We start from the raw sequence: 144,179 nt of genomic DNA, 5'->3' as shown, positions 1-144,179 counted from the left end.
CGGTTTTCTTGGCATTAAAGTGTGTGGTTATTAGATATTTACACTATCGACTGCATACCTGCTTATTTGGTCTCTTCGCCTCAAGTCAGAGCTTGTTAAATGTATCAAAATTGTATCGCCGTTTTAGGTATCAACTACCTCGCTTAACTGGTTGAAAAGTTAAGTGATTTAACTGCAGAAAGTAAAAACTATAAACAAATATTTAAACATGTCAGCATAGTTATACAAGGGGCCTATACAACTCATTCCTGCTCTCACTTCACTTGTTTCTTACTGCAGCTGCTTACTGAGTGTCACAAGATGACTCCACTATAAATTACATTCTCTGTATCTTATCAGTAATAAACATGATTTCACATCCCATATCCACCACAAAATATACAGATTGTACAAAGTGTTCGTACACGACATAAATACCATTGGGGAAGGATTGTGGGTTGTACTAAAGGCATCTCAGCCCAGTCACTTCAGTTATAGAGATTCGCACTGGCTTTAGTCAATGTTTATAAAGCTTTAGGCCAGCATATGTTCTTCCTCTCTATCATCCTCGAGGGAACCTCTATTGAAAAACTATAGATATGATCTCTTGTATGATGGGCTCTGCTTTTATGTCAGAAATATTGCAACATCCTTAACTCTGTCCGATTGTTCATTAACCAGACAGTGCTGACGAACCTTATTGCTTAAATTTTTTTGCAATTTTACCATATCTCTAGATTGGGGAAGTAATAAATCATCACTTTTGCTCAGATGCAAGGCAACAGTTTATTTGGCTGGACTGGATTTAAGATGGCCCATTAAATGCTGAAACTGAACCGTGCAGCATGGTCTAGCCAGTCCTTTTTTTCTATTGGAATGAGGTTCCAACCCCATATTGAGAAGTAATCATGGACATGGTGTGAAGAGTGGATCAATTCTAACAAAACCTGCAAATGCTCAAACTAGCCCACTCTTACTCGATAGCAAGTATCAATATGCGTCTGACTCACATAATATCTTGTCTTTTTTATTTCTACTCAATGTTATGAACAGGACACTCAGCATAAAATTCAAATGCGGAAATGCTTCCTGCTTTTATCAAATGAATGAGAGAATGTGCAGCAAATAGCAAGTCTATTCCTGGTCCTATTGCTACATTCTGGGATTGCTTTTCTTTATCTCACACTCCCAAAGCAATGGAAATGGATTGTCTAAGGTGTAAACAGTGACCTGTCTAGGATGGAGAGCAGAATGTATTACTTGGTTAAAGTGTTGAAAGTGTCTAATTGACTCACATTGAAATAAAATTGAAATTGATTTATTTTTTCATCTGAGTCTGAGAGAAAGAGCTTCAGTCTGAATGTATCGCCTTTCATTGAATATTCTTGAGCAGGAAAAGATGAAATGTCTTGTTGAAGGACCATCCCAAATGACACAGAGCTGTTAAAGGTACTGGACTGAATCTTATCTGAGGAACAAGGCTACTTTGTGCCCAGAGAAATTCACATTTTTATGGTGTGTCTCAATTTATTTGATCTTATATAAAGGCAAAACATTATGCGTAATAGGAATGACATCTCAAAGAAGGAAAAGAAGGTAGAAGGCCAGTTCATTTTTTCTCCTTCTTTTTTTGAAGACAGACACGTATGAGCAGCATTCATTAAAGTGATGTCATCTCTTTCCTAAAGCAACAATATGCACATACATAATCATGCTCTTTTGCATTTTGAACTGTCTTGATGGTGTGGTCAAACAGTTTCACATAACAGCAGTAATAACAGTTGGGGGGTTGAAACATTTCCATAACAAGGCCTCTTTGAGGGAATGAAAGGATCACCTACACAGACCATCATAGCTCTTGGCTCATAGTGTATGTGCACTGAAGACAGATCATGCTCCACAGGATTTATTATACTTGGAAGTCGTCACTCCACACAGAGAAATCAGTGGGGCAGTTGGCTGTCTCCACTCTGGATCAATGAATAGTGAAAAGCCTGAGTGGAGTGGGGGGTGGGTGGTTATTGGTGTCATTTACTCTACAGGGACTTGCCCTTGAACATAAACACACCTTGCATTCCTACCAAACAGCAGCTCATAAAGCAGCAGAGGAATCGTAATTGACCATGAGTGCAGGGTGCTGGCTGGCTAAAGTACTCTGAGGAGTGATGTGACTTACAATGAGCTAAAACTCAGGTGAAAGTGAAGTTGTTGCAACCCCCTCTGCCCCCCTCCCCTGCTCCCTCTTATACACACTGCACCATGAGATCTCATGCACAGAGATCTGTAAACAGTACTCTAAACTACTGAAATGCAACATCAGTGGGAAACTGGTTTGAGATGAGCCATTGCTCATATATTACAAGGTCGCCTTATGTGCTAGTCACCTGGTCTAATGAAAATGTATTTAATGGGCATATAGCGCGAATCAAGGAATCAGCTGTGATTTATGGGTGCAACGTGATCAGACTTGCTAATTTTTCTTAATAAGTCTGATTAGTAAGCTTCAGCAGAGATGGTTTGTGCAGTACCTGATGGATTTCAGGAGATTTATACGTTTTTGTGTACGTAAAAGACATATGGTGTAGAGCTGTCCACACTAGCTTGTGTGGATGAGAGAAATCAATTGACTGTTAAAAATTCTTGAGGCCCGGCCCCGGCAGTCTGGACAGATGGATGTGCGGCACACAACATAGCATCAGCAAACAAAAAAGAAAGACACTTAAATAACTCTAGAGACATTTTGCACTGAAAGGAGTTTTCGTGGGAAAACCACATTTACTGCTTCAACTTTTAATGTTGTGTCTTATATGAGTCCTGAAGACACAAACTGGATAAGGGCTTTGTTGTTCATTGTAGGTTTCACTGAGCAGTGACTAAGTTACATGGTGGTAAAAATATATATTGATGGTAATATTAAAATTTTTACAATATTTCTTAGAATCACATTTACAAGAAATGTCTGGATGTACAGTACATGCCTGGAACAGAGGGTCACACGGATGTGCCACTATGAAAGGAAGGGAATCAATTATGGTATTGAAATTTGGCATCTATGAAGAGAGGGATCATTTGGACCAATATGTAAAAAAAAGGTAGATGTGTATAATTACAGAGGAGTGACTGAATAAAAGCAACCAAGTAGAAAGAAGCAAGACAGGACATGGGTCCATTTTTAATGAGTTAAGCTAGAGTTAAAGTATGCAGCAGTACTTCTCTCAGTATTAATTAGCGTCAGTGATGAGTGGGTTTCTTTGCCTTGGCCCCCTGCAGCACCCAGCCTGTCTAGTCCTCACCCTAAGCCAGCCTGTCTGTGTAAGCACTGGGACAGGGTGAGATGGTGCGGGGCCTTCTGTTACCCCTGGGACACCATGTAACATCTGCTCCCCCCAGCTGTTGTACTCCCACTAACACACACACACACACACACACACACACAAGTCTGGCAGTGTTGGACTTGCATGCAGCTGTGTGCAGAATGTGGGTGAATGCTGATTCAAAGTAAACAACTCATAGCAAAGTAAATAGATGTTGTTATAGAAAGAGAAAATAGTCTTTTATATTTGCATATTTCACTTGACACTGCTGTACAGTTAAAGCAGAAGTAAGCGATCCGGTCGTTTTGGCTAATGCTGCGTTCCAGGCAGGCTTTTGAAACCGTAAATTACAGCTTCAAGTCACAACTTACGACTTTGTAGCGTTCCAGGCAACCCACTCGTGTTTCTCCGACCTGTTTTACCTGTGAAAGTCACTATAACGGCCACTCGTAACTTCCGACCCGTGAACTCGTACCAGATCGAACTGGTACGACTTCACAGGACGGAAAAACACGAGTTACGAGTTTCCTTGAACGCACCATAACAGTCCTCGTCCCTACGTCACCACATTCACGGAGTCCCTTGGCTGCACACACAGCCCTGCATGCCGTTCTCTCTCCTCATTGGATAAAAACTGTTGGATACGATAAAAGTTTTCTCCTGGGCTCAGAGCAGAGCAGAGGGACTGACAGACCCGTGTTTCAGACCAAACACTCTATGTAAGTGATTGCTGTCGGAAGATATAACTATTTAAGACTTATATTAACACAAATATATCACTTACTTCTGCTTTAAGTATAAAACCTACTGAAAAGTGGAAAACCACATCACTAAACAATACTTGTTTCTACCTTTTAAAGTTTAAATGGAGTGAAAGTATGCCAGAGCAGTAGACGTCCAATATTCTTTCAATTTTTTCACCTCCTCCTATTCATCCTCTATGGTGAAAGAAATTTCACAATGAAAGGAGCACAAAAATGCTACAGTAAGAACATATCTAGAACTTATCAAGAGAAGTAAAATTACAGGAGCAGCAACAGACTGAAACTGGCAAGAAAGAATAAGAAGAAACAGCAGGGCCTTGGAGCGGGAGCCCTCTGCCCTCTGGCACTAATTAAAATAAAATCTCTGTGGTTTCTGTCACTACAATCGACCCCTTTCAAAATGTGTGATCCATTGTCAACATAGTTAACAGTAACCTTAAGTAAAGGGTATGCATGCTATACCTCCACAACTTCTCCCAGCTCCCCAGCATTAGTATTAGAGACTTGACAAAGAGCAAGACCCCTGCTTCCTGACCGAGAGGCCGAGGCCATGTGGCTTCATCTTTACAACAGGGAGGTCACAGTCAACATGAACTGATGGCTCACCACAGCAGAACAAATACCTATAGCCTAAGAGTGTGTTCTTCTTTTTCACAACAGATTAGCACTTTTATGTGCAACTTTATGAATGACTCGATGACTCATGCACATAATGTGCTGCTATTCTTTTTTTATTTTATGGTCTGTAATCACCCTCCCCCCTCTAACCACAAGCATTTTTAGTAACATGTGCATGCTCATTACAACAACAAACCACCTCCTTTTCTTATCACCTTGTCTTGCATGCCCACATGGCCAGCTGCCTAAAACTGTGCTGACGTTTATCTGCACTACAGTTTCAGCCTCTTATAGTCCCCATAGTGCCATGTACTGTAAGTGTCATATGGACAGAGCACATGACGGCCACACGTGTGAAGTGTCCCCTCATACATGTTACTGAAGGGCTTTCCGCATGATGCGCAGGACAGAAATAGTCCCTCTTTAAATGAACCATGAACAGTGCCTGGCGCACTGGAGGTCTGAAGATACAGAGGCCTCCTAATGATGATTCAGTGCACATATGCACGTCTGTTCAGATCGTATAGCGCTCACATCAAAGTCATTATCTTTTTTACTTAATTGTTTGTCGGAATTGAAGAGGGGATCGTGAGCTTGTGTCACAGACCATAACAGTAATGGATCAGTGCTGAAAGGGTAAGGCGTCAAATAAATCTCCAAGAACAGTTTTGTCATTGCACTCCTACACACTGCACACTCTCCTCAAACTGCAACCTGAGTGGGGATCATCCTGTGTGTGTGTGTGTGTGCATGTGTGTGTGTGTGTTGCAAAGGCTGATAAGAGTTGCTTAGACGTGTCCTCTGGATGTCACAATACCCTGAGGGAGAAGGTGTCACAGAGGAGGATATCAGGCAGAACAAGGACTGCTCTGCTCTGTGATTCCTCTCTCCTCTCTGTGGCTTCACCTCCTCACGCCTGTTTTATTTCCGTGCCCCTGCACCGCTGGCATCGATCGCTGTAATTATTACTGGCATCATTCCAGTGATTTACAGTTCTTTTTTCCCCTCAATCCTATTCTTAATCAGGGGGTTATAAGTAATAGCCGAAGTGAAGAGAAGCAATACTAAAATTGTACCTCAGATCAACATGTTAAAAATGGCTTGAAAGTAACATTACACTTTGGCCTCATTTAGATCTATGAATATGCAAATTAAATTATCCTCCGTTCTATCTCCACCCACCTCTCAGCTGCTCACCTGCAGCTCCAGTTCTGCTCCTCACACACCAACCTGTGCTTGTTCTCTGTTTTTCTCGCTGCTGTACGCTACACAGTGGAAAGTGGTAAGATAAAAAAGGATGAGTGAACCGTACAGAGTCACCAACAAGTCAATTAATCAGAATGGTAATGCAGTATCACTCTCTGCAGTGTTGGGAGTGTAACAGTAATATTTACATGAGCCTTCAACACATCTACATTATCAAACAGCTAATGGTGTGTTATTCAGATAAACTTTGTCCTAATCAACAGCTAAATCCACAAATGTCGACCTCATGGTGGCACTAAAGGAAATGTAAGGGGAATACCAGTGGCATCTTTTGACAACCATGAAGCCATGCACAACATTTCATGGTCCATAGTTGTTCAGATGTTTCACTCTGGATCAAAGTGGCATGGTGAACGATGTCATGGCCATGACAAGAGATACAAATCATTAAAATCAGTGAACCATGCTGTTGCATAAAGGATACGATTCATATTGTTTTTGGTTTACCTCAGATGGGCCCAGTCTGTCAACTCTACAGCTGTCATGGTATACTTTGTTTGTTTGTCCTTAAAATGTGATTTTGGAGGAAGCAAGATGTTGGATCCTGTTCTCCATAAAGCAAAAATGTTTTCCATCTTATATCCATATCTTGTGACAGTGCTGTTAACAGGGCCTGACTGATAAATCTGCAGGGCTGATGTATTGATATCAGTGTGTATGAAGGCAATTAAGCACCAGGAAACGATATGTGACACAATGTTTTCCAGAGTGCTGACATATTCATCTTTCAACTGTATAAATATACAGTATCTCTCATTAACCAAATTTGTGTGGTCTCCCAACAGCAGCTCTACACTAAGCACACCAACTTGAGATTGATAAATAAAATATATAGATTTTTAAATACAGAAACAACAAGCTAATTAGGACATTTCCCCAAATTCTAACTTAAAAACTTTCTTTATTTTAAATAGTCTGAAACTCTTAATATATTTAACAAAATCAAAAAAGAGCCATTCATATTAATGCGTCCTCAGTCTCTCTTTAACACACAGACACACACACAGCCACACACAGTTTTCCGGTCGGGCGTTGTGCCTATCAGTAATCATAATGTCCCACATCAGGCTGCTGATTGGATAACATCACAGAGAGCTATTTTAAGTAACTCGTAGCATGTGAGCCAGGAGGAGAATGAGCCTCTTCTCATAATGACTTGGTAATGTTTTTCCGCTCTTTCTGTTGCTCTCTGTTGGTGTTTTGATTATGTAACTCGGTTCACAGCAACACAGACGGAGATATGACTTGCAGTGACAGACACACATATAGACCTAGAAAGTGCATTTACAAATGCACATGTTTACACACTGGGGGTGTACACAGGAAGTTCAGACACACACACACACACACACACACACACACACACACACACAAATATTTGCATAAAAAACAATCTCACACAAAGTGCTGAGAATGTCAGCTGTCCTTTAAATGATCTCTTCAGCTTTGCCACATGAAAGCAAAACTCTTCTCTGTCTGATTTCTGTTTTGACTGACATTGTTTATGTTGCTCATCATCATGAACAACAAAATTACAATAGTATATTAAAAAAAAAAACTCAATTACACATTAGAATTACAAGATTTCATGTTAATGTGCAGTCAGTCTGGTGTTTGGTTTTCAAAGTAAAGAAGGAAAGTCATAATAAGGTGAAAAAACATGTGCCTTTGAGAAGCAGGAGAGTGAAGCAAGGAGAGATAGACAGAATATGGATAAATTGAGGGGTGCACGCTCTGATAAGCAGGCCTTAGATGCAAACCTACATCTAGTCATGGGTTATTTTCCAAAGAGGTCACCTCCCCAGGCAGGACACACTCCTTGCCTGAACAGACCAACAAGAATTTTGAGCACAACTCAGAATCAGTGTTTCCTTCAGTATGCAACTTGAAACTTTGCGTGCAGTTTTCTTTTTCTGTCTGCATTGTGTAGTAGCATGAGTGCAACAGTGAGGCCAGTTGACAAATGAAAATGCCGGTGACTGACTGCCTGAAGGAGGAAATGAATTGGTGTGAACAGTTTCTATGATGTCATCAGCAGGCCATTCACAAGCAATTTTGCCACCCTATGCCTCTGTCACTACACACTACTGCACCGTGTTTTTGAATAAAACTTTAAATTTTGACTGTTTATTCTGGCACAGCCTACATAACCTACATAATAACCATAGCCAGCCTACACAGTGCCAGACCACACTGCTTTTATAAGATGTTATCTGTCCTACTTTCCAACTTGGTTTGTTTACAACATCGGGGGAATAAGTGTAGTGCGTAATTGGGGCGGCAACATCTTAGACGCAACAGACAACTATTGCCAACTAACAAGAATAGCAGTGTTTAATTGTTTAAACTCATTGGGCAAATCTCCTTTCTCTTTTAGTGCATTTTTTCTTCAAATAAAGCACCTTATAATAAATATTGAACAAACCCAGTGACAATCAGGGAAATATATAGTTTAGCCTTGCGACTAGCTCAGAAGTGATAGCTAGTTAACGTGTTGTATTTATAAGCTGCATTTTTCTGATTTTTTTTATTTCTGTTGTCTGAAACACAATAAATATAAATGAGAACAGCATTAGAATTAGTAGAAAACAGTAAGGTATTTGTATTCCTGTTGTGTGTTGTGGTGTGTTATTTATTTATGGTGCTCATCAAATTGATGTTAGTCTGGCGTCACAAGAGTGGATTTCACATGCTGCTTTAAAAAGACATTTATTGGTTTATTTGTGTCCCAATCTTTTAACGGTTGGTTTTAAAAGTGGTCAATGGCTGCCATTGATGACCGATCAGAGGACCGAAGCCCTTTGTGAAATCTTTTTTCACGTCTTTGCCATTTCTTTAGGCTGATTAGTTAGAAAGGCTCTTCTTGTTATCTTTGACTAAGTTTACGCCCCCCACAGGGTCAGTGCAGACTTCCTGCAGAGGAAATTGCCACACATGCACATACAGTACAGAAAACTGCAAACATACACACACATCCTTAGTTCAATAGTCAGTAATAGTTGGTGGAATAGGTTCGGAGATGCAGTGAAGAAATACATACATAAATGCAAATGCTATCCCACTGTTCTAATTGCATAACAAAGTTGAGCTTTTTTCATTCATTTCATGCATGTGGTGTTGTGATCTTTAGACTATACAATAGTTGCACTTAAAATAACTGCAATATGTTGCCTTGCTTATAGTACAGTGTTATATCACAACATTTTCTGCCGGAGGTTTTTGGGAACTGTAACAGTGCTCTAAAATGCAGCATAGTGTCAAATCGTGATACAAGTTTGTGTATATTTTTATCTCTGCCGTGTTCCTTTCATGGCCCCCCTGCATGAGCAGGAAGGGTCAGCATGTATTCTAGAGGTGACAATTTGTCAATAAGGATTTTGCCATGATGGTTTATCTATTTGAGTTATCAGTCGGGGTCTGGGTCACATACGCTGCCTCCAGGATAGATATTTAGCAGCATGGAGAAATATCCAGATATAATAAATATTTATTTAACCCCAGCACCTATTTTCTACCCGAAGAGGGGAAAATGAGGAAAGTTAGAGGAAAGTATAGGGTAGTCTGTGGGCACTATTGACAAGTAAAGCTGCATGTGTAACCTGCCGTCAATTTGTTGCAAGAAACATATTTTAGGGGTTGTAGAGGAATTAACAAAAAGACAATATTTTCTAGATTAACCATGTGCATTGTCCACAAATGTCACATCATTCTGAAAATGTAATAAATCATTTCAATTCAAAACAAAGAGTCTGATCAAGAATGAAAATAAAAAGTCATTTCATCCAACAAACTGCACTGTGATGGTACCCTCCATTTCCCAAGAATAGCTTATTGTATTAGTTTTATGAATTATTATTTTATAACTGTCTTCTCATCATGACTTTGCCTTAAAGTAACACCTGGTTGGGATGTCGTATTGCTAACTTAGGAAACCTTCTTTTTAAGGGATGTGACACAATTTGGAGTCAACACATTCTTGCTGTAGTAATCGACAGATAATTTTGAAGGACTTTGCACTTGTAGAAATCTATATCCAACCTTTGCTGGGAGCTGGAGGATGCAAAAAAATCTCATCTATGCAGGAAAAACCCTGCTTGCATAATTCAGCCATAATCAAGAAGTGATGAGGGGAGTATGTGGTACCAGCTAAACCAAATACAAGATCAAATGAACAATTCTGAATATTCACTGAGTTACGCTCTGAAGTCATTAAGCCTATGCACATCTCTGACATTCATGAATAGAGCAGCCATCATTTGTTCCCTCTGTCTGAGAAATGAAATCATTAGCTGCCTAATTTCAAGGGTGAAATCCTTACTCACACTAAAAGTGTGTGTGTGAGAGGGTGAGAGAGAGAGAATAATGATATATCTGGTTGTGTATAGATGTAAATCATTACCAGAATAATTGAAAACATCTCAGCAACTGAATATCAAATTTTCACATTTAATTCTGCACATGAAATGTAATACTTACTTACTCATATTTGTTATTATCATCATTTCTTTTTTAATTTATTTCTCGTGCAAATTAACATCTAAATGACATTTTTATATTTGTAGCATGAAGGTAAAAGACAGCTTTGCTATTCACTGATTTAAAGATAATATAACACAGGGTTACAGCATCACACTCCATTCACATAAAATCCAAACACGAGCAGAGCAGGAACAGGAGGGAGAAATAAGTCACTGAGGCACAACGGTGAAGATATCACATGGTGTGTGAGTGTGCACACCAATTGCTTTGACACACACGCGCACACACACCTACACACACACACACACACACACACACACACACACACACACACACACAGACACTGTGGAGGTCCACAAATACAAGTCATACAAGTTAGAGGAGAGCCTAAGCATATGACAGCTTAGCTTATACTGTAGTAACAGGCCACAACAGAAGTCCTGACAGCTTCCACCGTACCCCAGAATTTATTTAAAGGGACAACGAGGAGTTTCTATTCGGTTATAAAAAAGTCTCACGTTAATGTGGATGAATCTATGCTACCCACACTTGTTAATGGGCCCATTTTCGATAAATATATCGTTCTGTTATTTTGTTATTATTAGTGGTGGCGGAAATGCTGGTCGAGCCGACCAGCGTTTCCTTCGTGGCGAGTCATGAGAATAACGCAGCCGAATCGGCGTTTATGGTCGGAACTACGACGGTATGTGAACCTCTTTGAACCTCTGACTTTAATTCTTGATGAATGAAAACATGAGTCTGTCTTGCGCCGGTCAAAAAATTTTACGGTGTGCGTGGAGGCTCATAAATGTAGTGTGAAAACGCTTCGCTTTTCCAAAACTCCTCGTTGTCCCTTTAAGTCTCATTTTGAAAACTGACAACTGAAACTTCATGTCAAATTCTCTGTAGTTACTGTAATTTCAAACAACTACAGTTGTATTCCTGTGACGTTTTCATTAAGGTTTCTAAAGTTTAGGTAGATAATTTATGTGTATATTACATGAAATATATATATAGATATATATAAATTTGAGAACCTCAAACACATGCAAAATCTTTTTTTCAATTGAACCATTAGGCTACTTCAAATAGCCTATGTTTTAGAGATAGCACCTGAGCGAAAAGGTGGTCCAATTTCAATACTCTACTCTACTATTATAATCTATCATGATTATAATCTATCATATCAACAGTTACAGTTACGTAGTGCAACACATGCTCATTGTTTGGAGTCCTGAACAAACTCAAGGGGCATTTGAGGCAGATTCATCGATCAGTGTGCAGCACTGCAAAACATTATGTGCCAACGAGACCCTTGATGTGAGGATGATGCCTTATCCCCGGTGTCAGTCAATCTTTTAGTGATGACGATGGAATATGGTCAAGCCTTAATGAAGAACAGGTTACCAATAGCTTATTTTTGTTCGTTATCATATCTTCTCTTGATTATTTTGCCACCAGACAAGCTGGAAGAAAAACCCACAGCCATGTGCAATGAGCTGGAAAGGTGAGTAAAGTGATGACAAATCCTTACAAGAATCACCAATGTTTATTCATGTGACTAAAATACCACAGTGCTGTTTTAATGCTCTAAAAGACGTGGTTTCAGCATTTTCTCCAGTGTCAGTTACCTCTGATATAGAGAATAGAGAATAGAGAATAGAGAATAGAGAATACTTTATTCATCCCTAGCAGGGAAATTCAAGTTAGTCCAGTAGCTCACACAACAATGACACAAAAAAGATGAACACAAAAAACATTTTAACAAGTGTTATATAAAACGATTGCAGCAGGAACAAATGATCTCTTAAATATTTCAGTTCTGCAGGTCAGGGAGATGAGCCTTTTGTCTTCCCTGTTCCCTCTCAGCATTAACTCTAACAAGCAGAGGTGTTGCTATGGGTGGCTTTTAGAGGTGTTGAGAGAAAAGTTCAAATAAAATGCAATCACTTCCAAGATCTTTAATTTTAATTCCTATAACTGTTCCTATTGTTCTCAAAAAAAAAAGGAGGGGGGGGGGGGGGGGGGGCTATATAGCTACTACAGCTATCCACTGAGTTCACATCCATGGAAGGTCATAAAAGCACTAAAAAAACATATTATTTTAAATGTGTGCTATCTATTATTTCTTTGGTGCAGGTTGTTCAAGATGTAGAGGACATTTGAGAACTTTATGATACAGTTGTTGTTGTTGTTGTTTTTTAAACTTTTTTTTTTTTCAAAGTGGGAAATCACTTTACAGTAAATGCTTGGAGAAACTCCTCACCCAATAATGGGTTTGACTGGTTTTGAGTTTATCATTATGGATTTAGATCTTTCATACTGTAAAGATCCACATTTTCTCCATTCTTATCTAAAAATGTGATGTGCTGCCTAATGTTTGCCAAGAACGACATTAGCTACCACTATGTTTATCACGCTCTTGGACTGAATGCATTCTCAGACTGTTATCAAGTCTACAGTATAATATTGTTTGCATAATGTCTGGAGCCTGGTGTCTAAAAATAGCACTGCATTGAAAAGTACAATCAAGGAAGTCCAGTTGGGGTAATCCATGAAGCCATAACACTGCACAAAACACATCTCTGGAGACATCCACAACGGCTTTATCCTTTGAAACCAGCAGGACTACAGGAATGTGAGCTTGTGTGCATTTAATTGGTGAGCGCAAAAGTGCTGTTGCTTTGCCAGAGTCCTCTGCATTGGGATCATCACTCTGCCAATGCTGTGATAACACCACTTAGACTAATGAGGAGGTTGTGCTTTTGAACGCTGTGCTGTCTGTACACAGCCAGAGAGAAAAGGAGACAGAGATAGACAGATGAGTTTTCAGTGTTCAAGAATTGACTTTTATTTGCCCTTCAAGTTGAAATTTAACATCCATCCAGTAGAGACAAAAAATAAAATAAAAAATACATAAAATCATAATAAAATGTTGAAAAAGATGTCTCACTATTAGGTCATGGTATTTTCAGATTGAACCTATTTCTCTCCGATGATTAGTCCTCCCTTCTGCTCTCTGATGGGCTCAATGATGGATTGTTACATGGAAGCTGCTCGCTGCTCCTTTACTGACGATGCCATGCTTAGTAGGTACACACTTGGGAGTTCCCTGTATGACCGTTTGTATCAAATTTGATACATGGGTTTTTGAGACCTCTACATCCTCACTGTGATTTTTTTCCCCTTGAAAAACCTAATGTATACAATCAGATACATGTAATGATAATCCACCAGGGTGAAGTAATTAATACACCAGGGGGTCTTCACTTGGGACATCCAAAATGGCCACCTTCAATCAGTGACCCACATGTGTTTTATCGTGGATATTTTTGGCTATTTTGAAAACATTATGGTAAGAAAAACTTCTTTTTTTTTACTGAAACTTGAATAGGAACAGTTACTGCATTGATGTAATGTAAAATCATTTAATAACTTATTTTATAGTAAAACCGTGTTGAAAAATGTGTGTATCAAATTTGATACAGCAGGTTTAAAAGGTAATTTTTTTTGCAAATCTGTCAATAGTCATTTTATTGCATTTCATACATTATGCATTCAATAAAGCAACATACAGTCTAATTAGGGTGAATGCTGAAAGCATTCACACTATTGTTATTCAAATCTTTATTATTATTATTATTATTATTATTATTATTCTGTACACTTCTTCCGTTTTTCGGTCTTTAACTACTTCTTCATACTTTCTACTATTCAAACAATTCATATATCAAAACGTGCAGCTTCTTCAGGAGATCATTGGATCCATTCAACTTTTTCATTATCATTCATACTTTTCAAAATATTCAAACTTTATTGAAAATTTTTTCCCATAGGAATACATTGAAACTGTCTTCAAACTCTTAAAATCTTCTCCTTCTTTGAACTTCAACTGCTTCAACATACTTTCACCTACAGACTTCATTCAACTTTTAAAACGTTCACAAAACTTTCAAGTATTTACGGTACATTCAACTTTTTCATATCTTCTACCATTATTGATCAGTACCCTTCAACTGTTCATGATAATTTTTTTGACAAAATTCAAATTTAACATGCAAGTCAATGGCACGGAATTTTCAGAGCTAGAGTGGTGATGACATCAGCTAGAGTGACAGAGGTTCAAAAAATCCTCTGACACTTTGCTCTCTAACTGTCACCACGGCCACAAATTTCACTCTGGACACATAATTTTTCCCCCACTTTGGTAGACAAACTTGTCCTGTGTCTCACAGTGTGCTCGAAAAACTCAGAGAGGCTAACAGAAATTTAAACTCGGAGCCTCTAAGTGCAGCCAGTTCCCTCTCTTCCTCTCATTGACACCCATTGTAAAGTAGGAGCAGATTTTCTGAGAAAAGCAGAAATGACCTCCTTATCTTTCCTGCGACTGTGAGAAAAGTTTTTGCCCTACAAACATTTAATGCACATTGGCTCGCTCAGGAAGGTCTCCTTGCCCCGATAGTCATGACCACATTCTGGTAAGAGGTATGGTTCTCTTTTCAGAGGCTGTTGTTCGGAGCTGCACAGAGCTCAAATCTCACTGCTCTGCTCTGTGTGGTGCAGACAGAGAGAGAGAGACACACACAACACACACACACACACACACACACACACCACACACACACACACACACACACACACACAGAGAGGGACACACAACCACAGAGACACACTGCTTACAGCTCATAATCAGCCTCTAAATGAGTTCATCATATCTTTGAGGGAATTTTTAAAACATCTCTAATAATTTATTCTTCTTACATACATTTCAGTTTATTCTTGTAATGGAGATTTCCAGGATTGGAGCTTCTTCATGTCCTGACTTTCCTCTTTAACCCTTTACTTTGAAGGACTTGAACTTTTTTCTCATTAATTCCAACAATTCAGACCATTTAAGGACTTTCACATTTTTCATTTATGAATGTATATCTTCACACTCTTTTTTTAAACGTATCTTAAACAATTCTGGCATCATTCAGTCTCCTCCTTTCTTTCTTTCTTTCTACTCCCTTTCTCTTTCTTTTTACTTCATTCCTTGTTTCCCTTGTTTCTACCCCATTTTCTATATATACCCCAGTTCTCATAATGGATATTTCAGGATTTGGAGCTTCTTCATGTCCTGACTTTAGACTTTTCCACCTTCAATCCTTACATTTTACTTTGAAGGACTTGGACTTTTTCCTCATTAATTCCAACAATTCAGGCCATTTCTCACCATGTAAGGAGTTTCATATTTTTCATTTATAAATTTATATTTTCACACTATTTTTTACACTTAAACAATTCTGGGATTTGCATCCATTCCCTATCATTCAGTCTCTTGCTTACAAGTTATACACTTCAGGTATTGCTTCGTTTTTATACATATTTTGTTCAACAAATACTTTCAAGCTCTTAATATATTTATTCATTTGAGTAGACCTATTTTTTCCACACCAATCTTCAAAAATTCAAGCAATTTTCCAACATCCATCTTATAAGTTCTTCTTTTTAATTTTTTTCTCACCTATTTCAGATTTCAACCATTCAACTGTTAAAACTATAAAGATGCAGGATTTTCTACATTTTCCTCAAACTTTTTATTAACATGATTAACTTTTACCCTTCAGATATGTTGTAGTTATTTTAGTTATTCTGCCCTTTAACGGATTGTAACTACTTCTATTTATTCTACTTTTACACTTCAGATATTGTTTCATCTATATTAGTAATGGTTCAAAAAAAAAATTCTAAACTGTTTTAAATAACAACAAATGCATCCATTCCATATCATTCAGCCTCCTGCTTACAAGTAATTTTCCAAACATTTCTTACAAATTCAACGTCCTTCTTATTAGTTTTACTTTTTAATCTTTTCTCACGTATTTCAGATTTCAACCCTTCTACTCTTACATGCTCGACTTTTAGCCTTCAGATATGATGTAGTTATTCTAACTTATCCTTCCCTTTAAAGGATTGTAACAACTTCTATGTTATTTTACTTTTATTCCTCAGATATTCTTTCATAAATTAGTAATGGTTCAACAATGTTTTCAAGCCACCAGTTTTAAACTTCTTTGAGTAGACTCAAGCTTTTCAATTCATTCATACTATTCTTCATTAATTCAAGTAATTACCACCCATTTCATACATCCTCCATCTTTCATCTTCTACTTTTACTATTCAGATATTGTTTAATCTACATTAGTAATGGTTCAAAAAATGTTTTCAAACTGTTTAAAATAAATCTGAGTGCACTTTAACCTTTCAATTCATTCATACTATTCTTCACTAATTCAAGTAATTAGCACCCATTTCATACATCCTCCATCTTTCATCTTCTACTTTTACCATTCAGATATTGTTTAATCTACATTAGTAATGGTTCAAAAATGTTTTCAAACTGTCAGTTTTAAGTAAATCTGAGTAGACTTCAGACTTTTAATTTCTTCATACTGATCTTCAACAATTCAAGTAATTTCAAACCATTTCATACTCTTCATATATTCAAGATTTCTTCAGCAGTTTCTTAACTTAATTCAGCATAGTTTCAACAATTTATTCAGCTCATTCAGCTTCCAGCTTTCAGCATTCACCCGTATTTCCTTCAGGAAATGCATTCTCTAGTTATTATTTAAAGTTACTGTCCCAGGTGGCTATAGCCTATTTAAGATTTTTTCATCAAATTGCACAACTAAACACCCACCCGCTCTGTCCAAGACCATTGCTAAGAAAAACAAACCATTGCTAGCCGCTCTGATAAGAGTAGCACACAGCTATGCATGATATTTACCTTATGTTTAATTTTTACCTTCATTAAACAGCTTGGGACTAATTGTAACTTGCCTTGCACACTATACTGCTGAAAACCAAACCTGCATGATCAGAGCCTCAGAGCCAGTGGGTCCGAGACAGGACCATGCAGGTTTGGTTTTCAGCAGCAGTGTGCAAGGCAGAGAGCCTCCACTCTCCCTGTAACAAGTTACAAGTCACTTATCTTACATCACAATTAGTCCCAAGCTATTATTATTATTATAAAATTATTTAGCAACGGTCTTGGACAGAGGGGTGGGTGTTTATCAGGTGTCCAATTCAGGAAAATCAGTCAATCAATGAATAAATGCAGCCTTGGATGGTAACTTTAAACTAATTTAAGGTTTAAATGACATGATTAGGTATATTTAGAGTAGAAATGTATAACCTCAAAGGTCAAAGGTCAAAGGTCTCTTTATTGTCATACAACACATGTTAAAAAAATGGGATGAACGAAATTGCGATGTCCTGGTCCCGTGTCAGCCCACTAAGATAAATAAAAATAAATAAGTACAATAAATAAAAACTGTAATTAAAAAAAACTAACCTATATTGTATTTTCAGTCTGCTGTATCATGATTGAATATTGGGGTAATGTTAAATAAATAAGTAAAAGCGTGATGAAAATTAATTTTGTACGTTTACTTAACGCTTCTAAGGTTTCATTGGTGGATTTTTTATTGCTCCCTGAAGAAAAAGTTATTTTCTATGTTTAATGTTTTGAAGTTTAATGAATTACAACACATCAGTTTTATATGTTTTTGTTTGTTCAAAAAAGAAAAAAACGGACCATTAAGACCTGGTGTATCAAATATGATACAAATTAAAAATCATATATGAAAATTGATTTGTTTAATTTTTTTTTTTTGTCAGAAGGTCCAATAAAGACTCCATTTTCAAAGAATTAGAATTTTCTGGCAATTATTTCATGGTTCAGGCTTTACAGGGTTAAGTGTGTGTGTATGTGGGGGGGGTCTTATAAATGAACTGAGCAATGTAATAGTGAGCCAACTGACAATGGGTCATGGTGATAGCTTTGATGAATGTGCTCTTCAAACTCAGTGGCCATCTCACTCAATGGAAAGGTCAGAGTACCAGTCTGACCACCCCTCCCCCAGCCCCTCCCAAGCTGTGATGTTCTTTCACACCGGCTGCAAAAATGTATTGACATGTTCAGGATTCCTTTGAAACACCCGAACAAGTTTCTCAGATGAAATGAGCGATAGCACAAAGATTGTTAACTGTCATTTGGCAAAAGCCGTATAGATTCATTTGAAACCACCAGGCCAAAAAGCATCAAATGGATGCAGGCCAGTCTTGCAATGGGACCCATCCAGACCACCATCCTCCTCAATGCACGTAAGAAATGAAAGCACCTGCTACATCTAAAAGAGAGAGAGATCTCCCTCTACACCAGCCTCTATTACTGTAAATAGGCTGTAGTAGGCACAGCTTCTCAGTTACAGATCAGGAGTGCCTGAGGAGGAAGAGAAGAGGGCAAGGTGCCCTGCTCATCCTTTGACTGTTGGATAACGAAACCCACTCAGCTGCTGTTTCCTCCAGTGCTTGTTACAGTATCTCAGGCGACAGCTTCATCAGGAGCAACAACGGCCACAAATAGTCCTCCACGAAGAACCGGGTCTTTATCATTGAACGACACTTGCAAAGCGTGCAGTCTTTCACTGTGTGACAGTTGATTTGATTCGTAGGTCATGCTGGTGAGTCAGCGTACTGCTCCACATCTTTGGCTCGACTGCCCCTGTGTTCTTGAATGACTGACTGACTGGGTGATGATATTTCAACCACTTCAACCAAGTTACTGTGGTTTACAGTGGGTCAGTACTCAGTAGGGAAGCAGAGGAGCAATTCCAATACACTGACTGTTCCTTCATTATGACCAAAAAAAGATTTGACTTGCATGTATTACAGTACATGTCGTAGTGTGCATGCCCCATTGACATCAACAGCACTGCCGTGGAAAAGTCAACTACCATCTACTTAGTAGTCCCTCCTTCAAGGAGAGGTTGTTGCTGCTGCCTCACAGTGTTTCCTTCACCTCCTCTCTCTACTGAGTTTCATTATCATTCGCATCAAGGTCCACCACTACAGTGTCGTCAGCAAATGTAATGATAGTCTAAGCTGGATGTGGCAGAACAGCCATGGTTCAGTAAGGTGAAGAGGAGTGGGCTGAGCACCCAGCCCTGGGGTGAGCCTGTTCTCTGTGTGACAGTGCTCAGGGTTTACCTCCTATCTTGACTGACTGTGGCCTGCAGGAAAAACATTTCTAGTAAACTGTTGCAGAGAGATATGTCGAAGCGGTCAGTGGTCATGTGGTCAGTTTTCTAGTCTTCTGTTGTGGGATGATAGTGCTGAATGCGGAGCTGAACAGCAGCATTCTGACTCGTGTGCAGGTATGTGAACACCAAGTGCACGGTGCTTTTATCTGTGGACCTATGGTCCAATATGCATATTGATAGAAGTCCATTAAGAGCCTCTTTAGAATAGTAGTGGGAGGGATATACACATCCGCCATGATGATGCATGTGTATGTTGACCTGAGGACAGCAGGAGGCCTCTTACCGTAGGGATGAAATGCCATTTGAAAACTTTGAAAGAAAGATGTGAGATAATTAAACTCAATCAAATGAAGCTCTTTAGAACTTCAGTGTTGTTATTACAAATAAACAAACTAAGTATCTTTAAACAACTTGACATTTTTAGCTAAAAATAACAAGTTACTTTTTTAAAGAAATATGGCAAAATTACTTTAAGAGCATATATCAACCTAAGTGCCCCAAAAGTAAATATTTAGTTTAATTCCACTTCTGATTGGATATTAATTGTTTGCTACTCTAGAGTACATTGTTCTGTTATGACTTTCTTTCATAAAGTGAGACCACACATCTTAACATTCCTTCATATTTAAATGTGTGTTAAATGATGGTGCCCTACAGAGCCCCACCCTTCAGATATGATTATTTTCTGTACAATCCCCTACTTGTTATTCAGTCACGCCATAGGACTGCGCAGCATCTCCACTTGTCTGTGCATGACTGAGTACTATTCTAACAGCTGTCAATGTGAAGAGGAATCAGCAGAGAATATTAACTCCTAATTATTTACTGTCACTCTGATGATGTTATTTGTCAGTCACACAGATACTAAGAAAAGACTATGCAATACCAGGGCCCAGCCTCATGCTGTTTGTCATCTTCCATTTAATGCCGTCATTAAGATGATCCATGTGACAGCGGCAGATATGTACCGACATCATGTCATACGACCCAACAGGGGCTGCATATGGCTTGTGTATCTATTCATAGCTGACAGTATTCATATAATATATAATAACAATACCATATACTGTACAATATTTCATTCAGTCAGTTGCATAAGAAGTAGTGTGCAGTGCTGAGACTGAGGGCATCATTATGGCAGAATCAGTGTGACCAGTGGCGTGATCCATCCTCTTGTGCTTTGACTGCTGGACGTTTAATAAATGTGGTGATGTAACCTTTTTTATTTTTTTTATTATTAAACCTCAGATTGGTAAGAGAAGGATGTGTCATGTGGATTAGGTAGCAAGTACAAACATATAGTATAATATTGTATCATTTGATATGGGCAGTGTGAAATCCATGGAGTACTTTGTTAAGCGATAGTATTTCTCTAGTCAATACAAAACAAATGGAAATAATTATGAAAATAATATTCATTCTATGCTATTCTTCTAGTTTATGTTGGCAAACAGAATGCACGTTATTATTGTCCATATTTACATATTTCGCACCTTTAATATTTGAGAGTTCAGCACCATCAACATCACAGTCTATTACTAGTCCATCAATGTCACAGAGGACCAAAAGGTGACTTGAATTAAAACAATTCGAGCATAGAGAAAAATAATTTAACCCACTGTGAAAAACACTTCAAAGTGAGGTAGAGGGGTGAATAGAAGAGAAGGGGTTTATTAGTTAAAACTGAATGTGAGCTGAGTGAGCTGGTAATGAGAGGAGGTTGTATTTAAAAGTGTGTGTATGAATAAGCCTGAGGTATTGGCCAGTAATGAAATATGGTTATTTTATATTAATAACTTTAGAGCCTAACTCCAAACCTTGTGTATAATACGTTGCAGATTTAATTTTAGAAGAGAAGGCAAATGAATGTGTGTGAAACCTGTAATGAATTTTTAGCAGTCTTTGAAAGGTATTTTCCAAGAGAAGAAACTAAATCAATCACACAGCCGTATATGTGTCAGTTGGGGAATGCATCTATGGGTGACACTGACATATTTCATTGGCTTTTTCTTTCTAGATTCCCATTACTCCTTCACACTCAAAACATGCATACAAATTCAGCATGCATGTTTATCATATGCATCTCCCGATGAATCCTGTCAGGCAGTCCCTTCTAGGTGGCTAATGGCCGTGAAGCACCAGCTGAAAGCGAAATATATTAAAAGCTTGTTGGAATTGCACCACACCTCTCTTACAGCTCACCAGCCCTTTTCATATCACCCAATTTAATTATAACACATTTTCTATTACACTCCAGGCAACTACATTACATGAAATATGCCTGTACCAACCCACCAACTGTGTGCGTAGAGTGTACAACAAAGCCGAATGCAACCATGTGCAATATAACTAAAATGTTAAATGATACAAAATTGTACCATATCACAATAATAGAGATGAAGGGTATTTGACATGTGTTATTACAGAATAAACTGGCTAGATTGACTGCACTGAAAATATGAACCCCAAAGCAAACTCCATAGAATTTTCTAATTTGGCCAAGGTTGTGGAAGAAAACAGTTGGATATTTCTGTTTTTAAAATGTAATAAAATAAAATGCATTTTGCCTTTTGCTATAAATGTTAATAGTGACCAGTGTTCTCAGTTTTGTTGGATGCTGCACGGTGACTCAGTCATCACTCAAGGGATGTGATGACCTTTAACGCCGGTGCAGAAGCCATACTTTTAACCAACAGATGGACTGTGGGACTTCAATCAACATGCAAGAGGTTTAAACTTCTCTGGAGAGTAAGGACGAATAATCTCAACTCCCTCAGTCACTTACCTCCTGCCACACCAAGCTGGTGTTGCTCTGCTTACAAGATATAGGTCAAGTGTTTGTGCTCGTGTGTGCACTAGTGTGTACATTAGCTTGCGTTACAGAGTGTGTGTGTGTTTTCTCTTGGAGATGAGATTTCAATTGCATTATACAGTGCAGTGTGTCAGTGGGGTCAGGTTTTGTGCCTGTCCTGTTACTTGGGTGAATATGATGTAAATAGGCTTGATGGCTGTGTTAGCTGAGTGATGTATTCTAACAACCTTTGTCAGCTTGTAAATTGGTTCTGCTATTGCTGCAGAAATCAAGAAAATCTCTTCACGGTTGAGTGGAAATGTGTGCATCTGCAAGAATGGCAGATGGAGAGGCGATTTGGTCGCGGCCATTGAAATGCACATTTGATTTAGCGGTTAATAAAGGTTGCCCATACCCCGTCATGACGCAAATGGCGAGGGGCATCGAATTCAGCTGGTCGGCAATCACACAGGTACAAAAGACTCAAATGGAGTCTTATTACACTGGAGATTGAAATCTGTTCTCACAGTCACAACTCTCTCTGGCCAATACAAATGCAGACGTATGGACCTACTCACGCAGGTATGTTCTGTAACTTGTACGAACTGGTGCAATTTGATTTTATGGGTTTCATCTTTGATTAAAATATAATTTGTTTAAGCTTTAGGTGTATTTGAATTTGTATTCATGTGAGACGGGAGCAAAAGTGCAGTGAGCATTGGTGTGATTTGAATGGCAATGAGATCCTTCATCTGTTCTACAGTCTCTCTTGTGTTTCTGTTTCACAGGCAGCTGTGGCTCAGGAGGTAGAGCGGGTCATCCACCAACCAGAAGGGTGGAGGTTTGATTCCCTGGCTCCCCCAGACAGCATATTGAAGTGTCCTTGGGCGAGACAGTGAACCCACACACACCTGCCCTCCGATGTATCATTGGACGTATGAATGTGTGTGAATGATTAGCCTCCAAGCCTGTCTGCGCACAGAGCTGTATGAATGTGTGTGAAAGCGCGTTTAGTGGTCAAAGTGACTGGAAAAGCGCTATATAAGTGCAAGTCCATTTACCATTTCTTATCTATCAGGTTTCATGGGATCTTAGGGTGACTCACCACTCAGCTTCCTCCATCTAGAGATCAGTTGTGAACCTTATTTATACGTGTGAAGATGCATTAGAGAATAGTGCACAAATTACAAGGTTTATGTACGTATATGTTCTACATCTTGCAGGCAAAACAAATCAGGAAAGGGTTTTTATTTACTAACCTGAGACATAAAGCGGCAGCTATAGCCTATGGGCCTATGGCCAAAGCATTTTATAATACTGTGAGGACTGGGCTAATTATGAAGTTGGCTGGGTATGCAAGATCACTTTCTGCTACAAATCAATGCATTCTTTCATCTGCTTAAAATCCCTTTAAATGTATGTTAAAGAGCATTCAAAAAATGATATTTCCATAATAATTCCCCTTTAAAGAATAGGTACTGCATTGGAAACAATATTGCCAAATCTCTATGGACACATTCCTACTAACATGATGCAAAAAGGTTATAGTTTACATTTTCTAGATGTTTTTTTTTTTTTTTTTTATCTCAGTCAATTTTGTACTTACTCTGAAATGAAGACAGATGTGTGGCAAAGGAAAATATTTTACATGGCTGCAGTTCATATGAGCCCCTCAGTAAAATTTTGAAACAGTTACCCTCAAGGTTATTTTTACAGTAAGGCAATATGTGCATTTTCCCATAATTCATTTTTTGCCAGTTTGGATACTGTTTGCCTGTATGCCTGCTCCTGTATGTAAAGCCATCTCTACCATTATCCTGCAGGAATGTCCACAGTCCCATGCCTTCAGCATTATAACCAGCCTTGCACACTAAAGCTAAAACAAAAAAAAAAGACTATTGCCTTGTATACTGCATTGTGGATTCAGATCATACCCAAACCTTACATCATGAAAGAATATGCTAAGGAAAAAAGAGGAACTGACAGTGGCCCTGAAGTGAAAATTAGCTTGTCATGACACCCATCAGCAGCAGCATCACGGTGGCAGAACATAGATTGAAAAGGTTCACAGAATATGGCTGGGAAGAGATATTCTGCAATGACAAATGGATTGTAGAGACCATGCACAACCCCAAAAGAAGCTTTTCCGGGTTGTGAATCAAAAATCAAAGAATTAGAAGAATTAGAGAAAAGATCTGCATAACCTACTAGTAGCTCCCAGGTGTTTTAATAAAGCAACATGTCGATCTCCCATAGATCTTACAGTTTTTTTTAACAGTGCCTGAGGAGGGTCTGTGATAGACCAAAATGTTTTTTATTAAAATTGCCTAGAGCTATTAGCTAGGCCTTTTGTCTGATCCATGCCTTGCACATTCCTTGAAGCCAGAGGTCTGTGGATGTAATGATATAACGGACAGGATGCTGCCTCAGTGCAAATGAATATTAGTGTGTACAATCATTAACCTTCACAGGGGCATGCAGGGATATATTGGGACTATAGGGGCAGAGAGGTTGCTCAGCTGTCACAGCAAAGATCAATACAAAAAAAAAATTCCATTGCCAGTGAAGCTAGTTGCATTGGTTGACCCTCATGACAAAGGCAGGGAAGAAACAAGGTCATAGGCCTTTGATTAAAGATCCCTGCATGCTCTCACCTAATGGCAATCAGAAAACTGTATACGGTCTATCATTATGGTTCTTTTGTAGGGGCAGTCCTTCATAGAGTTGATTCATGTTATACTGAATAATACAAAGATAAGGGCCAACTTGATAAAGTTTAGCTGGCACAGAATGTGCAAAACGCTTAAGACCTTATTCAGATACACAGAGGCAAAAATACATTAAAACACCTTGAAAAGTTGTTGTGAATTGAAGGACATTACTGCAGGAGAGGAAGAAGGCCTTTCTCTATGAAGGACCACATAAGAGGACAATTTGTCAAGTGGAAATTGTGCGATCATGATCCTTGGTGTCTCTGGTGTCATTTTGATTTCCCAGCACAGCAACTACTTACTTCCCTCTCCTTTGTATGGCACAACATACTAAGGATTGCTCATTCTGGTAAACAGGAAGGTGAAAACAGTAACAGTACAATATTTTGAACATGAATTAATTTGTACTTCTTTTTTTTTCTTATGGAGATACTGTACTTTGCAGGGCTGCTCTACTGGCTGCAAAACAATGCAGTGTTTTTCTGTTGCTATAATCCGAGATAATCTTTCTTTTGCACATAAACCGCTGGATCCAATTTCTACCCTATTTTGGAGGTGTGAAGCTCAAGGGGATTGGACAGCCTTTGCACAGCATGAGTGTGAGGAAGAGATACTGTAGATATACTGTATTTATCTGTAAATACTACAATGAAACAGGCAAAAGGAAAAATGAAAACGCATCCAAGAATGTTATCTATCACTTCATTCAATAGCAAGTATTTTGAGAACGAATTGCCTATAAAGGTCAGCTGGTTTATGCTGCTCTTACATCAAGAAAGCTGAAAATGATGACACTAAGACATGGTACAGGAATGATAACAAGTTCGTTTTTCCAAAATATCTGTCCGCACATGTAGCTGACCAGGGAAATGATGCGTATTCTCAATGTTAGAAGAATACGAGACATTCACAGCAATTTAAACGTTGGAGAATTCAAAGTACATTACATTACATATGCTTGATGCCACCATCACTGTTCTGGGGATGTGGGGCACCATTAACCTACACAACAGACCGACCAGTGGCATAAATGACACTAGAAGCAGTAGGGTTTTTGTTGTCCCTTAATGGCACCTAGTTTTAGCCAAAAACAAGGCGCACACCCTCAGGGGTATGTCCCCTAATTACTGTAACCCACACATGGGGTAGCTAATTGGAAAGACCTCCTGTGGGCCCGGCTGGTTGTTTGATGAAAGGTTAGGTAATAATAATCTTATTAAAAAAAAGATGATGGAGGCCACATTAGCTCCTTTGACGAGTGGCAACTAACTGCAAATATGATTTATTCAACATCTACTTCAAACAATTGTGACGGTTGCTTGTTGTAAAACACACACACACACACAAAAAAAAAACAATATTAACAATAATAAAGAGAAAGAGAGAGGGCAAATGAGGTGGAGTGCAAGAAGGAGAGATGTTGATGTGGGTCAGTCGCAGGGCTTCTTCAACCCACTTACACTTTGTTTTTGTATTTATCATTGTTTAAACACTGAGGCATGTAGACTGCTGCTGACTCTAACAGTAGTAACTAGAAAATTTCCTCTCGGGAAATTTTGAATGGGCCGCGGGGCTACTGCCGATTTTGCCATCTCTGTCAACATGGGAATCAAACCCACGATCTTAAGCGCAAGACAGAGCTGATCAGACAGACACATGATCATCTTTCTATAAGCACTGATATGGAGGAGCTGTAACCACATTAGGTTAACTGTGTGTGTGTGTGTGTGTGTGTGTGTGTGTGTGTGTGTGTGTGTGACACCAACAAGGTTTAACTTTAAAACCAGATTAAATCATGGTTTAAGTTTAAATTCTGTTGCACGTTAACTGTGTTTTAATCACATGAAGTTGTGTGTGTGTGTGTGTGTGTGTGTGTGTGTGTGTGTGTGTGTGTGTGTGTGTGTGTGTGTGACTGTAATCACATGAAGCTGGCTCTAGAGTCTGTGTGTGTGTGTGTGACTGACTTGACACATAGTTAGTTAGTAGCTGCATCCTGTGTCAGTCTGATTTAGCTGTGTCTGTGTTTATAAACATTTAAACGAGCGCCAGGTGGATTGTTTATGAAGTTAACGAGCCCTGGCCTGAGGATCAAAGAGGTTACCACGGCGATAGGGGCCCCCGCAGGCTGAGACAGACAGAAACGTGGAGAAAAACAGCCATTTTCTGCCTCTAAACCGGCCTCACAATTAGGCTTAGCATGACAAAACGGTAACTCCTATCAGAACAAAACACAGATCAACGTTGCTCTAAGGACTTACTGAAAATTTCGGTACGATTTGGTGTTTCTACAGTAAATATTTTGGCGACGCTGGCAGTTTTAAAACATCAGGCCGTTCTGCTCCTCTCAGAAAATATTTGTATTGGACTCAATGAGGAGCAGAGACAGACGTGGCCGCACTCAGAGGCTGATTCTGTCAATTCTGTAAGTCTCTCTGATATTTTGAGCACATGACATGAGAGATAACAAGTTTGTCTTACAAATTCTGAAAAAATTATGTCTGTAGAGTGTAAATTGTGGCCGTGGTGGCAATTTATCCAGAAAAAATACAGAATGTTTCTTCACTCTCTCCCACTCTAACCGATGATGTCACGCACTCTGACACGAACATTCCATGCAATACACACCCATTATAAACTCATAATTTCTCCAAAAATGATCATGGTCATTGATCAGGGATTGATCAAAAACTATATGACCTATCAAAACGTGGAGTAATACGACAATACACAAGACTTGTGTCTACTGTTTAAAGTTTAAATGGAGTCTCTAGGTGAAAGTATGCCTGAGCAGTAGACTTTTGTTAAACTCCAATGATTGGTCTTTTTCGGTCTTTTTTTTCCGCCCGTCCCATTGACTTACATGCAAAATTTTTGCGCAGTTTTTCGCGACTACGTCGCGAAAAATTCGTAAACTGTTGAGAAAAGTAATAGCATACCGATCCCGATCAAGATGCACATTTTGATATATAATTTGTCCTGCAACTCTTCGAGTTGCAGGACTAGTAGCGAATCGAAAATCGTCCGGAAGAGGAAGGAGAACTAGAAAAAGCATTTCCAAGAATGGAAATGGTGTGACTGCTGATAGCAACTGAACGCTGTTGTAGAATTAGCAAATAGTGCAAGCAGTGATCACCATACAAACGTTTGACCAAGGTCGGAATTGAACCCACAACCTCATGGTCATTAGACTTCCACTCTGCCTCTAGGCCACGGTGCACACACAGTTGCAGAGACTGTTGTCTGTTAATGATCTGCACACTGTCAACATCAAGAAAGCTTGAGAGTCAAGCTTGAATGACTTAGAATGAAAATTTCTGTGAATTTCAGGCTGAGAGCAGCAGTTTCAACATGAAGCAAGTTATCAGAAGTCAACAGAGGACAACTGGGAAAATAATTCACTATAATTGTTGTTGAGGCAAGAATTGAACCAGCAACCTTCAGGTCTCCAGACCAGCAAGCTAACCACTAGGCTACAGACAGAGACAGTGTGTGAGGGGTAAAGAAAACCTTTGATAAGAGGATCACTGGCTTCTGCTTAAAAAAAAAAGTAAGGAATCGAACCCATGACCTCATGATCAATAAACCTTTACTCTGCCACTTCGCCACAGAGAGCACAGACATAAGCATGTTTCAGACAGAGTTGTGGAGAATTCTCAGCATTGGGCTGAATGAGAGCAGAGAGCTCCCTGGCTGCATTTAAAAAATATTTAAAATTATTATCTAAGTCTCTCTAAGAAAATAATTTGTCTAGAGTTTAATTTGCAGAAAAAGTTAAATATTTGAAAAAGTATAAATAGTTAAAAAGAGAAAAGTAACGCCGATAAAGTTCAAAAAAAGCTGCACGTTTTGATATATGAATTGTTGAAATAGCACAACACCTAACACACTAACCATATGGCCACAGAGAACCTGAGTTACAATGAGCTTTATACTATGAGGAATCAAAAACTGTCCAATGACAGCTGAATAATTGGAATCAAAAGTCAAGCAATGATGTGAAATGACTGAGGCAGGAATCGAACCCGTGACCATATGATCACTAAACCTTTACTCTGCCACTCGGCTACAGAGAGCACACTGCTTTCAAGACTGTTGTCATTCATTGTAATGTGATGATGTGCTGCAAACTGGTACGAGTAATCAAGGAGATAACAAACACCTGTAACCAATTGAAGGCGGGGGAGGAGAGCAGAATTCAACATAACATAACAAGAATTCTTCCCTTGGATTCGAACCAGTGACCTTAGGGTCGGCAGGCAGTTACCCTAACCCCTACACTACAGAGGAGTTGTCAAGAAGAGAGGTTGAGACTTTGATGAATGTGAGATTTTTCAATGATGCTTAAAACAAAAATAAATTAATATAAATTAGCCACACCAAGTAAGAAGAGGACTTTTTTGTGACCTGTGACTATTTTTTGGTGAATTAAAATGAATTAAAAAGCACTTAACAGCAAGTTACAAAGTTGAGCTCCTTCTCCTGCTGATGTGAAAAAAATGCATTGAGCTTAATGAGAGCAGAGAGCTCCCTGGCTGCATTTAAAAAATATTTAAAATTATTATCTAAGTCTCTTTGCATTTTTGACCAGAATTTTAGCCAGAAGACAAGTGTGGCTACAAAACTGGAGAAAATAATTTGTCTAGAGTTTAATTTGTGGCCGTGCTGACAGTCTAGCCAGAAAAACTCTAGAATGTTTTTTTGCCTCTCTCCACTCTGACACCACTCTGGCTCTGCTCGTTAGACGCAATACACACACATTATAAAGCTGAAAAAAATCAGAAAAAGTTAAATATTTGAAAAAGTATAAATAGTTAAAAAGAGAAAAGTAATGCCGATAAAGTTCAAAAAAAGCTGCACGTTTTGATATATGAATTGTTGAAATAGCACAAAGTATGAAGGACTAGAAGAAGACCGTAAAAAGGCGGAAGAAAATGGCCAAACAGAAGAACAATAGTGTGACTGCTTCAGCAGTCACACTAACTAGAAAAAGCATTTCCAAGAATGGAAATGGTGTGACTGCTGATAGCAACTGAACGCTGTTGCAGAATTAGCAAATAGTGCAAGCAGTGATCACCATACAAATGTTTGACCAAGGTCGGAATTGAACCCACAACCTCATGGTCATTAGACTTCCACTCTGCCTCCAGGCCACGGTGCACACACAGTTGCAGAGACTGTTGTCTGTTAATGATCTTCACACTGTCAACATCAAGAAAGCTTGAGAGTCAAGCTTGAATGACTTAGAATGAAAATGTCTGTGAATTTCAGGCTGAGAGCAGCAGTTTCAACATGAAGCAAGTTATCAGAAGTCAACAGAGGACAACTGGGAAAATAATTCACTATAATTGTTGTTGAGGCAAGAATTGAACCAGCAACCTTCAGGTCTCCAGACCAGCAAGCTAACCACTAGGCTACAGACAGAGACAGTATGTGAGGGGTAAAGAAAACCTTTGATAAGAGGATCACTGGCTTCTGCTTAAAAAAAAAAGTAAGGAATCGAACCCATGACCTCATGATCAATAAACCTTTACTCTGCCACTTCGCCACAGAGAGCACAGACATAAGCATGTTTCAGACAGAGTTGTGGAGAATTCTCAGCATTGGGCTGAATGAGAGCAGAGAGCTCCCTGGCTGCATTTAAAAAATATTTAAAATTATTATCTAAGTCTCTTTGCATTTTTGACCAGAATTTTAGCCAGAAGACAAGTGTGGCTACAAAACTGGAGAAAATAATTTGTCTAGAGTTTAATTTGCAGAAAAAGTTAAATATTTGAAAAAGTATAAATAGTTAAAAAGAGAAAAGTAACGCCGATAAAGTTGAAAAAAAGCTGCACGTTTTGATATATGAATTGTTGAAATAGCACAACACCTAACACACTAACCATATGGCCACAGAGAACCTGAGTTACAATGAGCTTTATACTATGAGGAATCAAAGACTGTCCAATGACAGCTGAATAATTGGAATCAAAAGTCAAGCAATGATGTGAAATGACTGAGGCAGGAATCAAACCCGTGACCATATGATCACTAAACCTTTACTCTGCCACTCGGCTACAGAGAGCACACTGCCTTCAAGACTGTTGTCATTCATTGTAATGTGATGATGTGCTGCAAACTGGTACGAGTAATCAAGGAGATAACAAACACCTGTAACCAATTGAAGGCGGGGGAGGAGAGCAGAATTCAACATAACATAACAAGAATTCTTCCCTTGGATTCGAACCAGTGACCTTAGGGTTGGCAGGCAGTTACCCTAACCCCTACACTACAGAGGAGTTGTCAAGAAAAGAGGTTGAGACTCTGATGAATGTGAGATTTTTCAATGATGCTTAAAACAAAAATAAATTAATATAAAATTGGCCACACCAAGTACGAAGAGGACTTTTTTGTGACCTGTGACTATTTTTTGGTGAATTCAAATGAATTAAAAAGCACTTAACAGCAAGTTACAAAGTTGAGCTCCTTCTCCTGCTGATGTGAAAAAAATGCATTGAGCTTAATGAGAGCAGAGAGCTCCCTGGCTGCATTTAAAAAATATTTAAAATTATTATCTAAGTCTCTTTGCATTTTTGACCAGAATTTTAGCCAGAAGACAAGTGTGGCTACAAAACTGGAGAAAATAATTTGTCTAGAGTTTAATTTGTGGCCATGCTGACAGTTTAGCCAGAAAAACTCTAGAATGTTTTTTTGCCTCTCTCCACTCTGACACCACTCTAGCTCTGCTCGTTAGACGCAATACACACACATTATAAAGCTGAAAAAAATCAGAAAAAGTTAAATATTTGAAAAAGTATAAATAGTTAAAAAGAGAAAAGTAATGCCGATAAAGTTCAAAAGAAGCTGCACGTTTTGATATATGAATTGTTGAAATAGCACAAAGTATGAAGGACTAGAAGAAGACCGTAAAAAGGCGGAAGAAAATGGCCAAACAGAAGAACAATAGTGTGACTGCTTCAGCAGTCACACTAATAATAAGAAAAAATCCACACAATAACAGTAGTGCCCGGGCTTCGCCCGGGCACTGGTCCCTGCAGCTATTTCATAGCTGTTGGGACCAGTGCCCGGTGCGATTGCCCGTGGCCCTAATAAAAACAAACAGCGCCTGACCGATAAGCTCAGTGAAAAGAGGTTTAAGCCAAATGTTTCAAATAGTTCTGGATGTACAGTATAGGTTGTAACTCTGCAAACTATAGGAGCAGATCAGTAAAAGAAGAAGAGATGAAGACAATAAGAATCTAGTGCTTCGTGGCACTGCTGTACACGGCTGCTGTTGTGACAGTTGTGGAAAGTGCAGGTAAAAAACCCATTTTAATCTTTTAAACCGCTGTGCTACCTCCACACTTACATAAAAGCATCTACTCACCTGTGTTCGATGCATTCAGTGAGTCCTCGGTGCTCTAACAGTGTGCTTAACTTCCATTGGTATAAACAGAAAGAGTAACTAATCCATTCAGCCTCTCTTGACTCACACTACTTTGCTGGTGGTTTTTCTGTCACTATTTGAGGTTGTGTGCAAAGGCTGCTGAAGGGAGATATACAAAACAAAAGTGTTAAAGCAACATTTTTGTGTGTGTGTGTGTGTGTGTGTGTGTGTTTCAATGGAAAATCTAATGGATTTCTTCCAAGACAAGTCAGAGTGTCAGACACACAGAGCAGCTTTATGACAGCGGGGACTGGAAGTACTTCAAAAACATGTTGCTGCGCATTTGCATGTCTACTAAACAATCATGTAGCACTTGTGAAACAGAGTTGACACAAAATTATTACATTGGTGAATGATGAGATGATGATATCCACTCCCTATCAATTTCCATAACAGGCACAATGGGGCCTGTATAGACATTTATAGATTCTGTAAAAAGAACAATGGCATTGTCCTGTGACATTACAATGTATTATACATTGACCTCTGGCAGCAAAAGTCATTGTCAATAATGTGACTTATAAAGACAATTAATAATGCCACCATATAGAGTAAACTATATTGTCTAATTGTGTGAAAGACTAGATCAGAATTCTGTGCTGCTGCTGCTGCTTAGATTCATTGGGGAACACAGTCAGGGGGAAAGCTTATGCTGCCAGTTTGTGCAACCACTTAGGCCTCTGTATAAAAACGGTTCTAAATCTATGTAAATAGATTTATCTTACCTTACCTTCATTTATTTATCCCCAGTGGAGAAATAAATGTTTCCATCCATCTGTTGGCTATACTGTTAAGCCTTATATGGTCATGTGTGGTGGCTGGAGCCAATCTGACACAAGCTGAGGGCAGGTTCACACCCAGGACAGATCACGAGTCACAGTGCAGACATCTAGAGACAAACAATCCAACAGACGAAAGGTATTCACTCAATGGAAGGTGAATATGATCTATACTCGAACTGAAGATAAAACTTGAAAGCTGAGGAGTAGTGCCAGCAGCAAATACATCAGTGCTGTTCTAAGGAAGAGTGTGATACTATTTAGAAATGATGCATTGGCCCCTTGTAGTGCTAATCCATATTGTGGAGACTACAGACAGGGCGACTAATAGAAAAGATAAGAGTAGAAAGGCAGATTCTGAGGTCACGCTCAAGTCATTAATCTAGAATATGAACTTTTCTACTCAAAGAATCTATTATCTATTATCCTTTCTTGGTTATTTCTGATGACAACACATGTTTAGCAGTGATGAAGTCAGATAAACCAGCAAAGGATCACGTCCTCCACAATATACAGTAGTTTCAGCTGAAAACAAGATGAACTAGTTTTAGCTAGTTTTAGTAGCAATCAGGTGGAATTTTTCATCACTGCAAGTAAGCATTGCTAACATGCTTGGGAGGTCAAGCAGTAAACATTTACACACACACCACTTTTCCAACCTCATCCCACATAATGAGGACTGAAGTACAACAGGTCAAACTGAAAGAAATGAAAGGCCCGTCTGTGCTGCTCATTGGACGCCCACAATTTTGACCACATGGTCTGTTTCATTCATGACAATGGCCAACACTGGCAGGGTTAATTCCCTTGGAGTGGATAATGGTGATGATGGAATTCCTGTAAAGCTGAGGACTGTGTGAAAGCGGGCGAGTGTACAGGGATTGCTGTGCAAACTGTCGACAGTCATTTTATATAATTGAAAAACTGTACAAGACTGCACACATACAGATAGCAACCAGCCAAATTGTGCTGGCAAGTGTGGTATTATGTTATAATAGTGTTCAGTGCCTTTAAGAAGGGGGAGTGACGTCAGTACGGTGTTGTGAGCCCGGGGCATTGTGGGATACACACTAGCTGAGTGCTGTTGTACGAGAGATACATCCGTGTTGTTGTACTGCCGAGTTGCTGAATAAAGCCAGACTCCGAATACGTCGTTGTACGAACCTTATGTGAATAACAAGACATGGCGTCAGAAGTGGGCGACTTGTAAGCGGAGACAAGAAAAGAAGAAGAAGAAGAAAAAAAAAAAAGTACAGTTTATCAGTTTCGCGGAGGAATGGGAGACGAGCCGGCAGATATGGCACTACCAACACCAACTGCTACGTTCACAATACAGCCTCCAGAGTCGTTTGATTTTACGAAGCCTCAAGAATGGGAGCGTTGGATCAGGAGATTCGACCGCTTTCGGGTTGCAAGCAACCTACACGCAACGTCGGAAGACAATCAGATAAACACGCTGGTGTATTGTATGGGCGATGAAGCCGAAGATGTGCTAATGGGGCTAACGCTAACTGCCGAGGCGAAGAAGACGTACGAGGGTGTTAAGGCAGGGTTTGATGCATTTTTTGTGCCTAAAAAGAATGTGATCTACGAAAGAGCCAAGTTCAATCAGCGTGTGCAGATGCCGGGAGAGACGGTCGATTCCTTCATCACTGCTCTATACGGATTAGCTGAACATTGCAACTATGGACAGTTACAGAAAGAGCTGATACGCGACAGGTTAGTGGTCGGGCTGAGTAATGTCTCGTTGTCAGAGAAGCTACAGCTAGACAGAGACTTAACCCTTGAAACCGCTATAGCAAAAACAAGGCAGTTCGAAGAAATTAGAAGACAGCAGTCTGACTTAAGAGGAGAAAATGGCGGTGCTAGCAAGTGCTCCAATGTTGATGCTGTGCACTCCAATATTGATGCTGTGCATGCTAAAAGCTACAGAAAACAGAAATTTCCCTCCAAGCCTCAGCCACAAGCACAGACGCCAGGCAAATACAAGCCTAATGCATGGCCACAGCAAGGTTCGAAGGCCTGTTATAGATGTGGAAAAAAAAAAAAAAAAAAAAGAGAGAGAGTGAAATGTGATTGTGAAATTGTTCTGCTTTGCTGTTTACATTTATCTGGAACCTGAGAGTTTAAGTTCTGAAGTACACAACCTGTTAAAGTAATAGTTGACAGTGCGGTAATTTGTAAAGTATTATTCTTATTTTGCATGCTTGACACAGGGACAGATCAGGGACAGGTCTTCCAGCAAAAGGGCAGAATAAACCCCTTAAGACCTGCAGAGACAAAGGTAGTCCACCCTTTGTTCTCACAGAAAGGGAGATGTGGTATTATGTTATAATAGTGTTCAGTGCCTTTAAGAAGGGGGAGTGACGTCAGTACGGTGTTGTGAGCCCGGGGCATTGTGGGATACACACTAGCTGAGTGCTGTTGTACGAGAGATACATCCGTGTTGTTGTACTGCCGAGTTGCTGAATAAAGCCAGACTCCGAATACGTCGTTGTACGAACCTTATGTGAATAACAAGACAGCAAGGAGTGAAGACTCTGGAAAAGGCAGACTGACAGACAGAGACGGTGTTTGCAGATCTGGAAAGAGAAAGCAAGAGAAAGTGCAGTAGGTTCAGGCAACCTCACCTACAACCTGAGGAACTTGAAAACTGGAGGAAATTTACTCGTTGGCTTTCAGAAGAAGAGCTAGATGGTTGAGAGTAGGAGGAAAGTTTGTTAACAGAGGAGCAAGAGGCATTTGTCGAAGAGGCAGTGAGAGATAAATAACATACTGAGAGGGAGAAAGAAAACTTTCCATGTTATTGAGATGATAATAATATGTGAAACTGTAGGTGTTTTGAATCTTGTCAGTGGCAGTAACTCATACATAGCCTAAGGTTATCATATTGTGCATGGTCCCATCCTAGATAAGATAAACTCTGGGCGATATCGACTGTGAAAAAAAAGCTAGAGCTAAAATACAAATGTTGTCAGCTGTTGTGTGTACCATCTTGCTAAACTTAAGATGCAAGTAACCTGACATACTGGCCCTGGAACTGCAAGGAGATTTTAGTTTGTTGTTTCTTTATTAGTTCTCTGATGGCCAGGAGCTCTGGAGACTGTTTTGGCTCTTGTGCTGGTGTGGCAGCTGTTATGTTAGCTTGTGTAACATTGCACTGGGATGAATGAAAATTGTTCCCTCAATCAAAATCTTCACCCCATCTAATAGCTTCCTCCCGAATTTCAATCAGTGACATTATGGGTTTACCTCTCACCACGTCCCTCAGGTGGTGCCATAGCATTTCATTCTGGACGCTTTCCACAAACTGGTACCTCAGGGCCACTGGGTTTGTAAACTGCATCTGGATCGTTGTAGAGAACAGCATCCACTAGTGACATTAATGCATGAGAAAACTGTCTCAGTGACCCCCTCTCCTGCTGTCTACGTTCATAGAAATGTTGCTGCAGTACAACCAGAGGCTTTTTACCACCATACAGTACAGTAATTTTAAAATGTCAATGATCTTGTGAGGATCCTCTCTTTCTCTACGTGGTCTGTGCTCGATCTCACTTCGTGGTTCACCTCCCAGATGATCAAGGAGGAAAATAGCTTTTTCTCTGCATGAACTTCCTCTTTGGGCAACTCCTTTCCCTGGGGACATAAACAGTTCTGTCGATTCTGGGGGCAGAAGCAGAGGCATTAGAGGCATGAGGGTTACTGGCAGCGGGTTTTAAAAGTTCATTTTCAGCCTGGAGTGCTCTGAACTTTTTGTGCAGGGCTGCTAATTGTTCCTCAGTTTCACATTAGAACCACTCTTAACAACCCAAGGTGAAGTTACAGCATCTTTTGTGCTTTGGGGTGACAAGCCAGCCTAGATGACACCTTCAGTCTTCTGCACTGACTGCCGTTTAGTATTTTATCACCCAAAAAAACGCCAAATGTAACCTTCAAGGAGGAACTAGCACACAGCGGCTTCAATCAAAGAGGCCACAACAGTCAGTGTGGGTCATACACATGGCATTTATTTTACATTAAGTAAAGCTCTAAGAACACAGACAAGAAAGGACAAGAGGACAGACAGTTATACTACGGCTGGGAAACTAACCACTCACTGCTAGGACACTGGGAGTATAAATATTCAAAAGAAAGATAAACCCGACACACTTCAAATAAAACACCACACTAATAACAATGTGCAACCACAAACCATATCACCATCTAGAGTGAACTCCCAGCATCCCAGCCCAGTGAGCTGTGAATGATTGTGTTTACATCCACCTGCTTTCATGCAAATTTTCAATTCATGCATACTGAGTAGAGACAATGAATCTCAAAAAACTGTTTAACTGTCCAAAAACAGGTTAAAATGTCTAAAATGGTGGAAAGTTGGTGTTGTAAGTGAAATGGAAAGTGAAATGGAAACAGACTAAAGGGATATTCTGGCGTAAGTTTAACCCATGGTCCAACGCACTGTGACACCGATTTTTTCTGGGTGTCATGCTGAGGTCAAGTAGCCTACTATCAGTCTGAAGTGGAACGGTCCAGTTATAACTAGTAGTTTTTAAGAAATATGAATCTTAATATAGATAGAATACAGTGAAATATGACAGTTCATATGGGCTTTTATTCTGAAATTCCACATCAGATTGACCTGATTTTTTCTGGGTGTCATGCATAGGGTGTCATGCTGAAGTCGAGTGCTATCAGTCTGAATGGGAACGGTCCAGTTATAGGATAGTTGTTGTTTTTTTTATGTTAACTTTAGGCCTAATGTAAAGGAAATACAAACGTGTAAAGGGCTTTTATTTTTGAAAGGCTGCATCAGATTGACGTGATATGTCCTCAGGGTCTTTGTGGAAAGTTGCTTTTATTTTGAAATGAGTCGTTTGTCGCTATTACCGTAATGTGCCGTATATGCGCGCACCACAAAACAACCTAGTATAGAGTCCTGCAGCGCAAGGATGAAAATGTGTGATTATTACAAAGTTCCTATGTAACTTGCCTATCAGTTTATAAAAGTTATTATCGAGTGTTGACAGAGAAATGAACGGAACTGGGCATTTCTAACTTTATATATTTGCGGGAGAGAATCACGTAAACAAGCACGAGATTAGACGCGACCTCACAGGCGAGATCGGACGCCGTTCCGGAAGAGACTGAAACATACAGAAGGGACAACACGGCTGAGTTTATGCAGTTTGACAACAACGACTGATTTAATTTCGACCGAGTTTATTGAAGACAAGCTGAAGGAAATTGAGGAGAAAAGTGAAAGAGGGAGAGCTGCGGTGGAGTCTATGTGCTGGACCTGGGGGATCAAGTGGTCAGTGTGGTCACTGCCTGCCAGTGGCCGCTGAAACCAGATGTTTGGACTGCTATGCTGGACGCTAGGCTATAACTGGAGGAGAGTGGGTGAGTTGTTTTGGTCTCTTTTCAATAGAAACCAGGCTAAGCTAACAGATGTTTGATGCCTCGTATTATGGGCTGGGACCCTGTTTGTACTGTTGATGACGTTTGGTGCTGTTCTGGGCATTATTTGTGGCTGTAAGTGGCTTATTGTTTGGATCAATAGACTGTTTGTTATGGTGCGGTCATTGCTAAAGTTGCTACAACTAGAGAAGCTAGCGGTTAGCAGACTTCATCTCTCGAGGGGGGGTCTAACTCTTTAATGAATTAATCATGGTGTAACTTAACTATGTGTGTGTCTGTGTGCACTATAACCTCAATATGCATTTTTTGTTCTGATTTTGTAATTCTGTTGAAACTTAATTGTGTTTTACTTGGACCGTACTGACACAGTTTGGTTTGTTTTGGATAGTGAAAAAGAAACTCTTCCCCTTTTCACCTCTGTGGCAGACCAGCATTGTGTGGCTTCCAACTTCCAATATCATTTTTATTTATCACTTTATTCCTGTAAAACACACCAACTTCCTCCAAGGCAGCAGAGGGTAAAAATAAACCATTTGACTTAAGCTCTCAGAAAATCCTCAGACACAAGACAAATAAGAGTCTGTTACAATTACCCTCTTTAAGCAGAACACACTATGCTTTTCACTGCTATCTGAAAATGAACTTACAGTGCATTATTCTGCCATTTGTCGCAAAATCTATATATAGATTTAGCAACAAATGACAGTGAGCAGTAAACACATTGACCTTCAGCATGGCATGCTGTGCTATAAATCCAGAACATTTGATTTGTGAGTTGTGTGACTCGACAGGAGCTCAAAACATGTCCTTTTTTTCATCATTGAGTTGGAGATATTCTTTCTTTTTGTGCTTTATTGAAGTTTTTTTGTGAAGTTGATGTATTCCACAAAAATACCTATTGCTAATTTTTAACTCATGCTGATTATTTTTTAACTGAGTCAATAGGCCACATCATGCAATTATCAGGGTAATCACTATGAAGACATAAATGACTCTCCAGTCTTATGCTGCATGCGGGCTGTACTTATTACTCTAACGATTCCCATATAATTGCTGACCAACCCTAGCCTGGGCAGACGCCTTACCGTTCGATGCAGCGTCAGAAAGTGTTTTCTGTAGTTTAGACCGCAAGTTTAATTTGGAAAAAAAAGAGCAACGTTTAGTGTTTTTTTCCTCACCAGATTTCTGTCACTCTACATACGTCATCAGGTATGATTGATACGAGTGGCTATAAGCTACGTACAGATGCATTTGATAGACATTTGTAACGCCCAATAAACAGCTCTGGACTTTCGTAAACCACGCCTCAAATACGAAATAATTAACGGGTGGTTCCCAGACCTCATCTCAATCCTCATTGAGATGAGGTCTGGTGTTAGCCATGCTAGACCAACCCTGTTTTACATTAGCCAATATTTTCACAAGTACTTGGAATTATTGGAACTGGAATTACTTTAGGCTACTTGACTGTTGTGTTACTACATTATGAGCCACATCTACTAAGATCCCAGATAAAGGGTGCTAAATTGTGTGCTCCTAGTAAAGTTTTGCGTGTTTCGTTAGCGCAGGTGCAGCTCACTGTCTTAGCTGAGTAGGTAACTGGGAGATCTGCTGTCATTCATTGAGCTGGAGGTGCGCGCTATGGCACAGAGCTCATGTGGGACACGAGTCTAAACGCCCTGACCAGAGGGAGACGGAGTGAAGGCAGCGGAAATGTCTCTCTCTCTGTCCCAGAGAGACTCATCTCTGGGCAGCCGGAGGAGAGACATGCATTGTGCATAACAGCACTTAATGGACTTTTAACACACCTGAAAAAACTGCTACAGTTCGCTGGAATGACCCAGACGTGAGGAAATGTATAGATATAAGAGCATTTGCCCTGGCAGGTATTAAATCAATAACCACAGCCATTTGTGCGCAAAGCTGAAAGACTTGCTTTTCGAACGTGTTAATTAAAGACGCAAAAACTGCCACCGCAATCTGTTCCAGGTTTGGTAAATCACACTGCATGCTAAATAAATCTATTTGCATCTACTCCTCCCAATATTTTGTGCGTTCTGGTATAAACGCCCATATTTGCATATGGGAAACACGCTAAATGGATTACACGTGCAATTTTGCCCGTTCCTCGGTGCGCCAGGTTAGATCAGCTGGTCTTTCTTTCATCAGGATGCCCTCAGTAGGTCACCCCTGTTTAATTTTCCCCTGTCACTCACCGGCGCTGCTTCGCTATACACAATCAACTTTTCTCTCTTTTTTTCTTTTTTCAATTTACTTATTCAATATTAGTTTCAAGTTGTAAATCATGGTTGACAGTTGTGACTGATAGTGGGTGTTTGGCCTAATTCAGCCAAAAAGGCTGGGCATTGTGAGAACATCAGCAAGACATGTTGTTCTGGCAGCCAACCGTACATTTCCCCTGGAAAACCATGCTAATGTTGATTTTCTTATTTACACTTAGACTGAAGCTCAACATATGGATTAAGTCAAATGTTGAGGCATTCTTTAAACCCTTTGGCGCTTAGTCAATGGGTTTGTGCTCAGTGACAGTGGAACATGAATCAACACAGACAGTTATGAATTTGTAAGATCAAGTAATTTTGAATAAGTACATATTGAATAACTGACATGAGAATGAGATGCTGCCACAAGAGGAAGAGGAGAAATATGGAAAGCAAGCAAGCAGTGGAAGACATGATGCATTGGTCTCTGCCTGCAGGGGCAAGACGAGGCAATAAAGAATTTCACATGTGCAGCAGGGCTGCAAAATGAAACATGGTCAATACAATGTGAGAGGGGTTCAAATGAAACGAAATAAAGACAATAGGAGAAGATTAAAGTTGCCCGGCTGCAAAACTGATTTATCAGACTAGGTTATCTTCTGCCTGACACATCCTGCACAAGCATACACAGAGTTATACCTCAGGATGCACACACATACACACACACACACTCAAAAAAGAAAAAATGTGCATCTTTAATTTTTGTTTTTATTCTGCTGTTTGTAAGTAGTCACATTACTAAAGGAAATTATTAATCAAAGTCTAATTGGCATTAGCGCCCCCTGAAAGGTCTTAACCAACTCACAACTTATATTCATTCACTGTGTAGGTGGCCACAAACTGTACAGTAGCAATGCCATCAGAAGGTGATTTAGACTGCTTTAACCTAAGACAGAAGTGATTTGTAGTCTGAAGAAAAGCAATGCCAAAGTGATAGATACAGAGAGTAGCTGAATACACAGCTGTTGGACTTTTCTCTTACTGTACCCCTAATTTACTGCAGCCGTCACTGCTATAGCTCTGTCAAGCCGTAAAACTCAATTAGTCGTTAATCATTTTGTTTCAGTTGGCTGAGCAGATAAGCTGCTACTGTGGGATTTGACTCGACTGACTTTCCACCTGATAACCTCAGTGAGTAGAGTGTGCGGCACATGGACGGAAGTCTTGATTTCAAGTTCATGTGAAAGATCAACTCTGCAGAAAGAGCTGAGTCCATCATCTGGTGGATATTTTCAAGTGAGGTGGTACAGGTCAATCAGTTTTACCATGACAGTACATTGTTTATATTCCCTTTATGTTATTTCTGCTCTGCTGTTTTTCCTTTTAATACATGCAAAGTTTATTTTAATGAACTGAACATAGAAACAAAATTAGGGTGCACAAATGCATAAAAACTAACAAACAAACTCAAAATACTCAATGTCACACTTGGTTTTGTAGTCAGGGTGCAATTAATGTGCAAAGAAGTGAGCAAAGAAAGTAACCAGAGTTGGGCCGCATCCAAGATCCTCTAGTAATTCAGTCCAGCTGTGTAGTATACTAATGAGTGAATGCAGCTTCATCCTCTTTATTAATTATAAGACAAGGAACATTAAGCACACAGAGCCCCGGTGACTGGGTTTATAGTAGGCCTACATAGTCAGAGATGTTCTTAGGCCCTAAATGAGTAAATGATTGGTCATCAAATAACAATATTTTTAGGTCAATTGTTTGAGAGACTAGTAGCCGATGCAAGAATCTTAGGAGTGGTATAAATGTCCAGTGTTTCAAGTTTGTCTTTGTTCAGTGGAGGGAAATTTCTACACTTACTTCAATTGGTGACAGAGTAAAAGGGAGTGTCGTCCATATAGTTGGGGGAAGCGGTATTGTTCTCACAGATGATTCAGCCTGGTGGGGGCATAGAGAGCTTTAAACTCTGTTTTGGTTAAGGCTGCCTTTGGGGAAAAGTCAATGCCATTTGCAGAAAGTCTGTTGCCAGGCGACAACGTATTTTGGTGTTTGTTGCGAGGTGTCAAGGCAACATATTAATGGCTTGTGATACTGTAGTAGTACTCTAGAGTTTTACTGCATTTGTCAGTTCTCGGGACTGTTTGTGTTGGGATGTCAGCTGTGGCACAGATAAAGTGTGTGCACGATTAATGTTTTAGTTTTTTGTCTCTAGAATGTCACAGTGAATGTGTGGTGTGGTTTTTCACAATTTACATTTTGTCAAAGTTTTTGATCTGACATCTGTCAGAAGTAAGTCATTTCAAAGCAAAAACAAAACAAACTGCACCATGTGATATTTAAATCTAAAGTATGGCCTCAGCTGTGAATGGACCTGGATATATGTTGAGTCGCCAAAAAAGTGTCAGGTGGGCTATGAAAGTTTTTGTCACTGTCATCATTGCTGTCAATATAAATGCTATAAAGTCACATTTTATGGATATTATTGACAGCAGGTAAGGATTAAGAATTTTTCAAAGAGACTACCAGATTCCCTTGGAGGTTTGTAGAACAGGAGGAGAGCCTTTCAGCTCAGCAGCAAGATATTACATTGATGAAATGTCTCCAAATGATACATGCCTATCTGAAACACATCTGAAAAAGTAACAACTACTCCTTGTATGAACTCTGGATGCACATATTAAGTTAAGCTAATTCAGTAAGAACATCTGCTCCACTATTCAAATCAAGTCAAGTTTAAGTAAGGAACATGATATCTAATTTATGACTAATAAAAAGGTAATTGTTTTGGAAAGACTACTAGATAATAATCTTATATTTTGCAGTGTAGCTTTTCATTGCAATAGGCTGTTAAATAGCAATCCCATTTGATGTGTTTACTGATGTGTTGAGTACTGCCTGAAATGCTATTTAGGAATTAAGTATATTTCCGGTACATTAGTCCCTTGGAGAAGTCATGTGTGACTTTAGCCTTGCAGCCTGGACCCTCAACACATCAAGTGGAAACACAAACAACTGAGTGTGCAGTGCTGTTATCAGACTGGGAGGACTGAGGATGATAGATAGACTGTCAAATTGAAATTAGGGGAGAGAAAATGAGAAAAGGGTGGGAGGTGAGTTGAGTCACAGCATTGACTGGTTTTTCAATCGCTAGTCAGTGAACTCCAAGTGGGGGCGGAAGTTGAAACGAGTCCTCAGAGAGGAGAGTGACCAGGGTGAATACTCACTGGTAGTCGTTGGAGAGATGGGAAGTGGAGGCATAGCAGGTTCTTCCTCTTTGCTCTGATGTCTCTCATGATTAAGGCTCACCTCTGGTGGGGGCTGAGGTGGCTGTCCTTCAAGATGTCTGCTGTGACGTGTGATGTCTTCCTCCTGTTACTTGTCCTTGGCAGTGGGAACAAATGATGCAAGAGGTGATGCAAGAAGAAAATGGGTGAATATTGGTACTCCTGGTTTGTTGAGGCAAAGTCCACCTGCTTCATAAAGTGCACTACTGTACGTGGACACTTGAAAGCTACAGTATGTGCCAAGTGCTGATCTGAATCTTTCAGCTTCCACACTTACTAACATTAGACGGTCATCTAGTACCTCAGCATCCAGAGAGCTGACTGTATTCAATAGATCAATAAAGTCTTGTTTCAGCATTTTAGACTACTGCTTCACAACATCACTTGTCCCTGTGTGCAGTATGGTGTAATGTTCACGTAGACGTGCAGCAACAAAATGCCTAATTCTTTCTATTAGGTCAGAGACCATATCCCACCACGGCAAAACATTACAGGTACAGTATTTTGACATTACCTCTCGTAAAAAGTCACCCACAATCAAAGTTTAGGCCCAGTCTTTAGCTTTCCTTGTTGTCTTTAACTTTTTGATTACCAAATACTGACAATACTCATTGATAAAAGAAAAAACAACAGTCCAGGATTCAATTAAACTCTGTAGTTGCCAGTGTCTGCATAGTGCAAGGCAGCTGTAGAGCTGCAAAGAAGAATTGATTTCCAGGAAACCTACGGTTTTATGTAAATGGCACTGTAAAGCTCTAAATGCAGTGCATTTCATTGTTTTGGATTGGTGCATAGATATGCACACTTGCCAATTTTCAGTCCATTAAACAAGGCAGCATTGATGTATATTATCAATAATAAAATCTGAATCAAAACAACAATTTGACACATTTGTTTGGGATGCTTGTTGCTAGTTATCCTTTTATGCAGACCATGGCTGCGTCTTGTTCTGTACAGGCTAACTAGTGTCATCTCATAGTGCTGGCTCCTACGTTGTTTTTCATTTCACAGGGAAATGGTTTACTCATGGCTTTACTCCAAGAGAGTTCTAATGAAGACTGTCACTTGACGATTTATTATTCAGCACGCATGCCTCCTGTTTCTTGTCAGTCTTGTTGGTGCTGATTAGGAGTGTGTTTGCATGTTGTAGCAGAGTCTGTGGAGGCAAGAGTAAAAGCCAAATTGGATTAAATTAGTTTTTCTTTTTTCTAGCCATTTCAGATTGTGATTCATGTTTTTAAGTAGCTGCAACCATGAAGCCAGGGATGGTGTTGTCAGTATGTCGGTTGACCTACCACTTTAGTCCAGACTGAAATATCTCAACATCTCCATAGCTGACTTCCTTGAACTTCTGTAAAACATTCAGTTTCTCGAGTCTAGAGAGTCAGTTGGGATGGTATGAAATGAACTGATGATAGCTGGCCTGATATCTGAGGTAAACATTGATTACGACTGGAAATGCCCTTTAAAATGATTTTTCATCAGGTTAAGCATGCTAACACAAAAAACTAAGAGGGTGAATGTGGATATTGACACCAGCATATTAAAATTGTGCTAGCATTCTGATGTTAGCATTTAGCTCGTATCACAGCTGTACAGCCTTACAAAGTCTCTGCCTTGTTTTCTGTTGCTCAAATGAATCCGCCTGTTAAAGCTGCTTTAAAGCTGTTTCTCCTCTTGGCTTTGCAGCCCGTTTGCTCTCCTGATTGAAGCCAGTTGTCTCAAGTACTTTACATAATTGAACTTTTTGCCATTGTCACTCAGAGTATTATAGAAATGTTCATTTTCTGCTATTAGCCATTAGCTTGTTACTTACCTGAAATCTGTTATTGGTTGCTAGTCTTTTTTATAGCCTTCGGCCTACCTGTCACCTACCTCAGGCCTTCAGATTTACCTCTCTTCTGATGCCAGCTGTTTCTACCTATGTAGCAATTGTAAAAAGTAAACTGCCTAAGCTGTCATGCTGAGACCTCCCTGCAATGGAGGCCCAGGCTCCTGCTGAGTTGTGACAGTTGCTGCTTTCTGTTAGATGAAAGTCAGACAAAAGAGAATCAATAATTCATGTCTGTGCAGCATATCCGTCTATTCTAAATACCTACCTTTTTTATTTTATTTTCCACGTTATTTCTTTTGATTAACCACAGAATGTGGGCATGAATGAACCTTTTGGAAATTATGCTTGTACAGCTGTAAGTCCACAAATTGACCACATGTATTAAATTGATCAGGTTATAGTCATAAGACAGTTCACTTGAGGTCAGACAAGGAACATGGGTCAATGTGACTATGCCCTGCTGTAAGGACACAGAGATATTATCAGGGATCTGTATGCCATAATTAGAGAGGGATCTTTGCATGTTTTAGCCGTGTGACTGGAAAACGAGAATCAGCTGCAGTGTCACTTTGCCAGCGTCTTACAGAACATTTTAAACAGTCAAAAATAGAAACCAGGAGATTGGTAACTGGGCCGCATAGAATTAAATTAGAGAACATATGATTTTCACTTATTTTTCACATGGGCCTATACAGTATACTGACATTTTAAAATGTACCTTCGTTGGACATTAAATTAAACCAGCTTTGATCTGTACAAACGTGCAGATGTTCATTCAGTCCTTACGTCCTCACATATATATCACCCTGAGAACTGTTTGAAGTCACATGGGTTATTAAATAACTCCTCATAACAACATCATAGGAAGTGCACCTGCTTGTGTCCCATTGAATTTCTACCAGTGCAGCTACAAGAGATACAAGGATGATTGATTAGTTACAGTCAAACGTGTTCTGACATGTGACTCTCTCTCAACAAGACAATTCCCACTCCCTCTATTCCTATGGGTCTTTTCTTTTTCTTTCATGAAACAAAAACACTGAGAGCCCTGACCCACATATTAAAAGTGTTGCTTTTCACTAGCGCAATAAGACAAAGAGAGGCTAAAAGTGGGGGGTGGGGAGCGGTACGAAGAGAGAGCGCAACAGAGAATGAATGAGGAATGTGGTCTATCCAGGAATAGGATGATGAAGATGATGATGATGATGATGATGATGGCATCAGGTCTGGCATCAGACACCAACTACTATGAAAACAATCACACAGTAAGGACATGCAGAGAGTTATAGACCCAAAACTGGCATTTTGTCACACTTTCCACTGTCAATCTATCAAACTTGATCAGAAACAGTGACCAAATTAAAGGGATAGTTCACCCAAAATTCAAATTCCACTCATTATCTACTCACCCTCATGTGGACTAAGGGCTGGGAGAAGTTTCAGAGTCCTCCGTGCCTTCTCGGAGTTACAGGGGGGCTCGGCGCAGCACTGCATGTCCATATGACGGTTGCGAACGGAGCTCAATTTTCTTTGTCCAAAAAGACACACCAAAAAACATCCAAATACCTCCATACTGCTCATCTGTGATGTCCCTCTTGTATTGAAGCCCCGACATGAGAAATTGTTCCAAAAAAAATTATATAAGTCTATATTTTAAGCTTGTTTGTAGCGGAAGCTCCCAGCACTGCTCTTCCTGGTCCGTCCAAATCTCACGAGATCATATGGACATGCAGTGCTGCACGGAGCCCCGCTGTAACTCCGAGAAGCCACGGAGGACTCTGAAACTTCTCCCAGCCCTTAGTCCACTTGAGGGTGAGTAGATAATGAGAATGAAATTTGAATTTTGGGTGAACTATCCCTTTAACCTTCTCTCACAACACATGTTTTTTATAACCATGCACCTCCAGACCGTGGATCAAGCTCCATTTTTGTTCCAATGAGACTTTATGTGATGTTTCCATGTAATAAATTATGTTAAAATTTCTATCATCGAGAGTGACCGAAATAATCTACAATTTATCTAATAGACCTTATCTGTCATGTGACTATCACATAACAGTCATTATAGGCATCTGCAATGTTTTTAATATAATCAGACTGTTGTGTAATCCACATCTATGACTCTGAAATTTAGCTTTAAAGGACAATTCCAGGCGAATTCAACTCGGGGGTGTATTTTCCTATCATTTTAGGTCTAATAGAAGGAATCTGAAGATTTTCAGTTTAATTGCTCCTGTTTTGCGGTAGTTGTGTCTGTCCCCGCATCGCCACGGCAGCAATGAATGGGAGTGGATGTAAGTTCCGCTGTTTAGGCTGTTTACATCCCTCAAAGCCGCAATTTTTTTCCACAGACAGCGTCAGATGGAGACTCAAACATGCACCGAGAAGTTTATTTACTTCAAGCAAGCCGACATGTTTGTAAAACTCGATCTAATTCAAAGTCTCCCGGAGTCTCGCGCGAGACCCAGTTGCCGCTCGGTGTGTTCAGGTGCAGTGGGAAAAGCTCCCGTTTGTGTCATAAACACAGGAATATCAACTCTTTACTTGCTTCAAGTAAAAAAAACTTCTCGGCGCATGTTTGAGTCGCCACCTGACGCTGCCTGTGGAAAAAAATGTACACTTCAAGCAAGTAAAGAGTTGATATTCCTGTGTTTATGACACAAACGGTAGCTCCCACTGCGCCTGAACACACCAGCACTGCAACTGGGTCTCGCGCGAGACTCCGGGAGACTTTGAATTAGATCTAGTTTTACAAACATGTCGGCTTGCTTGAAGTAAATAAACTTCTCGGTGCATGTTTGAGTCGCCATCTGATGCTGTCTGTGGAAAAAAATTGCGGCTTTGAGGACTGTAAACAGCCTAAACAGCAGAACTTACATCCACTCCCATTCATCGCTGCCGTGGCGATGCGGGGACAGACGCAGCTACCGCAAAACAGGAGCAATTAAACTGAAAATCTTCAGATTCCTTCTTTTAGACCTAAAATGATATGAAAATACACCCCTGAGTTGAATTCGACTGGAATTGTCCTTTAAGAAGAGTTTATCATTGTTTGTGTTTGACCTGTGAACTAGTCGTGCTATGCTTAAATTGAGGCCTTGAAAACACGTGTTATGAGATCCAGATACGTACACGTCCCACATCAACAATCATTTGCCTTTAGCAGTGCGTTTTTGCACCTTCTGCTAAGTCTCTAACATGTTGCCATCAACACCTGAATGATTTGCGCCAGAATTCAATTCACCTCTCAGTGCCGAGCTCTCAGCCCCATGCTGTCAGCAATGCCCAAATGCTAAACCAGGGCTCTGTAGCCAAGGCCCTGAGCCACACTCTTGGCCTCAGCTTTTGTTTGTCTTCATATGCGCACTATTTTCATTTTAAAAAATCTAAGCCAACAAGGATTGGTGCCCCATTTTCAGCATGGAATATTTCATAAATTGTGGCAGTATGCTTCACTGTTATCAACTCTCTGAAGGTTCCTGTATAGGCTTTGGGGTTGACTATGCTGCTGCTAAAACAATCATAAAACTATTGAGCATAGGTACACAATACATTATAGACATAGATAATACAGTCTGTACCAGTCAACAGTGTCCTTCAGAAGCTCAGTGTGAAGCCGCTTGACTGTCATTTGGGTATACTCTTTCTCCAGGATAAAATAATAGAGTCTCTATGGGGGCAGACAAAGTCAAACAAATGTGCGGACATAAAGTGCAGAGATGTGGTGGTGAATTCATTTAAAGAGCAACATTTAAATTGATATTCCCACTAATTGCTGTGTGGGGGAATTGTGTAGAAACTGGATTTAAATGAATAACTGACCTCTAGCAATGAATTAAATACTTGGTGCATGGCACTGAAACGCACCATTTCAATAATAATAAAAAAATGCCTGAGGGGCCACTCAACATATTGCTCAAAGGATTGTACAGTATAACTTCTCTCATCACTTCAACATAAAACCCACAATGGAAATCTTACGAAGATAAACCTAGAAATATCCCTGCTGTTTTCAACATAACTAAATCTAATGTGGCTAAGGTGAGGAAGCGCAAAGTTAAACATGTCAAATGTGTCATCTAGGATTCTTGTGACAAACAAACGATCCTAATCTCCTGATCTCTAAATAAAATCACCTCACTCTTGATTTACATAGATGGTAGTGTTGTTATATAAAATACTTTATTTGAGCACATCATTCTTCTGCATGGAAGACAGACAGTAGCCTACAATTTGTTCTTTAGGAACATTCAATTATGAAACTGATGAAAATGTCTTAGTGGTTTGATGAGAAGACAAATGTTCATGATGATGGTCATGAATTCAGTCTTTAACAACAAAAGAAGTTTTAAAAAAAAACATCAGTGATGGATTCAGACAGGTACAGCATATCTGAATGTCTCAGTGATTAATCAATTAGTGTGTCAGTAGACAATGGTTCGGTGTTTTGGTGTTCAGTGAACAGAGATCATCAAAAACACCTGTCAAATGCACATGCATGTTAAGATGATATTTGACTTGTTTTCCCATTAATATAGTAACTTTTTATTTATAATACAAATTAAAAATTAAAATCTTACCCTGCCACAGTTTCATGTATATAACCCACTTATAAGCATATGCCCTGAAACGTATAGGGTGGGGTTTAAACTGTCCTACACCATTTATTTACACACATCTATATGCATGCATAAGGGAGGATCATCATGATGATGCATGATGATGACCTTGATGCATGAGGATGGGGTTGATGCTTGGGAATCAAAGGATTTTGGGAAATTAGGGTGATTTATTGGCATAAAATGTATTGGAATAAAATATTCACAATTATGTTTAATTAGTGTATAATCTCCAGAAACTATGAATAATTGTGATTGGCCTAATTGGTCTAATTCGAAGGAGCCTGCTGCGTTGTACCATATCCAGAAAAGCCCAGAGCAGACATACCAAACACTGCATGGAGAGAGTTTTTTTATATAGGCTATACATCTTTTTGTGTTTCCTGAAGGCCACCATAGGTTGTCTTAAATTTGTGGAAAGGGAGGGGTTATACATTTGGTTGCAGTGTACAACCTTACCACTAGATGGCACAAAATCCTGCACGCTGGTCCTTTAAATAACAGAGGGAAAGACACATATTTTTCTGTTCTCTTAATCCACGTCACAAAAATGTGTAAACTGGGAGGTTGTCAAGGGGTGAACAGATATTGCATTTAAAGGTGGTGTCAATTTAAGGTTATTCTCAGGCTTGGTAAGAATGCGATGTAGAAAAATAGAAGCCTCAACTCAAAGGAAAAACCTACACACTGTTCATGTGCAACATTTCAAATAGAAGACAAACATGTACTCCATCGTCAAAGCACATAATAGCATGGTGTGCTGCATGGAGTCAGCCTTATCATTTAAAAGAATGGTGGTGTGTTGCCTTGTCACGTTTAAGATTTGCCTTGAGGAGTGCTCTATTTTTAATTGCATGTGTGTGCATGTACGTCTTGTCTACATTTGTTGCTGTTTGTGCATCAAGTCCGTGTGAGCTCACATGCAATGTGCAAAATGGTCACTTCAGATTGTCCAGTGTAAACATCACTGTTGTCTTGTGTGGTCACACTGGGCCACAAGACACAGCTGAGAGTTAGCTGTAGGCAGATGAGAGAAGGGTGGTCTGTCTAAGCTGGATTCCTCTTTACTGTGCTAAAAGGCACACAACAATGCTATAACCCCTATTTAGTCACGAAAGTAACTCACAGAAAATCCTCAGTAAAAAGATACATTTAAAGAATCAGACCTTGTACCAATACATCAAAATTAATTGAAGAATCAGTGGCATGATTCATCTTTATGACTGATCCGAGCAGCCTCATTGCTTTCACTTTGCTGGTGAAATGAATGCATTGTACGGAAAATTAGTTTTCAGTTTATGTAGACAGACTTGCGTTGCTTCTGCTCACACTGGTTGGCACACCACTGTGTGTGCATTGAATAAACAAGGACCAAATCAATACGATAACAACAGAGGTGCTGCAAGCTGATGCCAAGGCTCCATATTGGAGCCAATCTGGGAGGGAAAGTTTTTCCATATTTTGTAATGTAATGATAATATTGAAATAATGATAAAAAATGATTTCTGTAATGGTCCTGATGCACATAGTAGAGGAAGGCATTGGAGGGGAAAATGTATTTGTCCATCAGCTCATTAGAAATAAAAATAAAAAATGTTAATAATTAAGAAACAGGAAAAATCAATTGAGGCGTTTCCACTATACCTTTGGCTTGGGTGTTGGGCAGTTTGATGGCAGTGGGGAGAAAGAATCCCCTGAACCTCTCAGTCCTGCAGCGTAGTGACATGAGACATTGGCTGTTGCTGTAGCTGCTTCTCTGACCTGCCATAAAATGCTGTCTAACATGTCCTGAACTCTGAATATGGTAGAGATTCAAAAATATATAAACCATTTTAGCAGCTGCATGTAGAGATGTGTGACATTTTACGGCAACAACAAATGAGAAATGAATTTATAGAGAAAATAGAACTGACAGTCCTGTAACCTGCAAACTCTATGTAGAGAGATCTGGCTGACAGTAGCGCCATCCACTACGCACAGGCGACACAGGCAGCGTGTTCCCGGTGTTAGACGTGCTCCAACAGTGAGTCACATATCTAGGGATGTCCCAAAATAGCTTCCCCCACCCTGTCATTGTATAGATTAGAACTTGTGGAAAAAAAGGTTGATAAAAATCTGATCCTTTCTTCACTGTAGTCTGCGGTGTTTTGTTGCAGTGATGAGTTATAGGGTTAGTGAATATTTATTTGTGTGTACCTTTGTGTGAGTGATTGAGGTCGACATAAAAGTACACCAAATTTAGTGAGCTGCAGCTGTTTTCAGTGCGGAGCATTTGGCCAAAACATAAAAATCAGATCAGAGCCTCACCACAACTTCTTAATTAGATAAATCTAATTACTCAAATCCAGGTGTCTACTGTCACCGTGTGTCGTTTCATTTCATTTGGCTCTGTGCATTTACATATTTGTCACAGTTAAGGAAGGATAAAATGGGATATTGTTCTTTTTGTAAGCACTGGACAGCTGTCTGTTCACCAGGTGTGTTTTGTGTTTCTGCTGCCCATGTTTACTGCTGATTGAGGTAAACATCAAGGTATCCTGCCCAGGACGGAGCAGATGGTACGATGGGACAGAAGGAAGGAACACAAAGGCAACACAAACAAGCTGAGAGTAAGATTGATATAATGGATTATGAATTTTACAGAATTCCTCCACACTTGCTTTCCTTTGCACATTGCATCAGTCAGTGTTGATCTATGTTCAGTTTAATATGGCAATAATTATAAAATATGTAAAAAAAAAAATACAGAATCCAATATAATCTGTGTAAATATAGTTTTTCAAGGTTGATATCAAAGCTATCAAAGTGTGATCAAGATCAGACAGGATCATGTAAATTCTGATTGGCTGCTGCTTTTCTCCAACCCCCCTTTTTTTCCATCTCCTTCTCATTTATTCCACTTACACGGCTGTGCAATGAATGAAGGCACATGCCTACATTCAAACAGATACATGAATGGATGTGATAGCATTAATGTTTTCATTATACCGGATATGAAATGCGTTCCTTAAGGTTACACATCCATCCATGTCCGTTGTGTTGAAGACTAATGCAAAGACTTGTGTTTTTGTTTTCTTAATGACTAATGATCTCAGTGGATCCTCCAGTGCGATGTAAAATTACATTCGAACAGACTACAGTACACACACCAGTGCGCCGTCGCTGGTGGCAATAAACTGTGCACGCTAGCAAAGATTAACCATGACATTTTGCTTTCACTTGCACTTCAAAGCCAAACCCGTGCCCCAGTCTCAACCCCATCCTGCAGAAGTCTCTACATTCACATATCCATTTTGTGTCATGTCATTATCCTTTGCCCCTGTTCTCTCTCATCTTACTGTCTTGGTCTTTCGCACTTTATTTCCTTTATCCACTGTTAATGGTCAAAACAAAACTGATATTTCTGGTCAACTAAGATTGCACACAAAAGAGTACGCGAGTCTCTGTCCAGGGGTGAAGGTGAAAATGTGAAAATAAATTAACTCTGGTCCGTTTATTGGGCAATTGTAAGGGTTGACGGGTTTAGATATGAAAATCATTTAGATGCTATTCTGCATGTGAGAATTAACATGTGTTAAGGATAAAAATGTGAAACATAAAAGGTTGGGATAGACAGAGGTGTCTGCATGTGTGTGATGGAGAAGGAGGGTGGGGGCGGGGGGGGGGGGTGCAGTGAAGAGAATGCATGTGTGTAGAAGAAGGAGATTTAAGTAGAGAGGGAGAGAGCAGAGCAACAGAGCAGAGGCTGGGGGGGGGAGACAGTGGGAGCTGCAGACTGATAGAGACAGAGAGGAGGAGAGGACGAGAGAGCAGAGACCAGCAGCACAAGGCAGAAGCAAGTCTGTCTCTATCTGTCGCCTCTTGGATCTCCCTGAGCACAGCTGGCAGGCGGCTGCGGAGCGCGAGTGGATCCTCGCGCTCAGTGACTGTGTGGGGGAGCGGGAGCGCCCGACTGCGCCGCACACACCAGAGTTTCCCAGTGGCTACACACAAGTCTGTGTTGAGCCTTTCTGTTTATGGTGCTGCCACACATGAGTGAAGGTTTGGCCGTCTTCGCTCTGGACTTGACTCAACACCCATGATCCACAGCCAAGTGTGGCATACCCTCTCATTAAGGTAAGGAGAGAACATGTTTCATTGACAGGACTCCAAAAGGACTCTTAGGGGAACTCTTTTGTTTCTAGAAGATTAATTAATAAATAACTCCAGCTTAACCCTAATGAGATTCTGTCATATAGGCATGCTTGTTTAATTTAGGAAAACAAGCATGAAACTGGATGTGCAGCACAGTAGATCACATTGCATTTGTCCCAGGCTCTAGTTTCACTGTTTATTGTGTTTTGGTCTGACCTGCTTTGTGCCTACAAACATCCTGATGGACTTGCCTATATCAAGTGATGACCCCTGCGCTATCTCTTCCCCGCTCATGTGTTGATGTAATTACTGTATATATAACATTATCCCACTTTCTGTCATTGCCTCGCGACAGTAGGAGGCAGATGGTTGATTGTTTGTGGCCGTAACAGATTCTGATGATGACTTTTTATTAGTCTGTAAGCCTCAACATCTGTTGAGTGTCGTGTGCTGAAGGTTAACCGAGTCAGACCACATTCTGTATGTTGCACAGTAAAGTTAAATTAAGTGAAAGTTGCTTGGAGTTTGTCTTGCATAAGCAGTGACATAACGGTCCTGTTTTGGTGATGTACACTAAACATGCTACATTCAACCGGCATTCATTGTACAGGAAGTTGTGTGTATGTTAAATACCACAGCATACAAATCTAGTGTTATCTGTCAGGAGTGAATCATCAAAGAAAAGTGTTTTTCAAACTAGAAACTACAAAATGTGAGATGTTAATCGACAGACAACACAGTGATTGTTGCCCCACGTGCATGCGACTTGTTTATTGCCTCCACTGAGAAGAGTGGGGGGGGGAGTTCTAATGAATGTTGTCTTTGTAATTGAGACAAACAGGGATAATGAAATGTCTCCCTTTGAAATGTGAACCCAATCTGACATGCTCTCTGATGATGTGTCTCTTCACTCCATGTTTAAACACATTATGCGCTGTTTTTCCCGTCTGGCTCTCCGCTTTTATGTGTCAGTCATAGTCGACTCTTCTGAAGGTCCACACAGGCATAATGCTACCTCATGAACATAAGCATGCTATTCAGAATGGCTTTGAATTCATCAAGATCATTTGTGTTTAGCAGCTTTTTTAACATTCGAGTGCTCTTTCAGCCATTCTTAGGACAATTATTGCATTTTAGAAACACACTCCAATGGATTAGCACCAACATTAGTGCTGCCTGAACTGAATAGATGTTAATTAGATTTTTTCTGATTGATTCTTCTTACTTGAGCTGCTGTGTAGCGAAGCCGTCAGTGTGCAAATGACAAAGTCTGATTCAAATCTGTTTACCTTTAAACCTATTTGTTTTTTCCTATAATTCTGTCACAGCAAGAATGAATATTGATACAATGTAGTTTGCACTCAAGCTTTTGTAAAAACCAAACTTTCAGTTGAGTGATTTAGATGTTGTTTTGTTACAGTATGAATGACAGGACTAGAGTTCCCTGATACAGGGCACGCAAGGCCATGTGATTATTTGGAGAGGGCATACATTCCCCTATTAGGTTTAGAGCCAGACATCCAAACATCATACACTGCTGATATTCTACACTGGTCATGCCAGCCATAATAATAATTAAGCAGCCTACATCCCCTATCCAATATGAGAGAGCAATCTTTGTCAAGCTCTGCTGCCAACATTGCTGTAATGTCCACTTCTCTCTGCCAGGTTTATTCTTGATTCACATGATGTTCAGGAACACAAAAGCTCCGTGTAATGAAATATCAGTAGGAGCAAAGAGCACACTGGACAAAATGAAACATCAAATCAAAGGGCAAGGTTGTATATGCAACATAAGTCATAGTACATGTATTGTGCTCTGTGTCTGTGTTTAGATATATATATTTTTGGTGGGAAGTGAACCGCCGTCAGAAGATTGTTTGCAGTCACATTAGGATATCTGAAAATGCTGTAGCTGGGTCTCTGCAGACCTGAAATGGCGATGTATTTTAAACCCAAAAAAGTAATTAATCAATTAGCTGACATGTTGATGGACAAAAAGTAAATGACAAATTATTTTACTGATTCCAGTCTCTCCAATGTGAGGACTGGTGATTTGTGCTTTTCTGTACTAAATCCTAAACAATAAAATATTGTTTCAGTTGCAGTTGAAATATGAATAAAACTGAAATTGTTTATCTGTTAGTCGACTGACAACTCACAAATGTCTTCAATTATTGATTAATTTATTTTTTGGAGTTGTGTACAAGCGGGGGAAAAAAAGCTCTGATTCCATTTAATAAGATCTTTTGTATGGATATCTGTGGACCCTGGACTGCTGAAGACTCTAAACACCTAATTGATTCATTGAGAAAATAATCATCAGATGGATTCTTAATGAAAATAATCACTGGTTTTGTCTATTTGTATGAATGAAAAAATCTTATATCATTTGCCTTTCTATGTGGTGCTCATATAACCCACTTAGTCCCACTGTGTGACAGTGTGGAGGTGATATTGTGAGCAGCAGTTTCCACATAAGTGTGGGAGGGAAGGCGTTTTGCAGGGATGTGCCAGTGGGGGTGAAAGGCTGAGTCCATGATTAATCAGGTTTATGGAGCAGATGAAGGAGAACTCCTGTGTTGCTTTGAGTTAGGGAGGTGATGGCTTACAAGACCCTTAACTGTCCAATGGATGTGTATGTTCTTGCTCTGTGGTAGTTGCATCATGATTGTGCTGTGCTGTTCCAGATAACACCACTGTCTCTTTTCTTTGCCCCTGACTAATGTTTGTTATCATGTGTGCTTGGGAAAAAGAGTAAAGGACAATGTATTGTTGCAACAAATTACCACAAGCACACACACACACACACACTAAGAAAACACCTCATTATCCTCATCTTTGTATCCAGACATGAATGAAAGAGGTCACTGACATAGAGTGTGGGAGTTCTTAATGAATGAGCATTTATATTGGTTGCAGTGTGGGTAGATTGGCATACAAACACTTGTTACCTCGAAACATAGCTTATTTTATAGCACCATGCCAGCACGGTCATTCATCTGCTGACTTATGAAATCAACCATCCCCCCACACTGTTGGATCCAGTTCAGTCTGCTCTGATTCATTCACTTTAACTTCTGTGACGTCCATCACTTCAACACACCGCACTCTCTGTTGGGAAAATTGAAAACTTAAGGCTGGTGGTTTTGAATTTAGTAGAGATATCCTGCTGTTTGGTAAATTAGTGCATTCGTCAGTGTGATGTTGTTACTTGCCAGAAAGCACGGGGCAAAGGAAGGTATAACAAAACACAGGCGTAATCAGGCTCTATTTAATGTTCAAAAGGTAATGATTTGGTTCACAAATTTAGATATCAGGTACAACAACTGAGGGGCACAAACAAAGGAAAGGGGCTGTGGGTAGAAACAAATACAAAGTTTACTTCCCATTAACTCAACATGACAGCAACCTGCTGTGAAAACTAAAAGTACTGTTCTAATCATAGCTGTTGAAACAAAACACAGAGGAGGGAAAAGGAAAATAGTCCTAAAAACCTGGCCAGACCAAGAGCCCCTAAATGGATGTTTCTTACACCCCCTAGGTGTAGACTGATGCATCACTGTGAGAGCGTCGGTCTTCTCTAAGAATATTAGTTCAAACCTGATGAAAAAGCATCTACTCCTGTGTCTGTGAGTGGCCACCTGTGATGGGATCTCACTTCCACGCTCTATGTGAAAAATAGATATTTACATTATTTCTCTTTGATAAGACCAAATGCCAAGTTGTTTTCAACCAGTTCAACTATGACAGATGGGTCCGTTGTTAGTGTCATTGTTAGAGGGAGAGAGAGAGGCATGTAGTGGCTGAGCGGATCAATGTTCTGCTTGCAGCTTCAGAATGTGGTCTTACACATTTGAAATAGAAAAAAAATGTAAAAATCAATATGTTGTGGTCATTGTTGGTATTGTGGTGGGTCAAGGCAAATAAATGCATGTATGGGAAACACTGTGAGAAGTACAACAATATTTCAAACTGGTCAGACAAGTGAGTAGGCGGTCGCTCAGTGTGCCCCATGACATAAATGCAGCCCAGATCAGCTGTGATGTTCAGTGATTGAAAATGCCTCGATGCATTTTGGGATTGGATCTTAGAATTAATAATGTTTCATCCTGTGTTCATTTTTTATTTGATGGATTGCAACTAAAATCTATATTTAATTGTTTGGCAGAAATTGTTTCCTCTGAGGGGTTTGCATTGTTTTGTCTATTGCTCCGTCGTTCATGTACTGTAAGTTTCAGACTCTGTTGCTCAACTGTTCAGGGGTTCAGTCATTACAGAGGGAAACACTGTTGTTCTCAAGTGGGAGAGAAAAGTAGAACAAGAAAACAAGAGAGGACCAGGGCTACTAGAGCTTGTTGTCTCTCTTCTGCCAAGTTGGATCAACATACTGCTTGTCCCTTACAGAAACAATGTGCTGTGAAAATATAAGACAATACAAAATGGAAAACAATAGGGAGTCCATAATTAGAAAAATGTTTGGTTTCCTGGCTCTTTTCTTCAGAAGATCTTTATCTATCAATGAATTGCTGTCTATAAGAACACACAAGGATGTCTCATTCATCTTTACGATGTATGCATATGCACAGGCATACACTGGCATGTTTTTGCTTTGCTTTGTCCATTGTGCTGCAAATGATTGCCAACCTCATTAGGAAACAAGACTCGACGTGACTCATTGCGGTTGTTACTATTAAACTTATATAACCCTGACAATAGACAATTCTGTTTTAAAACAAAATTCAGGAACTTCCTGCCAGCTCTTTTGCCATCACTACATGGTGAATCAAAAAAAACTCTACGTTTTAGTGACCCAAATGAGAGCTATTAAACACAAGCCAACTAAATTTTATACAAGATGAACGCATTCAGTCCTGCAGTTGATATCTAACACAGACAACTAAATACCCTGCACACAAAGGCACTGACTGGATATAAAACATGGCAGATAGTTGTGACAACAGGAAGGATATCACTGTTAAACTGTCCAAGTGTGATAAATAATGGAAAAGGGATACTGCCATAACCTGAAAGCTCAGCTAAGAATGGGAAATAAAATCTGTTTTAGCTGTCAAGATAATATATTTCAAGATGTTGGTTGAGCATCAAGATTAACAGTAAGCAACACATTTGTGGCTTGTGGCTGTATCAGAACTTTCTATGAGCACAGGCTGCCTGCCAAACAGCCAGCTACTCATCTGAATCCACGTCAGACGTCACACGGGCATTAGCCCTCCATCAGTCTGATGAAGGGTTAACGCCTGAAACGTCACATGTGTGAGTGACATTAAACTGTCAAGGGAGCTCTTAAGCACCTATGTCTTCAGTTGTCTTCAGTTTTTTTGGGATGTGCGTGTAGCTACTGTACCTCTGTTTTTACTCATCTGAATCCAGCCACCTACTTTGTGATATTCATTTTTAACTGTGATGAAATAGTTTCAATTGATAAGTGGCATTTTGCTTTGTTTGTACAGTACATTTTAGGACGACTAGCCTGTGCCTGAAAACAATGTGGGCAGGATAATAAATGTGCTGTCTGTATCGAAATCGAAAGAATTTTATACAATTAACATGCCATAACAAAAATATTTGAGCACCCAAACTGCGAGACATAAATCCTAATCCGGCACACATACCGCTAGCCATACTTTCAATATGTATTTTGCTTTTGTGAAATTGCAGTAAAACCATAGGGACAAACACACAAAATAAGCCTTGTACGATCTGTTCACTCTCTTGTCTGCAGTAAGGCACTGGCCATCGGGCATACTAGGACAAAAAAACAGCAGGAAACTAGATTGTTGTTGTTTTTCCGGCTTTGTCTGTATTATTACCAGTCCTCTCTGTGTGCCTGTCAGTGGGGGTGTACATGAGAGTGTGCTGTGTACATATTCTTGGACTGGGCTTGATTTGGGCTCTCTGACCTGATTTTATATTCATTTTATTCTAGATATTGTTTAAGTGTCATAGGAAAGTAACAAACCCTGTACGCCACTGTGTAAGTTGAAAAACTAAAGGTGGGAAAATGATAACCCTATTGGTAACTATGATGCTACTACTAGTATATAATAATGAAAGTTAATGAGATTAAAAATTGTTATTACCATAGCAGTATGAAGTGGTCTATGGAGGAAAACAAAAAAGGTGCATTACATTAATTTCACAGTCTGCTCGTTTCTCAACTGCAATGTTGGGATTCACTTTATGTGAAATGAACCACGTTTAGTCCAATCATCTCAGAATAGCGTTTCATAAGAGTATCCGACATGTTACATACAGTAGGGATTGAGGATCCCTCTGAAGACAAGAGTTACCAACTTATTTCAATAATGACTAATTTTTACACCAGCTGGGGCTTTAGGTTCTCAACCTGAAACTCATGACTGGGCTCAAATTTCTCTTAATTCCTGGGGCTTTTTCTACTCAAGGCACATAAATGTGTTAATGCTCCTCATCTGACAGCCCTCCCATCCCCCCTGCAGCCCTCCTGGCATTAACAGATTGTCAAATTGTCATAGTCGCACATATCATTAGAGAGAAATTGATACAAATGGAGAGTTGGAGTAAGAGGTGATGGAGTAATTACGGCATTGTTAACAGTAACAAGACATTGACATGTTACGTTAAAAGTTTCACTGGAAAACTTTGGTTACACTCAGTTTATCGTTTTTATTATCATAGAGGACGTATTTTATGGTGCTGTTGAACTGTAGGGATTTATACAAAGAATGTTTAAAGTATAAACCATTGTATACAACTGATCTTTGAAACTCTATAAACAGTAGATTATTGTGGGAGTGTTGTAGACTGCATTTGTTTTGCCAGGTGTAAACCATGATTGCACAGAATATTTAAATCTGCATCCACTTACGACTGTTTTGTAACATGATAAACGTTGGTATTTTTTTCTGATTCATTATATCCTTCGTTATATTCAATAAAGTCTGGATTAAGTTAAAATAGAATCAACATCTTTGACTGCACATTTTGTACCCAAACAGAGCTCTACCCACAACCCCCTCTGCACCCCTCTAACAGCTCCCAAACCAAATATACACTCAAGCTGAGAGTGGTTACATAATTAAACCAATTGTTTAGATACAACAGTGGGATGAAGGAATTCGCGAGAGATGACCAAACCAATAATGTTAAGGAAACTCTCTGTGACAAGTTCACAACATTGGTCTCAGCTGGATTCCTCTCACTGACGGGACGAACAGCCAGTTTAAAAATAAAAGTGTGCGTCCAACAGTAAGCCTGGGCTGAGCAGCTGCTTTTTCCATGACTCTGTTGTTGTGTTATGTGTGTATCTATAGCATGCCGTGTGTGCCTCTGCACATGAATGTGTGTAATGAGCTAGTTGTGTACTACCCTTACCTAATGGTAGTCAATACACTACTCCCAGTATCCATATCTGCCTGAGTGAGATATCATCTCTGGAGTCACAGTGAGATATTTGACTGAATGCAACATTTTATCTCCATGTAGCAAAGCTATGAAACCTCTCCAACCCTGCTGCGTATACAGTGCACAGTGAATTGTGTAATATGTTAGAGAATGGGATGCCGAACAATTGTTTAATGATGTTACACAGAAATTGGGTGATTTGCCTCAAAGCTGAATGGAACCTTTGACCGGGACATCTGCCATTTACAGTACCCTGAAGAGAAACACGCTTTGGCGTTTGTACAGTGTGCATGTATGTGTGTGTGTGTGAGTGTGTGTGTATAAATACCCGTGTGTGATTATCTGCAAGCATGGTCATTCCCCCAGGGTAGATATATCCTGAATGACAAGCAACCAAATGTCAGCTATCCTTATCCTCATGTACTACATGCATTATGTATGAGGCTGTCACTCCCCGCTTAGAGTGTAAGAACAACATGAACACACTCTTACACACAGGCACCACACAAACCAATAAAGCACACAGGCATACTTTTACACACTAAATTACACTGGCAAGAGTTAGGCCACCAAATTAATAGGTTGTGTTCACTGCTGCCAAATGTCTGTCTCCCTTTCTCTCTGAATAATGGCTTCTTTAGCTCTTAACAAACAACATTTTGTATTGACAGTATAATTGTATAAAGTGTCATGTAGCTGTAAATATGATTCTGCATTAACAATAAAATGAGCCAACACTACAGGTGTGGCATGGCAGTTTACAGATGGTTTAGATACGAATATCAAACCACACAATCAGTGATCAATTTGTAATATGTGTCATAGTACCGCTGGACTTGTCACTGATAATCACCACATGTTTAACTGAGAGCATAGGCATACAGTGCTTAATGTGTTTACTTTTTCTGTAGGTTGAGTTGTTCATTTATAGTCCAGACTCCCTGCTGTCTTCTCTCTTTCTGCATCTTTTTGCAAATCAGCCAAGCAGCAATACTGTATATTAGGAGCAAACTATTTTACATATACAGTATACAGTAGCTTTAAGTCAAACATGCTGCTACTGATTATCAAAGCTTGAAACAGGACTTTGTTTGGCTTTGTTCCCACTCGTCTGAAAAAATAACTGACATGATTTATGGTTTGGATATTATACAACACGTATGTCTTGTAAGTCTTGTATATACCCGCCCCCCCCCCCACATATTTGTCAAGCTTCCCCGTTTTTTTCCTCTCTCTCTCTCCTTCTGTCTTAGCTAGTTAGTGGTAACGGTAATAGGAACACAGGAACAGTGAGGTGGGTGGTGAAGGATACTGTACCTTGCAATTTGATGTCCTTTGATTCAAAATCACTCCTCTGGGCTTGTGGGCATGGCACTGCCAAAAGAAGTTAAGAGCGCCTATAGATAACCTTATCTCTGTAATGTATAATTATTATTTTTTATTCTTCATCAATCACACTTTATAGCATTTTCTAATAAAAAGACACACACCCACAACCAACCCTATTGCTATAAAACATCATGTCGGAAGCCATTTCCCCCCATTCCTTCCCTTTTTCTTTATCCCTATCCATTCAAAGAGACTTTTGAGACCACACAGTGTACAGCCACACTGGTCTGTACTTAAAACTGCAATAACCTATATTACTCATGGATGAAATGACTGTATACTATGTGAAAGGTGTGTCACTTGTGTCCACATAGAGCCATGTATAATATCACCTGACTCTGCAGTTCCCCTTAGGCCCACCCAGCTTTTTACTATCTTTCAGGTCATTGTGTTCATTTTACGGTCAGTAAACTTTACTGTTCAGGTTTACTCTCACTGCTCACATCAATTGTGATTTAGAGCTGCAGCAAAAAAAAAGTGTTAAACCCACTCTACTGCATTACCTGCCTGCGCAGGACCCAACAGCAAACAGCATACAGTTGTAAACTGGTGAACATAGCTGATGGAGACCAAAACAAAGCGAAAAGTTTAATGCATATGAATATGTAAATTAACATTTGTTGGACAGCCAGTAACGTGACTCCAAATGTTGTTCTTTGTCTGCTCTATATGTAAATATGATCGGTCATAATAATTAGAGTGATTGTATGATACCAAGTTATACAGCTGGCAGTGGCTCCACTTGGATAGAACAGATATAAATGCATCGTTTTATTTTGACCATCTGTAGATCAAAGTTAACTTTTGGCATTTGGTTCTTTATTTTATTTGTTCCTGGTTTCCTCGTTTAGTATTTGTGATTGCTGCAGCACTATCCTGCTGTGATAATTATGTAACTGCTCCCCCCATCAGTGGATGCTTTGCCACAACCATAATAGTTAACTCTAATTCAAATCAATTTGCAGTCATGGAGGATGCTGCTCGCCAGTTGCATCCATGGCAACAAAGCCTATAATTTCTAATCAGTTTGCTTTCACAATCATCCATCGATACATTCAAATATCACAGAATTCTCATTAGTGCAAACACATTTGCAAGATCAAATACACGCAATCACAAATACCTTCACACATTCATACAAATTTAAATAAACACTGCAGACTGCAAAGTCCCACAACATGCATTATGCACACAAGCCTCCAATCTCGTTACCTCCAAAATGACTCATTTAAGCATCTCCATGGATTTTGGTTTGAAGTTAGAGGAGAAGCCCACATCTCTTGCTGTCTCTTCTCCTTATCTCTTACACGACTTTCTTTGTCTGTTGTAAAGATTACATCACAGCTCCCGTCTCTGTGTTACTCTCCTTCTAGCTATAGCCTCTTATGTGTGGCACAGATCCTAAGCTATAGTTTCCCACCCTCCTGCTCTGAACACCTACGATTATGCCACAGTGTCAGGTCTGATGATGACCCGATCTGATGAGGAAACAAGTCAGTGAAGAGGAGCAGTACGAAAAAAAAAAGGTTGCTCAGCACTTGAAGCTATACAACTGAAATGTGAACTGGGAAAGAAAAATACAAAAGAAAATGGGTATGAAAAATGTAGAAGTAAGAAATGATGGAGGGTACGAAGGAAAAATTAAAAGAAAAACGAAGAAATTACATAATAGGGAGAGATGCTTTTGTTTTACAGCTGACAAAAAAGACTCGCATATAAACAGTTACGTATGCCTCTGGTGCCTGCAGTACGGTGAAGTCATACATCATCAACCAAGTTTTATGATGATTTTTTGACAGGGCAGTTATGTGGGCAGCAAAAATGAATTATGATAGTCAAGAAAATGTAATAAATAAATGTCATTACTGTAAGAGCTTCCTGGAATCTATAAAATTGAGAAGTTTATAGAAACAAACACTCAAAGCAGCACAGAGAGGGGCCTTTCTCCAGGCAGAATAATTAGCAAAACTCTCCACGAATCCTAATTTTAGAAAAGGAAAGAACTAGAGTGTCAATATGTTGCAAACTTAGCTAAAATAAAAACAATATTATTGAAGACACGGTAGCTGATTATGCAGTTTCTTCACCTTTGACAGCTCTGGTTTATTTTGTAAGATCAGTACTACTGTGCTGCTCTGTTTGTTTATGAAAACTCAATATGTGAGTCTGGTCCTCATTAATTCCTGTTATTAAACATAACAGCCAGAAATGGTACTGTGGAGGATAGTTTCTAACTAAGTAACAATACACCATACTGTACAACCATATTTTTAGCCATGCAGGACTTAACCCTGACCCTGACTCTTCCTCTGGCACCATCATGAGGTTGATGATTGCAGATGTCTCAACAACTATTGCATATAGCGATTAAATGTGTATGAACCTTGCCATCATCAATTTCATTTTCCCCATATTTGGGTTTAAGGAGGGTTAAAATGGACCTTTAATTAGCATTACATAAATCTGTGACAGAGAAAGACAGTCACTGGGGCATGTACAGGCAGAAGAGGCAACAACCACTTGCAGGCACTCATAAAAAGCTGTACAGTATAAATTAAAGATCAGCTCTGTGTGTGATTAAAAAAGAAAAACAAAACACTTCTTCATCAGCAAATATTCATTATGTCCTTATTGTACTATTTGTGCTCTTATTGTTGAGATATCACTGCCAAAATGAATTTACACAAAGTAGGTAAAAGCAAAAAAAATTATAATAGAATTGTAAAAGATTGTGTGAAACATTTAAGTGGCTACAACTGAAAAAAAAGACTAAAAAGTGGAGGTGAAAGTTTTTGAGCCACATGTAGGAGGCAACTGTTGATTGGATGCAGATGATGAATGAAGCACTGGAGAGGTGAAGAGAGACTTGACAGCACAATAAGCAAAATAGCGACAGGGGATAGAGTGCCCTTCAGCAAACTGCCTGGTGAATGAAGAGCCACGTCCTCAATGGGTGACAGGAAATGGATAGAAGCTGTGTAGATAGAGATGCAGACAGTTTCAGTTACGAAACATAATTGCATAAGCAACAGATTGAAGTACAAAGTCTTACTTAATAGGGTATAGGGCGTAATTATGTGGAGTAGGAAGTGGGTGTTTATGCATTGAATGGAATAATTGAGTTTATTTCACTGAATGCGTATAGATAATGCTCATTTACATCTGAAGGGGGAAAAACTGTTTCATTCAAAATGAGGGGTGGCTGGGAGAAGGGATTCTCTTAAAAGCATGTCTTGCAGACAGTTAGCTCATCGCTCATCCTCTGAGAAGCTTATAACTCCGTGGAGGATTTCACAAAGATATTTCAGACTTGTCTATAGTGTTTAGCCCATATGACACGAGCAGATCGTATACTGACAGAATAGTTTCATTAGACTGGCAATAGAAGTTTTCTATAGATCCGGCTGTCCAAGTTTCAGTGGCTGGTTTCTTTTCAAATGCATCAAAAGATGAAAAGAATGATGTATGGAAGGAAGTACATTTCCTGCCTTTTCATCTTTACAGTTAACCATAGCTATAGGTAGAAAAAAAATACTTTTATTCACTGTGCTCCACAGAGGTTACAGGGAGCTCCAGGAAATTTTAAAAAAAAAGTCTTAACAGTTATAGAGTTCATGGCAAATTCTCTTAATAGCCGTCAACTCTGACAGAAGCCAAAACCCAGTGAACTCTGAGGCTGATAGAGGCCTTTTTTGGTCATCTGTCCACACCTTTGGCTGCTGTAATTCACTCAGAAACCCATTATATGGGGCAAACCTTCATTTATTATTCAGGATCTTGCACTTCATTTGAGTTCTTTTTAAGTGTGAGATCATTTTTAATGATTTGCCGTGTCAAGAAATGTATTTCTGACTGCTTTTTCAGTGGATATCCAAACTGTTGCCACTGGGGTGTTAGGGAAGTGTTTGGTTGTGTTTCATGATGGTGGGATAGAAAATCCCTTCCTAAACCCCTCCTGGCATGGAAGGGCTTTGAAACTCTCCCTCAACTGGAAACATATCAACCTCTTTAACACAGCAGGCACGTGAATTCCCAACAGGGCAAACAAATCAATTAAATTTTCTTTTAGCCCAAAACTGATGTTGCTGGGCGCTCTAATCTATTTGCTGTGATCCAGGAACTGGAGGCTGATACATGGGCTGCAAGAGACAATTGTTAACTGAATGGAAAGATTGTGTCCTAATGTGATTATTCCTCCCAGGCTGGACCAGCACTGCACAGTCTGACTGTGTGAAAGCTGATCTAAGTATGTCTGGCTGCATGTGTAGGAGTGTGCTTGGGAGTGTGATCTCTTCTTCATACAGTCTCAATCCAAAGGAAGGATGCTTCATTAAACCTCATTGATCCAAATATGACAGATCTGAACCCAACCTGAAGCTGTAAATCTACAGCCACTGGCAGCTCTGTAGTATTTCCAGGCCTGCAAGCGAATACTTCATATAGTTGTGTACTATATTGTTGACAGGTTAAACACCGGGGAACTACATGGATGGTAAACATGACCATGGGAGCAATATTTATCTGTTGCCTGGATACTTGCAGTAAATAATGACACTAGTTGCATGCTCCAATGTTTATCATTTTGACTGACAGTGCAGTAGCATCATGCTTTACTGTACTGCTGCATTGCCTACCACAGTGCTTGCTGCAGCCTTCTTGCCTAATCTGTCCAAGAAATAATTATTACATACTCTCACTAATCACCTCCCTCCATATTGAACCATTACTTCAACTCCTGTTGAAGTAATTGACTCTCCAATTGCTGAAGCTTTTCTCCTCATGTGGAGCTGCCTGCAGCCGCACGGCGCACGCCACTACTGCTGCACGCTGGATGGCAAAAGCCCTGCAATAGCTTGGAACTACTAGTGTTTTGACCTTCACTCTGGCTAGATGTAAATTAAATTAGTGGGCAAGCTTTGGTGAGCACTGGCATCTTGCCAGCGCTTTGCAGAATCTCTCCTGGAGGCTTTTAGTATGCGCATGTTTTTCTGCTCACAATCCATCACTGTAACCCATCAAACAGGCATCGCAAGTAAATGAGGTGTAGCCCCTTGTGGAAATGAAAAGGGAGCAAACTGTAATCCGTTGTCTTTCGTCTCTCTCACTGTAAACATTTGATTAACCAATGTTAGATTTAGATTCCTCAGAGTAAGCTATCCCTAGAGAACATTGGGTTACTGAAAAACATCACAAACATTGTTTCACTTTGCAATGTGGCTGTCGTATTTCATTTTACTCCAGACTCACCCACACTGAAATTGCACCGCCAAAACAATAATCTACTGCAGTGTGAAAATGCAACCCACTTGCCAAACCCAGCGTTGATATTGGATGACCCTGTAAACCCAGGGATTATGATTAGTGACTGGATTTTTGAATATTCACTGTGAGTGGTTTTCAGTCTTTCTATTTTGTAATATCCAGCTGCAGAATGGATTAGGTTAAATTAAACCAACACAGTTAACGACATATGGATTTTGATACCTAAGCATACCTAAGCTCTCTTCCTCCCATAGACCACATTGATTGTCATTCATTGGTAGGTTAGCATCAGGCAAGTACTATGAGACCATAAAACTAAGATTACAGCTGGCCATGACTTGATAAATGTAACTAACAGCAGAAACTGGATTTTACAATAATGTTGATGTAGAAACAATTTCAGTATGCTGTGTGATAATTTGTCCATTAAAAAGTAAGATGAGATGTGACCTGAAATCAGACCTCTGACCTTAACCACTGATGTTTGATGCCAAAAATGGATGTGATATTTTGATCGCAAGGGAGCTTAGGAAAATGCATTCAGCCATCTGTGATTCAAAAATTGGGCCATATGTTGATTTACACAGTAAAATTGATTAGCTGGACGTCAAAGGCAATATGTCACCAACTGGTACTGTAGCATGCTGGCGAACAGGCTGCACATTAAAATATAACCTTTCTGCCACTAGCAATGTCCATCTGCAGATAAGCCCTTAACTCAAATGTAGTCCCACGGAGCAGCTAACTTGGCTGTGCAAACTCACTCGATATACGTTCTTTTCTTTTTTTTTGAGAGATGGACTTCCTCCACCAAACCCTTGGTTAAAGTCAAGTTAGTGTATTACATCATGCAATGCCGCACATGTAACACAGTTCTCTTGCTACAGCTATGCCTCATATAGACATTGAGGATTAATGTTTCTGTGTTAAGTTCAGAGTTCATGCTCCCACATGTGACAAAATACGGTTCGACAGGCTCATTACCGCAGACTTGAAATTAGCTACGTTATGAAAAAGTCACCGAGGTCTACTCCGAGTAATTTACAGTTCAGCACCAACACAGCACTTCACAACATGCTCACAAATACAGCTGTGATGTTTATTTGAACAGTCACCCAACATATATCCAGTTCAGTTCCTTTCCTTTGAAATTAATGAGAAGTAGCTTGTTTTTTGATCCAGATTAATAGGCCCTAGAGCTCATTAGTTCACTCAAACAAGTGTTGCATCTTAAGTGACTGGAAAAAATTGAAGCTCATACAGTTCAATGAGACATAATTTCCCACTATTCAGTACTTTGATGGACATGACCAGCATCAAAGACAAAATCTGATGGGTAAGGGTAAAGTGAATCCTACACTGAAAATTGTAATTTTCTTCATAGAAAATAAAAATTATCTTCAGAAAATTAAAGCTCAACAGCAAGCAACATAGCTATTGCAACCCCTTTAGCTTTGTTTGTTTGTTTTTTTTACAATCTGGACCTCATTTCTAGCATAAAATACGATCATTTACTCACCCAGATAACTTTGGTGTCATTAAAAGTCTTTCAGACAAAATAAGATCCAGCCGAGCGCCGTGTATATCCATAGGCTACAATGCGAGTCTACAGGGCAACGGAATGCAGCCTCTAAATAACACATTATCTGCCGTGAAACTCGTCCCCACAGGTTGACCTATAACCTCTGACCTGGATGATGTCATCTCTGATTCCACTTCGGCATTCGTGTCCATTTTTATCTCAACTAGCCAGAGCTTCAGTAAGTCCAGGTTGAGGAGAGGAAGCCTGTGGAAGCTGAACTTCATCCAGCTGCTCATTTTGTTCTGACAATTTGGAAACACGCAGAAACAAACCAGACTATTAGCAGTAGCAACTTTCAGGTAAACAAGCCGTGCAGCGCTCAGAGATGACATCATCCAGGTCAGAGGACAGTAGGTCAACCTACAGACCCCGGATGTTGATAACAGCTAACCCTGGACTCAAAGGGGAATAGCACTAGCATCATAACAAATTATTGGTGAAATGAACGAGTTTCGCAGCAGATTATGTATTATTTAGAGGCTGCATTGCACTGCCCCATAGACTCACATTATATGGATATACGCGGCTCTCGGCTGGATCTAATTTCGTCTGAACGACATGTAATGACACCAAAGTTATTTGGGTGAGTAAATTATCATATTTTATGATAGAAATAAGGTCCAGATTGTAAAAAAACGGCAATTTCCCTTTAACACTGTCCACCTAAAACTTTTTTAAATTCCCTACTGAAACGTTGCTGCTGCTATAACTTCATCTATCGGCCCGATTAGACTACATTGGACAATTAGGGGTGTCACATTATCACATTAATTGCGCTTAGTTACAGTCATATTTAGCGCATTAGGTTTTTTAATCGTGCTAATCTCTAATTTTTAATCTCTCGAGTTGTAGGTCCAATGAATGGGAAATTTACATTTCAAAAATGCCCCGACTGCACCACTGATAAAGGTTGAATGATGCCTTCTTTGTAATCAATGAGAGCATTTCCACCGGGCGCACCGCAGCACATATCAGCAGCGTCTCTCCGCACCACAGCGCTATCAATCTGTAGCATTTCTATTTTTGACAGAGCCGTTGCTAAATCATGTGAAGCTTAACAGAGCAGACTGCACCAGACAGGAAATCCGACACAGAATCAACTTCAGCCCCCTTTACAATAAAATACACAAAAGAATCGTGGCTAACTTGTTTGTAATCCTGACCTTACATTTTAGCCACACTAACAGTTTGGCCATTGGAATGGTAAGGTTGAGCTGTTGGTTGGTCGTCCAAAGGACTAAACATAAGACTGAGGCTGAAAGCTGTTTCTCTAACACATAGATATTTAAGACCAGATCATCTAATTTAGCATTCATAAAAAACAAAAAGAAAAACAAATCCCATTAATGTCCTTGTTGTGTCACTAGTTGACTCAAATATTAGACAGGTTTTCACATAGCTGAACTCATTTGATACAATGCAGGCTATTGGGTATCTCCCTTGTGGAAGTTGAACAATAGGCTCGTTACATGTATGCTTCACTTTCTTCGTGTGGTTCCCCATGGAGAGAGCACCTAAGGGTACGAGTCAAGCACCACTTTCACAACTCAGTTTCCAGTGTCTTTCTTTTCTGTTGCTCAATACAAAGCTGTTACTAAGACGGAGTTTCTGTGTGAAAAAGGACTCCATCACAGAGCAGTCCAGGTTTTTAGGGCTTGTTTCAATTACAACTGGAGCTCCATGTTTCCACTCATGACGTAAATTCCCTGTTCTTTTCATGGCTTTTGTTACACTAAAACAAAAACGTATTACCTATTGCTATCACCATCTGCTGGCTTGTAATGTTTTTTTCAATCCCGGAAATGCTACATTCATGTACTGACAAAAACCATGTCAAAGTGGATGGAGGGTATGCACACCACTTGCTGATAATTAACAAAACATATATATATATATATTTTTTTTTATGTGGCTGGTATGTAGAGAACTGTGACTTGAAAATCGCTTGACAACATGCCCTTCCAGTTCAAAGGACGGACCAGTTCCTTTGTCCAATCAGCGACGATTCATGTCGCCCGAGGGTACCTACCTTTTCCGATATGGTTAATATTGTTGTGTTTTGGATTTGTTGTTGTGTTTAGTGATTTGTTGTTGTGTTTTCTGATTTGCCGTTGTGATTTGCACTTCAGGGCCGACATATATAACAGCATAAAACAAAGCTCACGTAAATAGTTAAGGCAAAACTAGGCAATGTACCTTAGATAAACATGCAGTCTTGGTTAATTTCTTCCATGCAACACATAGTGGTTACCTTAAAGGGAAAAGTTCAGTATTTTCTTGAACATAAAACATATTTTTACTTTATTACTGGAAAATACGGTTTATTCAATAAGGTCAGACAAAAGTCATACACAAGGCCCTATGACTTGTATGAGAATTCCAGGTTGGTCATTCAGTAAGAAGAGGAACAAAAGCTCCAGTGTTTGTATTGTTTTTGCTCCCTCTCGATTACATCCTCGTGTAGAGAGGCAGATCAAATGCTCCTTTCCTTGTGCACTCCATGACATTTAAAGAATTCATAGAATCGGAGTTGTCACCTAACAATGTGACATGGGCCCCCAGGACCAGCTTGAAGTTGCATGTTTTTTGCTCTTTCTAGGATTAATCTAGTGTGTTGACTTTTCCATTGTTGTTCATTTTCTATTCATTACTTTTGTCAAACTTAGTCGCAGTCACACACATTCAGAAAATCAAGTTCAGGGTGAAAAACCTTTCATGTGGTATGACTAAACAGTGGTATACATCAAAGCTAACGGACAAAGACTCCCATTTTCATGTAGCTACAGGAGAACATAGATGAATGAAGGAATGGTTTATCACAAGTTATGTGGCTGTACTTAGTACAGTAAATGGACACAGTAAATTTAGTTACAATAATTTGAGTGACATGAGAAAGTACAAGCTTTCCAACTGTTCTTTTGGATGCAACTGCATGACTATGATCCAGTCTTTATTTGCGTGCTCTCATTGGGTCAACAGGACATTGAAGGTTAAGAGTGATCTCTGATCCGCAGAGTGAAGCTGACTTGTTTTCCTCATAGCATCGGGAGACCGTTTGCCTGCGGCAGTATGTCTGCCATGAACAGACAAACGATTGGTTACAATCTTGTATAACTACAAACTTCCCCTAAAATATCCCTACTTTGACCGTGGAAATCAGATATTGAGGCAGAATATGTGATAACCAGGGGCTAAGGCTTGGGAAAAACAAGGTTGGGTATGTGACCTGTGGCAGCACATGAAGACAACAACCTTGAGAGCTAAGTGTGATTGAATGGGTAAGAGTGGCACGAGCAGACAGTGAGTAATCGCCTCCCGGGACGCACATCCTCTGTAATGTCAAGTTACAGGGTGATTGACGGCTCACTGTAATATGAAGGTTAGTTCAGATTTAGTCATTCTATGGACTAGGGTCACATGCCTGCACTGTACTCTGCTTCTTTATAGATGGGTCTCCTTATCTGAATGGCTCTGAGTTTGTGTTATGAAGTGCTATTATTCTTCAGGAATGTTGCTGATTCTCCTCAAGGACTTGAGAGGACTTCAACATGCAGTGATCTGCTCCTCTCATAGTAGTAGTATTTGGATGGCGGTCTCATAATAGCCTGTAGGACTTTGGTCCCATAGTTTTTCATATAGGTTTCATAGCACTTCATCACTTCATATCAAATAAGACCTGAATTACTTTTATATTCCATGTTAAATCTTGTTTCGGTAAAAGGGGCAAAACATTTCATTCTGCGTAATACAGATTGTTTATTAGCTAAAGTTGATCTGTTCTGACATCACTGACGTGTGCCATTGAACAAGTAACTGATGACTAACAATTAGATGCTGTTACCATTGATTTCCATTGCCAGGTTTAGGCTTTTGAGACTAAAAAATAGAGAGTGAAAGGAGAGTATTCAAGAGTAGATCTACTTCTGACTTTTGACCTGGAAGAAACTGAGTGAACCTGCATGTGATGGCAGCAGGTGGCAGACACAAACACACACACACCCCTCAGAAAACCTCGACCATCACTCATGGTTAGACTCACACCTTGAAACCCTCTGTCGTTCCCATTTTTGAGTGTTAACCCCCCCCCCAACAAACACCGCTCTGAATAAAACATCACCTGAGACTCACTCCTATCACGGTCTCCAAATGCCACAGTGCTCGTTTTCCTTTCACGTAAGAGCTTCATGGCAGAATTTTGAAACCCAAAATCCCCAAATGCCTGCAACAAAGGAAAGTACAGAGGCACAGACACATGCAACACACACAAAAGCAGATGGATGGATGGATGGACGGACGGACAGACAGACAGACAGACAGACAGACAGACAGACAGACAGACAGACATGGTTACCGGTACTGTACTGAGCTCAGTATCCTCTTCAGTTCAAAATGTGCTTCAGACACCTTTTATTACTTCCAGGTAATTCATTTTCTGTAATTTTCTATTTTAGGTGAAAGTCATTGAAGCACAAAATAGCGCAAAGAACAGCCAAAGACTTATTAATAACATTTTCTAATACATTTTTTTTTTAATGATTTGATAGCACAGTGAGATAGACAGGAAAGGGGGAAGCGGAGAGAGGGGGAATGACATGCAGGAAAGGTCTGCCCGACGCGGGACTCGAACCGGGGACGCCTGCGTTGAGGACTGTAGCCTCAAAATGGGGCGGCCGCTTTAACCACTGCACCACGCCCCAACATTTTCTAATACATTTGATGAACAGAACGGCCTATTTCCATTGGCTGTCCATTTAGAAATGCTTCAAAGCCATTACATTACACAGCCTTTTTCTGGTCTATATAGGAAGAAATGTAGTAAAGGGGAAATAAGTCAACTAACATTTGTTCAGTGGGGAATATTCATCACTGCATTCTCAAGTGCCGGTTGCCGTCAACTGATGACCTTAAAAGTATTCAAATGGCTTTAAGTGCTGCAAAAGCAAAATGCAGCTTTTTTGTTTACGCTGCCTTGTCTTGATCCATCTTCAGCCTCTTAATACCAATGAGTTCTCACACACACTTGCGCACACAACATACACACTACTCCTCCCTCTACTGCTCTCACTTCTAGTGCTTCCTTTGTTGTGTGTGGTGCAAAAGAACAGTGTGTGCATAGTAGTGCACTTGTTGTATTCTGCTACAGATTTTTTTTTCACATATTTGAGTACAAAATCAAAGATGTGCATACAGTACTGTACTTACATAAGTTTGTATTGAATGTGAAGTTTTGAAAGCAAGTCAGGACAAAAGCGCAATATGGTAGAAGATCAAAGTCTGCAAGGATTGTGTAAGTACAGTACTGTACAGCAGCTTTCTGTGCCCACCACATTCAAAGGTCTTTGAGTTTTTATCCCATGCCTACAATCTTTAAGTGAGGGTAAGGATAAATGTGATGGATTTAACCTCAAATTTAAGTGACATCCTGTTAATCTCCACTCTCAACGAAAAGTTGGACTGTCTCCTGCTTTCCTTATGCGCCCAAAACTCACTGGTTGCGTAACCTGATGACTGACGACCGTCAATTGCTTTTTTCACCCTCGTTTTTTTTTTTCTCAGATTAAAAAGCCTCCAAAACAGGAGATCTATGATAATAATGCACCTGATAGAGCACAATTAAAATGTGATATTACTTTATATTAGTTTATTTACAGATTTTGAATGACAAAAGAGGTCCTGCATCCAATCAAATACGTAGGTAGACTCCAAATCGGTGAGATTAAGCCCTGCCCCAGTGGGTGCTTAACCTGTTCAACGGAATCGGCGCCTGTGTAGTCACAGCGGTATTATATCCTTTAAAGCATGTGGGCTTAATAAATATGAGAAGGATTTTTTTTTTAAAGACATTATTTAGAGCTATAGGGGGGAAAACAGCAATTTAGGGCACAGTTGGTTCAGTTGTGCTTCAGAAGGAAAAGCATCAGGGTGAAGTTCAGCTCCTCTGGGTTAAGTAGGTTAAACAAACATGTTGTTTGAGTATTTAAAGGCAGTAGGGGTGTAACGGTACATGTATTTGTATTGAACCGATTCGGTACGGGGCGTTCGGTTCGGCACAGCGCTGTGAACGAGTGAGTTTCGGTACAGAAGTTGTGTGTGTTTACAGTCCGCCTGCAGCTACACGTGCAGCCCGTTTACGTCGTGGCTATCGCTAATGCTACCGCTAGCGAGAAAACAGAGGCTTGAAGACCCTCCTGCTTGTGGGAGGAGTGGAGGTGGAGGTGGGGGCTGTGGCTCCTATCTCCTCTCTGTCTGTCTGTCTGCCTGCCTGTCCCTCTGTCCGTCCGTCCCTCCGTCTGTCTGTCTGTCTCTCTCTGTGTCTGTGTTGCGCACAAGCTCCAGCAGCTGTGGATCTGCTGCAGATGCGCCCAGAGCAGGCGCACGTCGCTGCTGTGTTGACACTACGCACTGTGCCGTCGTGATGACCCGCGTTATTCATTCATTCATTCATTCATTCATTCATTCATTTATTTATTTATTTGCGGCCGAACGGTTGCATCGTCAGGCAGCCGTTGTGGCATTTGCCCACATTGCCCTATGGTCAGTCCGTCACTGGCTCGAACTGTTAGTGCTGCACTTTACATGTAAGAAAAAAAAAATCATTGTAAGGCTGTATGTTTTGTTATTTTGAGAATAATTTATTGAACTTATTAGGCAGCACTTTACAACAGTAGCCTTTTATATTTTTTTCATATTTTGTATAATGGCTTGGTTTAGTTTAATAAGTTTATTTGTATCAGGGACAGAATGTACCTACAACATAGCATTAGTAGGTGAGTAAAATAATTACATTTGACTAAAACATGTAAATTTGGTTTAGAAAAATTCCTAATAAACAACAAGCAAATTTATGTTTTGCATTTTGTTCTCTTACCGAAAATGAACCGAACCGAGACCTCAAAACCGAGGTACGTACCGAACCGTGATTTATGTGTATCGTTACACCCCTAAAAGGCAGTCTTTGTTACATTACATTACTCAGCATCAGGTTGTAGATTAAAGTGTGACTGACTGTAGTCCTCACATTGTCACAGTATGAGTTTCTACAGATGAAATCATAGGAGTTGTTCCTGTGGCTTACCTGACCTCTAACGAAGAATTGGAGTTTAGGGTCTTTTGGCTTCTCCAGCTCAAAGAAGTGCAAAACCTAAAAGAGGGAATGAAAAGTAAATGTAATGTAATATAATACAAAACTTACAGAGATCGTTAATGTGTTCAGAACATGTCAGAACAAACCTTTTACCTCCTGCTTTCAATATGATCTCCCTTTTAACAGAAAAGTCTGTACGAAAACACTCTTTGATTTAAAAGACTCAGTATATAAACCGCTGTGCACAGTAGGAGGGAAACAGTTATTAGAGTGAAGAAGATAAAGAGAAACCGAGGTGAGGTGCAAATGGAGAATGACACACAATTAATAACCGTTCACAGGCGTGAAGTGCTGAAGCTCTGAGCTTACTTGTGGTGCAGCATCATCTCAGTTATCCAGCAAACACAGACCTTTGCTTAGAGATGGAGGTTGGCCTGCATGGGGCACAAGCTGGAGATATTTGTCTCAGCCCTGCATCTGTCCATGTGTATGATATTGATAATCAGATAAGTCCATGTGTATGGTTACTTGAAGATTGAAAGCCAGTGCATTAACATCCACCTCTGCAGCTCAGTGCACCTTTTAGCCTCCTTCTGATTATGGCATTTTATTTCAAAGGGAACACGGATGTTTGAACCAACTCTATTTAATTACATTTTAATGTATTGGTTTATTTGACAGGGACAGTACAACACTAATCAACAGATTTTAAAAGAAGAAGAACAAGACGAAAAGTCAAGGGATCATCAGAGGTTATTCTGCTTTCTGTAACTCTGAACCAAATTTCATGAAAACAAGTGATGGACTGACAACAGCTGAGACAGAAATTTTGGGCTTAACACTGACATCCGCATAGGAATCCACACAGACCCTGGTAGACATGAGCTGACAGCATTTACATCACACAAACTGGACCTTCAAATGGACATGTGGTCCGTCTGTGCTCCATTTTGCAGGGATGAAAGCACTGAAGCATATGCATATTTTCCCATAATGAGTTGTTTCAGTTACTACTGAGCTTGACCAGATGATTTAATTCATTTATATCTCTCAGCAAAAGCACTTTAACTTTGTATGACAGTGTTTAATAGGCTGTAAAAGATTGCATACAAGGGGTGAGGAGCATAATCTTGTAATGAAAGTAAAAGTGAATATAGTGTTAAAGTGGGCGTAATTAGAAAAAGAATAGCTGCAGGCTGAAAACAAAATTAACACTGCTGTTTTGTATGTTGTGAGTTACATCAAATTATATCAAATTAAAGTCAAACTCTGAGTTTGGTGTTCAGTAACGCCTCCCTACTCACCCCTGGTTTGTTTCTGTATTGCATGTTGTAAATGAAACTGAAAGTTTTCAGTGTTGTCATTGCAAGTTTGCAGTGGAATATCTAAAGAAATTAAAAGGAAAATAGCAGAGGGAAAAAATGAAGCAATGGATCTGTTTTGGTTGAATGGGAGGACCATTACATAAGCACTCACTTTAATTCAGTCTTGATATTATAATTAAAGAATGGGTAGATCGAACATAAATATATTGATCAATGGGGGGAAAAAAAGGATGTGACATTTTAAAATGTTAGTGTAGTGGATAAACTATGTAGACAAATGGAGAGAAAGATCTTGTTCTGAAGGATGTTAAACACAAAGAGATAAATAGTCGTGTTACGATGTCAGCAGTGAGTGATCGTTGTTCTATTATGGATGTGAAGGTCAGCGCAGGACAAGCAGTCCTTCTATAAGAGAGACACTTGTTTTGTATTCAGTTCCCTTGTTCCTTCTCAACATATGACTGCTACTTCACTTTCTCTTTTATCAAGTTTAATACATTTTCTGTCGGTTACCTTATAAGTCAGTGTGTATGTGAGACTGAGTATGTTTTTATTCATTTTCCCCCGTATTGTTATGGCCACTTCCTGAAATTGAAAGTCACCATTTCAATAATAATCTTGCACAGATTCAGCTACACAGCAGCCACACTAAACCGACAAACACCGTTGTTATTTTTACTGTGAGAGGAGGTCAACGTCCAAGGGTTGGTTTACTGCCATGAAACAGTTAAGCACTGGGTAATAAAATGCAGCTGTGGGTATCTACACAAACAAACCCTCAAAATAATAAGAGCAAGAAATGTGTGTAACAACAATAAGATACTGTATAAAGACATCTACATATAAATAGCACAAGGTCAAACTGGACGTAGGAGGTAGCAGTGTCAATTTACAATGAGGAATATGTATCAACCTAAGTTATTTTAATGGTATGATCTTATGTGGCCCCAATGCTTAACTAAGTTTGTGCATCATCATAGTGTAAATCTAAATTTCAATTCATATATAATAATAATAATGCAGGCTTCTATTAGTGATGAGAAATCTGCTTTGCTGACTTCTGCTTACTTGCTTTTGTTTAATGCTGCTAACACTGCTAATTTTGGTCAGTGGTGTTTCCCATTGTGAAAGAACCTACGGAGAATGTCAGCTTTGTGCTTGGGTTGCTGTTGCACTGCTGCTTGTTTCAGCTGTTTTTCTGCCATCGTGATGCATGTGCATCTTCAGCAGCTGTGACACTGACATCAACTCCAAACTGTTCTACAGTATAGAGCTCAGTATAGAGTGTATGTGGTTAGTTGAAAATGTATTAAAGTAGTGAATGTTGATATGTATACTGGTGTCAAAAAACAAATGGGAACAAGCGAAATCAAGAGACTGCATGAAACAAGTAATTAATTGCTTTGTTGACAGGGCAGAAAACAGTGACTATTTTCAGTAGTTTAAGTATTTTTTCAAGTAAAAATGCCAAATATATTTATTCATCTTAAATGTGAAGAACTATTATTCATCATCATATTGTTTCAAATTATTTTTGCACACCATTCTTAGATACTGCTGCCATGACCAAACAATAATGATGCTACTGTACAACCAAAGCCCCACAATACAAAGATCACAAGCTCTGTGTACTGTATAGGTGACACAACATTGGATTGCAGCATTATTGGTGACATTTAAACGGTTCCTCTGTATGGAGTTGATCGATATCACTCTGCTGCTCTGTGTTAGTATTTGATACAGAAAGCCCTCACTCAAATTCATTAGTTTCTGTTGTCTGCAAGCTTCACAGTTGCCTTATGGGAAATAGTAGGCTCCTAGTGTTGTCTGCAAGGATCTCCGCTGCATGACCCATGGATTTTCATTGTCTGCCTCTTACGTGAGCAATGGAGTAGCTTTATTTGAAACCAGCTATTAATCCCACTTTGACGAGGATGACACTGTCTCCTGGGCCCACACGGATCAGAATGATAATCTTCGGAAGATTTATGACTTAGGTTTGAGACATTTAATATACTTTCAATATCTATTGCATAAGTGTTCCATCCATGTTAATGTACATGGTGACGGAATATAATCATGTCAGTGTATGTAGTTCACCATGGCTAATTTACCAGCATCATATGGAGCGTTCAAAGTAACATGAAGGTACCTTTGAGAATATGTGTGTAATCTAAAGCACTTGAGACTCCTGCATGGCTTGTTGCTGTGACCACTGTATCAAAGCAGCACATGAGCAAAGAGAAAAATACATCATCCAAGGAATCAAAGTGAAAAAAAAAAATCCACATTAAGCAGTAAAAAGCGCATAACAAGTAGTAAAGCCTCTCTAAAAACCCAGAGAGAGTCATGACAAGTGGTGGGAAGTCATGTTCACATATCTGATTAGTAATGAGACACGCTTTTATTGGTAACAAGCCAGTCTTTTCATGTATCCCAAATCCTGAATAGAAGATGATAGACACGTTGATTATACACATCATACGCAGTGGAAGACAGGTGACTCAGTCTTTTGCGACATTGTACGAACACCTCCCCCCATCTGACAGTGTGTGTGTGAGTGTATCAGCCCCTTCGAGGCATCGCACATGTCTCTTGGTTTGACTCACTCGTCCAACCACTGAATTCGCCAAGCTAATCTTGCCCTGGCAGTGTGCTGCGTCACTGCTTTTTACATGCTGTTACTAGAGGGACCCAGTTCCCAAAATCTCTTTTTTCACTGAGCTCTCACCATGCCAGCTAAGAGAGAGTAAAAGAGTCCTGGCTGGACTATCTTATAAGCCACATGCCAAAAACAGGAGCACAGTCAACCCTTCTTAACTTCTGCCTCTGTCCATCTTAAGCTAGTGTACTTAACATGCAAATGCACGAGGGTCCACTAGGGGGGGGGCAAAAATTTTGGACAACTGTGCGAGCATCCTCAAGTTGTACTCCAATCAGACTCAAAAGTAATATAGGCCTACTAAGATCAACTACACAACCATGGAGTCAGCAGCTGTCCATGCCCGGAAGGGAGTATAATCACCAATAGCAACTTCAGTCATAGTTTTCACATGAGTTGCGGACATGTCTAATTTTAATTCTCCATGCTCACCCTGTTCAGCGATTATCACTGTTCAAACAGCTGCTCAACCCTGGCTTCATGGATACATGTACATGTGTTTGTATGTTGAGGCCATTTGCTTCTGTAATTCAGTTCTGAGGGATTAGTGGAGATAAAACAGTGGAAACCCAAACAAACACTCAGGTTTGGCTTGGAGCCACTGTTGGCCGGTGTATTGCATAAAGACTGCGCTGGTGCTTCAGCTGCATATATTTTGTGACAATGTTTCAGTAGTAAAAATAGAGTTAATATGAGGCCAGAAACACTCAGTTAAAATACAGACACTGGAAGCTCCTTATATCAGAACCAAATTGTCACAGTACTCAGCTCGCTTGCAGTTTCTTTAAAATGTTTATTTAGAAAATGTACAGTATATATCTGTCAAGCTGATGAGCATGGGAAGGATCTTATTAGAAGCTTTAAATACATTGTGATAAATCATACAGTAGCCCCTCTGGCAGAGATAGAGGTTGTTTAATGGCCTCTGAGACAAATCTGTGGTTATATTTTAGAGCTATAAAATACAATTTTATGTGCATTGACTTCAGGGAAACATTGAAAAAAAGCTTTTTTGTAGTTAGACACTATGCCTATTCATTCTTGACATTTATTTTTATTTACAGTCTTGTCTTCTGTACAGAAGCTGTAAGTTAGATTGAGTATTATATCTCTTTTTATCACCACTTACAATGAAACATTTTTGAGGGGCATTGCTTTGCACAGAACTCTACAATTATTCTTGATAGATGAGTCTTAAAGGGATCAATTCAATTCAACATTTAGGCAAATTTGCCCATTGTCATATTCCCTATAGGTTCAGGTTACCTTTAATCGTCGGTGCAAGCTATTTTTAGATCAGCGGGGCAGAGACAAGAGCTGCTCAGCTAACGCAACGGAGGCTCATTTCCACATTTCCCTCATCAAACTAAATACACAAGCCAACAACTCAAACACTCTCGTGGACAAGTTGTGACCTGCACATTCACCACCCTATGAAATAATAACGTATAATAATGTAACATTACGACACATGAAGTCACTCTGCCGAGCAGCCGTGTCTGGGATGTACTGTAGTTCCAGTTACATATTTGCCTTGAAAACAACTCTGTCTCGTAATGTTCCATTATTATTTCATAGCGTGGTGAATGTGCAGGTCACAATTTGTCCATGAGAGCGTTTTGGAGTTGTTGGATTGTGTATTTGATGAGTTTGATGAGGGAAAGCCTGGAAATACTGCATACCGTGCAGAGCTCACGTCTCTGCCCCGCCGATCTAAAAACAGCTTGCACTGACAGTTAAAGGTATTGAACCTAAGACTATAGGGATTATAGCAACAGGCAAATTTGCCAAAATGTTGAAATATCCCTTTAAATTTGGGACGAACAGTAAAGGGCCTCACAGTATTTGCGTCAACCTGCTCATATTTTGGACTCTGATGGCTCATATGACACAGGGGCGACAGGCAAACATTAACCTGACTGATTAGAAACAGCGCTTGCACTCACGCAATGGCCAAGAGCATTAAGCAAAACACTGACGTAAACCGAACCTACACTGTCTTAACATCAAAGTCGCACAATGAGAATAAATTGTATTTCACACTTAGACGTACAATTGAATTTTAGGCAGAAAATTCAATAACAATTTAAAACTTTTGACCACGAAATTGAATAACTTGTGGACATAACTCAATACTTTTAAGGGTTTATTATGAGAATACTGAATTCTGTGCTATTTTAATCATTTTAAGACACAGGGAGTAAGTAACCTGGAAAACTTATGGTCTCCTATGGAATGAAAACAATAAGGGAAAAAAAAATAGGCAGACTTTAGAATTTACATTACCGGTTTAATAGGTGCCATTTTTATTGCATATCAAGAGTGAGATGAAATCAAAGCTGTCATTACAGTACGTACTTAGCGGTACTGATATGGCACACACACATAAAGCACGGTGCATCCATCCATCTCTGCCAGGTAACCTGCAGCGTGCAGAAGGCAGATCCTGTGGAGAGAGTAAAGGTCTGGATTAACTAATGGATCTTCTTGTTTCCCACTCTGAACCCTGTGTCTGTTTGCCTTGTGGGGACTCTCCGGCAGGGCGCAGAGAAGTCAGATAGACCGACATGGGGTCAGCACTTAGTCAACTATTACGAAGAGATGCGCAAAGTAGATGAGCGAAGGATCTTTTCAACCATGACAATCTTTCTTCTTTCTACAGAAAGACTGATAAATTAATGAATAAAGTGTGTGTGTCCAGTGACGTAAGCTGGCACAGAGGCACTCTCACTGGAGGTTCACTCATTAACGCAGCACATTAATTCTAGTATTCCCATCTTATCTATGTGATTTCACCTTGAATAATATGTAGCCCGTGGCAGACGTATAAGATCTGAGCAAACCGTAAAGGGACAGTATGTAGCTTATTTGGCGTTTTATTTGCAAAAATCAAATATTGCTTTTACCAAAGTCTAATCACAACCACATACAAATGAAAGCTGTTGCGTTATGGAGCCATTTCCCTGACATTAAAAGTTGGCATTGAAAACAGAATTTGGCATTGTAATAAAAGTTGTATTGACACTAAAACAAGTATTGGCATTGAAAAATGTTGGAACATTGTCCATCATGTCCATCTTTTTCAGTGTGTTTTTTTACACTGCATTTCCCCCCCCAGTCAGTCTCACTGGTTTTCAGTTTCAATTTTTTTTTTTTTTTTTTGTTTCACTGTTCTTTGCCGTGGAGGGGAGGGTCTGAGGGGAGGGGCTAGGGACGCATAAAGAAGAAATCTGAAGACTGACATTGAAAACTACATGATGATATATTTTTTAAAAATCCAAATTAAATATTGTATTTTTTATGCCTGTGTTCCAACATTTTACAATGTCGATACTTGTTTCAGTGTCAATATAACTTTTATTACAATGCCAAATTTTATTTTCAATGCCAACATTTTTTATTACAATGCCAAATTCTGTTTTCAATGCCAACTTTTAATGTCAGAGAAATAGCTCCATATTGTGTAGCTTAGAGTAAGTTGTTTACAAATACAAAGGTGGCGGTGCACCCACTGGAGGCTGTCATGTTGCATCACCATCTTTGAATACGGTACGCGAAAGTGGACAAACCTGATCTTCCTTCATGGTGCTGCACTGCGTAACTGGCACATACTCTTAAGTCCTCCCATGTAACTTTTTGCTGTGAAATATGACTGAAGGCACGAGTTAGCGGTTAGTTTGCGAACGTGTTTGTCCTCGGTGGCCACCGTCACTTTGCCAACGGGAGGGGTGAGCGAGTGAGCGCTGCAACCCAGAATCTGAATGCTGGATGTCACAGTTTAACCCACTGAGGCTTTAACAACATTGTATGCAAGACTGTAACACTGATGCAATGTCTTTAAAATGGCATAGGGTGCATTAGTAGAGTTAGATGTTTTGAGAGTACATAATCGTCAGGTTCTTGTTGGAGGATGTAAATATTGTGATAGCCCAAAGACTATATAATACTGCCAGTGTGTGTAAATGTCCCATTTTCTGTTGGCAAACACACTGCTAATAAAAGATGCACACAGAAAATGGCCTTAATGAGCGACTGGGAAACTTAGAAGAGAATTTTATAAAAACACAACAAAGGCAATGATAGTGATTGAAAAGCGGAGGGAAGCCAGTGACACAAGCTGCAGCAATCACCATGATATCACTGGTGGGTGCCATAAAACTCGTAACAAGTGAGAAAGAGATGTTGCTGTACTTAGTTCACATTGTTCTCAACACAACATGATGTCGATTCAACAGCGTGTCTGCCCACTGTTACTGTTGTTGCTTTTTTGTTGTTTTTAAAAAGGAATTAAATAATACAGATGACATTGATTTCAACACTAATCTTTAGTATTTATCAGATGAAAAACAGCTTTTCAGAGCTGGGTGCAATATGCACAAAAGCTGAGCAGTAAATATTTCAGGCAAGCGATAAGGATTGAGGATTAGCGCCAAACATGACAACTTGTGCATTTTAATTAAAAGCAAGAAAATACATTTCTTTGAAGAAAAAAAGCAATTACGCTAGATCTCAAGCTTGTAAGCGATGTGTGGTACAAAGAGCTCAGAGCCCGACCCACAGTTCAGTAAGAGTAGAAAACAAGATTCTTACCAATGATGATGAATGTTTCAGATAAAGACGAACAACAGGATTGTCCTGATTCATCACAGCTTGATGATGTTTGTAATAACAATAAAGTTTGTGAGACCCGTAAATACACAAACTGAATTCTTTGTTTGACAGTCTTCTCTTCACCTGTGACAGGTATTTGTTTCTCATTTGCGTTCTCTATACAGTATGTGTATCTTTCTAGAATGAACTGTAATGCGATTCAGGCTCGCTATTTATCAAACACCTGCCTGTTGTTGTTTGTGACACATGCTGATGCGGTGGCTGGTTGGAGAATTGCCCATCAAATTGAAATGTTTTCTCTCTTCTGAGTTGCATTCAATTACCATATTTAAATTGCCATTTTACATGTAAAGACAGGAAATTATTCATACTGTATGTATGATATATGGGATGCTTCTCAATGAAGCTTAATAACAATGGAGAGTGAAAGCAAATAGGGTGAATAACATAAACACATTAGCAATGAAGAAGCTGCACAGAGAAGGAGGAGGAATGTTTGTTGTCCTTCAGCCTCTGAATGATGTGCTTGAACCCTGCTTTTCTGAAGAATTAAAAAAAAAAATTGTAATCTCAAGTGCAAGTTCAAGCTGTTTGTTATGAGACACATACCTACAGTCTGTCAAAAAGACGGAGTTATGGGAATATCTGAGGCTTCATTTTACAGCAGGCGGCAGCTTGTCTTGGGGTGAACAGATGGGAGAAAGAGGATGAATGAGTGGAGTTGCTTGTGATATTAAAGACAAATGAAGAGCAGCAAGTGAATGTCGAAGTTCAAGCATTGTGCTGTTCAAGAGGCATTTGTCGGATGCAAAAAGGTGAACAGATGGATGGATACAAGACGGAGGGACAGGGCACGAGGGGAATGCAGGAGACCACAGCAACACATGTAATTTGCATGAGCTTGAGTAAATGTTTGGATTAAAAGGGGAGATGTTGGCTAAATGGAGAGGAGTGTGTGGAGGGGGCATGAAAGGAAGATACAGGAGGGAGAGAAAACGCATCCTTCAATCTGGCTGCAAGTCAAAGTCTTGTACAGTAAAATATGATGTCATGCATAACTGCGCTGCAAAATGTATGCTTAGTGGCATGCAATGCATAAAATGTACCTCGGGGCATTTTGTAACTGTCACTTTTTATGTCTTGGGATGCTTCCTCTCATGCCACCTAATGGGTTGGAATGAAACATTTGGATGAGATGTTAGTATAATTCTTATTCATTTGAAACCTAAAATGAAGAAACTTTGCTAACATCCCATGGCCCTAAAGGCAAATACACAGCTTACAGTACATCTCTTACATGTTGTAATATCACTCTCATCTCCCTTTATGTCGACAGAGGGGGAGCTGCAGTGACACCCTGCTCATCTCTTCCATTATTTAAGGCCCACTTTGTCTTGTCATTGTCTGCTCGTTTCACCTCCAAGGCGAGGCTTAATTCTTCTGCGTTGCTATTCATGAGATTGACAGGCAGGGTATCACTTTGTTTTTTCCTCGGGTGAATTATTGAAGTTGTGTCAATCACAGTGATTGTTAAATGTCCTGGAGAACTGAGGACTGTCATGTCATCCTCCAGGACTCATCCCAGATTTAAAGTGATCTTCGACGAGACATGTTGATACAGTATATTTCCACCTGGTGCTGCATGTAAAAAAAAAAAACTGTAAAAATCATGCTTTGTTCAGAGTTACTGAATTTCTGCAGAATTGTGAATTGAACTTGTTTTTTTCTTGACTATAAGAATCAACAAAAGGAAACGAAACACAAATATACTGTAAATACAAACAGAAAATAAACCAGAATCACGAAGTCAAGAGATCTTACCGAGGTGAACAATATTGTCATTGGAGACTTTATCTAGATCAGCAAATAGATAAGATAAAAATAAGATAAGATAAGATAAGATAAGATAAGATAAGATAAGATAAGATAAGATTTATTTGTCATATACACAATTATACACAGTACAATGTGCAGTGGAATGTGTAATTGTACATGCTTCCAGAAATAATAAAATAAAAAGATATGTGTTAAATGTAGAATATAAGATAGATATGATTAAATATGACAGTGGAGTATTACAATTATAGTGTTGTATGAATTTATAAAAGTACTATCGGTGCATAAAGTGAGTGTGCTGACGTGCAAATGTCGAGCGTCCAATGGTTAAAAGGGTTACTGCTCAGAGTTGAACAAATGAATGGCTTGAGGGTTAATAGACATAGGGGCACACCGAGAACACTTTATAAAGTCCTGTGATTATTTGATTCAGTTAGTGTTTCTGGAGAAATAAAAAAGGGTTTTATTCAATAAAACAACTGAATAGGGGCAAGACCCTTTCCATTTGACTAAAAATAGGAGATAAACTTAATCTTGAAGTTTGGGGTTGTATATACTGTAGAGGACAAGAGCATGTGGGTGTGTGGAAGGTGTACTTAAATTATGATGAAAGCATATATGGCTGCAAAGTGTCAATTTACAGTCTCTGAGATATATACACTGATGCTCAACCCCTAAACCGGGTGATGTTACCATCAGTGTGTGAGGGTTAACAGTGGGCCTCATTCAAGGAGAAGCAGAATTGAGATGTACAGAACTCTTCATATGCAGTCGTAAGGGAAATCTGTGTACTCTGCTTTCACAGCTAAAGCAATGAGACCACGGAGATGAGATGGATGAATACCCTCAGGGAGATCATGAGGATGAAAGATGAAGACATGATGGTGGAAGGAAAGGGGGGAAAAAAGATGTGGTGGATCTGAAAGCGTTTTCATTTTTTCTCATTACATTTTCTGGTTCCCAATGTAGTGACTCGCAAGAAGTGACACGAGTTGAGGAATGAAGAGAGAGTTTGCCACAAAGGAGGCCATTGAAGGCAGTTTATATTCCACTTCATTAAAAGAGGACACCTTATTGATGAAGCAGGCCTACCAGATATAGACCAAGCCCAACCTCTGAATCACAGCTAAGGCTGAAAATGAAACTGCCAACACTAAGTGCCAAATGTTATCAGTTTGAAACTGGGGCTAAAAGTGTCACTTACTGTGAACTATACTCACATTTTTTCCAATTCTGGTTATGATGTGTTGCTCAGATGAAGCTCAGATCACCCTTTAAAACTCTAGTGACTTCCTGTGGATGGTACGCTATGTCTTACCACAAAAAGTACTGAGTATTTGCTTTTTCCCTCCATGCTACTGGGCAGCGAAAATATGTGTCAGCATTTTTTCTTCTGCACTGTGGAGTAAATAAAGATTGAGTTTGTGGCATCAAGACACAACAAGAGACTCAACACTGCAGAAACTAGAGGGAATGGGAGAAATATTAGCAGAGAGGAAAAGTGTTCTCAGTCTTTATCCGTCTCATCAGTAATCCCTTGGGAGACAAGATAATCACTCATGTCCTGTTTACATAATCATGCCTTTTTATTATAATTGCCTTTCACTGTATCATTTCTTGAGCCCAGACTCTTGTCAGCTCTTAGCTCTTGAAGATACATCTTTAAGAAGTAACGCATGTTGATTATCTCTGGTTTCCTTTTTGCTAATTTCCCTTCAAAACTATTTTATAAAGAGTCAGACTGACTTCACTCTGATGAGTAACAGAAATGTGTAACATAAATGTACCAGCTATAGGATTGCTTTGAAGAGGACATATGCCAGCAAGATGATTTCTTTTGTTACATGTGTACTTTGGGTAGGCAGTGTATGTTGTTGTGGCCCCACTGGGCTGCACATTTGCTGGAAAAACCTTCAGGTGCTACACCAGATAATCTTCAGTCCAAATCACTCGAATACTCAGTTGAAACTTGAAAAATAGTGCAGCTTCATCACCCACCTCTATCGCTCACTCACCCAGCAACACAGTCTCACCCCTTTGCGTCAAACGGTTGACGCTTGGTCAAGGCCCCTTACGTCAATATACTGACGTGGAGGGGGTACCCTCGAGGTCGTTTCTCGACGAATAGGGCCACTCATAGACTTGAATGCAAATCCCTCATTGTCGGATTTTGACGAAGGGGGGCGGGGCCGTTTCTCCCTCACTCCCAGTGCGTCAACAGCCTGACGAACGGTCACTGTCCCTCCTCGTCACATGCCTGACTCATTAGGTGCCCGTTTTTCGTCAGGTTTTGACGCGCTCGGCTTTCAGTTGATTCCAATGCAGTTCCCTTCGCGGCGATATGTGACGCTCAGAGCAAGTGATCCAGCCGACCCGGCTGCGGCACTGACAGACGCTGTGAGCAGAGAATAACTTTTTTTTTTTTTTTTTTTTTTAACTTTTCCTTAAATCTTTATTGAACCTGATGCTGCTGTGTCTGACATAACTTTCGGCAAGGACGTCCTTTCGGTTATTTATTTATTTATTTATTTATTTAGTGATCATGGTGTTTGGTGCAGAATAATCAATGAATCAATAAATAAATAAATTACGTCCTTGTCGGAAGCTGCGTCAGACCAGGAGGGGGGGGGTTGTGGATTCTACAGGTGAAGACCACTTCCGCGTTCAAAAAGCTGCTCTGTTTAATCAATATTCTGAAGAAAGATCTGATTATTAGCCACAACGCTGTAACCATCCAAGGAAGACTGTGTAACAATATTATGTGCTTCTGCTGAGTCCAAAAGCCCTGTGTAATATCAACTTTATTTTAAGAAAACACGCTTTGTTTCCAATGTCATATCACGGAGAAGCACTACATTACCCATAATCCTCATATTTATCAGCGACGTGTCTGATTGGTTGAGCTTGCTGTTACCAGCAAATGAAAAAATAAAACAAATTGAGCTTATATTATTTTCTTAGTAGGCTAACTAAAAGGTCTTAACATCTTTTTTGTTTTCAACATTGAATAAAAAAAGGGTGCTATATTGTTAAAATTCAACAATAAAGTGCATAAAAGTTGGCTTGACTTCTTTCTTTTTTTTCATAATTTTCACCAGCATCTTTCTGGTCCACATCACATCATATTTATTGTAATTTTTAATTCAATGAGTGACATTTTATTTTTTATCTGAAAAACCTTATTATGAATTCAAGGGTCAGAGGTCACTGATTAGTGTTAAATTTAACCTTTTTGACCCTGTTTCCTTGAATAAATCACTAAGACTTTGATGCGGGAAGCTGAGATTTTGATTTGATTTTGTTCAGAGCACTAGGGACAAAGTTTCTGTAGAATTTCAGACCTGTCGGACGTCCAGAAGGGTCACAGCTGACCGTCTAGGCTCGTTTCTCGGCCTTCAAAGCCTAGATTTAGAAGCCTCTGACCTTAAAGGAGAAATGCAATTCTTTAATAGCTTCCAGGTGCTTTGGCCTATCAGGCTGAATTTTTAGCTAAAGGAGCTGGTGTACGATCAGGAAGTAGGGGAGCTGTGCATAAAGCCAATTGGTAAGTGTCAAAGGTCACAGGGGTCAAACATCAAAGTGAATCCAGCCATTCCTGCTTTTTCTCAACAAAACATACACGCTTTAAGTTATCATCATGAAATATTAATATGTTGTATATCAGAGAGTCCTCTATCAGAATATTTTGGTCCCGTTGCTCTAGGGGCCCCGGGGGGCCACTTGGCTTTCCCATGCTCCCGCAGAGTTGGGTCTCGGGGTGATGGATAAGGGCCTCACCATGAGTCCACAGGCCAAGTTTCAAGTGATTTGGTCGGTTTCTATGGAAACGGCGGCCTCAAGGATACAGAGGAATGCGACTGTTTGAAGCCCCGCCTCTCGAAAAGTAATGGCTCAATCAGGACCAAACACACATCTACGCGTTCGTCTTGGGCCCCCGAACCATATATTACGAAATCAGAACTGTACGACTTTTGGAAATGTGTTTTGTCTATTTCGGATTTTCTGACTAAGAGGGTCTCTCAAGCTTTAAGTCTGACAGACTCTGAGTCAGAAAATCCGAAATAGACAAAACACATTTCCAAAAGTCGTACAGTTCTGATTTCGTAATATATGGTTCGGGGGCCCAAGACGAACGCGTAGATGTGTGTTTGGTCCTGATTGAGCCATTACTTTTCGAGAGGCGGGGCTTCAAACAGTCGCATTCCTCTGTATCCTTGAGGCCGCCGTTTCCATAGAAACCGACCAAATCACTTGAAACTTGGCCTGTGGACTCATGGTGAGGCCCTTATCCATCACCCCGAGACCCAACTCTGCGGGAGCATGGGAAAGCCAAGTGGCCCCCCGGGGCCCCTAGAGCAACGGGACCAAAATATTCTGATAGAGGACTCTCTGATATACAACCTATTAATATTTCATGATGATAACTTAAAGCGTGTATGTTTTGTTGAGAAAAAGCAGGAATGGCTGGATTCACTTTGATGTTTGACCCCTGTGACCTTTGACACTTACCAATTGGCTTTATGCACAGCTCCCCTACTTCCTGATCGTACACCAGCTCCTTTAGCTAAAAATTCAGCCTGATAGGCCAAAGCACCTGGAAGCTATTAAAGAATTGCATTTCTCCTTTAAGGTCAGAGGCTTCTAAATCTAGGCTTTGAAGGCCGAGAAACGAGCCTAGACGGTCAGCTGTGACCCTTCTGGACGTCCGACAGGTCTGAAATTCTACAGAAACTTTGTCCCTAGTGCTCTGAACAAAATCAAATCAAAATCTCAGCTTCCCGCATCAAAGTCTTAGTGATTTATTCAAGGAAACAGGGTCAAAAAGGTTAAATTTAACACTAATCAGTGACCTCTGACCCTTGAATTCATAATAAGGTTTTTCAGATAAAAAATAAAATGTCACTCATTGAATTAAAAATTACAATAAATATGATGTGATGTGGACCAGAAAGATGCTGGTGAAAATTATGAAAAAAAAGAAAGAAGTCAAGCCAACTTTTATGCACTTTATTGTTGAATTTTAACAATATAGCACCCTTTTTTTATTCAATGTTGAAAACAAAAAAGATGTTAAGACCTTTTAGTTAGCCTACTAAGAAAATAATATAAGCTCAATTTGTTTTATTTTTTCATTTGCTGGTAACAGCAAGCTCAACCAATCAGACACGTCGCTGATAAATATGAGGATTATGGGTAATGTAGTGCTTCTCCGTGATATGACATTGGAAACAAAGCGTGTTTTCTTAAAATAAAGTTGATATTACACAGGGCTTTTGGACTCAGCAGAAGCACATAATATTGTTACACAGTCTTCCTTGGATGGTTACAGCGTTGTGGCTAATAATCAGATCTTTCTTCAGAATATTGATTAAACAGAGCAGCTTTTTGAACGCGGAAGTGGTCTTCACCTGTAGAATCCACAACCCCCCCCCTCCTGGTCTGACGCAGCTTCCGACAAGGACGTAATTTATTTATTTATTGATTCATTGATTATTCTGCACCAAACACCATGATCACTAAATAAATAAATAAATAAATAAATAACCGAAAGGACGTCCTTGCCGAAAGTTACGTCAGACACAGCAGCATCAGGTTCAATAAAGATTTAAGGAAAAGTTAAAAAAAAAAAAAAAAAAAAAAGTTATTCTCTGCTCACAGCGTCTGTCAGTGCCGCAGCCGGGTCGGCTGGATCACTTGCTCTGAGCGTCACATATCGCCGCGAAGGGAACTGCATTGGAATCAACTGAAAGCCGAGCGCGTCAAAACCTGACGAAAAACGGGCACCTAATGAGTCAGGCATGTGACGAGGAGGGACAGTGACCGTTCGTCAGGCTGTTGACGCACTGGGAGTGAGGGAGAAACGGCCCCGCCCCCCTTCGTCAAAATCCGACAATGAGGGATTTGCATTCAAGTCTATGAGTGGCCCTATTCGTCGAGAAACGACCTCGAGGGTACCCCCTCCACGTCAGTATATTGACGTAAGGGGCCTTGACCAAGCGTCAACCGTTTGACGCAAAGGGGTGAGACTGTGTTGCACCCAGTCACAGAAATTTGGGTATGTGGTGTTGGACTATGGCCAGCCTTCAAAAAATTGCATAAACTTTTTGTGATTTTAATGAGGTGTCTTAATGCCTTTCAAGGGGTCAGTGCATTAGCAAACATACAGTAACTACAGTAATGTTTCTCAGATATATTCAGCTAAAATTCGTTCCCAGTTATAACCCATGCTTATAATCACTTTACCTACATTACTGTAAATAATGATATTCAAAGATGTGTATACTCGGTGAACGTGTTTAGAATCACTGAATTCTGACATTGTTCCTTTGTCCCATTCGTCTTATGGTTAATCTCCGTCATTCTGCTTTCAATCCTCAGCTTCTGACAGTTCCAGTTATGGGATTTCTTCCATCCTTCATTTGTCCTCGCTCATTCGTTCCAACCTCCCATTCTTACACAACAGCCCCAACCCCCCTTGCGCTACTTGAAGATGTTGCCCTCTCTCTCTGTTTGTTCTGTAAGTGTGTATGCTCCGTGTCTGTCTCCATGCTGTATGACAGCAAGGCTTAAGTTGTCAGAGGCATCTTCGACAATGATGAGCCCAAATTCCACCATTCAGCTACAGTACAGGCAGGCCGACAGTCACTTTTTTAAAAAAACTTTTCCTCACTTTTTTTTTTGCACTTCCTCTTCCCCACTTTCCCTTTTTTAACTGAGATACAAGAGTCTCATCCTCCCCCCTCTGCCTCTCTCTCTCTTGACTTCATCCTCTCAGGCAGACTGCTAATTCAATCTTGCCCCTTGTACCTCTGACACTGCTGAGAGGAGAGCAGCCACTAGACAGGCACGTGGGCAATAATGTAAATCATCAGACAGGCAGACAGACAAAATCTCATCTGAAAGTGCCAAATGTATTGATTTCTAACTGATTTTCCTAGTTATTTAAAGCTTAGGACTGTAACACACACACACACACACAACATAAAAATAAAGTTAAGGAAGGACTCAAGGAAAAGCATAAAGTTGCTATAATAGAGGAGGAAATCTACTACACTTGGAACTTGCTGTAACGTCTGCATGGCAATATATTTCCACATATACGTATATCGTGCCTCCAAAGACACAACAGATTGGTGAGGGCTGCGCTTGAGAGTGACTCATTTCTCAGTTTTAAAGAAGTGAAAAGCCAATACTTGACCTGTAATGTATGTACTGTCTGTATGTATCAGACTTATTGAATCTTGCTTTAAAAAAGCTCTGAAGGTCTTGGACAAAAAACCCCTCTCCTATCATCATTGCAATATCCTAGACAAATATAATTTCTTAAGTTTTATTAATCACAGGAATTTTAAATCTGCCTGTCTCATCTACAAAGTTCTACATGGCCTGGCACCCCCTCCACTAAACACCTTTATCACACAAAAGTCTATCCGTGGCTCTACCTCTCATATGACTAGAGCCACTGATAGAGGCGACTGTGAACTCGCTTTTAGACGGACATCTTTCGCTCAAAATGTCTTGTCTGTTAAAGGTTGTGCGATATGGAATAGTATCCCACCTTCCATGAGGGAATGCCCAAGCCTGGTAACCTTTAAATCCTCGTTGAAATCATGGTTAAGGGAAAACCAGACTTGTGACCATCAGTAATGTGTGCTACATATTTGTCTATTTGTTGCTGGTACCTCATCATATTACATAGCACTAGTTGCAGTTGTAATAAGTATTGCAGCACTCTACCCCATCTTGCTTATACATATCCTCACTCTCTTATATACCCCAACAAGAGTTATGACCTGGTTTTTGCATTGCTGCATCCCTCTAGTCCACCTTCACATCACCCACCGTCCCACATCTTGTACTGAGCTGTCCAGCTACTGGTATTGGCGATGTTGGTTCTTTGCCCAATTGTTGTCCACTTTTTTGCTGTTGTTGTTTGTTTGTTTATCTGTTTTTTATTGTATTTATTGTTGTTTGTGTGTCTCTGGTGTGGCGATGCTGTTTTTTTTTTTTTGTTTGTTTGTTGTTGTTATTTGTTTGTTTTGTTTTTTTGTCTGCTGTTATTGTTTTTTGTTTGCTTCTCAATGTTCTGGGGACAACGGATGGAAATTAGCCTTTGGCTACACTCCGGCTTGCTTACATTTTATTCCTAGTGAAGAAATGTTCATTAGCATGCACTGTCCCTCCCAAATAAACTAATAATAATGTACTGTACATATATGTGTACATACTGTATATAGAGCACACACCGAACTGTAGATAAAGTCAAGTGTAGTCTGACGGCTCTATCTCTGATCAAAACCCACAACATTTTCAGTCTTTTAGAGATTAAAATGCATACAATATCAGTGTGGAGTCACTGCTGAGAAACAGACAGACAGGGAAATTGTATGACAGTGAATAAGATGGGAAAGAATAAGCAGAGGACTTCAGCACCCTTTGGTTTATCATGGGGAATGTAAGACTGCAGGCAAACAGAATGGGTGAATGTGAAGCCTACACAACACAGCACATACTGGGAGTTCAGCAGGGAGTGTGGGTAGCAAGTAGCAGAGCATGTGAAGACATTTTGGTGTCAACTTATTTAAAAAAAAAGCACATCCACAAATGGATTATCGTTTTCCTTGCCATTGTAAATGGTTCCGTTCTCAACATTTCTGTCAGGTAATAAAGAATGGATCTTAACATGTGTGAAATCTGACACATTCATGTCATTGAGATCTGTTATTTTATACCATTTTGTATCCATCCTGAAATAATCTTGATTTTACACACGTGTGGGAGTGTTTAACCTTGATGGGGGCACTTTCTGTTGATACTATTGATTGGTGGTATAATTACAAACTGAACATTTTATTATTATCAAAGCTTGACAATTCTGGAAAACTTGTGTAATTCATATTTAAGTATGTGTGCAGTAAATGCTCAAGTTCATTTTTTTTCCATGTGGCTGCCATCAGGAGGACAAGCTGTTCACTTAGTTTTCTGCCAAAGGAGATATTTTGAAAACAGTACAGTTTGTGTATTCACCATGGAGGTAATTGTTTGCATGATACTAATTCCCAGCTTCCTCACAACACAGAGGGCTTCATTTAAGTGTCATTCTGAATCTAAATGAACTAAACTGAACTTTATTCCTGTAAATGAGGTTATTCACTCTCCTGGTCCGTGTCTGTATTTGCTAACCCTGACCGCTGCCTGCAATTTGTGAAATTAGCTGGTAAATTAGCGTATTCATGTTATCTTTTATCATATTCTATGCTTTCTTAATAAAAGTGACTGGTTAATTACTACTTGTATATACTATGCATTCTTTGTATAAAACAAGTGGATCTTTCATCTGTTTTGTGAAACGTATCTGAGTTCGTATCAAAGTTCATTTGCTAATGTGACAGCTTAAGCTTTGCCCAGGGCTCAATAAATCATCTTCATATCACATTCGTTCTCTCCACAGTCACCAGACCTCACCTCCTTCAAACATCAGATAAGGGAAAAGAGAAAAACATGTTGATCATCATCACAAGGCATCTGACATTAAGCAAAAAGGAAAATGTAATGAGTTATGACTAAGCAAACTGTGGATGTAACACACTGGTAATTTATGGGGAAATGATGAAACTGCATGTATAAACAAAAAAGTGCAATGCTGTTTGATATCACTTGAGTAAAAAAAATGTTTTTGATAAATGATAAAACAAAGTAGCTTTCCAGATGACTTTTTTTTCAATGTTCTACATACGTATGTACATAATAAAACAACCCAAGCTGTGAATACACCTACTGTATGTAAAACTGCTATTAATGTTTACCAGGAATTTGTACAAACCTGTGCAAGATGATATAGTTTATGTTCTATGCACGAGGCCCAACTCCAATAGAAAGTCTACACAGACTAACATTTAAACAATTCACTCTCCTCTGGTTCTAGAAGATAATCTCTTGAGTGTACACTAATAGGGATTTATCCCCAAGCGGCTCCACTCTTTACACCAGGTGATTTAACATTTGTCTCTTTTGCTAATACCTTTTCAATTCTACGTAGAAGAGAAAATATCAAGGGTCAAGGATATCACTGTTATCCCTGTATGGAAGTCAATGGTTGGTTACCAATATTCAAACAAGCAATACAATACATAGATTTTTTTTTTTTTAACAAAAAACAAAAGAGAAGCAGGTGGAGACATAATAAATGTTGTACAGAGTTAGCTGTATCACCACCACTTACAAAAAAACTTGAGGCGAGCGATAGCCATACAACTTCGGACACAAGCTGAAGCAAATACATGCCTCTATACTTTGTTTTGTGTACTCTATTTTTAAGTAGTTGTGATGCATGATGATGCAGTAGCACAAACATGAGTCACCAGTGGCCTTATGAGACTGTATGAATCTGATTTTAAAGTGAAAACATGAGGTTTAGGGATTTTCTCACCCTCTCTTTCCCCTTTGTGTTTGTCTCTTTTTTCATTATTGTTGCAGATGGGAAATGCCTCAGAAACATTTCTGCTCATATCCAGAATATCAAAGGACAATGACATCATCATGGGAACAATCTACACCATTTTTGGTGAGTGACATTTTTTCACTCAGACTTGTACAATTTAAAGGGATAGTAGCATTTTTTTAAAGTGGGGTTGTATGATCTACAAATAGCCCCTAAGTACTTTAATTGCAGTAGAAGACTCTCTGCACTCCTCCCGTTAGCAACGCCAGCCCATAATAGCCCTGCCCAGAGATTTACAACATACATTGTTGTGAATGGACCCAAAGAAACGGCCTATTTTCACGGCCTAAAAGAGGTTTTACCTGAAAAAAAATACACAGTTTCATTGTTCACTACTGTATAATATAATTTTTTCCAGCCCCTCAAAGTGCAGGAAAAACACAGTTTTTATTTGGACCTAACCAACTACTGATCAGCGGGTTCTAACCCTGGGCGGAGGGATACGTGAGTTGGTTAGGTCCAAATAAAAACTGTGTTTTTCCTGCACTTTGAGGGGCTGGAAAAAATTGTATTATAGTGAACAATGGAACTGTGTATTTTTTTTAAGGTAAAACCTCTTTTAGGCCACGAAAATAGGCCGTTTCTTTGGGTCTGTTCACAACAATGTATGTTGTAAATCTCTGGGCAGGGCTATTATGGGCTGGCGTTGCTAACGGGAGGAGTGCAGAGAGTCTGCTACTGCAATTAAAGTACTTAGGGGCTATTTGTAGATCATACAACCCCACTTTAAAAAAATGCTACTATCCCTTTAACTGTATGAATGTGTCCTCACAGCCCTGTTTACCCTGTCACTCTGTCTACCAGGTGTGTTGTCAATGCTGGGGAATGGCATCCTGTTGTTTGTGGCCTATAGAAAGAAGTCTTCCCTGAAACCAGCAGAGTTCTTTGTGGTTAATCTGGCCATCAGTGACCTCAGCATGACCATCACCCTGTTCCCGCTGGCCATCCCCTCAGCCTACGCTCACATGTGAGTAATCAACTCACGTTTCCACCATGCTCTCTCTTTATCAGCTGGTCTGTCGCTATGCCATCTTTACATTCAATATATTCCAGAGAAGAAACATTAGTAACAACAATTTTAATTACACACAAAAGTGTAGTTACCCGTGTGTATTGACACATCCCCTCATTTTTACAGGCAAAACAGAATGACGCTATAAGAGACTGAATAAATTGAGACAGTACAATTTTGGATCACATAGCTTTACCTTGACATGAATGATTATAAACCATGGAAACAGCTTTAACCTTCTTTTTTAAAGTATTTAGGGGGCTTTTTTTTGTCTTTAATGGACAGGAGAGTTGAGAGACTATATATATCTTATCTTAATATCTTATGTGTATGTGTGTGTGTTTTTAAGGCGAGACACTACAGGCAAAAACACACAGATTTTGGGCTATTTTTCTTCCTGATCATGTATTCTTTTAGAAAAGTCAAAAGAAATGGTAGAGAATCCACATTAAGGTGGTTATTTTACTTCATTTTGTCTTCTATCGTCAGTAGATTTCTCCTAAATTTACCAAAGGTTACATGCTATTGTGACATACTTTGCTGTGCCTGTTGTCTGACACATGTCACGTCAGGTATCATTGTAAAGCTCTTTCTCTCCTGAACAATTATGTAGATGTATGATTTCTGTCTATATTCTGAAGGTTTTTACAGAGGGGATTGTTGATATATCATTCAAAGCCTGATTTATACAATGTTTTGTTCCTAAAATCAGGGCAAAATTAGATTTTTTAGGGCTCGAGGCAGTATTTTCTCATTTACAGAGCGATAAAAAGAGATATCCAAAATCCCCTCTGTAAAAACTCCTGACTCTAATATGTCAACAAAATAAAACAAGAATTTTGAAAGTGGCTTTATCCGTTGTTCAGATTTCGGTTCTGGAAATGAAGTGATAAACTTGGGAAGTTTCATGGTGATATCTGTTAGTTTTTTTCCCCCTCCTATTCACCTGTAGTGTCTCCCCTTAAGAAAAAGAAAAAACAAGTAGTGTAGCAGCGAAAATTAGAACCCACACCTCATTGTTTCTAAAATCCACACTATGTTCCTTAGGGGAGTTAATTAAAAAATTGCATTAAAAAGGGTAATGAAATGTTGCAATTTATGACACTGCGCCTCATTCTCTTGTATTATCCCATATCATTCCCTTGCTTTTTAAATCCCCTGATCATTTGAAGGGGAACAGCTGTCATACGTATGTGTTATGATTGGGTTAAAATGCTTCACTGCTCACTTCACTGTGAAATGACCCAAGGGGGAGCTGAGAAAATGTATTACCTGTTTCATTTACTGGCTATAAATTGCATAATTTGGCAGAAGGTTTTTGCAGGGAAATATTGCTGTCATACAGTATATGGAAGATGCTCCATAACAATTTTTTTTCCCTCTCTCTGTTCAGGTGGTTGTTTAATAGGACGGTCTGTACTGTCTACGCCTTCTGTGGTGTTTTGTTTGGTCTGAGCAGTCTGACCAACCTCACAGTGCTCTCCTCTGTCTGCTGGCTCAAAGTCTGCTGCCCAAACTACGGTAGGACATTGCATTACATCTGCAACTACTATCACAATAACACACCTATTTTCCAGGGGAATAATATTCTGAACATTCATTTATTGATTCTGATTATTAAAGAGAGCTATATTGATAACCACATTCCTGAGAATTTCTAATGCTGCCCTCCTGGCTAGCTGAAGGTCTCACATCAGAGAAGACAAAAATTAAAGCAGTGAAGCCAGCAACTCAAGGGCTTGTTCCAAATTAAAAGTGGCTGTGTTGCAATAATGTTAATGTTCAGGGCCATGTTTTAACCTCTTTAAACAGCAGGCTATGCAAATAAGGAGATGTTTACAAGGCCTTTTAATGTACTCCCTTCCCATTTTAATGTATTCCCCTGCTGGGCCTCAGTTTGAAAAGCTCACAAACCATCCAATTATTGGAACTGCACAATTAACTGGTTGCATGTGCCGGCTCTGTCCACTCTGTCAGGGTTTGCTAATGAATTTCAATATGTGCCATTTAGTTTACAGAGGGCCAACGTGGAGGAATATTGAACAGTGAGTTTCTTTAACCACTTTCATTAGAAATATTAATAAGCCCCAGAAATGTGTTCAAACTAGAGACTGCAGTTTCAGCGACTTTGTATAAGTGACTCAGTTCACTTTATCAGGCAGGAGGTTGTGATAAAGACACACTCTGTGCCTCTGTCCCTATGCTTAACGTTTATAAGTGTGTGTTTTATAACACAATTTAATGTGTTGGGGGGAGTGGTACTGTGTATGGTATTAGTCGACATGCCCTTCCCATGAAGACTCTTTTACATTTATTTGGCTTTGTTTGCTCCTTTATACACAACCCTGCACTGTCCACTGGAAACATTACAGTTTTTCACTGTAATACATTCATAATAATAATAATAGTGTGGGCAGCTGTGACTCAGGAGGTAGAGCCGGTCGTTCCCTAACCAGAAGGTCGGAGGTTAGATTCCAGGCTCCTCCAGTCAACATGTCGAAGTGTCCTTGGGCAAGACACTGAACCCACACTTTCCCCCTGATGAGTGCATTGGGTGTATGAATGTGTGTGAACGGTTAGTTTCCTGCCCTGTGTCTAGCGTTATATGAATGTGTGTGTGAAAGGGTGAATGTGACCTACAGTGTAAAGCACTCTGAGTTGTCCGAGAGATTAGAAAAGCGCTATGCAAGTGCAAGTCCATTTACCATTTACCAATATATATCCTCTCACAGCTACAGTAGATAGGGTTATTATTAAATATTTAGAATCTGCCGACAAAGGGGGGCTTAGGTTGTAGCAAACAAGCTGATTACTTGGTGCATTATTTGTCATGTATTGACCCTAAAAATGGTGTCAGTTGTCTCTTACATAGTTGTTAAGGTGAGGGAATGTAGGGCTGACCCGATTATCATATTTTGGTAATCGAAGCTTGGGGTGGCGGCGACCATAACGTCTGACCGGGGGGCGGGGGGGGGGGGGGGCGCGATTGTAGCGGAGATAATGAAAGTAATGGCAAACAAACACTGCATATCTCCAAAATCAGGCAGGTTTTCAGGATGCCAAGTCGCCTGCTCATTTTAATGTAACAATTGCCGATGAGAACCGGTGTCAAAAAGGAAAAAAGGAAGAAAAAAAAAACAATCGATCACGGACTTAAAGATCGATTACCATGGTAACGAACGAAGCTTCGATTTTTTGGGGTCAGCCCTAAGGGAATGTTAATAGGAAGTGATACTCCCATGAGGACAGACACATTTAGCTGCAGCTTGAAGTCCAGGCATTATGCTGCCGACAACATGAAACTTTCCCTGACAATGTTCAGTCAAGAAGAATTCATTCACAAGCCACAGAGATCATGACGACGTGGCCTCACTCAGGGTTCACATTTGAGCTCAATCATAGCAGCTGTACCATTCAAATTCTTTCTCAAAGCACTGAATGGCAGCTGTTTACTGGGTCACAATGGTGTCAAGGTGAAAGACTTATGTTTTCATTGTAATCTAGTTCAGTTTAAGGTAAGCTGTTCTCTGTTACCAACCCACCATCAGAGCTCAGGAGAATAAAACCTGTGAGAGATAAACATATGCCAGAGATGGCTCAGACCCTATTTCCACTTTATATTTTCAAATGTCTCATGACCTGATAAATACAGACTGATAAATATATTAATACACTTTCAATTACACCTGCCACGTGTACCCCTCCTTGTTGATCCAAAGGGTAGGGCTAATGAAGCTCAAGCTGTTAGATAATACTGAAGTACTAAGTATGACAACACACGACACGAGCCAAAACCTTTTTCATCTTCCTGACCCTCATTCATGCCACATTTTCACCCACACAGATCATTTAATGATTGGACTGATCAGGGATCAGATAGATGCTTCAAAAGCTTTTGTATGACTTTCAGGGTTGAAATTGCCAAGACCATTTCCTGACGCTTTAATAAGGCAGGGAGAATGGCAGCTAATTTTGCTGCCGTTATCACAGAGAACAGACCCTGAAGAGGCTTCTTCAACCGACTGCTTATTACTAGCATAATAAAACATGAGAGCAGTAAAGATAATCTATCTTTCTCTGAGAGACAGATGCATTTGCACCTACTCAACATCCATCTAGAATAGCAATTGGAGCCATGTGAGTTCTCATCTGCTTTTTGGATTCATTTGCACTTCAATAAGAACTATTCTTTTAAAAAGAAGAAGACATTATCCCATCTAAATATCTATTTTCTGTTTTGCTTACATGCATCTTTCTTCTACGATTTTTCCCAGTTAAAAGGGTTTTCCATGGAGTTTTTCCTCAGTGGATGTGAGGGTCTAAGGACAGAGGATGTTGTTACGATGCCATGTGAAGCCCTTTGAGACAAACTGTTTGTAAAAACGGGCTATACAAATAAAATTGCCTTGCCTTGCCTTAGCTTTCAGTGTGTGACGGGATCTTCATCAGTTTATAGGAATTTGCTCCATTTTCATGGAAATGAATCTGCTGAATTGCAAGGTCAAATCAGGCTTAATTTACATGTAACCAATCCAAGTCCAATTAATGAGGCAATATGGATTAAGTCATTGCATTCCAATAACAAAGCCAATACCATTCAATGATCAATACCATGTACTAATAAGTAGACACTGAGTTGTCCATTGCTTTGTCAGATTACTTTACATTCAACGTTAATTTTAATTGCGTGACATGTTACAATAGTGTGCAGTCTGATGTAGCAAGGTCACTGATTGGTCAGTGGTGTTGCCTTGAAGCAGGAAGGACCTGTGGTTGAACCCAAGTCTGGTTTGGGTTTCCACTGCTTTATTTGTGTGACTTTGTCCTACATGGCAAAGTTCTGCAAGTTAGGTAGAAAATGATAATAATGAAATCCTCTTTAGTCACAATTAAAAGCACATCATTGGAGGTTGAATGTTAATTAGTGGCATTTGCAAATTAGCAGTTCTGTCAATCAGCACTTTGAAATTGTCAATGGAGAACAGGAAAACCAAGACATCTCCAAGGAGGCCAATCCATTGTAATCTTAAAACATCCAACCTCCACTGCTCATATAGATGTTTCTGTAGATTTCCTGGTGATCAGTGGAGACGTCTGTGAAGATTTCAGTGTTATTATGCAAATGAATTCTGATGATGTTCAAGGGCAATAATAAAGTCGACTAATTAATGAGTTAGGATTGCTTTCTGTTTTGGATTAAATGTATGCTATCATTCATTTTGGGATTTATCTCTCTCTCTCCCTCTCTGTCTCTCTCTCTACATGTATTATTCCGACAAATTCCAATGCTGATGGTGCTCCACACTCTTGAAACCATTGTAACCAAGTGTTTCAGGGGTCAGCACCAGGGACCGACACTTCTATCCTAAATCAGAGAAATAAATGCCTAGAGGTGAAATACAAAACAGCTCCGAAATCCAGTTGTAAATGAAAGATGGAGAGAGGTGCTTAAAATGCAGACATAGCCTCAGACTTTTGGACCCCACTGTAAGTGGTTTGATTTTGTTTGTGCAAAACATCCCATTAACATTTACTATATTGATCAAGCAGGCAGGGGTTTAGTGTTTTGCTCAAGGGCACATAGGGCATTGCACTTGTTTATGACCATATGGTTACTGTAATGGTCTGTGGCATCTCAGTAATCAGCCAGTTCCACTTAAGTCTCCAGTCTTTCAACATGTGTGAATATTAGCGCCTGTCACTGCATTATGGTATGACTGTTAAAGCAGCAAATTACTAATTACACAAATTGCATTATTAATCTTTCAGCCAACAAAGCCGTTGATGATTTCCTGAATATGAGCCAAATCCCTTTAAGCAGCACAGTTGAGTTAGTGTCCAGTGTTTTTTTTTTATGTACTCTTAGAATAACAATATTCAACCTTTTATGGCATAGATTGGCTATAGCTATATGTTTTAAATGGTAATTGAGTTCAATATTTTTCAAGAATCATCCATCTTTCCTAATTTGCTAATTAAAACCATCATTAGACTTATTTTGTGTGAAAATGATAACATTTGTCACAGAGCCACTTAGCCATAATTCATAAATCATTCATCATTAAATTAATTAATAGACATCAAATGTGCAACATGTATGAAATGGTGGCAGTAATTTAATTTCACTCAGGAGCACTCTTATTGCCTCAACTCTGCTCACCTGCATATTCTATGAATGGGTGCAGGGGTGTGGTCTGCAGCACAGACAGTTCACCACACCAGGAACCTACGTCCTTCCTCTACATCTAACTTAAGAAGGCCTTGGACAAATTGTGCACCAGTAAGCAACTCAGAACTCAAATTATAAGTCTGTTCCAGACTTCAGTGTGTTCAATGATTGCTACTAATGGGCACACTATAACTGAAGTCAAGGCTGTGTTTTTAAAAGGCTTCTCTTGTCTGTTTTCCAGTGGAACACAGTCTATAATGCAAAGTGTAAAACCCCAGAGACTACAAGCCTCACAAATAAAAGTGTTTGAAATGCAAATACGCACAAATAATTATTCCTTCATGAGACTTCCCTGCAAGGAACCTTGCACAAATATACACACAGACCCACTATTACGACACTGTCCTCTCATTTCTAAACTAGTTTGTGTAACGTGGCCGTCAGCTCCCCCAGTCAAACACATAGACGTGCTTTGCACAGAAACCAAAAAATGACCCCCAATCTGTCCCAGAAAATAACTGAAGACCTGCAGCACCAGCAGTTTCAGACCATCTTGCTCTACCTACTTGCAAGAAATGATCTCCATCAGCATTATGTTATGGCTTGTCTACTCAGGAGGCATCGTATCCACAGGTTTCAGTTATCCACTGCACACTGTGCTGACAGAAGAGATTACGTCTGTTTTAATCAATATGGCACACTTTTCTTCTCTACTCGCTTTTCAGATGGAACTGACCTGAAGCAAAATTTTAGGCTTTAAGTCCATCTGCTGCCATTTTACAGACTTAACTGCATGACCGTATGTTGAACTCTGAGTCAAGTCCAAACAACTGAGACTTCCACATCCTGTCTAGGTTAAAACTGAAGCTGCTGCAGCACTGACCTGCTCTGCTCTAGTTTTTTTCTGCAAGGCTTGTTAGTGTGAGTGTTTCAAGTCAGATTCACCAAACTTGCCTAAATGCACAAATTTAATGTAGAGGTGCATCAGCAGAGATTTGATAATTAATAACGCTTTGTTTATGGTAATGGTTCATGCTAAATAATTGTCATACCAGACAAAAGCTTCACACTGTGGAGCCTCAAGTCCTGCTGTCAGAAACTAGCAAGCAAAAGATGACAGATTTAACAGAGTCAGTGTTCCTATAAGAGGACACAAAACAACTAACCCTTACTGACTGCAAGTGACAGGCCTGAAAACTGCAGCAGCATTCACTTTCTTTGAATGTACTGGGGAATATGTCCTTCACATCATACCGAAACCGCTCCTGTTGTGAGCGCATTACTTTTTAAAGCCTACTGAGAGTGTATATAAATTTGAACCACAATAAAAGAAAAAATAATAATAATAAAAAGAAAACATTACTTTTAAAGGGAGCTCGTTATCACATGAATAAGAAGCTTGGCAATGACAAAGCAATTCAATCTACCACATCTGGAGTGGGTTTATGAAGAAATTACAAGCCAGTTCCTGGGAATGTGTTGTATAAACATGTGTAAAGAAACCAACAGTGTAGACACTGTGTATGGAGAAATGGCAAAGATGTCAGGGGATTGGGTTTTAGGCTACAGACAGAAAAAAAAAACTTGAATATTTATAGTTCGCTGACACAAGGTTCAGTTTCCATATGTGGCATTATGGGAAGATTATCACTTTAAATTGAACCCGGGCTTCTGTATCAGTAGTCAAAGGACAATAAACTCTGGGTTAATTGGGCTGGATGTGTGTGAGTGAATTTTGTGACTCACTGAAATTTACATTAGCTACATCACATTTTCTCAAATATGAAAAAAGTTTCTATGCTGCTGTGAAAAGAGGAAAAGTGCTAAAAGACATCCTACTGGGATCTTTATCTGGAGCAGGGAGTCTGCACAAATTTCTTCACAGAACCGATGTGAAAGCAAACTATTCCTACAGAGATTGGTATCGCAAGTTAATAAAGTGCATCACTTTAACAAACACTTACCAAAATTATTCAGTTCAACCTTTAGAGCTACAAAATTAGAAAAACAAGATCTGCAGGGTCTTGAAATCTTATATTCTACCAGCCTTTTTTGCTAATGAGCAGTCTAATGTTTTTCTTGTATGGTTCGGGTGGTTCAGGGACAGTTGTTAATATACAATTAAAATACTTCTGTCTGTGCATTCAAACATGTTGACACTTAACGCAACATTCATACAAACCTTGGAGGATAGGATGTCAGTGTGTAACTGCAACTGTGTGTCATGTTCTTCCTGAAATGTCCTTGAGCGAAGCGCCAAAGGACATGATATAGGGTGCATCGGATGAAACGCATAGGTAGCAGGGGTGATGGAGCGGTGGGGAGATGGGGAAAGCATGAACGTGCTTTCCTCTTCCTCTCTTCTATTAGCTTTTTGTTACAGCTGAAGTACCTCACGTGGATATTGCTATTCCAAATAGACCCTTGCTGACAAATTACCCTGCTCTTGGTGATCTAACAGCAGTGCATGGATCTAGTGCTTCCTGTTTGGTTTAATCTACAGCCACCCATGAGCACTGATGAACTTGTGAACGTTGGATCGAAGTCCATCAAACAAAAGACCAAGGATGGATGGGTTGGCCGTGTTCTCCGCAGGAGGACTCATCCTCCCTCTCTGTAGTTGACTAAATCAGAGTCTAATGAGAAGAGGGGGATGGGGCATGAAGAGAGGGGAATGAAGAGGGGAGTTGGGGAATTGCTTTACAGTTAAAAGGGACTGACGTACAGTTAACTGACAACAGAATCAATCAGTCCTGATGTTAAGTAGTATTGGTTGTGACAATCAAGGCCTCTCAGGTTCCATTGACCTTAAATGGATATCAATCACAGTTTAAGTCAACATCACTCATAATAATCTGGCAGTGTATGAATGGGACTTGGAGTGAGCACAGTGAACTAAAGGGTAGAGCTGCTATCAGCATGTTCATTCAGCACAGATTCATGGAGTGACTGGTCCCTCTCTGCACAATAGGAACCAAATTTATCGCTTGACAATCAATACAGTGAGACCCCGTGCACTCAACTCTGGGGAGATATCTGGCTCTTTAATTGCTAAATGCTCCATTTTGTTCACCAGCTACAGTCACTGACTACGTCTGCTTGCTGCCTGCTACTGAATGTGCATTGGCTTGTTGTTGTTTTTACAGTGAAAACAGTTGCCTGCTGTTACTGAAAATGACACTATGGGTGCAGAATGAACAGATAAATAAGCTGAAATCATCACTATGAACATTTCATCCTTTAAAATTGTTTTCATGTTGTGATTTGAAATATTATAATTATGCAAAATATTGACTTTAGCTGTTTTAAAATTTCAGCCCTGATTCATTTGGCGACAGCTGCTGTGCTGGAAATAAAAAAATAAAAAATAGGGAATAGCAGCTGCTTTGGCATTTTAAAGTGCAGCCAAACCAGCTCAATTTTGTTTTATTAGAGAAATTGGTCATAAGTTATTTCAAAAGCCATCTGATTTCATGCTGTGCACAGAGCGAGTATAGTTCTCCAACCAAGAGAAGATGTGCATCTCGCTGCCTGCAGCTCCTCATCTAACAGCACCCTGTAAGCTACAGTACTCCCTCTCATCCCAACACTGCCTTCCAAAGTCAGCTATCTGTCAGCCATTGTTTTGTTGGCAAGTAGTTGACAAAAAATGTATGTTATCTTACACACACTTTGGATAATGGATGGTGGTCAGTTAGGGTTAAATAACATGGCACTTCTTCACATTAAAAGCCAAAGCTGTTTAATTTGAAGCAGGTTATTGAAAGATGAGAGAGGTTAATTACTGGATTTAAGTATATTAAATGGCTATTTAAAGTCATTTAGAACAAGTAATCCCTTTGTCAAGGTTTTTTTCAAGGTTTTGTTTTGAATTGAAGCTCAATCTCAATAAGCCTCAATTTAAACCAACCATAGGCTATGTTAAAAATATAACCAATGCACTGCAGTTTGCACACAAAAGGGAAAGATATCGGATCGATATTGGCAAATACCATGAGGTGAGGTGATCAGCATCTAAAGCAAAAAAAGTTTGGTGCATACCTATTTAAAATGTAAGAGCACATGTCTGAGAGCTTTTGTTTCAAATTGAGTTCAGCTCTCTGCGTAAAGAGGGCTCAGGTTGAATCCTTCATGTGCCACTCAGATAGCTGAAGAAGGGACGCGTCACATCAGATAAAAGCTATCTGGAATAGCCAACCAGCCCCCTTTCCCCAGCACCACGCAGTTCAGCGACTTCCACAGGGCTCCTTCACCACCATCACACCCTCAGCTTGAACTGTCAAAGGGGATGACATCCAGCTGAAGAGGCTGTGTGGTATCATAGATAAGGCTCACTCTGTTCTCCTCCTCGGTGATTCCACACTGAAGAAGCCCTTGTCTAAATCAATTACAGTCGACTCTTAGGGGCTGCTTCACCATTTCCCATGGATTCCTCTTATTCAGACTGTGGCACTGGAGCATAATGAACAGAAATGCTTCATTAATGCTGCATGCACACAGTTAATAGGCCCTAATATGAGCAGAATACGGATTAAACTGTATCAGTTTTGTTGCCACAGCTTCTTGTAAAATGAAAACGTGTTAGTGACTTTAATTTGTGTGTTACATAATCACTTAAACATCAGGAAGTACTGACCTTACGTCATATACACTCATGACTTTTTATGTTTGTATAAGTTGCAGTCTATTCATTTCTTGAGTAACATCATGAGAGTACAAAATATTGGATTTTCACGATTAAGATGCACTTACTTACTCTCCCACCCTATTGTAGGACATTAAATGCTAGGTTTGAAGATCACAAAGAATATGTTGTGGCAAAAGAACTCAAACTTTTTAATTAAATTCTTGTGCAAATAAATGTGAGATGAAAAATGTTCTATCCTTGAATGAAGTTATGAAAAGTGTTGAGTGCTCTCTGACGGGTTTTGTAGCTTTACCGTGAGTTTTTCTTACATACTTAGGCCTCTAAGTAAACATGCCAAGCAGCTACTCTCCTTCCAGACAGAATAATGTTTGCATTTGGGTGCACAGCATTATGAAGATTACTACCCTCACACGTGCATTCCTGGGGGCCATGTGGCGCTTATGCAAACACATCAGAGGTCAAATCAAATTTTCCCTGGCCAAAACAAAGGCTAAACTGAATTGATCTTCATCAGTGTTATCCGTGGAGGGCACTTCATCCTTCATCATCCTAGGAACATTTCCAACCAAGTTGTTCATCACTTACTACACAATATCTCTCCAATTCCTCCTCCTCCTGTCCTCCTCTCCTCCTCACTCATTGCACATTATCAGCATCAGGTAACAAGACTCAATATGCTTCAGTAGCATATTGTTGCTATGCTGCTGTTTCTGTATCCTTCCTCTATGTCCTCATCTGTCAGTAATCACTCCCCCAACTCTCCTTCCTCTGCCCCTGTCCGGTTTCTACTGGTTACAGGTAACAAGTTCTCCTACTGCCACGCCTGCCTCCTGGTCGCCGGGGTCTGGTGCTACGCCGGGGTCTTCGCTGTCGGTCCCCTGTCGGGCTGGGGAGAGTACGGGGCCGAGCCTTATGGAACAGCCTGCTGCATTAACTGGCACGCGCCCAGTCAAAACCCTGCAGCTATGAGCTACATCATCTGCCTCTTCTTCTTCTGCTACATCGTACCCTGCACCGTCATCTTCCTGTCCTACACGTTCATCCTGCTGACCGTCCGAGGCTCCCGCCAGGCGGTGCAGCAGCACATGTCCCCACAGAACAAAATCACCAATGCACATGCACTTATCATCAAGGTAAATGCATACTATGGGCTTTATGCACAGCTCCACAACTTCCTGAAATAAGCCTGCTCGTTTATTTCATGTCTTACATTATTGGACCAACTGATTAAAGGGATAGTAGCATTTTTTTTTAAAGTGGGGTTGTATGATCTACAAATAGCCCCTAAGTACTCTGATTGCAGTAGAAGACTCTCTGCACTCCTCCCGTTAGCAACGCCAGCCCATAATAGCCCTGCCCAGAGATTTACAACATACATTGTTGTGAACAGACCCAAAGAAACGGCCTATTTTCACGGCCTAAAAGAGTTTTACCTGAAAAAAAATACACAGTTCCATTGTTCTCTATGATATAATTTTTTCCAGCCCTTCAAAGTGCAGGAAAAACGCGGAGGGATACTCACGTATCCCTCCGCCCAGGGTTAGCGCCCGCCGATCAGCAGTTGGTTAGGTCCAAATAAAAACTGCGTTTTTCCTGCACTTTGAAGGGCTTGAAAAAATTATATCATAGAGAACAATGGAACTGTGTATTTTTTTTCAGGTAAAACCTCTTTTAGGCCGTTTCTTTGGGTCCATTCACAACACTGTATGTTGTAAATCTCTGGGCAGGGCTATTATGGGCTGGCGTTGCTAATGGGAGGAGTGCAGAGAGTCTTCTACTGCAATTAAAGTACTTAGGGGCTATTTGTAGATCATACAACCCCACTTTAAAAAAAATGCTACTATCCCTTTAATCCAGGTGTGCCTGACCATTGTTGTGAGGTCAGACACACCTGGGATTAATCAGTTGGTCCAATAATGTAAGACATGAAATAAAGGAGCTGTCTTATTTCAGGAAGTGGTGGAGCTGTGCATGAAGCCCATTGGCTCACTCTTCATCATTATTGTTTAATATGTTCTTATATACACAACAAATATATGAAGTGTGGTGTTGTGTCTCCTTCTCAGCTCTCTGTGGCAGTTTGCATCGGTTTCCTGACAGCATGGAGTCCATATGCTATTGTGTCCATGTGGGCAGCCTTTGGTAACCCAGCAACTGTACCACCCATGGCTTTTGCTCTGGCAGCTATCTTTGCCAAGTCCTCCACCCTTTACAACCCTATTGTCTATCTGGTCTTCAAGCCCAACTTCCGCAAGTCCCTGTGTCGGGATGTGGCCCTGTGCAGGAGTACAGTGTGCGGATGTCTGTGTCAGCATAGTAACGCACAGAAGGGAACTTGCAGGCAGCCTCACGGCAAAGAAGAGTGCAACTCTACAAGGTTGTCCAATGGGCTGCCAGACAGCCACAGGACCTGCAGACACTGTCCTTGTGCTGAAACTGTAACCGGTGCCAGAGAAAACCTTACAGACTACAGTCCACAGCAGACCGCCAGGATACTGAAAGGATCTCTGCAAAGTGAGGTGGCTGTCAGTCAGCTCTCCAATGAGATGCAGAGCGACTTCCTTTAGAAAGAAAACAACACAACAACACAAAAACAGTGAAAAGGTGCAAGAAAATGAGAGTGGAAGTTTAAAAAATAGCAAAAAATGAAGATTGAAAGACACTAACCGCAGGTTGTGGGAAACGTGATTACAAACAAAAGGATCAACAATGATTGAAGGAAAAAAATGTTGCAACTCTAAAGGTCAAAGTTTAAAAACCAAGAACTTGTTTTATGCCTCAAATATGTGATACTGCCAAAAACATATGACTAGAAGGGTTCGGGTTAGAAGCCAATACAGAGGGATGAGTGAGTCAAACAGCCAACATGCAACCACAGACGTGTACATCAATAATTCATCAGGTCAAATTAACTTGCATCAATAACTACCTGATCAGTTCGACTGATCAACACTAAGGAAACAAGACTGAGAATCAATGCAAATCAATTCAGGCTGGATTTACAGGGAGGAGCTGATATTGAAACGTTGTACTCCTTTAACTACCTTTTATGTATTTATTACAAGTACTGTATTTGATGATGTATTTGATGTTATACGTATTTATTCATGCATGCCTCAAATTGAAGGACCACAGGGTTGCAGTTGTTATCTTATAGTAAATAAGTTATGTCTCTTCATTCCCAAAGACAAATGGTAACAGGTATGAATTAAGCCCCAATTATGGTGTGTCAGCCTCCATATTCACTTTCATGAACCAACCCTGGCAACGAAGGACAGAGGTTAAGATTTGGATTAGTGATTTGTTATGTGTGTAAAAATGAAGATGAACATTTTACTGCAGGGCTGTATTGATCTTCTTAAAAGAGGAGTTACCAATGTCAATCTTGCCTAATTGTTCAGAACAAATGGCATAACTGAAATATAGAAGCAGAAGACTTTGTATGACCAAATTTGTACGCTCCATGAACTCTTTTCTCTCCCTGTCTACTGTATTTGGAGACAAAAATGCTCAAGATCGCAACAAAAGAACAATTTGAGCATCTAACCAGCATAAAGTAAGCCATGAACTTCAAACTGAACAAATCGTTTATAGCACATATAGTTAATATATAAGTGTTAACATTTTATTTATTTATTTTATATCTAGAGAAATCTGTGTACCACTAGTATTAGTCAGATTTAAATCATGTCATGTGCATTTTTTATCTGATGGAAGCAACATCTTTATCTGTGACAGCCAGGTTGCAGTTATATGGCCGTCTGTGGCTGTGCTCCAGATTAATTCAGTGGGCCAAAGTTTCCCTACAAAGGACACTGCCAACTTCGCAGGAACATTGTGCAATTTATTTATTATTTATGCGTGCATATGTTTCTAATGTGCCTCTCTGAGCATGTGCTTTCATGGGCAGAAGTACAAGTGTGCAGTTCCTCAGAGAAGGAAGCCTGACACAAACGACAAAAAAAAAAAAAAAACAGACAATGCTGAAATGAGTATATTAAAAAAAAACATGTTCCTGAAGCCATTATAACAAAATAGGAGAAATTAACTGCATGGATTTAGGCAACTTGTTTTTAGTGCTGCTCCTGACTGAAAAGGAGCTGTTGTTCAATTCAAAGGCATGAAAGACACACGACTTCGCCTCAGCACCTGCCAAATTTATACCAATAAAAATATGCCCAGCGAGCATACTTGAGCTTAACCGCAGTGTTTGTCCAACAAGCAGTTTAGCACTTTTCCCATGGCAGCATAGGTCATCAAATGTAAGTACAAAAAGACCCGCCATGGACGAGATTAATTAGATCTGCTCAAGCGCATGTTGTGGTTGACTTGTGTGTCTTTCATGCCAAGCTGAGATCCCTTTCTTTGCCATAGTGAAAGGAAATATTGCAGTTCTTTGCAGTTTTCACAGACACCTGACTATAAATACAGTTTCCATTGTATTCTCTTACCTTGCCAGAAAATAATTTGCTTTAAGTCATGCAAACAACCACGTCAGCACAGGCAATGTATTCTGCTGCTTGGCTGCACTCCGTGAATCACTGCTCCTACAATGGTGGTCACTTCTTCAACTGAAACCAAACCATCTTTGCCACCTGAACGAACATCCCGCCTGGGGTTCGGGTTAGGGTGAGTCAATCTACTGTAGACCACTTTTGAGATGGTTAATAATCATTTCCATATCATTACTATGCACCTCACTATATTCTTGCATCAGCACTAGACATGAGGTGTAATTTAATCTAAAATGAAACTGGTTTGATATCTTCATCAAACCAGAGCCTGAGGCAACACACCTCCATCAGTACACACTTTTTTTTTTGTATTGCAGTGCTGTTTTCGGTCTAAATGTCCAAATTGTTTTACTTTGAGTGTAGGAGTTCCCCACCCGATCTCAGAATCAATTAGACCAGAGCTTAGTTCAACTTTGCACTGTTACTCTTAAACCATCATTTAGTGAATCAAGGAACAAACATGTGAGAAACTTTACTGCTGTGAACAGAATCACTGTTTGCAAAGACAACAGGATTTTCCAGACAGTTAATAATTGTCGTCTCGATATTTCCTTCATCTTTCTTTCATCTACTATGTAACAACTATTGTATACAATTACATGGATGTACAGGGTAGCACCTCGTTACTGAACCATTGAACCAAAAGGTAATAAGTAGCCAATCTACAGTACACATGATCTTTCTCTGAGAAAAATCTGCACGATTGTAGTACTTACTTCTCTGGTATGTGAAGAATGTTGTTGGTTTCATGTTGGCTACAAGATTACAGTAGGAGAAAAAGGGTATAAAAGTTGAAGGATAAGTAGACTGCAAGAAGAAATTCATGCTGGAACCAAAGGTTATACAATATAGAACGTCACTGGTTATGGTCACCTTTATACTCACTGTAAAAGCCTAAATGTTGTTTTGGATGTTCATATTTTTTCTACCGATATGCAGGTTACCATGAAAAGAACATACATATCAGCGACTTGGCTTCCAGCCCTGTGCTGGACGGCCTTTATTCTTGAGCAAAGACAGACGTACAAACCAGGAAACACAACTGTGAAAATCTGATTCTGATGTCTCTTTTTTCTATTCTGTTCAACTCAAGGAACCTGGGTGTTGTATCACTAGCCATTCCCACCTGGGTCATCTTCACTGGCTTCACTCATTCTTATAGTGTATAGTATATATACACTTACACACACACATATACAGTATATATGTATATATATATCAGATGTCAGGGATTTCATGTAGACATTGGTTTGCATGTATGTAGATATTATGTGTATGTACAGATGCTAAATTTATCTCATACATTACCATGAATATCAGCCTAAGTGTATAATGAGGGGATAGAGAGACCCCTTGCAAGTGTCTTGAAATGGGGGTGATGGATTTTATTTTGTTATTTCAGCTTCTGACTGGTGGCGTTGAAAAGTATTTCCATGTTTTCTCTTGTTATAAAAGGTTTTAGTGGAAAACAGCTTCCAGGTTTGCAGCTGGAATCTATTTTCCTTGACCCTGTTAATAGCTGTGGGAGAGACTTAGCTGAACTTACATCCTAATGGTAGGATAAGTAATATTACACAGCCATCATATGATGGCCATTACTTTTGACTATCATTATTTAAGATGCATTTACCATGTGGTGATACTGGGCTCCACAGAGACACAATAATCCAAGCGAGAAATTTAATCTGTTATGAGGTTATAATATATGCAGCTTCTATGAAGGTGACTTTCTACCTCCCAATTAATCATGGAATGTATTTGTGGCTCTCATGGCTGAAGTAGAATTGGAGATATACAGCTTTTAATGTTAAGGAAAGTGTTTGTTGTGATTACAGCCGCTTGGATGAGCAGTTTCCTGCAAGCGATTTTAATTATGTAAAAAATTAAAGAGCTGATGGGTCGGAAGTGTGCATGAAACTGCTCAGTTGGCTGAAGTTATCATTTGTCCACACATCAACAAATCCTGATATCAACACTTTTGTTAAACACACTAATCTTAACTCTTTTTTACTGTCTGAATCTTACCTGTCAAGATGCAGCCTTGGAAACATGACAAAGACTTTGTTAATCGCATTTGGGACATTAGACCCTGAATCAGCAGAAATTCCTTATGCAGTATTTATAATGCTTTATAGCACACTCACTGAACTCTCTAAGCCTATGCTGGGTCTGACTGATGTGATAAACCCTATACACACTGCTCTCTCTATACGTCTGTGCTAATCCGCTGTAAATAAAGTTAAATGTGATCAGAAGGATGCAACTAGAATCTGAATCTTCTGACTGCAGCTGGAATGCAGAGTCTTCGTACGAATCCCTATTTAGGACCAGAGCGACGACGAGCGTCGGTGAAGGCCCTATTGTAATTGCAATTTCCTTTTGTCTTCAGAAAAGCAAACACTCTGTCCTCAGGAGATTTGCACTGTTTTACTCTGTAAATAAAAATACTCACACACGTCAGAAGTATTGCAAACCCTCTCCCCCAGTTTCTAAGACACAAACAAGGCTGAATGTATCCTGTTGTAAATATATGTATGTTTGTATATGGAAAAAAAGTCTGTCTATCAATCTATAAAGGTTTTAAAATATTACTACATTATACTTATTGAAATGATTATTATTGTTGTTGGTGAAGTTTCAGATGCACTGTGAAAAATGTTTACATTTTTTTTTTTTTTTTTTTTTTTTGGAAAAAGTATTGAGGATTGTATGAAAAGTGTTCAATGCATCTATCCAGGGCACATCATGTGTTCTGGGATAAAATGGTATGATAAATAAATATAAATAAGGATTCCATGAATAAGAATAGTTTATGTTGCCTTTCATTCATTGTTTCATTGTTTTTTAATAGTTAGAATGGATCATGAAGATACAGTATGCCCTCTTTTAGCTAAAGGAGTTTACAGTCATGCTCTGGCACTGAAATTACTGTTATATAAAATAAAAGTATTGGACAAAGTACATTTTCTCAGATCACCAAAGTAAGGATGGATTATAAACAACGCAGGTAGTTGCCATGGCCACAGTGTGTACTTACATATTTGAGGAGGCACAGGACAATAGATTCAGACCCTGCAAGAACACACCAGGGCTTTGCTGTAACACTTAATCATGATACACAAATCTGTGCTTAAGAGAGAGAGAGAGAGAGAGAGAGAGAAAATGCTGTTCATCATCAGTCAGCAAGCCGGAACAAAATGGTGATCACTACCAGGGCCGTTATAGGGGAGAAAGGTGATGATAACTCTAGGGGCCCAGCGCCCAGTGGGGCCCATAAAAAACCCCAGTAGTCTAATCTTTGTATGACTGATTTATTCTGCGTAAGACCCTGACTAATACTCATAGTACACTGTAAAAACTCAACATCTTTCCAAGAATATTTGTCTTATTTCTTGTCCAAATGTGTCATTTCTAGTCAAAACTAATCTCTTTCCACTTAAAATAAGACTCATTACCTAAAAATTAACTTGTTTTTAGATAATTTTCACTTAAATTCACAATAAATAGAAAAATCTGCCAGTGAAAGTAAGTTTTTTGTGTTTGTAATAAGGAAGAAAAACTGCTTGAAAGAAGTAAAAAGTGTCTAAAAACAAGCTACTTTTAATATGATGTGTCTTATTTTAAGTATAATGAGATTTGTTTTGACTAGAAATGACATTTTGACTAGAAATAAGACAAATATTCTTGCTAAGATACTTGAGTTTTTGCAGTGTAATGCTGCATTAGCATCAAAACAAAGTAGGCTAAATAAAAAATGATAATACATACGTAGTCTAAGAAAAAAAAGTGGAAAAGTTAGGGGGAGGGGCCCACTTTAGTATTCTTTAAAGGGGCCCAGAATTCCTAGCAACGGCCCTGATCACTACAGCTGAGTATTGAAGTCAGTACAGAAACGCCTCAAAGACTTTGGATTGGATTGTACTTTATTGTCCTGAAGGGAAATTTGTTTTGGGCTCGGAGCCACTGCATACACAAGACAATACATACGAGACATCCATACAAAATACCTTCACACCTTTAACACGCATTCAAAACAGTGAAGTGAAGGGTGCTTCCACTCTATTACAAATACATAGGTTAGTAAAAACAGTCTGTAGAACTGATCAGAACAGCAGCTCTTTAAGTTAAAGTGCTATCTATGTGCGCTGTGGTTCAACAGAGAAAAACTAAACCAATAGAATAAAACCAACAATACATAAATAAACTAGAGTGCTACATTGCATATAAAGAAGAATTATATGATCAAGAGTGAAATAATAAAAATAATAATACAGTAGAACTATAAAAAGAAAAAAAAATGTAGGTAAAAACCGGTCGAATTAGTAAAGAACTTACAGTTCTGCCATTAAATGCTACATATTATTGTTTAGTGTTTTAATGGCAGAAGGGATAAATGAGTTCTTATATCTATTCAATCTACTTTTGGGGACTCTGAGCCTTCGTCCTGAGGGCAGCACATTAAACTCTGGGTTGAGGATGTGTGTCGGGTTGTTAAAAATCTTTTGTGCTTCTCTGAGCAGTGTTTGTTCTATGTAACATTTCAAGTTTAGCTGAAGCTTGATTTATTAAGCCCCTTTTCACACACACATATTTAAAAACAATGCAAAATGCAGATTTTCCAACATAAAAGTAAGAAAAGAAAATCAAATCCCTGGTGGTAAGCACATTTATGCCTACCTCCTATCATGTGAAGCATCTGGATTGTGTCTGGCCCGGCCCACCATCAATCATTGTGCCATAGGTTGACAGGTGAAACAGGAGAGAGTATCAAGGAGGTTAGCAGAGGAATCATCTGAGCGACTCGGCCACACGACCCTATGAAACCCCGGCTGTCTGAATCAGTTTTTATAAGACTGTCATTGGTTCACTGACGTCCCATACTAGAAATACAGTACATATTTATGCAATTGACTGCTTACGTATGCTGTTGTCTGTTCACCACCAACCCCTTCCCCTTTTCCCCTTGTTCTTTGCCATGTTTTTCTGGGTTCATATGTTCACACACACACACACACACACACACACACACACATGCACAGTGTCTTGGTGTGATCTCCTAGCAGGGTGACATGGATTTTTTAGCTCTAATTGGTTTTGTAACAGTGTTCTGCATCTCCAACACAGGACTATTGATTGAGATTTATGAGTATTTGCTGTTGATGCTGAGAGCCACGTCTTACTAACCACACTTCACTCACCACAACGCAGCCATTTCTGCCTCCTTATGGTTGCTGGGATAACCATAAGCATACTGGATGACCATCACAGACATGTAAGAAACAATGTTATGTTGGCATGCTGATTAAAATATGAGACTTGGTATTACCTGCTTACAGCCTGCTTCAATGCATGCAAAAAGGGAGATTAATGCAATGTAGCCGACACAGAAAAGACTGCATATGTGATCTTAAATTCCTATTGCAATTCCAGACTAATCTTAACTTCTACTAAAATTGTTATTCAACCAAAATTTTATGCCATAAAAATTACTCTCACTTTACCTGACTGTTGTTTCTTGATCATTTCTTTCACATTACTATATAATTATGTAATTACATGATCACCATGATAAAATGTATGTAATTTAAGGGTCACCACATACAGTACTGTGTGGAAACAAGTTAGAAATTAGAAATGAAAAAAATAAAGAATAACTCTCTCCATTTTTCCTGGAATCAATAATCTCTCATGAGAAGATGAAATATTAGCATTACATAATAGGCTTTGGTGTGATATGATCTCAGTCTTAATCTTAATCTTTCATTGTCATTTCAGCAGCATCTCTGACCTTGGAGAAATAGACCAGAGAGAACTTGCTTCTTACTATTGAAAAACAGTGCACACTGCCACTGTTTCTGTTCTTTGTCTTCTTGCACACCTGGCATTAACCCTGCAGATTTAGGCACAGGCGCGAGCGGTGGTAGTATGTGCAAACAGATGGACATGATCTGGGTACTGCACCTTAACAAGATGCCCCTGCTGAACAACCATCTGCCAAAAACACCCTCTGCCAGGTCTGCATTGGAACGGGGTTTCAGGATAGAGAGTTGTGTCTGAATGCGCGCTGAACTGCAGCAGTCAAGCATAATGTTTGTGTCAATCATGAATATGTCGCCTGTCATACAAGCTTTAGCTGATATGAAAAGGGTGTTATCATCTGAGGCAGGTTGCACATTTTGCTGTTACAGAATGTACATAGTATGTGAACATGGTGAATTTAAAAGAAATGACGAATGATTAAATCATAAATAATTATTCAATTATTTTCTCAGTTTGTTTGTTTTGGCAACAAGTACAGTAAATGCTCCAGTTCTTTTCCTTTGTAGTTTAACCTCTCGTTCACCTAAAGTGGGCATGCATCATGACCTGTAGGTTAATATCTGCAGCTTGTCTGACTCAGTTCAATCAAATATAAGACACATCAAGGTCTAACAGTAATGGCCTGTCAGAGCATGAAGAAAACAGGGTCTAACAGACAAAATGTATCTACGGTACATAACGACAATTACATCTGTTCCTGTAATCAGGTTTAGGATTGAAAGTATATTTTTGGACTTTTTCACCTTTAATTGATAGTATAGTTGAGAGAGAGACAGGAAATGGGAGGCAGATAGAGGGGGAATGACATGCATCAAAGGGTCACCTGATTCGGTATTGGATACAGGGCTGGCTGCAGTGAGGACTACATAGCCTCTGCTCTACCAACTGAGCTAAACGACGCCCTAATTTAGTATGTGTTACATTTTAATGATCACTCGTCAAGCATTTTAAAATATATTTATAACTGAAAAAAAAGAAAAGAAATCAAGTATCCCATCTCCACAACAAACTGGCATTACGTGACAGTATTTATAAGCACAGCACGTTAATGCCGGCACTACAATAGCAGGAGTAGGATCCTAATCCTTCTGTTCAATGCTTGCATTGTCAGCATATCCGACTGACTTCTGTATGTGCACTGTTAAAATATACACTGATGAGGCAGATAATGTCTGACCTTGCTGTGTTAACATAGAATTATGTGCATATATACATTTGATAAATACCAATTTCCTGTGTAAACAGCCAAGGTTGAAATCCTGGCAAATGTATTCCAGCGACCAGTTACAATGATGTTTTGATTTTTGTAATAGAAAGCTGAAATATATGATTATATTTATACTGCCAGAGCTTCCCTGCTGTATTTACTCTGTTACATGCTGTATAAACACTTCCATTAAAAATTCCATGAATAAGATAATGAAGTAGTGTAAGGTTTCAATTGTAGTTGTAATAGATGTTCCTCCCCAAATTCACCAATATGTCACTGCTTGTAGCTTGTTTCCCAGTATTATAGATTTGTATTTGTGTTCTTCTTACATTTAATTTGATCTTATTTGTTTATCAAGTCTGTCTCCAGTTCATTTTTTATCCTGGTGCTAAATGCCCTTCTCATGATGTGAAAATGTATCTTTCAAGACCATGAGTCAGGCGTTGAGTGCTGGTGCAGAATCCCTGAAAACAATTCATTTAAAGTAGCTTTCCGTTCCTACTGGCAACATTTTGCCAATATATATAACTTCATCTTTGAAAATTAAGATCCAATCATCCACAGCCCTCCACAGTATAACATAGCACAGGATATTAACCTAATTTGATTCTATGCCTGGCAGAGTATTGGATTAGATTAGACAGCTTTCAAATATGAAACAATATCACAACACAATGTTTACTTCCAGATATACAATGTGCATGCCCAAGGAAAAGTCTCCCTTCGTACAAGCTCCAAAAATGAAACAATATGTGTTTTATTTTTGTTAGGTACCAACAAAACATGGCAAATGACAAAATTAAAACCATATATTTATGTTGTGTATTTATTTTTGCTTTTAATTTGAAAAAAATAATCATACAAAAGATTTATTACACTGAATATAATTTCATCATTCCATGTTCCTCATTCAGACAACTGAATATCATCCAAGACAAAGGGATCTCCTCATATCACACCTGTCAGAATAATTATCTCTGGTAAAAATAAAAAATCTTAAGCCATACTGACACTAATATAAAACCAGACCAAAAACCCTGTTGCACCATAACAATTTTCTTTTCATCAAATTTAATGTTAGTCATGTTGTTGGACTCTTCAAATTCTCGTTCCTTTCAATTTTAAGAGGCCAGAAACAACATGACGAAAAAATTAAAGCAGTATTTTAATCCATGAAAATGAAGAAAACCTTTACCCTACAGCCTTGATAATGCATGGAAATACTGCATGGAAATACTGATCTCATCATTATATGTACTTAATCTATACCTTCGGGTATTTCTATGATGATTTTTTTCTTCTTTTTGAGTCAGATAAAGCATGCATTGAACTTGAAAGACAGTGATGTAAGAGACATTTTCCCACCAGACGGTGATTGCACCATACTTTTCAAATCAGTCAACACTTTCACTCGCTTTACCCAAGATAAAACAAAACTAAACAACGAAAAATAATTGCCATGATGAACTGAACTGCCATGACCTATGGGAGAGCTTTGGAAAATGGCCTGTAGTAATGTAAAGGATGTGGGCTGAAATATGCAAAACCACCAGCGTGATCCTTCAAATTTCAGAGTGCAATAATGGAGTAGAGATAAGACAACCAATCTACACTCAGCTACAGCTGTGATAACAAGCCTATAGGGGAGTGGAGTAAAACTGTACAGTGAGCAGAGTCAAAGGCTGAATTCTTGTCTGAGAAAACTCTTGAAAGAAGATCAATATTGATTTTAAGATCAAGTTTCTAAGAGCGTGTCAAACAAGTCAAACATGCTAACTACAGAGTATAATTGTATTCAGTCTGTTCAACTATGGTGCTTTGGATGCCCATCTTGGATCTTCACTCTACTTTCACTGTTTTTGTTTTCCATCTTTTCTACTCTGACATGATTAATTCCAACCCAGTCTCACTGCTGGACATCTGCCAGTCCACACCACACACACACTGTTTCCTGGGGCTTTTGTTTTGCAGACTTTGGTTGGAGGAGTGGATGAGCATCTGTTTGGGTCCAGGAGGAGAAAGAGTACCGCTACGCTGGGATTTTGTAAACCAATCATGTCCTATCACCTGGCCGGTCTCAGTTCTCCTGCCTACAAAATGGCCATCAGGAGGACAAGCTTCAGCTTTTCATACTTGGCTGACTTGTTCTTAACTAAAACCTGGCTCAGTGAGTCTGTCCTGGACAGCTCATTGCAGCTGCCCTGTTTTCATCTCCACAGAGCAGACTGTGCTACAGTATTCAGAGAAAGTGAGAGGAGGTGGAATATGATTTTACATAAACTAAGGTAGGTGTACAGTACAAATGTCATAGTGTTAAGACAAGGTGCTGTCAAACCAGAAAAACCTAACATAACTACACACTTTAACTATTATCTGCAGGTATTTTCCTCTTTTATTCCAGTAAGAATTTAAATCCCACGTTAGTGAGGCATAACATCTGGCTGACAAGATAATCTTTGACTTTAAAAAGCAAACCTAAGTGTTCAATATGCAGGCATTACATTCCCCTCTAGAGATAAAGGCACACTTGACACCATACTAAAGGGCATCTTTCAGCACCCTGCCAGCCTAGAAATGCAATCACCTATCACCAGAGTAGCAAAAAACACCACAAAACTGAAAAACTAATTATCAGCTAAAGACCCTGTGTCAGTGTAGAGAGGCTACAGCTATAGAAAACCATGCCCCAACACTGTGGAGATCAATCTGGCTGACGGTGTGTTTTCCTGTAGGTTTGATAAATGGAGATTCACACACCCCTCTCCTGCTGCATCTCTGACATCACACACCCACTCGCACCTTCTGCAATCATCTCGCCCCTCCCCTGACTTTCTACGAGACAGAAGATCAGAAGGGCACCAGGTCCAGATGGTGTGGTACCTTTTTTCTAGGGATGGGTGCAGGATTAAATGTATCCAATGTTACCAGTTCAGCACTGGAGAAATCACATCACTAACTCTTTCTGATTAAAAAATGTGCGTTTTCTCATTCCTAATCCAGAGAACATAACTCTCCAATACAGCTTGAATTTGAGGCAACTTCTCTCTTTCTCTCACACACACACACACACACACATACACAGATGCAAAATACCTTGTTACCTAATCACAATGACTGTGAGGTCTAAACATTCAAAATTGTGATTGAATTTCATTGAGTACATTATGTAGCCTGTGCTAGCAGCAGGGACCCCCACATGGAGTTCACTGAAGGATACAAACATGGGTTACTGATTACTAAGCCAGCTAATTTATGGTTGTGTTCATTAATTCAGTCTGAAATAATCAGGGCATCATCTGATCAGTTGTTGAAAATGTCCCATTACAGATTAGTCAGAGCAGGGATGTATTTAGTGATTTAGTGTGACATAGACAAACTACTGCACAGTGAAATTATTACATTAAATCTTTTGCCATATTTGTTCATACTGAAGCATTTAATGATACCGGAGAGTTTATATATGCATAATCATTTATTTGTACAGCAGGTTTCTTACATAGGCTTTATAACTTTGACTAGTCGTCACCCAAGCTCATTTTGACATTTTAATTGTAGTTTTTAAATCTGTTAGAATGATGCCATCTACAATCAATGAACAATGCTCTGCTTGTTCGTCTGTGCCTCCACATTCTGCTACTGTGCAAAGACAGACAGAAAGAGGGAAAGAGAGAGACATTTGGTATTATGTAAGAAGATGTGGACATTGTGGATATTGAATGAGCAAGTCAGCTTTCACTTCCAGTCAGCGGTCAGTGAAGGTATTGGGACAGATAATGAGACAGCTAACAGACTCAGGTAGAAGCAGTAGGTCTCAGTGCAGGTACAAGGAATATGCACTGCACTGTACTGCACCTTTGTCTCTGAGGAATATTAAATAAATGCAATGTTGTGTTAACACTCACACTGCTCTTCTTTATAAATCAGCACTGCCACCAATGTGTATGAATGCAGACAGAGAGAGAGATACGTATATATGTTAGCCCCGTTGCTCGACAATAACATAAACAAGAGCAAAATGATTAAAATGAGATTTCAACACCTTTTGACTATAATTAAGTCTTTGGGTCTTTTTTTAATGTAGGCAGATGATCCTAGCCTCGTAAACTAGCCGCTCCTGGAAATGCAATTCATTTCATTTCCGGGAGCGGCTGGTTTACGAGGCTAAGATGATCCAGGCACTCAACTCGAACCAAAACTACCCCTCCCTCCAAATGTTATCTCAGTGACAGAAAAATACAATGTGAGGACTAAGCTAAAGGACACGCTAAAGCCGGTTATCACATCAGATCACATCATACGTAGCCATAGTCGAGACCACTATCTTACTGATACACTGCACTACACAGGCCAGGGTAGAGTAACACACAAAATCTCATATACAAATCTTAAAACAAAGAAGAGTTGGAGGAAAATCTGACATCCTGGAAGAGTCTGAGATGGAGCCGAGCAAGATTGTTGATAATTCTGGGAGAAGAAGTAGGAAGTTTCATGCATTCACTGAATTTTGAAGGGTGGAAAATCCACCTTGTCAAATGGGCAGCTCAAATTAGAGCAGTGATCATGTGATTCAAGAGGTCCTCAATGTTCAACACAGTCCTAGAAAAGCAGCAGCTCCTAAAAAAAAGCTAGTTTAACCCATGAAAGTATTACTTTTAAATTCCCAATGTAATTCCATTACATAATTATTCAAGTTAGCTGTAATTCGATTTATGTTTTTATTTATTTGTTTGTTTGTTTTGCTTTTTTCAGGCTCTCTGCACTTAACTATTTATAAAGAACTTAATTACAGATTGAGCAGCAGCCTTGGATACACAGGGAAAGGTAGCGCAAGGATGATATGTTGCACAACAAAGACTTCCTTAAAGGTGTAGCTACAGAAATGGCCGTTTGTCCTGTTTGTCGCGCCGAGTTGTCACGAGCTGCAACACGAGTTTACCCGAGTAAGGAAAACGAATTTGATTGGTCGTTATCGAGCGGGCGGGACATTCAAAGTTTGGGGGGAGCCCGAGCTCCGTGTGTGTGTGTGTGTGTCTCAGACGTTTGATTGACGGATGACGGATCCAATATCAGTGGCTGATGAATCGTGTACAGGCTGACGTATAATCCGTGCGCCTGCATTATCCAATGCGAAAAAAAAAATTCACACTTTCATCCCGGATTTACTCAAAAATAGAATTTTGCACAAAGTTTGGCCTACATCGTCTGAAAGATGAGTTATTACACTAATTGTATGACCCAGAGTCGGCTCAAATTCAATTTTCTTTTCTGTACACCTTTAAGGCTGAACAGTTTCTCCACCTCTATACTGACAAAGATCATACCAATCCTCAAAAGACTGAAAGAGTCCATCACTGCAAAACATGAACATTCAACATTTGTTGCAACCATCAAACAGAGAGAGGGACCAACAGAGAGAGAGCCTTCCTGAATGAGTCAATGAACCCAGGTCACCTACACACACACACACACACACAGGCAATTCACAGGTGACACATGCACTACCATCCCGTGTCATCTGACCAGCAACCAGAACAGAGACAGAAACAACACAGACAAAAGAACTGATAAAAGCATGATTTTCTAAATAAAGAAAATGCCATTCACTCATATTACAACTGCAAATCTATGTGTGTAAGAGGACTCACCTGTTATTATTACGCCTGTTGACTTTTTCCCTGTTGCGTCCCAGTCACCAGTCAGGTGATGAATAAGGAAAACGACGCCCATCTGACGTCAGCCTCTTGTGTGACCTGCTCACCATCCCGGACTTGAAGCCTCCAGCATCAGACAGCAAACACAACAAGCTTGAACTCCTGCCCTTTGGCAGAGGCTGTAGAGAGCACAAAAACAGTTTCTTCTCACACATCATCATTCGGATGAACGGTTCATCTCATGTAATTAACTTGAGCTATACTGATCATAAATGGTAGAAGAGAAGCAGTGTCAAGTGTTTTACAGTTTTTAGAGATAAATATCTGTAATGCCTGACACTGTAAAACTGAACATGTATGACTGAGGCCAAAGGCAGAATTTAAAAATGGTTAAAAGATAGCACTACAACTTTTAAAAGGTTGAAAAATGATCAAAGCATAAATGATATGGCCTTTAGATTCCTTAATAGATGAAAGTAGAAACTACTACAGCACTTCTCTTTACGATACAGAGAGGATGTTTCCTCTCTCTTAGCTGTGGTTACAATTTTTATTACATTGCTTTCTCAAAGTGGTTGTTGTGTTTATCAACAGTATCTGTACAAAATATATTTTTTATTCTATGTTTTTTTTCACTGTTTATCAAAATACATTGTAAGTTATTTCCTTTTCCCCACTAGCATCGGTTCTACACAACTCAGTTACCATCCATTCAACATGATGCTGATGCCATGTGATTTCCATGATTCAAAGAAAATGAAAGAGGAACTCTGCTAAGTCTGACCACATGACCAGGGCATTACATAAGGACAAAGACTCTCCTTTGTTCTAATTTGTATGCATAGTTATGTCAAATTTACTAATTTGAGCAATTAAAAGCCTGGCTTTGTATACATATTTCATGATCTCTGAGAAAATACAATGTTATCCTTTAGTCAGGGAATAGCAGTAAATTACATTAGAAAGTCGAAGAATGGGATATTGTGGATATCGTGTGTTATCTGAGCCTGAGAAGAAATTGTTTGTTTCATTAATACCAAAGCTAATAAGGATATTGTTTTAGATGGTTATTTCCAATAGCTTTATTTGATTAAAAAATTCTTAGTGAATGTAATTACTGCAAAATAAATTGTTTAGAATATCCACAGAGGCTCGGTTACACAAAGGATAACTGGACTTCAAACAATATTTGTCTGGCTTTGGAAAGAACTGTGATTTGTGATATTGTTCCTCCTCAAATTTAAAAAAAAAAAAAAAAAAAAAAAGCTTTTGAAGTTGAGCATTGCCCTGCAGCTAATATAAAATTTATGCTCTGAATAAAAACAAATAGTCAGTGAATTACGGATGGACTTCAGAGAGTTTATGCAACTGCTGTTGGGGTCAGAGTGACTCACCGACAATCACAGAACTCTAGCATGAAGACCATAGACTGCAAGTTTGGTCATAGAGAATAAAAATCAATGGATGGATGTCTAGACCAAGCCTCCGTACATTGCTCTCTGGCCTATAATACATTAAAGTCAGTACTAACACTTTATACCGCCTGCAGTGGCTGACATGGATAAAAATAATCAAAATGTTTATATTGATACTTAGCTAGCCTAACCTGTGTAAGCATTCAATTAAGAGGCCCAGACTCCATTCATGGCAAAAAAGGCCACATCCATTGTGATCTTGGAACAAAATGTCACTAAGTAATCAGTACCAGATGAGATTATCCAGAAAACATACACAGGCCAAGACAACTTGTTTTCTTGGTAATGGTGAAGCTACAAGTAGGGAAATGTGTATTGTTCCATCAAGTTGACCTGTGAGACCTCTAGCACATCTTATGATTAGATTTAGACATTTAGTGTTGAAAAGTTGTGCTTCTTAATAAATGAATCCTAGCTAAACATTAGCCAGCCAGTGTCAGCATGTTAGCAAAATGCATAACATCAACCTCAAAACACAAACTCACTGAATGTGTCACATGTGCATCAACATCATCTTGGCTTTGATAACCCTAACCCTAACTCTAACCCTAAAGCTGTGACCGACCGTGGTCTAAGAAGTCTACACAAAGTTAACCAGGCTCGTTTTTGTGATGCAATCTGGTTAGGAAGGCGCTGTCTTGTCCAACCAAATACAAGTACAAGGGCATATCCCTGGCTACTTCATAACATGAACATACCTCTATTGTTAAACATGAGATAGTTGGTACCATGAAACCTCCTCTGTGAGAAATAAAAATTGCTTACCAGTGTTTGATATCTAATAAGCCTTTCAACACAAAGCTGTTACAGAACTTAACATGTCCTTGTAACTTGAACGTCGCATCCAACTGAACTGTTTTATCTTTTGTTTTTGGTCTGGACCTTTTTCTTCTCTGTGTTTTACTAGTTGGATCTAAGGTTAACAAGGTCTCCATTTTGAATCCATCGTATGTTGTATTCCTGCACACACATCACAGCCTTGAAGTTAGATGTGTAAGGCACGGTAAGGCACGGTCTTTTGTTGAAACCTGGTCTACACAGAAACGGTGAGAGGTACATTAGGTTGTTCTTTGCTGCTTGTTTTCCTTGAGGCAAAAGTAAGAGAGAAAGCCTACGAGTCTGTCGCTGAATAATCACCTTTGTACATTTTGCTGACCTTATACACTCAGCTGACATTCCTCACGGTGGATTTAATAATCTGAAAAGTACAAATTTAACTGGATTATACATTTAAGCCTGAGGAACATCTCAAAATAGGAAGCCTTGAACACTAACAGACACATGTGTGTGTGTGTGTGCGTGTAAGGTCTTACGAGGGAAGAGTGTGATGATAGGAGTGTGATTTAGGACAGTTCTATAAATATTTTGTAAAAACGAAGAAAAGAAAGAAATTGGAGTGTCTCTAGGTTATGTAAATGTCAGCTGAGATTGACTCAGATTTTGATGACATCTCTCCTGAGTTCATGGGAAACCAAGTGCCCTTCACAGCTGCATGCACTGTTTTCACACTCTCTCATGGCATAATTCACATATTTTCACAAAACTTAATCTTTGTCAAACTTCTCTACCTGTATCCACCATTAAGTGAAAATCATCTGTTACCAATGTGCTGCTCTCCATTTGTATCTCAACTTCACCTTTCTCCTAACCAAACTTGAAGATGCTTGCCTGTTCCTGCTGGATGCTTCCCCATAATAATAGTCAGTATTTTGTTAAGATTTGATTATGTAATCGAGTTATAAGCTGTACTCCGTTTCTGCCAAATATCTTAAATGTATTTACTTTGAATCTGGTTTAAGTGCATTCCTTTTGTTTGTCTATTCAAAACACCTACTGCATAAATCCCCCTGGTAATGAATTAGATTACAACCCACAGCATACACAGTAATTCTTCCCAATTTCCAGGGTTCCAGTATAGCACATGCCGATTCATATGATAGTAACTGGTGGGGGGGTGTCGCTACGACTGCTGCCTGTTCCAATCACAAGAACTTTAGCAGTGTTAATGTTATTAATGCTGTGTTGAGGTTTAATGTTTATGTTTTGTTGAGGTCATTTGAGGTAGCTGTTCAGTGTTTGTGTGGCCAAGACTGTGTCCTAACTAGCAATGAGCCACCACAACAGAAACTCCTGTCGTAATTAATGGCTTCGAGCAACTGTTTCTGCTGAGTGCTCAATTCGAGAGATAATTAAACAGCATTTCAGTTTACTGGGGCACAGGATTTGCTTAAAAAATAAGATCTCTGCCACACACAGTACTTTCTTCTATGCAAGCTCACTAAATTGCTGTCAGAAGTTGGATTTGCCACTTAGACACAGATATAAATAGAGAAATCAAACACGGTACTTGAAAAACATGCCATGCCCAGCATTAAAAGTGTTCCTGCCCAGTGCACCACAGCTCCACCACTCCCTCCAGGCCAAAAGTGCCACAACAGGAATACCCGTTGTCTCATTATTGACAGCCCCATAGCTAGTATCAGAACCTGCCTGGACACCCTGTTGCCTGCTCCAGACATCGAACCACCACCACCACAGGTCTGTATGCCCAGCCTGCTGCACCCTAAACAGGGAAAACACAGTTGGAGCCACAAGTCCTTTCACAAGCCCAGCATGGCACAGAGGCTGGAGCACAAAGAAGCAGCCAGCAACACGGCCCTGGTGCTGGAGGGAAAGGCTTTGCATGTGATTCGTACATCTCCAGCTGAGTAGTGGGACCTCCAGGCCTGGACCGTTGTGCAGGAATTCTGTACAGCACAATTAGCAGCAGTTCTTTAACTGACTAATCACAATCATATCTAAAAACAAAGCAACAACCAGGCAAATATAAAGAGATAAAGCAGTAACACAGACAAGCTAACCTGCACAAAAAAGCAGCAAACTCAATCCTGTAGGGAGATAAGAATTTACCTTTTTGATAATCCTCAAGCCTGGTGACTTGCATCACCTACATAGTAATTATTCCAGCATAAAACTCAGCAATCATTCATGCAAACCTCCTCTTTGTCAGTCAGTACGTTTACATGACAATTGAAAAAAACAAATTATTGCCTTAATCCGACTATAACTGGACAACTGAAGCGCATGTAAAGGCAAGGCAAGGCAAGGCAAGGCAAGGCAATTTTATTTGTATAGCCCGTTTTTACAAACAGTTTGTCTCAAAGGGCTTTACATGGCATCATAACAACATCCTCTGTCCTTAGACCCTCACATCGACTGAGGAAAAACTCCATGGAAACCCTTTTAACAGGGAAAACCAGGAGAAACCTCAGGGTGAGCAACAGAGGAGGGATCCCTCACCCAGGACGGACAGACGTGCAATAGATGTTGTTACAGACAAGAAAACAGTTTATAGTTTGTCACAGAATGTGCGAAATATGGAAATGTTAGCAGGAGTTGATGAAGGCAGTCTCTGGTGAGGGGAGGGGGCGGTCAGCTCGATGGGAGGACTGGGTGGCAGACTGGTCCATGGGAAGGAAGGGGAGGCCGGTCTAACAGCAGGGGAAGGGGAGGGAGGGGGGGCGATGCAGGCGGCGGCTGGTGCAGAGAGATGGAGCTCCGGTGGATCTGTGGAAACACAGAGAGAGTGCGAGACACCAAGGCCAAACTACAAAGTACAACAGAAAATGACAGTTCAAAAAGGTAAACACCTTAGTACGACTGAAGCTGGACAATGCAGAGAGAGAGAGAGAGAGAGAGAGAGATGAAAAAAGGAAGCCTGTATCCTGTTCTCAGCGTGAATCCGGCCCAGACTGGCGCGTCTGGTCGGGAACTGCAGTTGAGAATTTATTATTAAGCTACTAAGTTGTTTATATTCAGTTTTTTAGGAGGTGACAGAAAAGGCAACAGGACAGGGGGGGGGGGCATATTAACCCGCTGAAACAACGGGTGACGCCGCATGAGGGGGCGAAGGACCCCGTCAGTTATTCGATTTTCTCAGTTGCATGTAAATTGAGAAAAGGACAGAGGTCCAACTAGACGCCAAAATCGAATTTTGAGCATAGCTTGATTAAGCTCTGCATGTAAACGTACTGAGTGTTTTCACCTTTGCATTTTCTTGGATTGTATCATTGGTTGTAAAAGGCATGTCATCAGGGAAGGTCAGAACACACAACCCTCCCTGATGAGTCCCACAGCACAATCCAGTATCTGGCCTCCTTTAGTGATTTTCTCTCCAAAAACGACAACAACAAATAAAGATTAGTTACAGTCTCTAACTCAAAATACTGCACTGCAGTTAAAAAGTTATCCTTCAGCTACATTGGATTTTGAGTGACAATTTAACTACTATGGATTGACTCAAAACTAAACACAAAGTTATTGAATTCCAGTGTAATGCCTGTCGGAATCTACTGACATGATGTGACACCGTGTAGCCTTTAATGAGATACAACCCAGTTTCCGGGGTGGTGTTTAGCTCAGTTGGTAGCACAACTGCCCCTGCATCGAGCGGCCCTTTCCCGCAAAAAAGCCCCAAAAGCTCAGGTCGATTCTGTGAGATGTATGTGAGACACTGGAACATATTATTTATCTGTAATAGAGTCATTTACTGGCCACTGGTCACTGGAGACAAAGGTGTAGCACACAGCAATCTTTTTTGCTGCTCAGATAACTCCACACATCCAGTTCAATCTTCATAGATTTCTGTTTCATATTTTTTTATTAATGTGTATAATAACAAAGGCACTTACATGGTATATTGGTGTCAGCATTAAACATGTTTGTATAGCTACACCCTTGGATTTAGAATTGGGTTTTGAGAACAAACAACAGTTACAGAATTAAAACCAAATAAACTATACAATGTTTAGATACTTAGATATAATCTATATAAAATGATTAAACTGACATGACAGATGAAATACATAAATAATAATAAAAAAAAGAGGGGAAGAGAGAGAGAGAAAAAAAAGAGGGAAAAGAAAAGAGGCAGTGTGTGTGTGTGTGTGTGTGTGTGTGTGAGGGAGGGGGGTTACATCGTTGTAAAAAAAGTCCATAAACGGTTGCCATTTGTTGTAAAATTTGCTCAAGTTCCCCCTTCTTGAATATCTAATTTTCTCGATTTTCAAAAAGTACATAACCTCTGTAATCCATTGTGTACTGGAGGGAGCAGTTGTGGATTTCCAATTCAGAAGGAGGTGGCGTTTAGCAATTAGTGAGGTGAAAGCTATTACTTCCAATTCTTTAGTAGAATATAGGGTATGTCATCCAAAAATGCCAATGTGTGGTGATATGTGAATAGTACTTGAAAATATCTTAGACATGGTGTTGAAGTAAATTTGCCAAAAGTTCGACAGAGCTGGGCAAGAGAAAAACATATGCGTAAGATTGCAGATGTGCCTCCACATCTGTCACAGACATCTACCATATCTGGGAAAATCTGTGCCAGTTTAGTTTTCGAATAATGGCATCTAAATACAACTTTAAACTGTATGAGGGTCAGGCGGGTACAAATAGAGGTTTTGTGAATGACCTTCAGTGCAGATTCCCACCAGTCTTCATAATCTTCATAGATTTCTACATTGCTGAAGCCTGTAATGTACATTTTGTCACTATTCAGACAACTCAAGGGCAGATTTTATTGTATTTATTTATTCTAGAAGCCTTGGTTAACGCAAAACATTGAACTAGCAGGAGTATGCCCTCCAGATCAGTTATATGCTGCTTTGTATTGCAAGTCAATAAAAACTGTAGTAGTAGATATATATTTACTGTTACACTAGCTTTAAACTCTTTTGAAACATGTCCTCCCTCAGAATTTATCCATTTCCATCCACTGGAATTGAAAAAAAAAAAATCAGATGGTGATCAGCTGTCAGTCATTTGGCTGTTGTGTCTTGTGTCTCTATAGTGTTGATCAAATTTTGCTCAATTGACAGAATTGGTCCTGGGTGCTCACCAAAGCACAGCACAAGGCACAGCTTTGATATGGTGAAGCGGCCTGTTCCTGAGCCGCAGCCAGTCTTTTATAAGGATCAGTTTGTATTATAACCACCTTATAACAAGACATGCTTGAGTGATCGTAAAAGCCACTATCACCATAACATTGCAGGTGGGATATTATCTTTGCATCAAACAGTTTGCTGAAGTCCAGACACTCAAAGCAGCTTATAAAAAATGTTTATTTGATTTGTAGCACCTTCTCATTTTAACTTGAGATTGTAGCCAGTTAGGAGTCCCCAAAACAAAACTTTTAAAGCCTGTAAATATATATTTACAGCTCTCTATTCACAGAAAGGCTACGTAACGGTCTCAGACTCTTTCCTGTGGTGTGCACTGTAGCATGTAAATCCTCCATTCAGCCTATGATGGAAGTGCTTGGATAGGGACATCTCAGGGGATGGTCTGACAGTGATCGTAATCTCTCTGGAATAATGCCACAGGTAAAATGCATTCTGCCTCGCGGAGATTTCCTTCAAAGTGGCAGACATAGCGTGGTCACAGGCAGCCAATGTATTATAAAATGAAATGCATGTCTGGCAGGCATCAGTTGCATTGCCTGAAGTAGAGTTGGAGTGCTGGTTGTGATGCCTCCTGTTGTTGTGTGACACTGACACAGTTGCACCATAGGCTTCCCACCAGCAGTGTCAGTGAGTTGATCCAAGTGCTCCTTTAATTCCTCCTGAACAACCCGACCTCACGTCTGGTTGTTGATCGTCAAGCGTGTGATGTGTGAGTCTTTTGTCGCCAAATGTTTTGGACAATGATTTCTTTGTGCTGACATGTGGCAGATTAAGCTGAGCTACTGTTTTCTTAATGAAAAGGACAAATCTATAAAGTTGTACCTGTACAGTGGGTATACTAAAAGCCCTGTAATATTCTTTGACATAATGCGGTATGACTTACTCCCTGCTAGTGATATCAGTGCATGAACACTGGCTGAGGCTACAGAACCCTTGGTCAGAGATGTTCCAGCATCTCAACAGCTTGTCAGACCAAAATAAGACTGGGGTAGTTTGGAGTGGAGAGTTTGACATCCTAGGGGCACTTTGGACACAGACTTAGAAGTTAGAGAGAAACCTTCAGACAATTAAAAGTTGTCTCTATCTATCCCTGACCTGTTTTTAGCCGCAGTCCATTTTCAAGAATTACACTTGCATATTATCTAATGTGACAGGTCATGAGGCTCGTGTGGGTCGAGCGTGCTCCGGACAGTCTAGACGAACTGTGGATCCCCCGCTCAAATATAATCGGCCTCATTGTTTGAGTGTATTATCTATAAATCCTCATCGATGCCTGTAGGTTTTCAACACAGGAGATACTGGAAGAGGACAGTGTCATAGGTTAAAAGGAAATGTATACATATACATATGTACATGGGAGTTAGCAGTGGGCTGTAACTTCTTATAAACTTGTATTTTACTTAACACATTTATCAATCTTTAGCCTATGATGTGACATACAGTACATCATGCCATGGGGATGGAGAGAGGGTGCAAATATTGGAGTCAAATAAGAGTATTGGTTCTTACTCTTTAGTAAGGTTAAAGTAAACTGTAAAACGTATGCAGGTTAGGTTAGGTTAGGTTAGCTATTAATTATAAAATTGAAGTACTGCATATTTTACCTTTTGCAATTGGACTGGTCTCTGTATCTCTGGTTGTGTTACTAGTTGGTCACCACTGTTTGTTTTCTTTAGTTTACTTTTGTTATTTTGTGTGTTTTTTTTGGGTCACTTGACTCATGACTGATGCTGTAGAGCCTGGTCTTGTGACCATCCTGTTGTTTGTTTGTCTCTTAATGTTCTGCTTGTAAAATGGACACAACAATTTGTGACCAAATTGCATTGTAGCTGAATTAAAAAAACAAAAAAACAAAACAAGAGGAAAGTAAACACATTTATCACTTTGACAAGTGCGATGCAAGTAGCCTACACACAACACAACCATCCATCCAAGCACAAAACATGTATACACAATCCAACCAAACAGACACATATGTGCAGCAGGAAACAGACAACAACAGAAGTGTTTCCGTGGAATGCAAAGTGATGAATGCAGCTAGGGTGTGCTTTATTGTGCTTTGTTAATGCTTAGCCTTTTAAACCATCTTCAAAAGTGTTTGTGTAGTGAAGTGTTATCTTAATTTGCTCGAGTGTCATCTATGACATCTCTTGAGTTGTGGTTTGTCAGGATCTCTCAGGCACCACATGAAGAAGACTTTAAGGCTAGATGTAAAGTGCATTAACATGAAGACTCCTCACTTCATTAAATTATGTCATGGTGCCTTTACTTGCGTCAGCAGCACAAAAGGTGAAACAGCGCAAAAGGTGAAGTGCCAGCATACGTCATGGGCACATAATTTGTTTACATCCTCTGTAACCACATCATTGTACATTGTCTATTGGCGCCGCATGGTTGTGTGAGGGCAATTTCTGTGACCTACTTAACAGACATTTATTAGCAGGTAAAATGCTGTGAGAAAACTAATCAGCCATCCACTTCATTTTTGGGTGCCATTTATGTAGAAACACTAACTATTTTGTCCCAGTCAAATTGTTATTGTTTCAGCTGCTCGCACACATGAATCTAATAAAGCTTGCGTAATGAGATTACTTAATTAGCTGTGACCCTATTTTGGCATCCAGCTGTTACAACTCAAAACAACAGAAACACTTTACTCAAAAGTTACCAAAAAGCGGATTCTGAGGTAAGTATTTGGATGGGTTAGGGACCGTTCGTTATTTATGGAATGGGCCACCGGAGGAAAATGGGGGGGGGGTCATGTCATAATATTCTTTGTTGAGGGGTGGGTCCACTAAAAAAAAAAGGTCAGCAAGGGGGGGTCATTCAACATTTTGTCTGGAGGACACTGCAATGCCCGCAAAAAATAAAAACAAAACAAAAACGGGACATTTCTAAGCTGCAAACGCTGATGACAACGAGAGCAACGGCCCAAATCACAACGTTATTTTATATTGCTCTGGTCTGCCCTGAGTGGGGTTCGAACCCGGGTCTCCCGCACGGCAGGCGACGATGCTAACCGCTTCGCCAAGAAATCAATTAGGATTTTGCCCGCGGCTTAGCACGTCTTTTATGGGTGAGTGAGTTTAACTTCAGTACCATACAGAGGCGACGCTGCCTCATTGCGTAACTCTACATAGTCTGAGCAGCACGTACGTTCACGTTGCTTTCGTGAATTGTAAACAAACAGACGCCCCCTCGGTTTTCGCGTCCAGCAGTTTAGCGGCTAATTCAACAGCAGTGATGGATAACTGTACCAGAGAGGCTCAACAACTTCATGAGCTTCATTTGAGGAATAAACAGCAGCTTTTACCTGACGGGAGACCGACGCCTGAGCTACGGTAGCTAACAGTTAGCTGGTTTTATCTACTTCTCTCTCTCTTTCCCTCTCTTTCTTACACACACACGCACACGCGCACACACACACACACACACACACACACACGCACACGCACACGCACACGCACACGCACACACACACGCACACGCACACTCACAGAGAGTTGTCTGTCATATCTGTCGTAAATCTTGTAATACGTTGTTGAGTGCAGTTCACATTATTGTTGCTTCGGTTTGAGTGTGGATTAATTGTAATGGTTTGTTGTGTAATGTGAGCTGGTCCAAAATCGCGATTCTGTTATTGATGAGTTGGGTTTTAATAACAGCTGATAAATGGCATTGTGATGAGAAGGTGTTGCACACATGGTTGTCAAAATGAAATAATATAGTGTCACGCGCTACGTGATGCGATGTCACGTACTTGATGGCTGGGGGGGGGGGGGGGTCATGTATCTTTTGATAAGGCTTATGCAGGGTCATGTTAAAATTTACTGACTCCGACAGGGGGGTCATGTAAAAAAAAAAAAAAGTCCCGTGAATCCCTCCGGTGGCACTGATGATAAATAACGAACAGTCCCTTACTCAGTATTAATGCTTGTATCATTAATAGTATGATCAATTTTAGCAATGCAGTCTTTTTCTTAACAAATAAATCATGTTAATACTCCATAATTGTAAAGTGTCGCCCTCCTCTTACCCCGTGGCACTCAGGAATGCAGCCAAGACCAAAGTCAAACATCATCAAACAGATGTCGGAGAAAATGATTCACAACCAGACGGGCTTTTCCCTGGCTCACCCTTCCACCTGGTCCAGTGGAAATCAGTTTAGTTGTTTTTACTGCCCGCTGGCAATCAAACAGACAAGGGCAGAAACATAACTTTCCTGGAAAAGACAATAATAACTTTTAACATGTTAATAGTGTGTCAGCTGAGTGCTATGGCTCCTCTGAAATGCCTGCAGACAATGATTTGGCTTCTTTCTTTCTTTCTTCCTTTGTCTTACATGGTTTCTGATGACATTTTAAGATGACATCTGTGCTTAATCTGTGACAGATAAACTTTACTTTGTATTGAATTAGAGTGTATGCAACTAAAACGAAAGAGATAATTTTGAGATATTAAATTACAGTACACAAAATTGACTTTGTTAAAGTAACCAACTAGGTTTACAATTACAAAACCTTTTTCCACAATGGAAATGGAAGATAACAATATCTTAAAAAGCCTATAAGTTACACTGAGTCTAAAAATGTATATCATGTTTGTGTGTGACTGATTTACTTCTGTGGTTTTAGAACAACATACCCTTTCACTTCTCCCTCCACTCACATTGCAGGAAAACTCGGATTCAACCACAAGTTCAAAGTTAATGCACACAAACACACAAACAAAAAGACAAACATAGTTTCACTTTTCTAGCACTTTTCTTTGTTAATAATCGCGACTTTCTAATGATCCTGGATGAGCTCAGCATGCAATTCTACATAATACATTTTATCTGTCTACATTTATCATTAAGAGACTTCAGAGTAGGGGTGGGCGATATGGCGATATTAGATCGTGAAGGATTAGAGCGTGTAGACGATCTGGCAAAGTGCAGAGATCGTAGGATCGTCTGGGGCTCATTCTATAAACTGCAGTTCTATGCTGCAAAGCGCAAACAAAGGACATTTGCAAAGTTTGCTAAAAGAGATAATAACAGTTACTTTACTTTGTATTTTTATTTGACCCTTTTCAATCAGCTATTTAGTGTTTTGATACAAACAGTAATGTCTTCATTAATATTTTACTTTCAAGTTTATTGAAAGCTACCTTTTATGTTGCAAGAGTGCACTTTATCAGAGTGTTGTTGTTTACCTTTTATTATGTTGTTTGCACATGTTGGCAAAACTGCAACTATTTAGATTAAAATCTCTTCAGAAAGGTTCTTTGGCCTAAATTGTCTGTTTTTCTTTTTTCGATTTAAGATCGTGATGAAATCGAAATCGTGACTTCATTTTAAAAAGATTGTGATATGATATTTTTGCCCACCCCTACTTCAGTGTATGAATGGGCATAAAATTATCATGTATCCAGCCAAATTGTCCGCCTACTTGAGTGAGCTAATTCCAATCCGTGGGAGCATGGTTTGTACTGTGTGTGAATGTGTGTGTGTGCGCACACACAGAGGCCATTACTGACCCTGCACCTTTCCTCGCATCCGCATGTTACGGCACTTCCATGTCCCGTCTGTTACTGTGACAGCACCATATGTCTCCTTCTCTACGACTCTCTTTTACTCCCCATTTAATTTCACCCCACATCCGCAACACCCATAATTACTCATGATCCCTAGTAAAACTGAATATCTAAATAGCCTACTTTTAGTAAGGACATCTTCATGCCTCCTGCCACCGTTATGAGTCACATCCTGTTGTTGATCATATTTGCGATGTGAACTGTACATAGAACATGGAGTAAACTGGTTATTTATCACACTCGTCCTCGTATGTGATTATAATATCATCTAGGTTCCTGATCAGTTTCTTTGACTCACTGACGTCACCACTGACCTTTATGACTTCTGTACCAACCCAGCTATCTTAATAGCTGAGAATGGACCTTACTCGATTCATGAATGCCTGAGCACCACGGCATTTTATCATTCTCCATTAATCACAAGGTTGGCAGTTTAAACCCCAGCTCCTTCTGTCCACATGTCAAAATGTCCTTCAGCATGACACTGAAGTCCAATTGCTCCTGATGGTGGTGATTGCACAGTGGCAGGCTGCCATCACTGCTCTCTGCGTGTGAATTGGTGAAACAGGCCAGAGGCGAATTGTAAAGTGCTTTGAAGAGAAGCATTATATAAATGAACCATTTTACTGAAGCTTAGAATGACAAATTGTGAGATTTGTGTCAAGCTTTTAATTTCAAGGTTTCACCCGCATGACCACAGGTGTCACAGAAGCAAATGATAAAAAAAAAAACAGACCTTGGTTGGAATCCAAAAGGTATTATGGGCTTAGCTGTCGATCATAAAAACATGTATTTTACAGGTTGCATGCTGGTGAAAATTCATTGTACTCACTTCAGGGCTGGAGTGCGTAGTATGTAGAGCAGCAAGAAGAACAGGAGATGGTGTTTACAGACTGCAGAATCCTTGTTTCTCTCAGAGCAATCCAATTAGCACACTTTTGTTGGTTTTGGTTTGGTGGCCACCAGCTTCAGCAAGGGTTGTGGTGCTTTTTCCATTTGGATTCTAAAAGCCAACATACAATGTTTTGAAATCATGGATATGACATTCATGTGCACAAACACATGAAAATGAAATCTAAAAATCCCCATGGTAATTGGGACAGTAATATGCACATAGGCTACTCTTTTTGACACAACTACATAAGGACAGTTCCTGAGTGAGTTTTCACATTAAACCGGAAAAGTAGTTTCTCTTAAGTGCTAGTGGCAAACGTGACATCTTGGACATCTCAATACTGTAACAATGCACTCAGTGAAATTACAAAATATCAGCAATGCATTTCAGTCTTTATGTACTATCCTTTTTATGACATCTGTTGTTTTCAGCATATGCAGGTGAGAGAACTGAAAGAGCCAAGTACTCTGGAAGAAAGCAGTGTATGACACATTAGCTTCAAGTCTTTATGTCTTGTGGTATTCTCATTGCTATTCTTCAGCCAGCCTTCATCCATCCACATGCCTGTGCACTGAGGTACGTACAACAAACACTTCTCTCAACGACCAAATTAGGTCATGGTATCACAGAAAAACACAGTTGTTCAAGATACAACAGACGCACAGATGTTTCTCCAAAGCACAATGGATGCCATCTGTCTGCCTTCACACAGACCTGAGAAACTATCCCCTCATTACTATGTGATAGCAAACTGATAAGGCTCCCAGCTGTGATACGGACTATAGTTTATCTCCTGTACAGAGATATAGTTTCTACCTCATATTCCTATATGTTCAGCTTTCACTGGACAGTCCATGCTGACGTTCATCTGAGTTCCTCCCCCACACAGGAGACATGAATTACCTGTGAAGGAGAAGGAAGGGCATGGATAAGAGAAACTTGTGGAGCAAGAGGCAATTTACTGGAATCTGTACAGTGGGTAAAGGATTATAATGGAATAATTAACATTTTCATCATTTTAATGGCCAATAATCACTCAATCTTTCATGTCATTAGAGAATTTGCATGTTGATGTCATTAAGCTTCTAACATATTGTTCACTCAAGGCTCAGAACAGCTGTGTGTTCATTTGTGTTCAGTATTCATGCAGCAACAAATCAGTCAAAGACTTACCTTACAGTTTGAAGACCTCCAGCATTATCGAAACAATAACAAACATGTAGATAAGGTTATAGAAATGAATGCCGGCATGGCGTAAAGAAACAACCTTGGCTTTCAATTTGAAAGGCAAAACAAACAGTGGGGCCCCTGTTTGTTTGTATTGTGTGCATTGGACGCATGAGCACACATGCAAGTACATGGGCAACATGATGCAAATTACTGCTGCCAGTGTCGTGCTGTTTCTCTAATTCACAGTGGCAGGAATGAGCAAAGAGGTGTAGAAATAGTAACAGAGGCAAAGAAGAAGAAGAAGAGAAAGAAGAAGGTGGCAAACAAGCAAACATGTAATCACTGGATAAATGAAATCACTTCTTGGTGTGAGAACATTACAGTTAATGAGTAACGTTTGCTGTCGCAACATAGTCAACATTAGTATGAACACCTGTTTACTCAGTCACCAGTCAAGAAGAAATGCTCAATTCAGTTTTAAATTTAATTCCTTTATTTGCCAGAAGCTGTTTACAGCAGTGGAAAACACTGTCAGTGTTAACTATTGTTTATATCCCCTCTTCCCTTCTTTCAGCTGGCTCAGTCCCACCTGTCTAATCCCTTTCCAAAAGCTAATAGCACCCAAAAGGATGCACTGCAGACAAACTGCTTAGGGGCCGCATTATATAATCGTTTTGTATATTGTATTGATGAATGCCAGAGATTTTCAAGATATAATCACCAACGCCTGCTCCCAGCAGAAGACAATGTTGGCTGGCTGCATAACAACTTACAAACTGCATCTTTGAGGTTAGGTTAGTTTTACCCACAAACTGAACATGTCTGAGTTCAAATTAGTATAAGTAAAGATTTATTTGTTGTATTAGATTAGTTCGTCTGTACTTGTTATATCTCTCTTTCTCTCTCTCTTTGTGTCCAACCCTCATGCTGACGGACCACTTGTTTACATAGAGGCTTGTTTATGCCGTTATGTGCAGTGGCTGTCGTCCGTCTGCCGTCTGCCCAATTTCACGTGAATGCAGCATGAAACATACGATTGAGTTGCTTGCACAACCGCAACGCTAGATGGGAGTAATTCCTACACAATGTACCTTTAAAGGGAAGTTTGTCTTCGCCACTGTTGCCATATGTGCCTGCTCTTGGTAGGATCTGTAAATGTAATTTTGAAGAGAAAGTCTACACCATTCCACTGGAGCTACACCGTGCCTTGAGATAACTTGTGTTGTGAATTGGCGCTATATAACATTGACTTTTATTTTTCACCATGGTTGGTTTGGGAACAATCATGGTCATCATGCATTTAAAAAGTAAATGACCGTAACAAAGACCTGTTTTACTCTCCTGTGTAAAAAGCACATTACACTCTCTACATGGAAGTTAATGAGTTCACTTCAGTTGGGGAGCAGGGCCACGCCTCAGCCACTGGTCAAGCCTACAAATACCCGGTCAACCCCTTCCTTCCTCTGATTTCTTCTTCCCCTCTTCCCCTTGCCTAAGCACCTCCTGGCTCCAGCCATCCTCACTCTCATCCCTCCATCCTTCCCTCCCTTCCTCCATCCCTCTCTTCTTAACCAACGCGTTCCCTCTCCTCCAAGGCATCGTCTGGGGGGCACGAATCCAGCTCGGAGGGAACAACGCTGAGACAGAACCGCCACTCTGAGTCTCCCTCCGCCGGTCTCCAGT

At 39.7% G+C, this 144,179-nt stretch overlaps 1 protein-coding gene across 1 annotated transcript; it reads left to right on the top strand.

Annotated features, from left to right (window-relative positions):
- The first annotated feature begins 54,354 nt into the window (after positions 1-54,354).
- On the top strand, positions 54,355-117,514 carry opn7b (opsin 7, group member b). Its single transcript, XM_085782223.1, has 6 exons — positions 54,355-54,715; positions 98,368-98,455; positions 99,197-99,359; positions 100,798-100,925; positions 111,020-111,354; positions 112,288-117,514. The coding sequence occupies exons 2-6, from the start codon at positions 98,368-98,370 to the stop codon at positions 112,786-112,788; spliced, it is 1,215 nt and encodes a 404-aa protein (XP_085638349.1). The 5' UTR covers positions 54,355-54,715; the 3' UTR covers positions 112,789-117,514.
- Positions 117,515-144,179: the final 26,665 nt, after the last annotated feature.

The sequence above is a fragment of the Trachurus japonicus genome, chromosome 7 (genome assembly GCF_045865225.1).
Source record: "Trachurus japonicus isolate A0001 chromosome 7, Traja_1.0".
Taxonomy (NCBI): Eukaryota; Metazoa; Chordata; class Actinopteri; order Carangiformes; family Carangidae; genus Trachurus; species Trachurus japonicus.
This window is presented reverse-complemented; position numbering and strand designations above follow the sequence as displayed.

Bases quoted from the DNA above. Each gene is read 5' to 3' on its own strand.
- opn7b (XM_085782223.1), top strand. From the start codon at position 98,368: ATGGGAAATGCCTCAGAAACATTTCTGCTCATATCCAGAATATCAAAG. The intron at 98,456-99,196 runs GTGAGTGACATT...TCTGTCTACCAG, and splicing joins AACAATCTACACCATTTTTG to GTGTGTTGTCAATGCTGGGG. The intron at 100,926-111,019 runs GTAGGACATTGC...TACTGGTTACAG, and splicing joins AGTCTGCTGCCCAAACTACG to GTAACAAGTTCTCCTACTGC.